Source organism: Amia ocellicauda, chromosome 15 (assembly GCF_036373705.1).
Source record: "Amia ocellicauda isolate fAmiCal2 chromosome 15, fAmiCal2.hap1, whole genome shotgun sequence".
In the NCBI taxonomy this organism is placed as follows: Eukaryota; Metazoa; Chordata; class Actinopteri; order Amiiformes; family Amiidae; genus Amia; species Amia ocellicauda.
In genome coordinates, this window is record NC_089864.1 from 10,571,714 (window position 1) to 10,712,007 (window position 140,294).

At 37.0% G+C, this 140,294-nt stretch overlaps 3 protein-coding genes across 9 annotated transcripts in view; 1 reads left to right on the forward strand and 2 right to left on the reverse strand.

Moving 5' to 3' along the window:
* LOC136771547 (PDZ domain-containing RING finger protein 4) overlaps window positions 1–22,154 on the forward strand; it is a 133,033-nt gene extending 110,879 nt beyond the window's left edge. Inside the window, exons 4-10 of the mRNA XM_066723919.1 lie at window positions 5,060–5,313; window positions 7,308–7,410; window positions 12,537–12,635; window positions 15,525–15,587; window positions 16,455–16,556; window positions 17,076–17,192; window positions 18,607–22,154. Coding sequence (XP_066580016.1) covers window positions 5,060–5,313; window positions 7,308–7,410; window positions 12,537–12,635; window positions 15,525–15,587; window positions 16,455–16,556; window positions 17,076–17,192; window positions 18,607–20,121 — 2,253 coding nt within the window. The 3' untranslated portion in view covers window positions 20,122–22,154. The remainder of the gene's footprint in view (window positions 1–5,059; window positions 5,314–7,307; window positions 7,411–12,536; window positions 12,636–15,524; window positions 15,588–16,454; window positions 16,557–17,075; window positions 17,193–18,606) is intronic.
* Window positions 22,155–55,310: 33,156 nt separating this feature from the next.
* On the reverse strand, window positions 55,311–119,899 carry gxylt1a (glucoside xylosyltransferase 1a). 6 transcript variants are annotated; one of them, XM_066723582.1, is made up of 10 exons: window positions 119,526–119,899; window positions 115,469–115,561; window positions 113,478–113,673; window positions 112,152–112,283; window positions 110,207–110,458; window positions 109,535–109,658; window positions 109,036–109,208; window positions 99,575–99,633; window positions 80,068–80,123; window positions 66,363–67,781 (listed from the first exon to the last, which is right to left on the reverse strand). In XM_066723582.1, exons 1-10 carry the CDS (start codon window positions 119,741–119,743, stop codon window positions 67,708–67,710), a joined length of 1,377 nt encoding a protein of 458 aa, XP_066579679.1. In that variant the 5' UTR covers window positions 119,744–119,899; the 3' UTR covers window positions 66,363–67,707. The 6 variants fall into 6 exon arrangements, with proteins under 6 accessions (XP_066579686.1, XP_066579679.1, XP_066579682.1 ...); XM_066723585.1 differs by lacking the exon at window positions 115,469–115,561 and having other exon boundaries at window positions 66,365–67,781; XM_066723584.1 differs by lacking the exon at window positions 80,068–80,123 and having other exon boundaries at window positions 66,365–67,781.
* A 3,219-nt stretch (window positions 119,900–123,118) lies between these two features.
* The window catches only part of yaf2 (YY1 associated factor 2), a 19,267-nt gene continuing 2,091 nt past the window's right edge, over window positions 123,119–140,294 (reverse strand). For both annotated transcript variants that reach the window (XM_066723866.1, XM_066723867.1), the window contains exons 3-4: window positions 124,772–124,909; window positions 123,119–124,381 (exon numbers count right to left, since the gene is read on the reverse strand). In XM_066723866.1, the coding sequence (XP_066579963.1) occupies window positions 124,144–124,381; window positions 124,772–124,909 (376 nt within the window). In that variant the 3' untranslated portion in view covers window positions 123,119–124,143. The remainder of the gene's footprint in view (window positions 124,382–124,771; window positions 124,910–140,294) is intronic.

Here is a 140,294-nt window from a genome sequence, read left to right on the forward strand (position 1 = left end):
CATGTATCTACAAAACACACCATGGTGTTGATAAAAAAGACTCAGCTTATCACTGCCCTTACATGTGCAGGACCTATTCCCAAAATATCAAATCTGACTTAATTGAAGAATGCTTTGATGTTTTCCTTCACATATGCAGAGTTATAAATCAATCAATTCAGGAATGGTAACACAATCAAATCAATTATTTCAGCTGAATATCAGAACAAGTAGCAAATGTGACGATTTCAGAACGCCCATCAAGAAAATGTTCTTAAAATGCCTTCAACCCAACATCATCTGGACAGGACAACACAACCCTCATGTCAAACTGTGCCCATCTGTGCTGCTACAGGATTTCATAGACCCTGAGTCTGGAACAGAATATCCATATTACCAGTTCAGATATCTCGGAGCAAAGTTTGTTTTCTAACTTGTATGATCCCGTACTCCCAGCAGATGCAATTAGTGGAGAAAGGCAGTTGTTAAACTTTTATGAAACATATTTGTGATTCCCAAGTTCCCAGTCCCAGAGGAAAGTATCGTTGATTAAATTCTGTCACCATTCATGAGATGATTTATGAACCAAGGTATGAGAATGAAAATATGAAAACAATCACAGTTGCTTTGTGATATTTTGGGAGTTCCTACAGTATCGGTATACAGTGCTACTGTAAGGAATTTGTTTGATATCCAAACCATTTTGGATTACATGTGTTTTGTAAACCTTTAACCTACATAGTCCTTGAAAGATATTCATGGCTTATCAGTAATCCTTGACAGTGTGCCTTTTTCTTTATCGGAAGCTGTCAGAGAAATCATTGTATCTGTTGTTTGAAGATTATAAAATATTGTAAGAATGTACAGCAACAACTTTGCCAATTACAACATCTCAAAGATTCAAGATCATGCACATTTTTCATTTAAATAAGTTAAATAAGTTATGCAAAGAGGAAAGCTCAACTTAATGTGGTACTAATTCAGACCCTTTCAAAGATTGGACACTAACTTACAAGACACTGAAAATGGAACAAAATATGTCCAATACTTTTTGTGCGCAGCAACATGCCAGTTTTCTTGTGTACAGTTTTAAAGGAAATGTATGCAGAGATACATGTGTTTGGCTTCGGCCTCTGCAGTATACAGTTCATCGCAAGTGTAATTTATTTTAGGAGTACTATTTTACAGAAGTATCTCAGAGATATGTATATGTTTTGATTTTATAATATTCATTTAACTCAAATGGTTTCAGACAGGATACAAGTTTCGCATTTACTTCCAGATGGTTTATGAACAGCAGACTGAGCTATCATGTATGTCATAAAACATTATGTAGTGAAGCACCCTTTTTGTGGGGGGGAAACAAAACTCAGAAATTGGACATTTTACTGTATTTGTATTCTGCTGTTCAATGTCCATGTGCAAGCACCAAATGAGCAACAGTGGAATCAATGTATTCCAAGTTCTAAAGAGTGATTCAAATGTTTGCGCTTTTCTACATAGAACAAACATGAATGGCAAGGAAATACTTTAAACTACATTAAAGAAATCATAATGTTCTTGGGGGTGGGGGGGTGTTATTTGTTTTTCAATATCATCTAGTTTGTCTTTGATCAGATGTTTTCTAAATATCTAGGTTAATTTTTCATCCATTAGCTGTGACTTAATTTCCCGTTTCAATTTACATCATGTTAATCAATATTTTATTTACTTTTAAGCAGATATTCCACTGAATTCAGTGTGCTGCTACAAAATAATTGTAGATGGAAATATGTGTACCCTTACATTATACACACATGAGTAAGATTGGATTAGGGAACTATTAAGGTGTGAATATTCATAAATGGATAATAATGCATAATTTCAACCATGGGTGCAACTTACACACGAGACTCCACTTTTTGCTAAATGCCTACATAAATAATTCCTGTCTGAAAACTTGAATAGCAAATTCATCATATCCCAGATAATGTGAAAGCCACTTTTCCTGTCAATGTAGGAGGCATATGTGATTCTCCAGCCAAGGCAGCTAAATAAATATAGTTTTGTCCGTTTTCTAAACAGGAAAAGGCAGATCATTTTTTCCCATATAGTCTATGTGCCTTTCCAAATGTATGTGTATTTATTTCTAACACAAACTTATTGGTCTTGTTCTGCCAACGTTAATCCACTGTGCGGCTTTATAGAAATGGTAGGGAGTAAACAGCCCTTGTTTAATTTGGTTGTTGCTGTGGACTGGGTCCAAGCAATATCCACAACTCTCTGTTTTTTGGACAGGCTCGTCTGTTCACATCTGGTGCACATTAGTCTGCAAATCAAATGGAGCAGTCATTTACCAGAAGCTGCATCAGGTACAGGGATGATAAAGCTTGCATATGAAATGCTATATGCTTTACTTAATATTCCAAAGTTGATTGTGGATTAATTAGTCCATCTGGTGCTCATTACATTGAAAAACCAACTCCTTTCCTTTTACTTAACACAGATTCTTTGATTCAATAATACACCGTATCAACAATAAGAAGCACGGTGCTGACACAGGTCAGATAGTACCACAGGGACTGGGGGAAATTTGATCATTTTTTTCCAGGACTGTCACAAGCTGTAGTCGGGCTCATTTATCTGTGAGATCTCCTTTGTCTTTAAACCCTCGGCTTTAGGATTTGGCTCAGCAGCCAAAAGATTGAAACAAGCTGAGACCAAAAGGCAATATGTGCTAATTAAACACAACAAGGTTTAGCATACAGTGTGTGTGTTTCAGTGTTCAGCATGTTCTAACTTTAAGCGAGGAAAATTGGGTGTTAGACTTTGTTTATTTCCATTTTTGTTCTAGCTTTCAGTAATAACACTAATGGGATGGCATTGCAGGGACAATAAGGGACTTCTCTCCCAGCTGTAGAATACTGCATGGTCTCAAAATAAGGTCAGCTAAAATAAAACGCATAAGCACTGCTTATCATACAACAATGAAATTATTATGTTTAGATTGAAAGAATACAAAAACACAATGGATGGAAACGAGATTATATAAGCTGTAGTAAAAGGTAAAAGTAAAATAAAATTCCAGACGATTCCCCATGTTTTTAGGATATTCTGCTGATGGAAAGCATGACTGCTTTGCCCAGAGATCCACGGGTGAATGTGATTCTGAATTAAATCACCTCATGATGACAGGGCAGCTGAGGTTAGTCAGCAAAATAACAATTGGATGTGAGATTTGTAGTTATGGTCAGCATAGAACATGGCCTTATGGTCCTTCATGGGAAAATAATGAATAAATAAATGCGGCACTAGACTCTACAGGAGTGGTTTTATGGCAGCTGAATTTTGTTATGGTTTAGTGTATCTGAACATGTTGCGTTTTATTTAATTCTGTGGTGATTATATTCATATGAAAGTCACTTTTTCTTAATGATGCTCTTTGTTAAAATTCAGTTGGTATTGGAAGAAATATATCTAGTCATTCTTAGTGTTTTCAAGTCTTAAAACAGATATCAATCAGTTGAAATCCTTATGAGGCAGACAGATTGTCAGAAGAATAAATGTGAATGGTATGATCAAAAGAAAGGAGAAATACTACATGTACACAAAACCAGTGTGAATTAAAGGTCATTCAATAATGGATAAGAATCTGCCAAATAACGTCACATATATGACAGAGATGGGCGTAGTGTGACTTATTCTGGTTGTTCATTGAGCACAGATTTTCATTGCAACTACTTTAAAGAAAATTTCACTTTGGCATGTACAACTGTAAAACAAAATAGATAATTGTTCAAGAAAAATTAATGAAAAGCAAATGAATAGAGCAGAATGTAATGATATCTCTCTGAAAGGCTTGTTGAGTACACAAGCCTTGCCCAACTTGGAAAAACATGTCAACATCCTGGTGAGGTGAAGTGTCTCTAATCAAGCTGCAATATATTCCCTTCCCACAATGTGACCCATGTTGACTAAAACCCACATTGTTGAGATCATTGTTTAATTGGAAACAGGTGTGTCCTGTCGCTGTGGAAGATGTCTGTGGATAACTGTAGGACATCTGTTGCGTGTCACAGTGCTTCACATGCGTCTTCAGGCTTGATGCATCACGGTTCACTTGAGACCAACTTTTCCATTTCAGTTGCTGTCTTTTACCCCGCCCCGTGGGATCTTCTAGAAGGGAGTCTCTTGATATTCAATGAATACAGGGCATTATAGTATGCATCAGATCATCAGTGCCTTTGTGAATTGGTTTGTTATTCCACACATGAATGTGAAGATGTGCAAAACCCCTCCCCGATCGCTGATAATACAGTGGATTTTTCCTATTTTCATATTTACTAGTATTTTTTCCACCACTAGGGTGACGTCCCATCTAAATTTGTGACCACCGATCAGTACAGTTCTTGTGCCCTGTTTTTGATGGATATTTGTTTACTTCCAACATGGCGGGGCACACAAATAAACACACTCTCACACACCGAGCAAGATTATAAATTGGTCTTTTCTAGGAAGGCAACTCAAAATTAATGACACTGACCAGAAATCCTGCGACCGCCATGCATCATGATGATTGGTGATACTTAAAATCCTTCATTTAACCATATCCAGAGATGATGGCTGTCCTTTGTTTTGGTATTATAGTACATTTGAGATGGTATCTCATTCTCATTTCCCCTTTTCTTTTCGTATAACAGGATTTAATGGAGCGTTGATTTCTTTATTTGCTTGGCGACAGTAGAAATTATTTCAGTTCCCATTTTGGAGCTGCTTTATGAGCTCTTTGTTCTGTAACTTTTAAGACACAATCTCTCAGCCTAAGTTGGGGTGGTCTTGTCATTTAGCTTTGTCCTTTTCATGAATATAAGCTAATGTATAGCATTGTTCATGATTTAAGCTGTCTGTTTAGCTACCATTGTTCTAAAATTGGTAGGCATTATATTAGACTGCAATAAACCTGTCAAATTAGGAAATACATGAAACCAAAATTAATTGAATTGTATTATTCAGAGACATATCAGAGTGACAGGACTTAGGCTGTGTTCATGTATTAATCTATTTATGTTTCTATTTGATAATGTATTTGTTTGTTTCGCAGGTCAACGGGAAGGATCTTTCTAAAGCAACACATGAGGAGGCAGTGGAAGCGTTTCGCAGCGCCAAGGAACCCATTGTAGTTCAAGTTTTAAGACGAACTCCTATCGCCAAGAATCATGGGAATTCTCAGGAAGTCCAGCTTGTGGATGTTTGCACACAGACGGACATTACTTTTGAACACATTATGGCTCTCTCCAAGTTAAGACCATCAACGCCACCCGTACCTGACATCTGTCCATTCTTGCTTTCTGACAGGTACAGAGTTTGTTTTAATTTCCAAATAATGTGTACGTCAGACAGTTGAATTACTGTTTAAGTGCAATACATTTTAATAGGAAAAAAGGGCGATTGTGTTGGGCGATTAGAAACAATATAATTGCCTGAGACTCAACAATCAGAGACGGTGTGCTGAGCCCCTCTGGACAAGATCAGGGTCACGGTGAAGAAGACTACAGTCAAGCTGGTGCCTTTTAGTTTTCCTTCTGAGGGAAAGTAATATATAAACATTAGCTGAATACAGGTCCCATTAAAAGGAAGCTTCCGAGTTAATGGAGACCATCAGAGTGAACGAGAGATCACGTTAATCATGAATGTTTCAACATCCATGGATGATTAAGTGAGCTTTAAATCCATTGGCCATCTCAGTCTTTAAATTGCTTTGTTATTACGGAAATGTGATGGAAGTTTAGAGAATTCTACATCTCTGACATACCCTGAAAATGGCTATAGTTTCCAGAGCTTGGTTTTAGACAGTTCAAGGCTAATTTATTATTGTTATTTTTAATACTTTGTCTGGTTTCAACAAGATGGTATTTCTTATCTTGTTGGCACTGTTGCCTGTGTCCACAGATCACACTTTTGATCCTCAAAAGGGGAAAGTGAGCTCTTTTGTTTGTATTTGCTAATTTCTAATAACTCCATAAAACTACCATTAGATCCTGAATGTAATAATTAAAGAGTGGCACATTAGTTTGGTTTAATGGAGACTTTACAAGGTGATTAAGGGAAAATGGGCTAATAAAAGCAGAGGCAACCAACCTCAGCATTTCTTTTCAACCGATTTATCACTGCTGTCTCCCTCCATAACCAACATGTCACATAAAATTCAAAGTTTAAAAAGGCTATTAAAACAGATTTTAGGGCAACAACTTGTGTTTTTGCTCATGTTTCTTTCTTTTTTTTATCATTGTTAGCAAACACAGTTAATTTTCTACCGTAGGCCCCAGGCAGCTACCATGAATACACAGTATCACATATTAAGGCACAGGTTTAACTGCAAGTACAGATCCAGCGTTTGTATGGACTGTGAAAGTAGATGTCATATTTTGGTGAAAAAGAAGATTTGGAAGTAAAGTCAATAAAATGTTATTCAGAGCTGTATTTGGCCACTAACACTGTCAGAGTCAGACAGAGATAAAGGTATCCCTCCAATTATATTTCCTAGAAAAAGATAGTCATCTAGACCAAAAACTGGATAGATCAAATCTCGTTTAAAAAAACTATGATGGTAAACCACTAAAGGTAGAACTAAAATTGTACCCAGTCAGTAGTTTCATAAAGCAGATGTTATGGTACTGCCTTTAAATGGATTTAAATTACCATGATTTTCTATGAATATAAATCAAATAAGTTAACCTTTTTTAAGGGGTTATCATGACTATTGAAGCATATGGTCCACATAATGCAGTATAATAAAATTTACAAATTGACTAGAATGTCTTGTACAGAAGAGTATATTGTGTTACCGCTTATATTAAACCATCCTATTAGGACAATTTATTTCACTCTATGCTTTGCTTTTTGGAGGGGAGGGGTTGTTTTTACATTTGATGATTTTAATGCTTTAATTGGAGTGAAGATATTATATTATTAATTAATTATCATCTTCACTCCAGCATGGGCTTGGAACACAACTGCACTCGGAGATCTGATGCAGAATTTGCAGGTGCTTTTGATGCTGCATGTTTGGGAATTCTCCCACTGTTTCGAAAAGTTCCAGCAGGGAAAGGATTAAACCAATTTGCTGTTTTCCTGCATGGTAATGTACAATGAATAATTGTAAAATATTTAATTAGAAGCAATGCTATCGGTTGGCATGTGATTATATGATGGCATGGCATCAGCACAGAGTACCCCTTGACAGGTTTCTCATTTCCCACTGTTTGTGGAGAATAAATACAAAAATATGACATCCTTATTTGAAAAGAGACTCATTTTTGGAAGGTGCTGTGTCTTCCCTCGCTCTATAGCTGCCACTCACTGCATCCAATGGAACACGAATATTATGAAGGAACTGAGTTTCTCTCCAGCCTGCCAGCTGACGCAGACAGGATGGATGAATTTGAGTATGAGGTAAGACTTTATTATGTTCCCTCTCCTCCTTATTAATAACTTTTGACATCCTTGTGTAAAACCCCATTATAGACCTTTACCAATCACAAGCACGGCCCAGTTATAATTGACTTTGCAGAGTATCCCCTAAGGGTGGTTATATGACAGATGAAAATTCAAAGGCAAGGCTTGACTTCCTTCCTTACAAAATTTCACATAGATTGGAACATGTATCCATTACCCGCTTAGCAATTTTTCTTGGTTGCTGAGATCAAGAGGAACTTTACTCTAAAGAAGGGGTTTGTGAAAAGCCTGACAATAACATAGTTTTGTTAACGCAATTTGAATACTGGAAGATTGACGTTGTCTTAGAAACCAAAACCAAAACATTTCCAAAATAACCTTGACGGTCTTTTGAAGGCTGCCTTTCCCTGCATCACTGGGAAGTTTGTCCACACAATGGAAAACACAGCGTTATTAAATATGCAAATATGGGGTCTCGGGTAGCTGAGTAACTTAGTAATGTGTAACAGAATAATACAAGTACAGAATATGGTAATTGGACATACTGTAGGAAAGGAAATAACAATGCAAATATCCAAAAGAAGTCTTCATACATAAGTACAGTCTAATAAAAAGGCAGTTGGCAATCGTTTTAAATAATCCAAACTTTACAAATGCAAATGTACTTGTCAGCTCCTGTTTCGCTCTTTTGAACGGGATTTCTCATATTTTCATCTCAGATGCGAATGGTAATTAGATTCTAATAGATAATTAAATGCCATTTTTGATGACTAGACTGTCGACAAAGAGTAAGCCATTACGCTCTTCAGTTTTAATGCGTTTTATTTCCAAGCCATTGAGGACGAGGCACACTGTGGATGATGTATTGTGATTATTAAGAGTTTCTCTTTGTTTCGGATTATTCAACAAGTAAATGTAGACAATATCAACTTTTACTTCTGGTGTGTATGATGTGGGTGTTGCGGTTGATCTCAGATCACTTTGTCCACCTTTAGAGCAGCCCTCCATTTTCCTCATTCACAGCCCGCCCCCTCTGTACCTCAAAGCAAATCTTCCATTTCCTTTACTTTGTATGTTTTTCCATTAGAAGTGCTGACCCTTATATCTGTTCATAAAAATGTATACACTAAAAAGTACGCTACCCTGCCTTACTGTTAACATATGGGGGTATTCAAAAACCATAAAGCAGCACATTCTGTCCAGTGAGCCATGTGTCGATGTCATTAGCAGCTCTAGCCCTGGCTGTGCCAAGTCACTAAATCTTGGCAAACAAACCCTGTGGAGTGCAGAATTACCCTTGACTTTCTCACAAGTGTGAAAACCAGCTGGGATTGATCTGCCTCTCTGCACCTGAGCGACCCCATGTGAGCCGCGTACCACAGGGCCAGGCCAACACCCCCCAGGTTCGGCTCTATCTCCTGAGCTTAGTGCTTACACAGCATCTGCTTAATAGGTTCAACTCACAGAGCATTGTGCTGCTTTTTATTATTGGACATACTTTTCTCGGCCTTGTGAGCGCTAAGGTATTACCAGAATACCAAAATGAACCAACACTTGTCACTGTATTTCACATCTCACCAAAAACACAAAAAATAAGCACCTTACACTGTATGTGATATTAGTACAGAGAGATCATTGTGTTTTCAAATCTTTTAAAGCAAAGAGGTTTATTCTGCAGAGATCCCCTTCCCTGTAGTGAACACTGTGTACTTTGTAACTGCTTTTAAAATCCTAATAATCAAAGGCACAATTATTATGACAGCATTGAGTGCACACGGGTGGTCGGCAGTAATCTGCTCTAATCACACAATCATAGTCATTAGTTTACTGTCAGCCATGATCCAATCACCCAAGGCGAGTGTCCTGCCTGAAATTAAGCTTAACTGGAAAATGAAATCCCCGGGTTAGTCTCGATTCAAAAGGGAATGAAACGTTTAGGTTTGGAAAAAGCTAGTTTGTTAAGTTCACAATGATTTCTGACCTCATGCGTGTTTCTCGTGGTCAGGAGGCTGGGTGGTCCGGTGTTTTAGTTAGTCGGCAGGGTTGAGATTTAAGCCCTGATGGTAAATATGTAAATTTGTTTTCTCTAAACAATCAGATGGAAACCAGTGAGAGGGAATATCAATTTTGAACGTTATTTTGATATTGGTGCATCCCCATTTTGTTTACCTCCTGGAACAACATGACAATGAATGATAAAATCACAATCCAGCTGGAGGAACAAAGCCTGTTCTCCGCATGTTTTTTAGATTCTTATTTGAGAAACGCGGCTCTTCCCATATTTTGTAGTCTATATACTAATCGCTACAATCTGTTGTGTTCATTAATTAATTCACCCACAGGTGTTATCTCCTTTGACTAGTAGCTATTAATTAAAGCGGAACTAGAGGGTTGTTCAGTTGTACAATAAGTTGATTTATTTCTGAGTGGAAATATTAGGAAGACGTCTTTATTTTTGCATGGAATGGCTATTATTTTTTAAGTTTGTTATTTTTTTCTTTGAAAACACCTGAATCACCTATTAAATATATAACCTAAACCCATCTTCTGTATGTTTTAGTCATATTATTAGTAATACCATAGCAATAGTAGTCTATAAAACAGAAAACTGAGATGCTGCAAACTTTTCTGGTCTGTACAGCTACATTTCCTGTATCTAAAATATTATCTTTGTTGTTGTTTCATTTAATCTTCCTTTGCAGAATAGTCTTAATAGGTATCAATTTAGTCGAGCCTAGAAGGCTTGCCGAAACTTCTGCCACACCTATGACCTATCATCACGCACACACATTGTACTGCGACCCACTGATTACTTTCCTCCAGGTCTCTGTGGCTCGACAGCTTCCACTGATTAGGTTTCCTGGGTGGAAAAGATGACCCGGCTGGTTGGAGAAACTGGAGGACAATTTCCTGTCTTATGTTATGGGATTTACTCTGCAGTTGATTCTACGCATTTAAAATTGGGGAGAAAGAAAATATTGCAGTGGCATAACGGCCATGGCATGAAGCAAAACATCCCCTGATCAAATGATATATTTTCATAGAAAAGAAATGTGGGTAGATACCAAAATAGATTGGTTTTGTTCTTCAATGTACATATATTTGTATTATAGGGTCGTAGAGGGCTAGGAGTTTCATTGTAAGGACTTGAACAGAAACGGTGCAGCTTAATAAGATAATGGATTTTATTTTATGAAAGAGGATGGATTCTGCCGTCCAGGTTGGATTTACACAGCGCTGTGTTAGTTTTTTAGATTTTTTATGATGTATTCATTTCACTGACTTGCATCCAGAAACACCTTTTTCATTAAAATTCACAAGAAACTGGAAAAACTGCCTTATGCAAATTAGATTGGTTTACTGTAAAATGCGATAAAAACAAGGTGTAACACTTTTTTGTTTTTTCCAACAACAATATTGTCATTATTAGTAGTAGTATTAATAATAATAATGTATTAGCGGTGTGTCACAAATGCTGACTAGAGAATGTTCAGTAATATGTCTTATAAGGGCCCAGGATTTATGTTATGGGGCATGTCAAGAAATGTAATAAGGAATCTGACAACTTTATTTCATTGCTACATTTATTTGAGGCATGCAATTAAACACAGAGGCCAGAGAATGTGGGATTTTTGATGGTTTGTCATATCATGATCGTAAGGTGGCCACCGAATGCAAGAGGCTAAAGACACTATTCCCCAGTCTTGGGGAAGGGACATCAGCTGTTTCATGTCTGCAGCTTTATTTGCTCATTTCAAAAATATGCTGCCATGCCAGGCACTTGTCACAACCAAATAACATGCTGACACATGTAATGAAATTCCCAATTTGAAAAACGATTTTAGCCCTTAACCCAAAGTACAATTTGTTGGCCCTTACAAAATCCCTTTTCTGGGTGTTAGTCTTAAAAACGGTTTGGTTTCATTTTTGTATCACATATAGTAGGGGTTGAACATGTTTAACAGTGCTGGATAAACTAAACAATCTTTGTCTCAAAAGCTCATTTGGGAGAAACTATCCTATTGGTTTAAAGCAATGTTGTTATGGTTTAGTTTGAGTGCACATTAAATTACTAATTGTGATGTATTATGGGAATTATAGTTTACTAAGCAAATACAAATACCACCAGGCAGTAGTAATGAAAATATATGCAGTGTGAAGTCAACCTGGTTTCTGTTTGATGTCAGTTGTGTGACTAAGAAAGTATTAGTTACATGCTGGGAAGAAGACAATTATGAGAAATGTGTTCGTGTGGGTCACACACACAACATGAATGAGGAATAACTACAGGAGGCACACCATGGAGGTTTATGATATTTAAACTAGAATTGAGTTAATCCATTAAAACTGGTACGATTAATTTTTAAAACAAATGTCATCTGTAATAATAATATCAAAAGGTTCATTTCAAATTGATGCATGGTTCAGCAAATCAAAACATTGGTTTATCTATTAAATTAGTTAGCAGCCATCTAACTGGAGTAGGAGTAGTAGTAGTACTAGTAGTATATTTACTATTTTCTAAATTAAGTAATGATGTGCCGAGCATACTGTTGAAATCACATTTTAATTATCACCAATATTTGCCAAATCTTTACTTGACTTCACTTATCAAGAGTTCCAAGCTTATGACAGCAAACAGTAAGCATTACTACTATTATGATAATTCAGTTATTCGGTTTTCAATGCTTACATTCTTCAAATTCAAATTTTTTTATATATTGTGGCAGGTTTCTAGAGCTATGGTTGGTAATTTAGTGGTATAAGAAAAGACTGAAAATCTTCCCTCTCAGAATTTCAACACATTGAATTCACCATAGGAATACATTCCACCAAGGGGCAAAATTATTAATACTAATATAGTGTAGAAACTTTTCTGATAAAGCATGGCAGAATACATTAGAAGAAATTACCATATGCAAGAGCTTGTTTAAAAATAAACATTAATATTCAAGAGCTACTACATACAGGCTCATTCTGGGGAGTGCCATCATGGGACCGGCAAAGTTTTTTTTCTAATTATAAAAGAAAGAAAATGAAATTATATGTTAATTGACTTAAAATGTGGACAGACAGTAGTAGTATTTAATTGACTTTATGGATTCACCTCTTACTGTTTGTAGGAGGTGGAGTTGTGTCGAAGAAACAGCCAGGAGAAGCTGGGCCTGACCCTCTGCTATCGGACAGATGATGAGGAGGACATTGGGATCTATGTCAGTGAGGTGAGAAATGTATTTTAATGGTATCGAGCACAGCTCCATCAAACTCGGTCACAAACAATGGCTTGGAGCCAGAGCTTGACAGTTCTAATTACCATTCTTAATTGAGCTCTCTGATTTCAGTTGTTATGCCAGGTTATTTCTATTCAAGCAAATGTTTTAATGTTTCAGCTATGAAAAAAACTGTGAGAGTGCCAGCACAAACAAACCAACAAAAAGGCCCTGAATAATTACAGAAAAATGAAAAATAGATGGCATGTTTCAGAGGTTTTAATAGTGCATGTGGTGCACTTCATCCATATCCAACATTTGTATTAAAAGCAATTTCTAGGGAAAATCCTGAATTATTGATTGCTGCTTTTAATTGGTTCTGTTTTCATTTAATAACATGGTAGCTTAAGAATTGTTTGAAATCTATATCAATGATACAACAGCTAGCTTTCGCACCATTTCCATTGAAGATATTGCATGTATTCATAACAAATATTAAATGTTAAAAAAGAACAATATGACACTGAAAGAGTTAAATTAATTCAATCTTACAAATTATTGAAAGCACTACTATCTAGGTTTTCATGTAGCTATGCAAATACTTTTTTTTTCCCAGAATGAACCATGCATGCACAGTAAGCCACGTTTTTAATATGATTTTTTCACCCTTTATTTTTTAATTGTAGTTTTTAATTAGCTCTCTGTGTCACTATTCTCGTCTCCCGTAGAGTGGAAAATGGCATTTTCACATTACTTTTCTACCACACTCCAAAGACAAGCAAAGTTATATCACTGCTTCTGTTTTCTAGTTTGGTGTGCAACAAATTTATAGAAAATATAGACTGTTGCAGCAGAAACCTACTGGCTTAAATGTTACTGTCAAATATCCCTCATCAGCTGCTACTATTATTGTTTTCGTTCATCTATTAGATTCGTTTTAAAACATTCCATCATAATTTAAATAATGATATATGATAATATATGATAATTATGGAACTAATAGAGCATAACATTTAGAATTACTGAAAACAAAATCCAAATGAAATTATTTTAAATATTTTAAATTCACAAATGGATAAGTTGAAATACAAACAAAATTCATTTTGACATTTATCTCCGTAACTTGGGTCAACAAGAAGGTCAGTGTTCATGCAGTAAGGTAAAAAACACTGTTCTCTGGCTTGATAAAGACATTTATTTAAGAGGCAGGAGTGAATAAATAAGAACAAAGGCTTCTCCAATTCCCACACATCTAGTTTGTATTTATATAAACATAAGTAAATTACTGGCAAAGCACACTACAGATAAAGCACACAAAAATGTGTTTACTGGTCTAAGTTGTAATTAGTTGGTCTCACATTATGACTTGGAAAAAAAACTGATTGCAAATTGGAACAATAAGACCGAACACCTCCAGAATAAGATGTCTCAAGAGCAGTTATCTAATGGGCCGTAACTCAGTTTATTAGTATTGTGGGTGTATTCCTTATAAGCACATGCTGGCTTTTCTCTTTCCCCTTTCCCTCAAAGTACTTTGAAATGTTTCCACTCTGGGTCATGTCATTTCAGGTGTTTTCTATTATGTTTATTTATTTTTCCATGGGTTCAATTGATTAATGAATACATAGGATGCTCAGAAATCTTCGCATCTTGTCACCCCACACACGGCAGCCATTGCAGTCTCTCATTAGCAACAAAAACTGCCTTCCTTAATTCCACTCATCGTGCTCATGGATTTGTTTGGAGTCAGGTTTATGTAGCTTTAACCCACGTTATTATATTGCTACTCTAGGCACAAAAGCCAACAGTGTAAGTTCAAGGTAAATGACAACTTGCTTTGGCATTTACTACGTAAGCCATAGAGAGAGATGTACATGACGAAGCCTGCTGCATTATTCCTGAGTGTCAGTTCTCTGAAGTGATCATTAGAAGAAGCAAATACCTAATTTGTTTGGCACTTTTAGGCTGAAATGCCAATAGTCTGCTATACACTCTACTTAACTATGGACATATTGGATAACCATTATTTAAATACATGTTTTATGGCCTGGAACATTAATAGAGTAGAATTGGCCTCAAGATCTTCCTGTCAACCTAGACATAATGTACATACATATACAACCCCCAATCTAAACATTTGGATAAGAGAAATGGAAGCATGTTAGGACTAGGGGATTTAAAGGTTATATTGCCCTAAAAAGAGTACATTGCTTCTACTTTAACAGCAAAACTTCATACCACATCTATTATTAGATTAGTACACTAAACTTAAGCGTAAGTGATGTATTTTTTTTTTTTAAAGAGAGGGAAATACAACTGCACAGAATATTAGTCCTGCATCAAACTTTACACTCTTAATCCTGTGGCAACACCAACGGCAGTCAATCACTTTTAATGAGAAGTAGTCTGGTGAGGGTCAACATTAAATGAAAAATTAGACACTTGGAAATGTTTAACTTGAAAAATTGAGGGTGATTTGACAGGGCAGAATGAATGGTTAAAGACAACAATCAAGTGCAAGGTGATAGATAGCAGTGCCCCTTTGCTCACCACGTCATTAGTCAAATCACAGCCCGAGACTCGGATAAAGCACGAGTCGTATCAGAAAATTGCATTCGTTAATTGTCACAAAACCAAGCTAGTTTAGAGATATCAGTGGCATAAATAGAAATCATGATTATTATTAGCTTGAATGTATGAATACTGTGTGTATACATTTCACTGCCATTTGTGATTTTGGTATTAATTCCTGTTTATTTTTTACTGAAATAACACTGCTTCAGTAACACAAAAGAAAATTGCTAGTGTAACTAGATGTTAATTTTTAAAGTACATACTGTTATTTTTTCTTTGTTGTTTATACTACATGGCCTGACACTGCCTGCCTTCTCTCTCATCCAGGTCGGTCCAAACACTATTGCTGCCAGAGACGGCCGTATCAGAGAAGGAGATCGAATTTTACAGGTACTTAGTGTTCCTCAAATTCCCAATGACATCTAGAATAATAGATCTGTTTACCTGGTGGAGACCATATGCTACCAAAAACACCTATTTGTATTTAATTTGACATAATTTAATAAAAATAATATATAACAGAACAAAAAACTCTGAGCTGCTTCAAGCCCCTATTCAACGAGTGTTTCCTCGTTGTGTTTTTTTTTTTTTTTTAATCATATTTTTGGTATCATGTCAAGTGCATCTCTCTCTTGGGCAGAAATAAATCTGTGCTAGCATTATTACCTGTAAGCAATTTTTTAAAGGCTGGAACTCCACAGCATAGATTACCCCAAATGACAATTTTCCACTCCGTTTGGACTATAAACCATACAACGAGCGCAAAGTGATTTAACGAAGGAGCAATCAGCGGTGCTCTGTAAGTACTGTTTGGTGAGAGATAATACTGGAGCTCTCTAATTGTCTCATGGCCAGCGTGCAGTTTGACTGATTTCAGCTGCACGGCTCCCAGTCCAGCTTGCACTGGCACTATTATCTCAGAGTGACAGTTCCATTACTCTGAACGGAAAAAGATGAACGCCACCTGTCAGCAGCTAGTTAATTGTGTTGCTAGATGTATGTTGCTAGGACGCAGGTTGGACATTTATGAACATAACCGCTTTCACTGATGTCCACCATCCCTCAACAATCAATGCAGCCCCTTACTGTAAGCACATAATTGAGTGAAGGCACTTACCTCCAAAGGGGCTGAATGAACACATTTGTGCGACTCCCATTGTCCGCGCGTTTACCGCAAATGAGCTGAAATTTGCCCTTTATTGTGTTTTTGTGTGTGCGGAAGAGGAAATTAATGCTCCCCTTTCATTTGCGTGCAAGATAAATGGCCGTGACGTGCAGAATCGCGAGGAGGCGGTGGCGTTGCTCTCGAGTGAAGACTGCAGAAATATCGTACTGCTGGTGGCCCGGCCTGAGATACAGGTGAGCATCTAGTATTTTTAGATCCTCTTCCCTATTGAATTCAATTAATTTATACATGAGAAAATCAAGCATCAACTTGTGATTAAAATAGCTGCTTACACTATAGCCTTTGTCATTATTAGCCACGGTTATACTCATGCTAAGTTAGAAACAATTCATAATTTGGATAAAGAAAAAAACGCATACCAGCTAGACAATATATATAAATTCCTGTCTTGACAACTTTCTGTGCTGCAAAAGCACTATAAACTCACAGAAATATGACACTTGTCTCCTGATAGTCACTCTGCGGAGACAATTCCTAAAAAACCTCGTACGTGCACACACATCCTGTGAAACATACTTAAAGACTGGCCTTGAATTCTGGTCCATTACTGCGGTTATATTCATGTACAGTATATAGTTTATGCCAGAATGAGTTTGTCTGATGGCTGTGATCTTGGGAAGGGTAGCACTAGTTCAAGGATAGTTGCATCGGCATTTGCTGAAACGAATGGCATCTTGTTCCTGTATTTGCAGCTGGATGAAGGATGGCTGGATGACGAGCATAATGAATTCTTGGAAGAGCTGAAGATGGAGATGTTGGAAGAGCAGCATAATGCAGTTATACAATACAAGACCAATGAAGTGGAGCAGGTGAGATGTGCTGGATAAATGACGTAAAATCCGCAATGTGAATTGTTTAACCTTTTCCCCGCCATTAAAATGCATTCCCATATCCTTCCTGTATATCAAGTGCGTATGAACTGTTCACCACTGTTTTTAGATGTAAATGTACCCAGAGTGTACTCCTTCTTCCAGTAGATTTGCTAGAGCCTAGTGTTGATTATTATTTCACTGGAGCTATAAACCAAGGAGCTTCAGAGGAACCCATCTATTGATCTTTCACACGGACACGTTCAATTTATCATTTAAGATATTGTCTCTTCTTCTTAGTCTGAGATAGTGATGTGTCATAAAAAGTGGAATACAGAGAATTAACGGAATTTCAATATCAATCACAAATATATAAAAATATATGTTTCTGCAAGAACTTAAAACATTTTAAAACTACATTCCAAAGCATTTCCACAGCACTTGTTGGATACACTCTTTACTTTTCATAAAAATGTGCGAGTTGCATTCATGTAATGTCTTTCCATTTATTTTAGCTAATATAACCTGATGTAATCTTGTGGTAATACCAATTTGGTATTTATGACTCAAGAATAGTATAATTCAGGTAAATTAGGACTGTTTTAATCAGTATATTCAGTGAAATACTTGAATTACAGTAAATAGGGAAATTGTACCGTGGAATAACTTTGCTCAGTTCATTCCTTTAGAAGAAAATGTAATTTGTGGAGTCCTTGAAAATCCTTTAGGAGTGTAATGCCTGTACAGATACAAATGTATGGGGATTAGAGTAATGAGCAATTTTAAATCCCAAACTTTGATAAGGGTAATTTATAAATCTGCATTTTGTGAAGGTATTAGCATGCTGCATGCCCCAGATTTTGAAGTTCAAACAAACACTGCAAAGCACTGAGAAAAACAAAAAGCTCACAATAAACGTTGGAACATTTTATTATGATTTTGTTTGGCACCCAAGTACCCCAACCTATAATTGAATGGTACTGTTTATATTTGAAAAGTATGAAAAGTATCAATACAGGACAAATGATTTGCATTCCATTGTTAATAAATATTTTACTTTACAAATACCAATGCCCGGGTGGCTTTTGTTCCTAACAAGCTCTCAATTACTTACTTAATCAAACCCTCAATCTAATTTGCTTCATTTTACTTTTTAAATTGTGTAGTAAGTTCCATCTACAGTTTCATACTAAACATGAAATCTACAACTGTTTAAAATAATTTAAGATCTCAGATTAGGGTAATTATTAGCTAAATTTGCACTAAAAGTGCACTACTAATAATTATTAAGTAATCAGCAGGGCGGGGGATTCCCAGGACCACGATTGAGGACCACTGTTGTAAAACATTACAGATACCAGGACAACTTTTGCAATGAAGTTTCCATTTCTGACGTCTCTGAATTTTTCCGTAGCCAAAAAAGACTGAAGAAGACGAAGGCACGACAGACACGGCCACCACCTCCTCTAACACCCAGGAGAAGGACAGCGGGATGGGCAGGACGGATGACAGTGTACGCCACGACGAGAGCTCGGAGCAGGAGAACCTGGCAGACATCCAGAAACAAGCCTCTCTCCAGGACCAGCGAGAGATCGGCCACACCCAGGACACGCTGGGCAGCAACGACATCCCGTGCGACGAGAGCCTCGTGTCGGGCGAGTATGTGGACTCGGACGGCACCGGGGCGCCGGAGGAGGACTGCGACCGGTTCCGGCAGCTGCTGGAGCTAAAGTGCAAGATCCGCAACAGCGGCGAGTACGACCTCTACTACAGCCGCAGCAGCACCATTGAGTGCAGCATGAAGGAGCAGGATGGGGTGCAGAGGGAGCTGCGGCTGCTCAACGAGGAGCTCAGGAACATTGAACTCGAGTGCCAGAACATCATGCAGGCCCACAAGCTTCAGAAAGCCCGCAATAAGTACTCCGAGGTGTGGTCGGTGAAAGACGAAGGCTTCCGCAGTTACAACATCAGCGTGGACACGCCGAGCGGCAAGCTGGCCGACATCAACGAGCACCCGGAGAAGTCAGACAAGGACAGCTCCAGCGCCTACAACACCGCGGAGAGCTGCCGCAGCACCCCCCTGGCCATGGACCGCTCTCCCGATCACTCTCTCCAACGCATGGTCAGCATCACCAACAAGAAGAACCTGAAGAGCAGCATCACAGCCAGCCAGGTGATCTCGAGCCACAGCAGCCAAGGAGCCATTGTGGACAGAGACAGGACGTGTGACCAGGACAGCCCCAGTGAGTCACAGGAGATCGTCCCCTCTGATCAACAGAGGCCCAGTGTTCAGCAGATTCCCTATCTGTCCCCGTACCACAGCTCCCAGTACAGACACACAAACATCCCAGCCCATGCCAGGCATTACCAGAGCTACATGCAGCTCATCCAGCAGAAGTCGGCCGTAGAGTACGCCCAGAGCCAGCTCAGCCTCGTCAGCGTCTGCAAGGACCTGCAGAAGTCGGTGGAGCCCAAAATGGAGTGGAAGGTGAAGATCCGCAGCGACGGGACCCGGTACATCACCAAGAGGCCGGTCCGAGACAAGATCCTGAAGGAGCGTGCCTTAAAGATCAAGGAGGAGCGCAGCGGCATGACCACGGACGACGACACCATGAGTGAGATGAAGATGGGCAAGTACTGGAGCAAGGAGGAGCGGAAGCAGCACCTTGTCAGGGCCAAGGAGCAGCGGCGACGCCGGGAGTTCATGATGCGCAGCCGACTCGAGTGCCTCAAGGAGAGCCCCCAGAGCGGCAGCGAGGGCAAGAAGGAGATCAACATCATCGAACTGAGCCACAAAAAGATGATGAAAAAGAGGAACAAGAAAATATTGGACAACTGGATGACGATCCAGGAACTCATGACGCACGGGGCCAAGTCTCCAGAGGGGACGAAAGTGGACAATGCCTTCTTGTCTGTCACTACTGTATAATAAGGACGCTACCTGATGCGGTAGATTTTAATTGCCTCGTTCAATGTGGCATTTTTATGAGAGAAGAAAGATAATATTTTTCACGGTTTATAACCTGAAGTCGTTTTGTACACAATTTTTTCAACTGGATTTCATTGCTATTTTTTAGTGCCCTTTTTCATTGCTTTATCTCCAGCTTCGTTTCTCTCTTTCTGTCATGTATAGTTTTATATGAAGTTACAGAATGATTTGTCGGTTATTTTTTTAAGTTTATCCTCCTCAATAAATCCACGGTAACTGTGTGCCAGCAGTTATGTCGAAACCAAGTTTATTTTGATATTTATATAACGTGCCATTATGCATTGGTCTCAGAGTTGTGTATGTAGGTGCCGTTCATTGCTGCTGGGACCGACCTGATGTACCGAGCTGAGCTGTGTTATTGTTCTCCTGTTAACATTGTGTCAGTCAGTGGGAAATTACACACTACATGAAATATAAAGATTACAGCCTTCCTTCTGAATTTAAATACTTCATACTTTTACCTCTAACCAATCTCACTTCCCAGCATGTTGCTCTTTCATTTTCTGAACACTATGCCCAACACTGCTGCCTGGAAAGAAGTGTTAGTTTATTCCTTATACTTCCTTGCATCCCAATCTGTAACTTATCATGCAGATGCACTGGATGCTAAGGAGCAAGGAAATGACCACATTACTAGGCATTCGCATAAATCAATATGAAAAGTGAATTTTAATTTAAAATCACAGTGGCAGCAATACATGGATCACAGGAGGTTATGACAGCAAGCAATGACTGTTGCATTTTAAAAAGGACTGCAGACCCTAAAGCTTTAACATCTGTGTGTATAAATAACTTGCCATTTTTCTGTACTGTATGTATTGTAACTGAATTATTTCCTTTCCATTTTGTAACGAGCCTTAAAGGGTTTTCTTTGTATGGTATGGTTTTGACTTTTGTTAATATAATGCCAAAACAATATATTGCATTATTGCCTGTATTTACAACTGGCAGTGGACATGATACTGGAAGTTATTACCTTTTTCTGCTAAAAGGAGGAGCAATTTCATACTCTTTTCATAAAAAAATGTTTTTTTCAGTAACGTATTGTAAATTAAAACTGTAAATTGAACCTGTATTCGTTCCCAGTGAAGTTTAGGTGGTCTTATTTCCAGTAATATGTAGTAGGCATATCTTGTAGTCAGATAAATATGTGGTAATTGTGACAATTTCAAAAAATAAATTATTGTTTATCTTCAAAGAAAACAGAACAGCCATTTCATAATTCTTCCACAGCCTCAGACAATCAGACTTGCACTCTACAGTATCCGAAAGACATCGGGATATCGGTCTAACTTTAAATAATGTAACCTTAATGAAAAATTAGTTTCCTATAGAGGATCAACCCTTTTGCCAAATCTTGGGTATCAATAAGAATGTACCATGAGATGAAAAGGCATCATTTTTATGTAGTTAAATTATTTTTTACATCAAATGCACATATGAAGTTATTGTTTGTAACAGAGATTGACGTATCTTTCCAGGGGACAGTAATTAATTGGGTTTTTGTTTTTATTTGTTTGTTTTCTGAAAAGGTAATTTGCAAACAACCTCTTTCCTAACATGTGTTTGAGGCCTACATATTTAAAGTGAACTGGCAAGCCACTCCATGGTTTAATTTACATCTCTGTAATTCTTAATGGTACATTTATCTGTTCTCTCCATTGCACATTAACTTCTTAAATGAGTCTTAATCATACATAAGCAGAAGGAGATTTCAATTAAAATTACCTTACACTCGAATGGCTTTAGTTCATTAAAACATATCTCCCACTAAATCATTTCAATGGACTCATCATCTTATGTGTGGAAGAAACTATTTAAATATTCCAATTTCCATATTTCTTTAGATACATGCACATTGAAATCTGAAATACAGATGAATTAGACCGTTGCACACCACAGTTCTGAGAATTCAATCATTCAGGTGTAGGTTTTTCAATTAATTGAAATAGCTCACATTAGAAAATAATATGGGGAAGGTTATAGTTTGATAATCTGTTTTTATTAATTAAACTAAATTGTAATCAAACTACACAAAGTTAGTGGTGTTTATTTGAGTTAGTTTTATTTTATTTTTAATTTGATCCATGCTCTTAGCTATACACTAGTCTTCTATATGTTGATGCTCTGTTACACAGATTTAGTTTCTAATGATGGAGGCCAAAATGTGGGAAAATTTATACTTTTGCAAGCATTCTCTCAAGTGTATAATTAGTGTTTGTACATGACCTATTATTTGCATCATGGTTACATACATCATGAGTCAGTACCAGTTCCAAAGTAAAGGTATTTTAAATCGTTGTTTTTTGTTTATCTATATATACAAACATTAAGATAGTCCTTAAGCAATTGACACAAATTTGAAAACAAAACAAAATCTATCCTGGCTCACAGATGCCTCTTGTTCAGTTGCAGAGTGTGAACAAAAATCGTTGTGGTTTTGGAAATCTATGCTAAGCTGAGAGCCTTGGTATTCAAAATAGTTCCCATCTTTCTGTAACACAGCTCTCATCAATTCAGTGTGATATAACTTTTGGAAACAATCCATGTCCCACACACCTAAAATACTTTCATCCTTTGCGTGTTAGAGCTCAGGCCGTGGGACGTGTGTGTCCAGGGATCGGGATTTGAAAGCCGCTGACAATCATGAAAGGGTAGCCGGGCTTGGGTGCTTACTGACACTTTTCTCCCATCCCCAACTACGCTCAGTCCACTACTCAGTTCCCCAAATAAAACCATACATAAGGCAGTCTCTTGATTGCGATTCATTATGGAAGGCTCGTAGTATCTACTCATGGTTGGTATCAAGTCCAGGTTGGATTGCTAGTCAGTTTCTCAGACAGAAGCGGGGTCAATATCCAGAAAGTCACTCTTTGGCCTCCGTATGCATCTCCTGTCCTTGAATACCCCCTGCGATGGGTCACAGTACAAAGATATCGCCTTCCTTCCATCTGTGCAAAATGATCTTCACAAGGCCTGTACGCATTCTGCTGACTCTTTCCTTCTCATTTGTTAATTCGTCTATACGGAGACCATTAAAATGCCAGCTAAATGCTATGGAGCTGTTTGGGTTTTCTTCAACTGGCGCGGTCTCGGCAGCCTTTGCACTAACTAATTAAGTGCGGCTTGCAGCTTGTGAAAGCCTCAATCAGGTATAATTAAAATGAAGCAGATGACAGCAGTGGCATTTGTCAGATTCATCCAGTGGTTCAAATACCAGTCCTGACAGAAATGTCAAACTGATAGCACACCCATCCTGCCTGTTCATGGGAGCCACGCAGGCAGAAGTTCCATTATACATGCCTGCTGATAACCTTTATGATTTCCCTCAATGGTAAAAACTACACATTCAATTTCATTATCCCGGAAAGGGGTTCAATTTATGGATGCTTGGGAGCCATGAACCTACCAAGGTATAATCTGCGTCTCGGAGTCTCTTCCTACTGCTTTCAGGCATTTTTCAATTAAATGGAGGGATAACAAAATCGTAATTGGTGGAGATGCTGTGGCTTAGAATAGTAGTCCTGGACGTTTATGATTGCTTTGATCCTTGATATGGCAACTTCAAATTTCACATAATCTCCCTTAATGCACGGTATTAAGAACTAGATTAGTTTTACGTATTAGTGGTTAAACTGGAGATGCTATTGAGAAAGTTGTATTAATTATATTGCCTTGGCTTATATGAAAAGCACTCAGTGGAAATGTACATACAAATGTAAATTTAAAAAAATAATATGAATCAGATGTTTGCTATAATATAAAATGTGTGATATGAAACCTATCATGCTATTTTTAGTTCTATTTAAGATTTCTGTCTATTGTTGACTGCTTCCCACATACGGTGCACATACAATAAACAAGCCACCCTGAAGAAAGGTGTCTGCAAAATGCCTGGTAATGCTACTTAGCTTAAGTGACAAGAAAATCATTGCACAGTCAGTTCAATAAATAAATATCCCTTCCCTTTTTAAAGAGGATAATTTCTATTGTTTTGTTTTTCATTAATAATATTGCCAATCATTTACACTTTTGTCAACTTCCATTAATTTTCTTCTGATTATATATGTATTATTTTGGGAAGGATTTCATGAAAATCACTCAGATTTTCCAATTAACCTCAGTTGCATGCAAAAGAGTCTGATTAAGCAAAACCTGTTAATATTTCATGCTAATTAAAGAAATAATTACACTTCATGTTTCATAAAACCACTGGACTTCCAATTTGCCTGTTCAAAGTGAACGAAAAAAAAAGAAGCTAATTTGCAATGTATTCTTGATTAGCATTTTAATTAGACAAAATTCTAAGTTTTTCTTCCAATGTTAAAGTTTTCTGCGCTCCCTATTTTTTACTTGAAGGGCATGAATTAATGCAAACACAAGGCATACAAATGTCAACATAGTTAACACAAGCAGATAGTGTAGTAAACTCACATATTGTGTGACTAATACAACGTGTTGCCAACAGTATAAAAGACTATCTAGAATAAAGAATAATTCAGACACAGTGTTTCTTTGTTTTGCTGAAAGATAAGTGTGACGCAACCCCACCCCTTGTCACAACACATGTATGTACATACAACAGTTCTTCACAGGTGTGTGTGTATGAACAAGAGATTATATAAAAAAATGAAGTATCGTTAAGTACAGTGTAAGTAAACTTAATTATACTATAACTTCACTTTAGGTATGCTAAATTATACAAGAAGTGTACTTCTATTTCATAAGGGTCAGTTTGTCGGTTATGCCAGTCCTAGGGACCACACTCTAATTGACTAAATCATCCACTTAGGAGGAGAAACATTCCTCAGTATCTCAAGTAGACATTTAGAAGATTTTACAACCCACTCCCAATTGACAGCGTTCCACTTGAAAAGATGTAATTAGTCGGGTATAGAATTCTCCAAAGCCACAATTGTACTTTTTAAAATGAATAAATACTTACCTACTATCAGGCTTTGATCGTGTTATTGTAATCTTACGAGCCAGACCTAAAGCAAACCTTCATAAGGCAGCAGAGCATCAAGCATCTGCTGTAGCTTTGCAGTGAGAATTGGTACAAGACAAACAACATATTTATGTGGGTTCACATCTTTCCAATATAATTTATTCATTTCCAAATTTCCCATGACAGATAATTACGAAATTAATGAGTGCAGTCTCACTTCATACTTGCTTGTTTATTCAGATGTTACATTCGTTTGGCATTTATAAATAGACTGTGATGGACAGTCTGGGTGGAAATCATGTCAGGAATGACGGTTTTATTCACAAAGTTCAGGGAAAATCTTTTTTGTAGTAAACATTTCCAACATCTTTATTTGGAGTGTATGAAAGAGTCAGATATACTTTAAAGATGATCCTACAGTAAATAATCTACTAACAAAGGCTGCTTAACATTCGATGCCCAATATACATTAAAATGTAATTAAAATAGCTGCATAAAGCCTGTAAAAAGATAAAGCCCTTTCCCAAATTACTCTGTATGAATGCCAATAAACAACTTTAGCTTTAAAAGAAAAACAAAAAGCTAAATTTGTTTAAATGATCTTTAGATTAAATACAGAATTATAAATGTCTATATGCTATAAAGGTGATATCTGGCTGCAATGCTAGCAGGTAATGCTAATTGATTCACTATTTAAGAGACTTTTATCAGCTTTATAAGACCATTTGTGTAAAATACACGTCCCCTGTTTTATATGAAAGAAAGTTTCAATCATACATAGATCACACACCAGGATTGTTCCCTCTTTAACATTAATTGATCAAAGATATCTTCCAGTTCAAGTGCTGTCTATCTGCACATAAAAGAGACTCTCAGCTCTGGGGTTGTTTGAAACCTGCTTAATACTAAACATGAAACATTCATAAAGATATGCACGTCTTGGAGAAAGAGAAAATGGACGTCTGTACGTTTTTCAATGCCCTAATCTTTCCTTAAAGATCTCACTTACTTGACCCAGTCGAGAAGACTTTAGCTCACTTTGTTGTTATTGGAATTGATTGGGAAAGCTGCCACCATTTCAAGTGCGTTGACATTCACCTACGCCCCTGGGAAGAGAGAGTACAAATCTTAACAAGGAACTCACTTCCCTTTCAAAAGCTCTCTTCTGCTGATTGATAAAGTGTTTTTGTACAGATGTGTCACAGAGGTGCCAGAGCACAGAGCTTGTTTACTTGTATTATTTTCGTTGGAATGCACTTATTGGTTGGTTAACCTTGTTTTTCTCTCCTTATTGTTTGATTGTTTAGATTTTTCACATATATTTCATTAATTGCACATGTTTTCTTTCTCTGAGCTCCTGAGAGAGAAAGAGGACAGCAGAGTGTGTGACCGGATCTGCTTTTGGTAACTGATTGCAAAGATGTATAGAGTAATGATGATATTATAATAAGTCAATATCTTACATATGATCAAATGCAGACCGTACTGGAGAATACTGCATCTTATTTTTAAATTATGTTACAGTCTTGATAATATTCTGCATTCATAACTTATGGTGGACTCCCTATTTAAGATAAAAGCATATATTTAGTAGAAGACCTACTTAACATTTAAAATTGCCATTTACATTTGAATATAGCATGATTATGATTACATAGTGAACTTACCCATTTTAATGGGCAACTTGAATATATGTGCAGCTCCAATGACATGTAGTGCTACTTTACCTAACAAAATGCAACATGGATGTTGAATACAAGACATTCTAATTGTAGTTAATTTCTTCTATTCAAAAAGTATAAAAACCTAACTGATAATAGTAATCATGTACTCCTCTATAATATATCTATATTTGTTAGCAAATGTAATTAGAAAAAAATAAATGCATGCAATGAAATAATTCAAAATTTTAATGAAAAATCAATTATCCCTCAGTTCTGATACTTTTGCATTTGCTTCCTGCTTGTAGAAATCATTTTGTATCTCATACATTTATCCTAACTATGATAAACAAATATTTAATGCCCCCCCTCCCCAAAGATAAATTCTTGTGTAATTTCTCACATACATTAATTTATAAATATGTAAATAAATTATCAAGCAATTCAGTCTGTAACCTGATTAATGTCACATGTTTTTGTAAGTTGGAAATTAATTGATAGAGCACCTTGCTTCTGTAGCAGGACAGAACAATATTGCTTTACCAATTATTTTTTTATTATAAATGATTTAGAAATGCAGTGATGTTTTTCTTGTTTGTTTTTTCTGGTTGTGTTGAGAGTTTTTTTTGTATCAGTCTGCAGGAAAACATGTAAAGTGATAATACCTTAATTGTTCTTTATTTTTAGATTAGTTTCATATGTCGGTTGACTAATTATTAATGAGAATTTATATATATATATATATATATATATATGTATGTATGTATGTATGTATGTATGTATGTATATATATATATATATATATATATATATATGTATAGTATAATGATGAAAACTCAAAAGGTGTTTTAACACCCTTCATCACAAATAAACATCATATAAATATTTACCAGAAAAAAGGAAACCTTCCGAAAATGAAGCGGCCAGTCTTTGATGTTTTGACGTTCTGCTTTCATAACACATTTCTTGAAGTTACATAAGCATCACATTTCTAAAATGATTTTTTACTCAATATTATTGAGTCAGATATTTGCTCTCGGTTTGTTAGACTCGCTCTATTTCTATCGTGGGAAGCTTTAATATTATATGGCTGGCAGCTGTCTCACTTCTGAGCAGCAAGACCAAACAAATGTACCTTTTGTAATTTAAATTATAGTCCAATATATATATATATATATATATATATATATATATATATATATATAGAGAGAGAGAGAGAGAGAGAATCTCTGCACCAGGGAACAAATCAATATTGCATTTTAACACTTAGACTTAATCAAGCATTTTACGTATTTATTTATCTATCGTTTGCATACATATATATTTTCTTAATTCCTCCGTGGCTTTATTGTGCAGGAATCGTCCGGTGAACGGTGAAGGTGGTGGGTCTTTGTAATCTGATCCAGTTTATCCTGTTAAAAGTTAATCAAATGTGTCATATTCCATTGTGTATCTTTTACAATGAAATTTCACACCAGTTTAGGATTTACATGGTGACAGGTAAAAACATGCACCATTATGTTAATGTAATGGTTTTCAGAAACACAATTATTTTTTCCATCTTTATCTGATTAATTATCATTTATCTAAATTAATTAAAACTATTAAAGTCATGGTGCGTCTTACTTCCAAACACTCCACTCCTAGTTCTGAATTATACTCATAATTGTACTTTACACAACTGCTGATGAAGAACAAAATTGATTTATGAAAGCCTTGAAGAGCAATTCTACTGGAAACAGAAGACATAAACCTGACATTTTTATGATCTTTTTCTGTTGTTGTTCTTCAAAGGGTTATGAGGATACTAAACATTGCCTAATATAATTAACAATAGTAGTGGCTATAATCGTTTAGTTGCAGCGTCAGCTTGGCGTTTTGTCTGTACTGCAGCTCATGGTTAACCACTTGATTGCTGCTAAGTATACCACGTGGCGGAACTCCTTAGCCACAGCATTTTTCTCCTCTGCCTTATTAGTAAATTAATTCATTTTAATGCCCCCGAGACTTTTATGTGACATGTGGAGTCTGTTTATTGTACAGCATGGTTTAGCTGGCTCTTGTGAGCTAATAGACCTATTCACTTAAAAAAACACTCAGTTCCCCAGTTCATATTCCGAGGGCCAGTCCAATTCATTCACTTGTCCTCACTGTGTGCATGAGAAATAAAACACGTATTTTAGGTTTACCAGAGAAAGGTGCTTAAAACTGTTATAAACAGCTGTAGGACTGCATAGTTTGGTCATCAACATTCCACAAAAGTAAAATGCAATCTTTAGTCAAATGCAATCCTTGATAATTTAATTGATTTCGGTCTAATTTTAGCAGTTAATGGTGCTTCAGTGATACACAGTGATCTCAATTCCCTGTTAAGCATGAGCAGAATTTCGTCTGTCAATTATTATCCACCCTTACAGAAAATCTGTAGCCAGTGAGAATTGTACTTATTAAAAATAATATTTGGTATTTGTGATTAAGAGCAATTATTGTATCGATATGACTAAATACAAAGATTTAGATTAGTTTGCACTTGAATACGATAAAGGTTGGAAAACAGGACAGTCTACATCCTATGACTGTAAGAGTATAAGGCAACACTGCACAATTAGCAGATAATGCAACAATTAATAATCAATAGTTACATAATCCATGACCTTTGGTACATATTATCAATGACTAAGACATGGATATTATTGTAAACAGCTTCAGTAGCCACCATTTGGTACCATAGATCCAAAGATATTTCATAGCTCAAAGACGTACCTGACCTACAGTACATTTTATGTTTGACACATATTCAGTTTTTGAGGTTAATGTCATACTTAAATATAAACTCATGCAAGTATGGTTTTTATTAGCTTCTCTTTGGGACCTTTTTAACATCATCATTCTACTTGGTACTAAAGTCTTATGAGCAAAACATTGCATTAATGAAGTTCCTTCCCGACAAGGGGCTTTACACCATGCTGACACCAGTGAAGTATTATCTCTGCTTTTGATTCAAACAGCAAGAAAGGAGCTCAACAAAGCACTCATGTGAAAAGCAAGGTTAATACTAAAAAATGCCCATACAGTGTAGCCTTATTAGTGACTTTGCTCATACAATGTCAGTTGTTTAATATCGCACCAAACTCAAATGCTTAACTGGCTCATTCCATAGTGACCTTGAGACTTTATGATGGTAATTCATTGCTAGGTGGTCTATCCTGGTTTAAGATTCATAGTCCCTGGATTTTACAGACCACTGCAGCCCATTTGAGATAACTGGTTGTGAATGGAAAGCTCTATTACAGCAAAGTGCTTACATTGCTTGCCCATAAAAATAATATTAGATATAATGTTTTTCTGATAGTTGCAGTGCAGGGCGGGCTTCATATGGACATGAGGTGACATACCAAAAGCTAATAAAAAACTATTTGAAACATTGTAAATTAGTAGAATCTATGTTTTAATGAGCAGTTTTATATCAAAACAAAACAATTAGCTGATCTGTCATTTCAGGATTGTTATATTGGTGATGTTAGTATGTTCTTGAGGACAAAAGTATTTAAAAAAGTAATAGAAATACGTATAAGTATAGTATGTATATCATGTATGAGTAGTAGAGAAAGATAAGAATAAAAAGGAAGTGAATTGTACATATGTAAGCATAATTACACTTTACAGATGAGTATCAACAGATGTAGTTACTGAGTACCACCTACTATGTAAATACATTGTAACTAGGGAGACTCATTTTAAAGTGTTACCGAAGAAAGGGAATAGACAAGTAAATTAATAAATCCATATCCATGACCCGATCTCCTTGTAAGTTATATTTTGCACAAAACACACACACAAAAACTGCATTTTTGACAAACTGAATGTTATCAACGGTGACTGTCAACTGTGTTATGAAAAACTGTGAGAAAAATAAAAAAAAATTACCATTCATACAATGCATGTGTGCTGTTAAAATATTCTGGGTGTCATGGCCGTATCGGTGTCATTTGTCCCATAACTGTGGTGACTGTAGTTTAAATAGTTCAACAGATGTATCACGGTGCATTACACAGTTCCAAACACCAGATATACAATTCAGATCCCTGTGCCACAAACCCAGGCCTGCTCATTCAAGTCTGACTCCACACGATTCACGTTGCAGGTTATTGCATTGAATTTCTGTATTAATCCACACTGCATGCTAAGTCAGTTCAAGGGTATTAAGGATTTGTATCCATTTGATTTTTGCTGTTGGGTGGGGGGGGGGGTTCATCCACACAGAATGGAAGTAACAACTTTCTCACGTCATCTCCTACATATTTGTATGCAAAATAAGTTACGCAGAGGAGACGTAGTTAATGTTCATCATCTGTCATTGTGCGGTTGTGCCGTTTCGTTGTTAGTTCAGGACTGAAGCGCATTTTCCATATGCTAATAAAGACTAAAAAACTTAAAGGGAATTAGCTTTCAGCCTCCTGTGCTTTTACCAGAGTTCTGCTCACAGAAGTCATATCAGATAGCTCCAGGATTTCTCTGACTCTCACTCTCACTTACTCGCTCTCTTCTGAAAGATGTAAGATGTTCCAGTCTGAGGTATCCTCTCAGACAGCATGTTCTTCAGCCATGTTCATTAATTGATTTCAGGACACGCTTTGTATTGACACGGCATACACGGTACTAGTCGGGTAGCTAAAAAAAGGAGAAGAGATGGAAAAACAATTTCTAGGGGAACTGGCACGATTCCTAAAATGGTTTCATACATCTTTACGTGTTGCTATAGTGTATAAGTAAGATGTATTGCATTTCCAGGTCGATTCTATCCTGTAAACAACTTTTAAAACATTTAAAACTTGAATTTAAAATGCTCTTTCTGGGTTCAGGGTTGCTTATATATTTGAGTATTATTCCTGCTTCAACATAATTGCTTTGTGTACAAATCTTTGACTTTATCATCATTCAGTGCCACTAATTTTCTTTATTAAAGTATTATGATAACACTAATCTAATAAAATTAGAACTGAACAGCTGACTGGCTGCCATTTAACAATCCTATATAGATACAGTGTGAGGCAGGGAGTCATCTGAGGCCTAGGTGCCATACATGAAATCAAACACAGCAAAAAATGCAATGTTTGGCTTAAACATTCAACATTCATTAAGATGAGATAATAAGATGCTAAATGGTTAATTTGCTTAGAAGCTTGGAAGTAGAGACAACAAAATCACCACAGAGTATTGAAATTATAATCTGCAAAAGTATTGAGTACCTGGGTCGGTCAACGTTTGAATTTTGTCTGGGTTCATATTTCAAAATCACAGCTAAAAAGTTATAAACGAAAACAAAACACCATCAATACAATCGAGCAGTCGTATGTTTATTACTTCACTGAAGAATTTCAAGTTGCATAACAGTAACAAATAATTGTGCTCTCATCCGGGATCGTTTGTACCATTGTGTTGTGTTTTACTTTTCAGAGATCATTGTTGAATCATTAGTTGAACAGATGAGCCTCGGTGAAGAGCAAAGGTTGTGATGTTGTATGTAAAATCATCCCTTTGGAAAATATACACCAGCTGTCCTGACTGGACACCAGCAGGGCAGTTTTTGCTGAATAACCGGAAAGAAGTAAGTCCAGGGGATTTGTGAAAATGACCCTTAACAAGGACACTTTCACTTGCCAGGTTTCTGCACACAGCAATGATGAGAGCCTGCTGTGCCAGGGGTCAAACGCTAAAGTTTTTCTGAGACTGGATTAAATAACCATTTGAAAACTACAAATAGGGATCAGGATATCAAATTAAGGAAACACGAAGATGTTGACGTTAAATCTTGAAATATGAATCTCAAAAGTCTTTTCAACACTTTCTATTAAAGTCTATCGATTTGCAGGAAACAAATTGATCCTGTTTTTTGGTGCACAAATCTGTGTTTATTCAAAGGCTATGTGTGAGGCAGCCAAATTAAAGAAGAAGATTACTGCAATGTTGTCACAAAAAAAACACCACGAGCATATCATATGCTTTTCATGAGATCATTCCAAATAATGCGTTCTCACACAAGGGAAATTCAGAATTTAATGAAAGTAAATCAAGAAACTTCTGGGCAAAGCCTTATTTTATACAATAAAATTATCAGATAAAGCCTCGTGCACAGTCCCATGTTTAATTAAATGTCAACTGAGTTAGATATTAAATTACCGAATATGGGTTTTATCCACAACTTATGGGTTCAACATAATCCCTCTGTGTTGCTTCTTAAGGATTGTTGCATCAAGACCCCATTTGGCCTTAGTGATATATGGTTGCTGAGCTTCTAAGACTTTTCCATACATTATAATTGAAGGATTGGTTTATTTGTTTTTATTTTAATTAATCTGTAACCATTAATCCAAGGCCAAGAGATTCTTAAAAAAAACCTTTGATTTTTAATTGTTATTCACAATGTATTATTTTGTTAGCAATTTACTTTAATACCAATATATAATTTGTGTTTATTTTAATATCACAACCACCATATTCTGCAAGCTGTCAGCAATTATAGAACAGTTATACTCGGTGCTTTTAAAGTAGGTATCTAAAATATTAATGTTTAGATTCTTCCCATTTATGTACTTATTTTACAGAACTGTGGTATTAAATTCAAGCATACTTCCAATAATTTGTGCATTCCATTGTTATTGACCACTTTTAAAAAGTTTGTCTGAAATGGGTTGTATTCCTTCGAGACTTCCTGCCACCATGAGCCAATAAAAATAAATGCAGGCAATATATCTTAAAACACTGTAATTACCTGTGGGTAATTAACAGTCATATCATAATGAAGATGCTTCTTGCATTGAAAAGTCAGCATTTACTGTTGGTATTTAAATAATTTATACTATATTTTCCAGCCACAGCAAAGGAAATGCATTCGTTATTTCTTCTTTGATTTATGTACTGCAGTTCTGAGTTTGACAGCTCCGTATTCTCTTGCTTTTTTGATAACTAGAAGAATAAATTACACATCATGAGAATAGTCCTCTAAGATAAAGAGAAACTCAGGAATTTAGCACATTTACAAGGGAAGCACGTTCGGTAATACAAAATGAATTGCAGCTGGAATGCAAAGTCATCGCTTGGTATCAATATTCAAAATTATTCTGGAGATGAAGTTGCAATGCTTGAAATAATGGATAATATAGTCTACTTGACTGATTCCCTTTCATGAGCCGCGAATAAGAATAAATTATAACTCCAAGGTTATGCTCAATGATTGCCATTCTCTCTTCAGGACAAGAGCAAAGTGGCACATGGGACTTTTAAGGCAACTATGGAGACTTCCTTATTAAAAACACTTTTCCACCATGAGAGTCACTTGAAAATGCAAAGTGGACAATAACATCAAGTGTGGATGCATGTTTAAGATTGTCAAATCTGAATATCAAACTTAATTCACTTGCTCTTGTACAGTTGGAATCCACAGGGGAATGACGGTCAAACAATGTCTGGCTGAAATACAAACCAAAAATAAAGAAGCTCAGTATCACAGTAAAAATAATAGCAAATTAGCAAAGCAAATAAGTAAATAAAATGTGTGCATTGGGTTTTCAATGTTAAAACGATAAGATTTTAAGAACAGGAAAGATTTACAAAAACTTTACAAAAATGAAATAATATCTCTAAAAAAGAAACTCGTAAGAGGTGTGACAGTAACATGACTAGTAATAACTGTTCTCTAACATCAGTGCTACACAATATCTCCTACAGATCAAATACAGATCCAAAAATACTTTTTAAAAGTTTAATGAAAGAGACCATAATGGATTATATAGAAATTCTGTACATTTGTTGTTATGTAGCTTAAATAATTAATTTATTCTGTATGTAGAACTACCATGTGAAAATGTGGTCTTCAAACTAGTGCAGTTGAAGTGGTGGCTCTTTCTTTTATCCAGGCAGTAATTAGCTGACCAAGCCCATAATGACTAATCTATACAGAGACAATTCCAGCTTCAAAATGAGCTAAGCTTTCAAGCTGTTTCAAAAGCTGTGCCTGAAGAGAGTACACTTAGTTATTCATTGCTTTCCAGATAAAGCATGTGGTATATTCAGCACAATGGATGATTCAAAGCATTGTAAAAGCGATGCATTCATTAAATATTGTCAGTTCAGTTCATTTTATACACAGGATTCATTTCATATAAACTGTTTTTATTATGTAAAAGGCTGCACATAATCTTTTATACCTGGTGTTGTCAGTTTGTTTATTAGCTCAGGTAAGTTCTTTTCATATGTAAAAAGACGACAATTCTTTAGGTTAGGAAATACATATAAGGAATTTATATTTGACCCAATTCCAAGGGATTCTAAATGTAATGTTAAAAAAAGAAAAAAAAAGTTTAATTCACTCTCCTCACTCCATATCTGTTTTTCAGACTCGATGCCTTTCGTCAAACAATTGATTGCGTCCACTGATACAAATCATATTGACTTATCTACATCACCAGTCTTATCGGGGGAGTGCACAGACAGATAAGCCTTCAGAAAATCTAACACATCGATGCTCCAGGTAATGTCATATAACAGGCCGGTGATAACATCAGGTGCACCTGAAAAGGAGTCTCCAAAGAAAATGCCCCCCTTTTCTTCTCTCAGTATGTGCTCTTCAGTATTCAAAGTAAACATGCCATGAACAGCCAGTCTTCAAGGGCAGCCAAATAGTTCACCACACTGAGGAAGCTGATAGTATACAATGGCCTAGGATAAAGTGCTAGACAAGTATTGTGCTGAAGAACATGGGATTTACTTTATAAACACAACTGGACCCCGACACTGTACTTAAATATTCCGCTGGGCAGGGGGGTAATTTAAATTAAGCAGCTTTAATCTATATATGCATCATTGCATCATTATACACAACCACAACAAATATTATTTTGGTAAATAAATAAGCAATGTAAACAGTAGTCCAGATTTATGTGACTCACTGGGTCATATTCCTTTCCATTGGGAAAATGATATTTAGAATATATTTGCATCGGCATTACTTGCATGTAGCATATTTATTATACACCCATCGACATGCAAGGGAATATTAAAATTCATCTTATGTTCCCCAAAGATATGCAACATGCAGTATTCAGAGCACAGTGCCCTACTTTGTTTTCATTCATTATTATATACGATTACAAGTGAGATATAGGCCATATTGAAACTAGATTCTCAGAATAGAGGAATAAAAAGGTGGCTTTTTAGAAGATGTGAAAATACATGATAAACACTGCTTTGCAACAATAGATGCACCATCAAGACAAAAACAACTTATTTTGTTGCTGCTGGCAAAGAAGATACATGTAAATTTGTTGCTGCTGCTAATTAACATAGCTAATTCACACTTGATGTAGTAAAGAGTGAGTAACAAAAATCCAAACTTGTTACATTGAAGCAGTGTCTATTAAAGAAGATTAAAGGCCAATGCTGCAGAATGTTGTCAACATGCGATTGACTGCTATTGGATCAGCAATATTACTACAGATTTTATTTTGTTTTATTTTATTTTATTCCAGAAATAGTCGCCAACACAAAATTGTTCAAGGATTCCGTGTATATTATTAAATTACACCATGACCAAAGCAATTCCTAGAGGTGCAAATATATCTATCCACTTAATGCAAAAAAGGAAACAAAATCATTATGTAACCATTTCCAAGCTTAACTATATAATCAAATGCAAAACTGACTTTAAATAAAATGTCTGTTAAAGTATCAGGCATTCATTTTTAAAACATGTGTGTATATATATATATATATATATACAGATTGCATTGTTTTTATCATTAAACAATCAAAAGATGTTAAAAGATTTGGCAATGGCTTTTTATTGTGTACAGCTTTAAAACTAGCGTTCAATTCAAAATTGATTAAAGCATTGACACATAGCAGTCATGAAAGAGGGATTTCACAAAGTTAGAGCTCTATCTTAAGGGTTTACTGTTCTCCTATAGTGTTTGTTTTTTCACTGCACAAAGGAATTGAAAGACAATATTATTTGATCATCTCTATCTTCGCTCAAGCAGATACTCTTGAGAATCTTTAAAGCATGACTTTTCAAAGTCTAAATTCTCAAATAAATAAATAAATACATACAACGGTTTTCAAATATTAGTTTTGGCAGTTCGGTTTGACATATGTTCTGCAGCACATGTATTGACCATCAGCATGCAAAACAGAATATCACTATCACTGCCAAAAACTAGAAATCCCCGATAAGACCCCACTAACCTCATATTCTGTCCTAATCCCGCATAAATTAAACGCCAGGGCTGCTGCCATATACTGCTGCTTTTATTACAGAAAGTTGATAACATCAGACCACATGTTTTAATAACGGCTGTAATGCTGTGCCAATCACTTTCTTCTTTGAAAAAACATTTTTTATATTGGATTTTTCTCCCATTAAAGTCAACGCATGCAAGACGGCATAAATATTATTTTCATATATTATATAAATACATACATACATACATACATAAACATACAGCTTTATTTATTTCCTGTTAGAACTTGAGAGGTGGTCTAATATAATGCTTCCATCACAGGTCAAGGCAGTTTTGCTGTATTAAGTAATTATTTAGACCTTTAGGCCTATTTAATTCTTACAACCGTGTAGCTTTCCATATTGTCAACTTTCGTCTGTGTTATGCCTGCTTCCTTCAGAGAAAACACTTGAATACATATTTTTTCAAGCTTAAAAAACCCTGTTAATGTTGCCTGATAAAAGGCAAACCGGAGGATCATCACCAGCTTTTTGACACGGATGGGTTTTGTTCGTCGTCCTTATTTCCTCGAGCAGCGTCCCATTATCTGCAAAACTGAGCGCACTGTTCTGAATATTGTTCCGTTGATCCTCTTCAACACTCTACACAAAAAGATTCTGAAGACATAAATTAGATTCTGTTCACAATGGAGCCGGGACAGCTTGCTTAATATATCATCTTTTAATAAGAAATCTGGGAAATCAGATAACCAGTCCTTCCAACCCCAGTGCATTAAAGCTGACAGAACAAAGATCTGAGGGAGACCTCATCATACATAGACAATATGCAGTATTAATTCAGAGTCCATTTCATTTCTTCACATTTAAATGGGAAATAGTTCTTGAGTGACAACTTCATTCAGTAAGTCACACACAACGTACAATTTTATGAAATTGTGTGGCTTACATATGAAGCTGTGGGGCTGCTTAACCGTGTTGCTGAGGCGCCATTGTGAAAGGTGGACAGCTCTCATTTATGATATCATTTAATAAGGAGCATTGAGCATAAATTATCTGTCGAAGCCCAGCAGACTGCTTATTGTGATTGCTTTTTATATCACCCTTATTATATTAGAGTTGGATCATTTAGTGTGGATAAAAGGCCTGTATTAATATTCTCAGGTATATACTTTATTTTATTTTTTTTCCAGGCGAGGGAACCTGTTCACAGTTCATTAACTCTGTAACGGCAGTCATGGCTGGATGACTCCTTCTTGAAAAGACGGAAAATGATTTTACAACATAAAGCACGAGCCAATATAATGTCAAAACAGGCATAAATATGGTATTACAATGCCAAAACTCATTTTACCTCTTAAAAGGTCACACAGTGGCCAAACACGGTCTATGTGCTCATGCAGAGTTTGTGTACCCTGTTGACACGGTAGAAAACATTAGAAAACACTGTCCAGACCTGTTAAACTATAACTGATAATGTTCACAATAAATACCACTGAGATTAAAGTTTTGCTAAAGTGATTTCCGTGTTTCCGAGGGAGACCACATTCTGAAATAAAACAGGACTCTTGAATGACCTAATTGTAATTTTTGATAACATGTATGATGCTACACTTCACGGGTTACTCCTTGGCCTTGTCAACGGGATCATTGATTTTCTCACCATGTTGTCACTCCTTACCCCCCCACAACACACACACACACACACACACACACACTAAGGATCTTTGATGGTCATTGATGCGCACTGCAGCAGTTGCGGTGTGGGTTATGTCAGGGAGCCAAGAAGGCAGGGCAGGCCGGAAGGACCCAGGCCCATGCACTGGAAAAGGCTAGGCAGCTCACCAAGGGGAACTAGATAATCTTCAATTTTTGGGAAAATACATGAACACTAACAAGACTATCAAACTAAATCACAAGCCACTATTTTCTCATGAGTGACACCACTGTGTTCTTTCTTATGCACGGCTGTGCCTGCGCTTTACAGGCTCCATCAAAAGAGCCGCTTCAATGAGACCAAAATCATCCATTTGGCACTGTACGTCACTATCGTATATATTCTTACCATTATTCATATTATCTCGCTAGCAGCCCAAGGCCGCTCGGCCTCTGCGCCATGGATAACCCCAGGCCGAACTCGAGCCACCCACTGTTCTATGGGGCGCTCCGTGCAGACTTCTTCCACACCCGCTGGTCTCCTGGCATCACAAGACCATCTGTAGTCAGAGGACTTGCACTCATCACAGAGACATAGACAGAGACAGAAATAGACACAGACACACACAATCTGCAATGACCATCTCATCATCCTAATTAGAAACCTGCACTGTAACCAAGAGGAGGTCATTTCAGCTGATGGGAACGGATCACATCTTTGTGGGGTTTGGATCAGTTTATTTTGGTCAAATACAGTGAAATACTCAACAAATGTCTGCCCATTCACTCAGAGATAGCATAGACAGGCATTTCATTGTAATGTTGTATACTATGTTTAGGATGTATATAATGGAAAGGGGGAAAACATTCAGACTCAAATCGTGTACAAGGATCTGTGCACAAATACATGTTTTAATAAATCTAAAGATAAAAGCAAAAGTGACTATGATTAACTTTAGTCTGGATCATCTACTCAGTATTACAATGACTTACAAAAAAATGTAATGACTACCTCCCAAAGCATACCTTTTCATGTACAGATTAGACTCCAGTCACTCCCTGTCCATGTTGATTTTCCCTGAATTAGATGGAATATTAACTTTCTGCATAATGTTATTTTGTATTTCTTTCTTTGATTAGTTACTTGATAAATGTTCTAGGTCTTTAACCAATTCTAGAAAACTAAGTTAAAGTATATGGCCATTTATATATATATATATATATATATATATATAAATTATTCTGGACACTTTCATATATTTTATCCTCCAAGGTTATCGGTACGAATTGTGTTAGTATATAATAAGAACCATAGAAGGAATGAAGGGGAAGAAAATAGCTCATTTGATCAAGTCTCCTACGTCTTTTGGAGAAAGCAAGACTATCTACTGATTCATACAAATAACCCAAAGTGTTCGAATCATTTTTTATCGTAGATTACTTTTCAGAAGTAAATGGCGCACCATAATCCGGGAGACATTTATTCCATCTAACCCTCATAAATGATCTGTTACTGGAATATTTTAAAGTGCAGGTTAAAAACTCATATTTGTGTTGTTCTGTTGTGTAGGGGTTTACAGTAATAAAAAGGGACACACCATTTTTCTTTATTTCTAACTACATTAACATTCATATCAGTCTTGTCTCTTGCCTGCTCTAGTGGGCAGTGAGGAGCAGATCTGGAGCTTCATCTATGCATTGACAGTGTGCTAAACTCCTGTTGGCTCCCAAAAGGGCCTGGGCATAATACCCCTGTAGACCTCGTTACACCTGAAATTAATAGGAAAGTTCCTTACAAACGTTTAGGCTGTTATGAAGAACCAAACTCTGTCAGTTGGCAATGGGAAACTGCTGCCCTCAATTAAATTGGAATCGAGTTGTATAGTCCTAATCACACTTTAATAATTATAATTCAGTCAGGACAACTCATGTGATAATGTGGCGTTTATTAGCAGTAACAAGCATTTACATTGGCATTGGTCTCACATTCAAGGGGTCCCTGCCCGCCACTACTTTTGGCAGCCCTTGCATGCTTGACCGACTTCAGCTTCTGGCAGGGGGCAGTGCAGTTGCCACTCCCCAAGAAGAGACAAATAGTTTTGTGACTACTTACATTTGATATGCATGTATGGATGTGTATGTCAAAGTATGAGAGATGATCCTGCCTCACTCAGAACAATGTGCCACCCAGGTATACGCAAGCCCCCGGGCCGGAAGAGTGCAACAATGCCAACTGTTAGGGTTGCCACCTTTGAGTAACCAAAAAAAGGAATGGGGGTGGAGACAGAGTCAAGCTAGGGGGGTCTGGGGGCATGGTCGCCCGTGAGAAAATGTTAGGAAGTAAATATTAAATATTAGGTCAAAAAGTGTTACAGTTGAACAGATGTCTTTTCTTTTTTGCCTTAGATTGTAATGTTTAATTAGTAAAAAAAAATCTTTATTCCTGCTCATTGTTGGGATACTTAGGGCTTAAATACTCAAATATTGATCAAATTCATTACAACTATTTTTTGGTGTAAAATGTCATATTTACACTGGATTCCAATATACATTTAATGTGTGCTTTGAGAGAAATACACATGTAAAACACATGTATGCATTATGTATTTCCTTGCCAGATGTGCACTTACAAATGCATGGAACACATGGAAATTGTATTATAATGTACACCACTAAAACATGCATGTTCTTTTACTGGAGAGCTGACAAACTTTGAAATATTATATTTCTGTTATACTTTGCCATATGTACCATGAAATCCATAAGATCATGCCCTTGAGGCAATTCACTCCTCCTGATTAGGGGGCGCTCGCATATGCGGTGATCTTTGTCTCTGGAGATGCACACGTCTTTGTCACATAGCCGCGGCTGCTCCAGCGCAGTTCCTCTTGGGAAGCTGCGCTGCTATGCAGAGTTTGTCGCCTGTGGCTGCATCGTCTGGTGACATCTGTTCCGGCTGCATTCATGTAGACGCTAAACTTGGACAGGTTCATCACAGAGTATGCAAAAAGTCTGTGTGGACTTAGGACATAGAGTAGAGAGCTAACCTTACTTGCTTGCAATTTAACGACTTACTCTCAGGAAAAGTTTACCAAGAAAAAATCGTTTCAATGTGGTTCCCAACTGTGTTGTTCTGCAGTAGTGTAGTGTAGTGTTCCGTATTGATTCAAAATGGAACACAACATTTTGCTCTTGATTATGGAACGATTCCATATTTTACGGAACGGGTGGCAACCCTAGCAACTGTTGACTCCGAGTGAGCGGTGGCCCAGAACGATCCCGGTCGGTTTCTAGAGCACGTTAGCCTCCCAAGTGGCCAGAGATGCAGGCGGGGCAGTAGGACATCCAACCGTCCAGTGTGGACTCCCATGACTCGCGTTTGAGGACCACGTTGTCCCCGCTGGTTCTAGAGCAGGACCACTACCAGCAACTCAAAGTGTGAGCACCAAAGTGAGGCCTGATTCGATCAGACCACCTAGACCTGACAGGGATTAACTACATGTGAAGGCTATTGCTCCTAAAGCCTACAAAATGCTAAAGTTTACATAATATGAAGGAGATGTGTGTTCACAAACTGCTTAAAGTGTACTAGGGGGAGCAAGGGGAAGGAATGCGTTAGCCAGCCAACTGCTATATGCAATACATAATAATACTATTATTGGTATTATTATTATTAAAGCCTGCAGGCACAGAGGAGAGAAAAAAAAAACATGGGAAAAATAAATCTCTGGGGGTCCCAGGACTGCAAATGCCCCCCCGCTCTGGGCACTAAATTAGATAATTGCAAGAACAATTTATGAAGTAAGTAAAGTTAATGGACAGAAGAGATCTGATTCCTGGATTTTGATGACATTGCTCCATATGCGGATTAAACTGCCGTTGTAGCAGCACCGGTTTGACATGGATACGCCGTGAAGTGGAGAAGTGAGAGATTAATCTCTGTAGAAGGTGAATGAAATGAGCAGGACCTGGACACAGACTGTGGAAACGCTGTCAGAAGTGGGGTTCACTTGGAGACATCCGTGGACAGATGTTGATGCATCGAGTCATGGAAGAGTTCGGACAAAAAGGTGCATTAGTGCAAGCAGAGGGTGCACAATAATCAGCCAAGCTTGTTTTAAATGCAAGATATACAGGTCAGAATACAGTCTTTGATCCATGATGACAAATCCACATTGTGATCATATTTCTTAGTGCAGGTGATTATATCGCTGCACCAGAGGAACCCATGAAGATGGCGGGCAGCTGCCATTCCAGTGGTTACAAAACAGAACAAGAAATTAAATCAGTGCGCAGCCCTCATCCAGTTCGAGAAGAGAGTGAGGGTTATATACAGTTTTTTCCAAAGTGAAACCGACGTGGGCAAACAGCAATCAGTTTCTCATAGTGTTCACAACCAGTTTCGTTTTTGGTTAAAATACTGTTGATGTAAATGCGTTTGTGGAGAATGATTCAGGATATTCGTAAAACAGGATTCCTCCAGACCAGAACAGCCAATCAAATGATGGCCTGATTAGGTTTAATTCCAGTCTCTTTTGTGGAAGGCATAACATGCATTAGACGGTAAATACCAAATTGAAAGCGACATTAAATTTGCCCAGATTTAAACACTGGTTCGCCGGGGCACTGGACTTTGAGAAGTACAAACAGACCGACATGACGTCCGAGCACAGTAAAAGTTAAACTAAACCAACTTAATTCCCTGAGGTGATCCATCTACGGGACCGAGTTGAGAGTATAGGAGACATTGGGGCAGAGAACGGCTCCGGAGTTAGAAGGTAGAAGGGGATTCCCCCAAAAAGACCGGTTGCGGCCACGGACGGGAAACAGAGCACCGGAAGTGATGATCGAACAGACGAGTAGTACATCAAGCAGGAGCACAGTGGATTCAAAAACACGACAGTGGACATGTTCCTACTCATTTTCTGAGGCAGCCAATAGGCTTTTGCTTTTCAATTAAGTTAGTTTCCTGCCTGAACCATCGCTTTGCTTAGTTTAATAATGGAATAATGGAATAAAATCAGATGGAAATAGTCACTTTCCTCTTTGTTAGTCCCACTTTTGTAAGGCAGGGGGTGACACTATTTCCCTCGAGTTGCAGCGGGGCAGATTTATGGCATTTGGAAAAGTTTGACAATTGTATTTGCAGAAGTAAGAAGAAAAGGGGCAACTAAGAAGCCTTATTTTCATTTGTGTTTGTGTTACAATGTTAGTTTTTACATTTAAACGATTTATTAATGTAAAATGTATAATTCAGAAAGTTTTAATTCCGAACAATATGTTTTGAAGATGTGGCACTTTTTGTGGTCAGGATGAAATAAATTGTTATATTAAAAACCAGGCTGCCAAGAGATTGAACCATTCATCTTAATTAATTCTGAAGACTTCTAATCTCAATTAATGTTTATATTATATTAAGACGTAATTTATATACTGACCACATTAATCTCAGTCAGGCTTGATGCTATTATTATTAGTTGTTAGCAAGAGCATTAGTATGTTAAAATCCAGACTATAACTGGTTTTCATCTACCAAGGTCCCTATTCATAGCATGGCAATATGCAGGCATTTCATACAGTATATTTATATGTGTGAAAAAATGTGTTTGTGATGGAAAATGGAAGCACCATCATACAGAGTTGTCCTGAGCCTGTTTAAATTGCTACTCTCAGCACCCCCAACTGCAGATGTTATTTTAGCTGTAGGAGGAAAATAATAAAAAACTATTTCTGTACAGTTACAGACCCCCCAAAAAAATCTTTACTTGCATAATTTCTCTTCTTCCCTCACAGCAGCTTTTAACTTTTTATAATAGGTGCATTGTCATGGGGATGTGTATGAACCCTGAAAGGCTCCTGGCAGTGAGTCCAAGGCTGTGTTCTGACCCAGCAGCTCCCTGCATACAATGGATGAACGATCGGCATGGGAGATAGGACGCACATCTGTGACTCACGCCTGCAGTGTGTAAACACATCACTCTTTTCAACAGTAAAAATAACAGAACAGGCTCCACAACTAGTGCACAATGACGCAAGGGGATCAGCTTTGTATACAGGCAGTGATTGTTATATTATAGAACAGTGTTTATTCCGGAACTACAAGGGCCAGTTCGGTGTTGTCCAATCAGGGGTGTGCATGCATCCAGTAGAGTGACAACTCGAGGCCAGCTTTATTATAGAAAACAGAGCTCATTTTCATACCAGAACATTTGTCTGGTCTCTTGTACACTGCAATTAAGACAGCCATGACAGCTGTATGTTACATTCGGGATTTGGGAACAGACTTGTACTGCTTTGCCAGGTTTGGGACAGACGTCTGCAGTGATGTTACCTCCAGCCTGGAAGATTGTGACTGAGAATCCGAACTATGACTTTGTGTATAAGAGGATCTGGTTTGACACCTTCATTATATTGTCTACTTTAATTGAAAAAAAAATGAGTTTGTTTTGCTGCAACCTAATGAATTTTATTTAGAATATGAGATTCGGAACTAATCATAAATCAAGTAGTGTGGCGTAGTTGTGTGAAGACTAGATTTAAATATATATACTCTGCTGTCCTGTTGACCTTCTGCTTTGAATAGATAGCCCTGAAATCTCTCTGGGTACCACAAAGTGTCGGGAGCATTTGCATGCAGGTCTGGGTGTAAGTATCAATGGCAGGGCACTCTAAACAGGTTACATTTCAAGCAGCTGTCACAAGAAATTACAAACGCTGCGGCTCACCATGTTAATACAGCCACTGTGCTGTTATGATATGATTCTTAAGTCTAACCTGCCACCCCCAAGGAAAGTGAAACAGCCACTTGGCAGAGACTACCTTTAGCCTTTGCAACGGGAGCTGGGAAGGTTTCAGTATATTAATACAATCACACAGATGAAAAGTGGCAGGTGATAAATGTGGGAGAAGCAGGTTTTCAGTTTTACTAAAATTCGTTTTGAGGTCTCTTTATAGGATTGTGTTCCGCTTTATGGGAGTGCATGAGATAGACTTGACTGACCGAAGAACTTCTGTTCCAGCTGAAGATGGAGAGATAGAGAAAGCACAGAGATGATGAATTCTGTCAATGCAATAAAGTCCATTTGTGAAAATATTGAAAAGGATATCAAGAAAGAATTGGCCGCTGTTTTCTTTTTGCATACATAATGAATCACTCCTGATTATGGATAATTGCACTTTATTCACTGTACATTCTTTGTAATGTAATATACACTCACCTAAAGGATTATTAGGAACACCATACTAATACTGTGTTTGACCCCCTTTCGCCTTCAGAACTGCCTTAATTCTACGTGGCATTGATTCAACAAGGTGCTGAAAGCATTCTTTAGAAATGTTGGCCCATATTGATAGGATAGCATCTTGCAGTTGATGGAGATTTGTGGGATGCACATCCAGGGCACGAAGCTCCCGTTCCACCACATCCCAAAGATGCTCTATTGGGTTGAGATCTGGTGACTGTGGGGGCCAGTTTAGTACAGTGAACTCATTGTCATGTTCAAGAAACCAATTTGAAATGATTCGACCTTTGTGACATGGTGCATTTTCCTGCTGGAAGTAGCCATCAGAGGATGGGTACATGGTGGTCATAAAGGGATGGACATGGTCAGAAACAATGCTCAGGTAGGCCGTGGCATTTAAACGATGCCCAATTGGCACTAAGGGGCCTAAAATGTGCCAAGAAAACATCCCCCACACCATTACACCACCACCACCAGCCTGCACAGTGGTAACAAGGCATGATGGATCCATGTTCTCATTCTGTTTACGCCAAATTCTCACTCTACCATCTGAATGTCTCAACAGAAATCGAGACTCATCAGACCAGGCAACATTTTTCCAGTCTTCAACTGTCCAAATTGTAGCCTCTTTTTCCTATTTGTAGTGGAGATGAGTGGTACCCGGTGGGGTCTTCTGCTGTTGTAGCCCATCCGCCTCAAGGTTGTACGTGTTGTGGCTTCACAAATGCTTTGCTGCATACCTCGGTTGTAACGAGTGGTTATTTCAGTCAAAGTTGCTCTTCTATCAGCTTGAATCAGTCGGCCCATTCTCCTCTGACCTCTAGCATCAACAAGGCATTTTCGCCCACAGGACTGCCGCATACTGGATGTTTTTCCCTTTTCACACCATTCTTTGTAAACCCTAGAAATGGTTGTGCGTGAAAATCCCAGTAACTGAGCAGATTGTGAAATACTCAGACCGGCCCGTCTGGCACCAACAACCATGCCACGCTCAAAATTGCTTAAATCACCTTTCTTTCCCATTCAGACATTCAGTTTGGAGTTCAGGAGATTGTCTTGACCAGGACCACACCCCTAAATGCATTGAAGCAACTGCCATGTGATTGGTTGGTTAGATAATTGCATTAATGAGAAATTGAACAGGTGTTCCTAATAATCCTTTAGGTGAGTGTATTATTGTTCATAGTTTCATTTTCTAATTATATTTTATTATTGTATTCAGTTGTACTATGGTATACCTGTATGTTTGTATGTGCCTGCCAAATTAATAAATAAATAATCATGTATGTATTTGCCATCACTTTACTATTGACAAGACATTTATTTCAATAACATCCAGTTATTTTGTTCTGCCATATCTGGAACTGGATGTGTAAATATTGAACACGTTTTTTTTTTTGGAATAATACAATACAATTTAACTTGTATTTTAAGTATCAGAAGAAATTAAAACTAATTTTCACATTCCAGTGAAAATAATTTTGTACTGTTCAAATTGAATGATATTAATCTATGACATAAAGCAGTCGGAATTGACATCCTTATAGTAAATGGCACACTTATATATTCATATGCATTCAATTTGAACTCAGCAGGAAATAATATGATTTTTCATGTATAAATTAACTGGAACAACTGACACTTACAATAAAGTGTTACCGATCAAAATGATCACTCAATGTGAGACACTCAGAACAACCTTGGTATAACTAGTTTAGTGAAAGAACACAAAATCCAAAGTGCTGTATCTTCCATTTTACTTCCCTATTGCTTTTGACCAATTTGATTTACGCACCAAGAAATCTTCCTGGGCCACCTGCTGACTGTATAATATACAGACGCATTGAAAACTTTCAGCTAGCAAGGTCCTCTAATACTAAGTGATGTTATGGTACTTTTCCAAGCAACAAATATTCACCAGAGTCATATTATTCCACCATTGCAAAGGTGACTTACACTGTCAAACCTATCTAAAATTAATAATAGTTACTATTAAGCGCACATATACACCCAAGTTATTGTATGGTCAAGAAAATTGTCCATCACATGCAACAGTGCTTTTAAGAGCAATGGGGGACAGTTGGATCAGGCCATTCAGCCATAGACCCTAATTATCTTTTCCTCTCTCTGTTTGTATTTTAAATTAGATATGCATTCAGTCTTTCAAATATAGCAGTTCCAACCATCACACTTCCAGCAACAAAAACTCTTGTATGCCATAAAAGAAAATATTTTGTGCCAGGTTTTCTGTGCAAGCAATACAATATTAATTTGCCAACAGTCTGTGCTTCTGCATTATTTGACATCTGCTTCCTTTCTTTTAATAATCCTCACATATTTTGACTTTTATTCGGGTGTCCCTTTAGAGGTGCCTGTAATCTCTTTAATTATTAATTTAGCTGAGTGAAAATGTCATGTCTGCAGTCTTTTCTGTAACCCACTTTAATTTATTTCTTGTTTACCACTCTTTCTCTTTCAGCTCCAGCAACCTACAGAATATTCCCTTATGATTTATCGTATCATCCTATTGTCATAGGTATTGAATTTGCATGCAGTTCTTGAGTTTTTCCCTGCCAGATGCAGTTTTCTTCATTTGTGTGATGGATCAAAACAGCCATTGTTCTCCTATATGTGACACTTTTGGTCAGGAGAATGAGGGAGTGAATGGCAGGCTAAAATCTTCTGATTTTACTATTATACATCTCCCTCTTTTGCTCTATCAGATATGTTGTCATAATACAAGCTACACTGGCCTCTTTAGTGAGGTTTCAAATAATTTTGGATTTGACCACCCATATTATGGTTGCACAGTTTTAAGAGGGATGTTTTCTGTACAGAGGAAATTAGTACCGAGTTTCCTAGAAGAATGACACCCCCACATGTTTGTAACACTCCTTCAATTACATGCTTGTAGTTTATGTCTTCACTGTTGACATCCTGACAAGTGTAACATTTGTAACACTCCCACTCTGAAGAATACATCACGATACCAGCCAGCATGCTGTGTATCTCGTATCCAGGATGTTGCAGGATGGAAGGCAAAAGCAAAACCATTTTATTTATTTATTTGTATTCTCCTTAAGTGATCAGGTGACACATAGTGGTGAATAACTCCACCGTCTATGAACTGTTGTGCAATGCTAGGAGGGGCACAAAATGGCTGCTCTGAAAGGCACTACATGTCTCAGAAGCCTTCAGGGGTGAACCTGACACACAGGACTTCCCTGATTGGCCGACTCCTGCATAAAGTAAGGAAGTCTTGTTTGTTTTGGGTTTCTTTGTTCTGCATCAACCCCTGCCTGTATATAATAAAGCATTGTATTTTATACCACATCCCTTCCTGTGGTCATCACCCCATGGTGTCACAGAAAGATAAATAGATCTTTACAACAGACATATGTACTTACACTGTGGTAGCAAACATGGGAATGTACCTGCCATCAAATTAATACATCTTTAAACTGCTGTTTGAATCTGTTACTGTCTGGATAAAGATGTCATGGAGTGTCCAACAAAGATCAAAAGACAGCCACTATTATATTATTTATGAATGTTGTTGAATGTTAACTTTTCCCTTTTTTTGCAGGAATGTTCTCAGCTGAGCTCCTCTTACAAGTGTAAAACTACTGGAATCATATCCTCTCTCACGGTCAGGTTAATTGATCTAGTGCTCAAAAGATGCCGTATCCAGAGGGGCTTAATAGAATAACCAGTGTAGTCTGGAGCTAATTTGCAAGCTACCTTAACAGGTATCCACAGTGCTGTGGTTTCAAGTATTAAATCTTCTTATTCCAATTGAAACAGTATAATTTAGAGATGTCTGTTTTTCCCTAAACCCACATTAAATAACCCCCCTAAGAAAACATGTTAATTACTCTGTAAAGGCAGGGATAGAAGATCTGTTGTTGTTTTTTCAAGTAATTATGTAAACATTTCCAGAGCTCTTGAGTAAACTTTTGTTATATAAATCTCAGGAGGAACACTGGAGGAAAACGTGGAAAAAAATGGAAAACACTTTCTCATGTGAACCTGTTAATTGGTTTCAGTGGATATATTGTGAGACTGAATTTGTGTGGGGGGGATGGGGGGGCAGGTGGGGATTAAATATCTAAATACACCATCATCGCATACACTTTATATTTAAAAATATAAAACAGATTAGTGGGTTCAGTATTGTCATAATATTGCAGCATGCACCACATTTGTACTCAATGTTCAGAGGAGAAATAGATCACTCATAATCTATTTCAATACACTATATCAGCTCCATTTCAGGAACATTAAACAATATATACCCCTTTTCAATGTGGAATGCTATCACAGAAGGGACAAAAATATGAAGTGAATAGTCTGGTAGGAATGTGATCTTGTCTATCACAATCAGTGCAACCTGATGAGTTAGAAACCTAACACCTAATATCTGAAAATAGGAAAGAAAGGAAAGAAAAAAATGTATCAACACCTGTGATGAAGTCTTGGTCACGACTAATGGTCTGTTGTTATGCTATCTTATGACTCCTATTCTCTCCCAATGTATCTGCATGCATTCCTCTTAATCTGCCTCTCGGGGTTTCTACTCAGACTCCCTACTGTTTTTCTAATGTTTAATTTAACTCCCTTATTTGTGATCCAACTAAGTTTCTGTGGAAGCAGCTGTGTGCGGTAATAGGGGGTTACATTTATTTTTGTAGCAAGGTTGTGTATAGAACACTGTGTTAGAGTCTGAAAAAGATATACGTTGCCTTAGCTAAAGCCAAAAGATGCCAGGAATCTAGAAAATTGGAGTCCTGTGTTTATTCTGCCTTAAAGAAGACTCTCACTGCTCTTCAAGATCATCACTTAGTCTCTGTCCTTCGCTTGTGCCAATCCCCTGATCAAACCAAACGCATTGGCTAGGAACTGGGAGATCCCTGGGTAAATGCTGGCAAATGAATGCAAGTTTTTGTTCATTCATTTATTCATTATTCCCTTTGTTGTTTCTTATTTTGTTTACTGTACATTCAAAACAGGCTTTCCATTCTTTCCGATTGAACTTTTGAAGACTTCATAAAGACATGACTTTCCTGATAGGGTTGCAACAAGGATGATTCTGGCTTTCAGTGGTTGTTTAATTTGCTTCTGTCTTGGTTATTTTTCTGTTTGGTTTGAGTATGTATGAATAATTAATTTGCAACTAAAAACAAACAATCTGAGGGATATAAACTGAATCTAGACCATCTGATCACCAGAAATCAGTCAGGACACACAGCGGTTTACAGTCAATTTGGATTTATAGTACAGCCAAGGGCATTGGTAAATACACTTTTATATTTTATTTTAAAACTTTGATCATTTTATCACTTTTTTAGTTACATGAGTGGCACTTCTCGGAATAAACGTTTCCTGCTGTCAAATTATTCATTGGCTGTTGATTTAGCTGAAACCACAATAAGTCACAAAAGTACAGGTGCAAGTGAATAGGCAAAGGGGAACATGGAGCAAATGACACAGGAAGTTCATATGCATTTCTGCTCCCCTTCTCTTTCTAAATGACTAAATTGCTTATATTCTCTGGCAGACTGGTTTCATGAAGGCACGTGAATTTAAAAAGAATATGCTGATTTACAGTTCAAGCATATTGCCTGACTGAAATGTGATTTACTTCTCTATAAAGCATAGTTTTATGGGAGTAACATTAGACTGAGGTTTCCTTTTCATCAAGATATTTCATAACCTGCTGTACAAATCAAGAAATAAATGTTGTTTTTCTCTCCAGATGGCCCATCCCTTAGAAATCCCACTGAAGTGATGAAAACGACATCCAAACGAAAACAAATGGCTGGGGCACTCATGCTGATTGATCTGCTTTTTCATCAATATCACCAACACGGCAGCCAAAACCTGATGGAATGCCTTCATTAGAGCGAGGGTACTCCACACCCATGGAAAGTCTCCTAATAAAACACATGAGAAATGTCAGAATAAATTAACTTCATTGTGCTGCGAGGGAGTTTGGAAATATTTTCATATCGTTATTAATGTCAGACCTTTTTATTTAACATTCCCCACATCAAAGAAAACAAGCAATACAACACACAGCACAATATTAAAGAATCTCTACCTGGGCTCCCGAGTGGCTCATTCAGGAGAAACCGCTTGGAGGTCAGGATCTGGTGTCACACTGCCTGGATGAAATCGGCCGTCTCACTGGCCAGGTCTCCCAGGGAGAGGGATTCTTGGTCAAGCATCATTGGGCTTGGGTGGGCTGAAGTCATCGCATTGGCATTTCAACATGCCCGTGATATTTAAACGATATTCTCATCTCCATTGACTTCATGGACTAAACCCGCCACCCTAAGTTTGCAGCCAATAGTTAACAGACATTAATCAGATATCAAAAGAGGTTTGGAAAGTTGGGCTGTTTAGTGTCTTGTAAGTCAATGGTAAGATCTCCAAGGCCAGGGTCCGGTTGCAACCAAACTATATTAGACTAGTCAAAATCATTAGATTACTCTAAATCATTAGACTAGTCTTATTTTGACAGCTAGTCTAATGCAAGTTTGTTAGTTGCATAAAAATGAACACTAAGACTTCTCAACCCTTAATTTAAGTTTCTTTCCATTGAAACTGAGACTGTGAGACTATGGGGAGACAGTCACTCATGCTGACACCGAGCCGCCAACTGGCTCCCGCCCACCAGCAATCCCCCAAAACATTGAGACTCCTCCACAAAGAAATATCCAGAAACCCAATAGGGCTAGTACTTGTTCTACCACATTTAGAATACTGTGTTCTGCTCTAACACAATAGTAGAAAATAAAAAAATGTCTTCTTCTGCCCTTGAAAGATTTCTAAGAAGAGTACTCCTAACTTACGAATAACTCCTAAACTTAATACACAGACAGGGTAAAACAACTCAAGTTCTTCAACCTGGAACAAAGGACAGCATGTGGATATCTCATTGAGTTATTCAAATCCATTACCTCAAATTGCTGAATCCCATACCAATAAATGTAATCTTCATTAGCAGTTCTGTTGGATGAAAATTGAGGTATTGATTAGTTTCTCAAATGATGTACCACAGATATACTAAGGATTAGCATTAAATCCTCTGAAAATCACAATATACTTAATAATCTTAATGTCAGCATTTACATTTGACCCTGTTGAATAATCTTCACAAGGTCAAAGAACAGGACAGAGGGAAGGGGGCTTTTTAAAACATATTTCCAGCAACAATAACATTTCAAATTCTATTATGAAATTAATACATACAAAAAAGACCAAACTAGAATGCTATAGTGCATCATTTTGAAAATATTAAAATAAATATGAATTTACTATAGTTAGCTGTGAAAGAACACACAAAAAAGGTAACAATACGCCCATGTGGAGCCGAGCAACAATTTCAAAGTTATTGGAAGCCCACTGAACTTACAAAGATGCATTTTAATATATCATAATTAAAACCCTGCTGTTCAGAGAGTTATCCATATTTAAAACAGTGTTGTTTTGATTTGTGTTTCCTTTTCCATGTCTTTTTATGGCCCACTGTTCCACTTCCTTGTAACATCAGGGTGTGACAGGCACTTTGGCTGTATTGATTATCAGGGTCATACAACTGGGTAACTATAACAGCATTTGCTGGGTAAAATTGATCTGACGCTGAATAGTAATACCATTTACCAAAATGTGAGTGCAGGTCAGTGAGGTGTTAATATTATTTGGGGTCAGAAGCTGTTTGACATGGCAATCTGTTACTTTGCCCTTCATGCCTAGGGCAATCATTAAACTTGCACTTTAATAAGGTCTAAGCTATTTAAGTGACATATAAAAGCAGGCTCATTCATTATTTTTACAATGCTATATACTTTACTTGTCTTAGACAGAAAAGTGCTGAAAGATTATAGAGTGATGATTATTTTATATGGCTAAAATGTGTGTTTTGTATTTATATGTGTATAAATAAATAAATATATATATAAAGCATCTAATAAATGCATATAAATACATTAATGAGAAAATATGCACACTGAATATGATTTTTCAAGTTTAGAAAATATATATATGAAAAGCTTAAGATAAATATAATAATAATTAGAATACAAGTTTTTATTCACATCATACCACACCAATGTTCAGATCTGATGCTTTCAGGCAATTCATTTATAGGGCAGAGTCATTAGAAATGTATGCAATAAACTGAAAAGCGTGGGCAATTGATGCCACACAATGGTAATATATATATTGGAAAATACAGTGTTTGAATTGGGACTTGATATTAGATATTTTAGTCTTTTTGGCTTGAGAATGCTACTGTTAATCCATGCTATGCCATCCATCAAGTTCCCTACAGAAGTTTATAATTAGCTAAGTGCTGCTAGGATTAGGTCTACTGAGGTGGTCTTAATGAAGCTCAACTTACCGTGCAGCAACAACTGCTGAAATTGTTATTTTGAATGTGTTCTGGTTGTTATAGAAGCTCTTCTGTGTGCATTTCAGGTTCACATTGGGAGGACAAAAACATGTTAATGGTTATGGGGGGACACTTCTTTGAGGACACATCTATATTGTCTAAATGGCTCAGCGGTCAAAGCTGGATTGCAAACACAAGTCAGGTTAGACAGCTATTGCCTCTACTAAACATTCAGGGTAAATGCACACCAGCAGTATGTTGGCACCGAAAGTAAAGCTAATGTCACGTAAAATGTAATCTACTGAAAATAGTGAGCATGAGGGAAATTCTATTCTGTGTTTGGGTCTGTTGGGTTCCTTTGTTCGAATTGAGGGATGGAGGGATTCCAAAGTATACAGGGATAATTCCGCCAAACAACCTGGTGCCCTCTGTCAACGAGCTCGGGCTTGGTGGCAAGTGAATTTTCCCGCAGGAGAATGATCCGAAGCACAACTTCCTCATCTCTGAAAAATACATATCAAATTAGAAATATTATATATACAAACATATCATTATTTTAAATGTATTTCCATATATACTGTGGCACTGTGGGGGGGATGTCCACAGTGCTGGGCTCGATTAATAAGCAGGCTCACAGAACTAAAAAGAAAACCAAAGCCCAAACAAAGGTCTAGCTCTTAGCTGAGCCTACCTTCCTTCTTTAGTTCCCTTTCAAAACACCAAAACACAAACTAGCAAAGACACACCTGTCCAAATCACAAAAACACATCAGTTCAAAAGCAGAAACTTAATTACCAGTTGTTTTCTTCTATGTTTTAATATTTCTATTACACGCTTTCACTCCTGTTCATATGAAGAAATCAGTCCATTGAAATACATTCAGTTTTGAGGGAGCGTGTGATTGGGCTGCTGACAGCAGGAATGTCCACCAGAGCTGCAGTCGGGTACAGACCCAGGTGAGGACGACGAGCAGCAGAGGAGCTTCCCTGAGATGCTTTCTGACAGTTTGTGCAGAAATTGTTTGGTTCTGCAAACCCATGGCTTCATCAGCTGTCTGGTTGGCTGGTCTCAGGTGAAGAAGCTGGATGTGGTGGTTCACGTAGTCTGCAGTTGTGAGGCCAGTTGGACGTTCTGTCAAATTCTCTAAAACGACATTGGTAGATAAATTAACATTAAATTCTCTGGCAACAGCTCTGGTGGGCATTCCTGCCGTTAGCATGGCAATCGCACACTCCCTCAAAACTGGAGACATCTGTGGCATTGTGCTGTGTGACGAAACTGCACATTTTAGAGAGGTCTTTATTGTCCCCAGCACAATGTGCACCTGTGTGATGATCATGCTGTTTAATCAACTTCTCGATATGGCAAACCTGTCAGGTGGATGGATTATTTTTGAAAAGGAGAAATGCTCACTAACAGGGATGTAAAAATTTGGTGTACAACATTTTTGAGATATAAGCTTGTTGTGTGTATGGACCATTTCTGGGATCTTTCCTTTCAGCTCTTGATACATGGGACCAACACTTTACATGTTGCGTTTATACTTTGGTACAGTATACAATTCCAATAAAACTTCCTCCAAAAACTTCTTAATGTGATAAAATACATTTAGGCAGATAAATATTATATTTCTATGTCTAACAGACAACAAAAAACATGAGAAACAAATATATATAATGATTTTCATCAATTTTACCGTAATATAGTCCCTAGGTTATCCTAGCTTGTACACTGGGAGGGGAGGGTTAGAATTTTTCTCATGTTTTGTGATTCTTAGGTTACTAATCATGGGATAAACCCTTCTGTGTGCCAATTAATCATTGTGAATTACTTGCCAACCACACCATTAAACAGATAGCACTTTGCTAAATCCTGCTAATATGTACTGAGGCAGAGCCATGGGAATATTTGGGTTTTCATTACTGAGAGTTTGCCAACATTATTTCTCACACAAGCTTCTACCTTCCCTGATGTGGTTTTGTGAGAAGGGGAAAAAAAAGGTAGTGTATTACTATTAATCTGAGCAGCTTCTATCACCTAGGAACCTCAGAGAAAACATAAAGATTGCATCCATGGTGCAATGTAAACACGTAATCTAAATGCAAATAGATAAATTATACTTCAACCTCATCTTATCACTGTCCTTGGGGGCTATGAATTTTGCATATTAAGGTGCATGTTATTAGACAATTGGAACAGGATAATGATGAACCATGATCAAATATTTTCAATTGTGTTACAAGTATATAGATATGGCTTGCTCTGTAGCTGCACTATACAAGCTTTCAGGCTGTTGTACTGATTATATATATATATATAGGCCAAGATCCACAACATTTTCATATTTGTAAAAAAAAATGCTAATTCGTGTTCATATAAACAAGAGTCTTCCAAAATATTAAAGACAATTTTAGTATTCGCTGTCTGCTATGATCGTTTTTTAATATGACAGAAAAACAGAGAATCAGTCAGTACGATATTTGAACCATATTTATTTAAAGAAATGTGAACTAGGAGTACTAAAAAAACAAGAATGTGAGTTTCGATACCATCTACCAGTAATCCTGTGAAAGGGCACATATAAAATTCACGTACTATTGGAGAGAATACTGTCATTCCCGTAGAAAAACAATTATACAGTATGTATGTAGCTGTGTAAGGTAAGCAATACAAGTCTTTCCATTACAGGTCTTTCCATTACAATTAATGCTGTTTATACTTGTGCATTTATATGTAATGCCTGTGCTATTTCATGATTTTCCCTTGGGTCCAAACATCTAAGAAATGATTCAACCTTTCATCCTCACTATACAAGTCATCTATGGATTGGATCTTTCTGCTCGCTGGTAGTTAACCTTGTGCTGTGTCACTTGTGATGTGGATATTTCAGCTGCTTTTTGACCCGTCCTCTGCCTTTTAATGGATTGGGCTGCTGTTAAAATCTCAAACGTAGGCTCTGAATTTCCATTTTATAAAAATAAATAAATAATAATAAATAATAAATTAGCAGATTGTGATATTATGTTAATCACATGAAGCTCTACAAGATTCCAGTATGGCAGCATGACTTGTTTTAGTGTAATCCTATTGGAATATTTAATTTTGCTTCCAGAAAAGGCACCATAAGTTATAATGAAGGATTTGCAAGACAGTACTTGAGGTGGGAATTGTATTGCTATTTTAAAGCTTCTACAGTCATCAATATCTTGCCTGGTAATGTTCGTTAAGACCAGTTAATGGAAGGACACCATATTTGTGCAGAACAATCTGGAAAAACAATACCCCCTGTCATTTAGTATAGGTAATAGCCTTCTTGGAACATGTTTTTTTTAATTCTCTGTTACAAGATACCTAAATTATGTTTTAATGATCCACTGTACGTTTGAAGGCACTCTGCCAGCTTTTTAATATTTCTCAGAAAACAACTCAACGAGGTTTTCATTTATTTCTAAAGAACAGAAGAGGGGCATAATGGCTTGGAAAGCATATTCATATTTCATATCCCCATGGGAATGTGGCACAAAGTACGTGGGTTAGCATTAATGGGAGTATGTTAATTAGGGTTGTACAAATGGCCTGAAGTCGCACTGCTGCAGACTTCCAATTTTCTTCATCAGTTACACAACTTAAAGAGGTAGGGAAATTCAGCTGTATTTCCCTGTGATTTAATTTACTTGTTGCATTGTGTAGAACCTATTCTTGTTTCTGCTTAGTATATCGGCCATACTAATTTATTATTGGATTATTAAAGAGGGCTTATACAGATAGGGAAAGACATGTATCAGAGGTGCACCAACTTAAGTGTATATAATAAATCTCCAGTGGACGTCAAGTTTGTGTGCTACTAATTTACTTCCCCTGTCAATTTCCTCCTAATTAGCTGTGTCCTTAGATAAGCAACTGATTCTGGGAATACTCTGAATCGAAAGCAGCAGCAACAACTGAGAGTTGATTACTGTGTGCAAAATGGAAAACGGAGCATTTCAAAATATCAATAATGTGTAAATGCAGCTGATGAAAAAAAATAAGATCCTCAAAGTTGACGACTACGGAATGAGTAATGACAGTGTGTCACCCACTAGAAATATAATATTTTCCTAAGTCAAAACATGAAACACGTTTGACTGACACCTTACAAATGAGTAACACAGGATATAATATTGATAAGAGAGCTCTAGACTGACAGGTGTCTTAATGATATTTAAGATACAAAGTTTTCTATCTATTATAATAATGCATTGCATGATAGCGAGATCCTTGCATACACTATGAAGTAATAGATGGCAGATAACATATCATGTCAGACTACACTGAATCCCTTTAGCCTGAAACACAGACGGCTTTGAAAAGACTTGATTTAGGTATTCGAAACATCCCTTAAAATTGACAATGGAAACCTAAGCTCCAAGCAGACACCAAAGATTCAAATGTAAATCAACTAGAAGGAGATCAATGACCATGGGAAGGAGAGTTATGGGTAAATTGGACAAACCAAGAAGAAAGTATGTGGAATGTGGATAGGACTTTCATTGGATCCCTCAAGAAATGGCTTATTGAGATTCTTGGACCAGTAACTTCATCTGGAAAACTAAAAAATCATTAGTAGAAAAATGTTCTCAAAGTTGATGCTGTCCCTGTTTCAGTAACATAATACATCTATTAAGATGGGATGAGAGAGTGAAAAAATAATGGGAAGTTTCAATTCTGTATAAAAAATTGCATTTAAGATGCTCATTCTCTTGTGTAGTGAAATATGACATTTTGATCAGCATTCCTTTATGAAAGCAATCAATAAATAACTGCTGGTACAACAGATAGCAATTCTTAAAGTTTTAATCATGTCATAGATTTTTCCAAAGCTGAAAGATTTTGCCATCTATATAATATTTTCAAGGGAGCAATTTCAACCCAGTGAAAAGGACATACACAGCTATAAATACAGTTAAGAATGCATATTCAAACAAAGTTGATCTAAATTATTAATAGATATATTGAATAGTTAACAGTAAAGCAACAGCAGGATCACAAACATTTTGCAAGACAGACTTTATAGCAACATTTGCATACCCTTAGAGAGAATAAAAACACAAGAAATGCAGTTAATCTCGAAGGAACTCTTTTAAATGGTGCCAAACATAAAATAATAACAACGATATGCACCTGATATCTTTGAAATCTTTGCTTTTTGAACTTCAGTACAATTTGCACTGATTTGTTGCCCAGGGTAGACATAACTTTTGACTTATTGAAGTATCCGTTGATCTATTCAAATTTTCTTAGATTGAACAAAGCTGTAAAACTCCTTTTGCTTCCCAGTCTTGGAGTCTTGGTGGAGTCGGATTGCATTTTTAATGACACAAAGAAGCATGGAAAGATTGACAAGAAAAGACAAAAAGAGAAAATAATGGATCCCAGAGCAAAAACTGAAATATTGTGACCTCATTGAAAGAGGCAAGGGGCATCGATTATTTTGTGATTGCCTTCCCATCCTTTTCAGCACCTTTACTGGGACAGCACATTCTGCTTAAAAGATCATTCAACTACAGCTGCAGTTTCACAAGGTTTTGGAATTTAAGTTGGCTGCGGTTAATCGCAACAATTATCTTATTAATCAATTAGTAATTAAGTACTATTGTTAAATTGTTAAAAGTGCACTTTCATGGGCATGACAGGAACAATTTACTTTTAGTAAGTTTGATAGGATCTCCACTTTCAAAACCGCATATTACATACATGTAGATTTAAATGTATACATATGAATATACATCAATGTTTTCACTATATGGAAGTGTAAGGAAACAAATGATCCATAATAGTAATTTTGACAAAGTAGAAATTACATGCTTTACATTCCTATATCTTTATTTTGCAGAGTGCAGACATACATTCTGTAATTAAGCTAAGATTTGAGGCAAACTGTTTTTAAATGGCTTTACAACCTGCGTAGATGTAAATCAATGCAGTTAAAAAATCAATGAAGAAGGGTTTCTGATAAACAGCCCCAATGCGTAATGCTGTAAACCATAATCAATACAAGCTGCAACAGATTTTATCAAAATCACCAAATTAAGAAGCTGAAGCATGTTATGTGTAAAGTCGGGTAGAATTAGTGGAGATGCTGTCATTATAAATATCATTTGTTATCCTCAGATCACATATGCATTCAAACCCTTGCCACCTTTTAACATCCACATTCTAGAAGTGAGTTTTTCTTTAGAAACAACAATACAAAAGGCAAGATCCCCACTATTGTGGGTCCAAATCCCATACATTTAAACTCAAAATGATGACTACAAAGGAAAATGAGATCATATATGAAGTGATGATAGCTGGACCTGTTCTGAGCACTCTTCCCTAAAGACCAGGAAATCACCAGCACCCCACCATGGGGGTACTGTGCTGTAGGAAATCTAATCTTGCAGATGAAATGTACAGCTGAGGTGCTCTCTATTCCATGGACATCAAAGATCCCAAACAGCAGGGAGACCAAATCCAAGAACTGTGAAAAAACATGGCCTGTCTCCATTTCCCCCTGTGCCAGTTCAGTCTTGGATAAGGTCTGTTTTCCTTCCCATTGTTCTGAAGGCTTGTTTCCTTGGTTCCATTCTAGAAGTGACAGTATATTAGTGCTGTTCATTGGGAAGGAGAAGTTATGTGAAGCAATTTGAATGAAACGTCACTGTAATTTCCCTTTCTTATGAATGTACAATTGAAATTGAATGTGCTGTCATGTAAAAATATGCCCAAGTATGAAGTTATACACAATGTGGACTCTAACCAATGTCACAAATAATGTTTCCAAAAGTACAAGACAAAACCAATGTTTTAACAAGTGGCAACACAATAAGCATTTTGAAAAGCAACAATTGTATGCAAAACCAAGCTAGATTGCACATTATACTCAAATAGTTTACTCCCATTTACACATCCATTTAATTTCTGATTAGTAGCTAATTATTGGGTGCTGGTTGATCTTATATCCCTCATTAATTAAAGACTAATATAGGTATTGTCTTTGAAAATGTTGAACAACGAAAGCACTAATTGGCCAAATGGCATAAAGAATTAGGTTAATTAAAGTAATAAGAAAACCCTTACTGTAACTAAAGAATATTGTTATTTTATGTGTATGTTTTACACAATATTGGGATGACTAAGACAACACATTTCTAATAACGTATATAGATTAAATCTGGATTGCATTCTAAAACTTGTGGTTCTCCAGTCTGCATTTAATACTCTCTGTTAAAATGAAGGAAAGAGCAATCTTAGAGCTTTATTGCACATTTAGGATTTTCAGGGGAATTATAAAATAGGATTTCAGAGGCATATCTGCTGAGGGAGGTAGACTGGGGATAAGAATTGAGTCTATAAACAGGACTCATCTGTTGAAAGATATGTGAATATACACTGGAGTATTTTGGGGTATCAACATGGCTTACAGTAAATGCTCTCTGAATTAAATTTAAAGATGACATGGGTAAATGTCAGCTATTTTCCCGCTATAGCATTCTCTAATATTTTGGCTTATTTTTTTAATGCATCCTGCAGCTCAATATGAGACCGATCTCCCTTTCTCTGGTCTGTGGGGAATCCTGGTTCATATACGTTTTCTGGCAGATTCCTCTGAGAAAGGAAACCTCTGTTGTTCAGAATACATTCATTTAATCTTACTATCTGTGTCTGAACTGTAATTTTGATCCAAAGCATAAAATGTTGAAAACTGGGCTGAGGAAGGCTGTCTAATGATCTGTTTTTTTTGGTATCTTGGGCTCATTATGGCCTTCATTACAAATGGGGAATTAGGAAGAGTGTAATTACTTTTCACATCAATATGAGAGTTTAACCTTCTGTGACCCATTACATTTGGTGTTATAGTACTTATACAAGAAATATATCCCCCCCTAGATGTAGCCATGTATTGCTGATGACAAGTTCCAAGAGCGTTTTATAACCACCACTAAGGCTATTTGTTTCCTTGTTGTGAGAAAATCATTTATGATGAGCTTGTATTCTCGGTGGGACAATACCACAATAATAAGGATGCAAAGGTAAATCCTTCTATAAAATTATGCTGTTGCGTGATGAGGTTTTGTATACAGCATTCATCTGGTCTTAAAAGAGTCTATATATATATATATATATATATATATATATATATATATCTGTACACTGGGATTTAAAAGGTATAATACATTAAATAAAATGAATGTTGTTTTCTTTGTATATCATTGTTAAATCTTTCTTTACAGCTGCATTCAGATTATCCATTATTAACAACCCCTTGAGTACGCATACGCTGGGATGCCTTTGCTTATGTAGAAAGCGGTTATTAATATTTTAAGTTAATATGGAAAGGAAAAAAGCTATTTTTTCTCTTGAGAACTCCAAGCTGATATCCAGTAGTTCAGACAACCCCCTATAGAAGGAAGTAGAAAGTAGAAGCAGTGATTGAAGTAATGGAGTGTGGGCCAAGGAGCTGTTGCAAAGCCAGAGCCTGCCTAGGTGGAGGGATGCTGTTTCTGAGTTTAAGCAAGAAGAGGCGTGGTGGCAGCACGATGGAAGTGAGCTACTGATGCTGGGGAAGGAACTTGTTGTGTGGTATTTATAATACAATGCTTGGAGCTGAGTAAAGCATGATTGGGAGTTGTCCTCCTGGAGCCAGAGGTAGGGGGAGCGGGGGAATCTATCAAATAGCGCACCTCTAACTGTGTACAGTACTAATGCAATTAGTAAAATCAGTCACACTACGATATGCTACCAAATAAACCACAATTCATTCATAATACTGTGAATATATAGTTTCACAGACATGTTGTTGCATTGACATGTTGGTTTGTGCAAAATTGTTAAGAATAATATCAAACCAGTCCACACACCACCAAGGTGAATTGGAATTGGCTGAAGGCGGGGTTCGCCCAGGGAGCCATACAAGCTAGAACCGCCACTGTTCCTGCTGATATAAATGAAAAAATGTGTATAGGGCACATCTAACTGCATTGACCAGATGATAATTTTCTCTCACTAAAAGGAATGTGCTCTGAATATATGAGAGGAAAAGTAGTACTGATTGCAGTGTCTATATTAATAGTCTTTAAACTGTACTGTATATTCTTCTTTTGTTGTTAGAATTATTCTCAAAGCCAAGTACAACAAACATGTTTTTTTATGTACTATTAGATTAAACACAAGCGGTACTTGATTCCAGTGAATTATGAATACATTTCAAGGCACTAGACTTCATAGGTGGATCATTATCCAATTAGGGAACACATGGAAGAATTGGGAATTATGCCATTAGTCCAATTACTGCAAGGACCGACTTCAGTGCGGAGGAATTTGTGATACATGCTTGCTTCATACATCCATTGATCTACTCATCATATGTTTAGGTTCAGGAGCTACACTAGCGTTCAAAAGTTTGGGGTCACTTGTGTCCTTGTTTTCCATGAAAACATACATGAAATGAGTTTGAATAGGAAATATAGCAAAATGAATATAGTCATTGACAAGGTTAGAAATAATGATTTTGAATTAAAATAATAATTGTGTCCTTCAAACTTTGCTTTCATCAAAGAATCCTCCATTTGCAGCAATTACTGCCTTGCAGAGCTTTGGCATTCTAGGTGTCAATTTGTTGAGGTAATCTGAAGAGATTTCACCTCCCACAAGTTGGATTGGCTTGATCGGCACTTCTTACATACCATACGGTCAAGCTGCTCCCACAACAGCTCAATAGGGTTGAGATCCGGTGACTCTGCTGGGCACTCCATTATAGACAGAAAACCAGCTGACTGCCTCTTCCCTAAGTAGTTCTTGCATAGTTTGGAGCTGTGCTTTGGGTCATTGTCCTGTTGTAGGAGGAAATTGGCTCCAATCAAGTGCTGTCGACAGGGTATGGCATGGCATTGCAAAATGGAGTGATAGCCTTCCTTCTTCAAGATCCCTTTTACCCTGTACAAATCTCCCACTTTACCACCACCAAGCACCCCCAGACTATCACATTGCCTCCACCATGCTTGACAGATGGCGTCAGGCACTCCTCTAGCATCTTTTCATTTGGTCTGCGTCTCACGAATGTTCTACTTTGTGATCCGAACACCTCAAACTTAGATTCGTCTGTCCATAACACTATTTTCCAGTCTTCCTCTGTCTAGTGTCTGTGATCTTTTGCCCATCTTAATCTTTCCTTTTTCTTGGTCAGTCTGAGATGTGTCTTTTTCTTTGCATCTCTGCCTAGAAGGCCAGCATCCCGGAGTCGCCTCTTCACTGTTGATGTTGAGACTGGTGTTTTGCGGGTACTATTTAATGAAGCTGCCAGTTGAGGACCTGTGAGGTGTCTGTTTCTCAAACTAGACACTCTAATGTATTTGTCCTCTTGCTCAGTTGTGCACCGGGGCCTCCCACTCCTCTTTCTATTCTGGTTAGAGCCAGTTTGCACTGTTCTGTGAAGGGAGTAGTACACAGCGTTGTACGACATCTTCAGTTTCTTGGCAATTTCTCGCATGGAATAGCCTTAATTTCTCAGAACAAGAATAGACTGATGAGTTTCAGAAAAAAGTTATTTGTTTCTGGCCATTTTGAGCCTTTGATCGAACCCACAATTGCTGATGCTCCAGATACTCAACTAGTCTATAGAAGGCCAGTTTTATTGCTTCTTTAATCAGCACAACAGTTTTCAGCTGTGCTAACATAATTGCAAAAGGGTTTTCTAATGATCTTTTGCCTTTTAAAATGATAAACTTGGATTAGCAAACACAACGTGCCATTGGAACACAGGACTGATGGTTGCTGATAATGGGCCTCTATATGCCTATGTAGATATTCCATTACAAATCAGCCGTTTCCAGCTACAATAGTAATTTACAACATTAACAATGTCTACACTGTATCCATCCATCCATCCATTTTCTATACCGCTTGTCCTGGTGAGGGTTGCGGTGGCAGCATATTAAGCAAGGCAGACCAGACCTCCCTTTCCCCAGCAACAGATTCTAGCTCCTCCTGGGGGATTCCCTGGCGTTCCCAGGCCAGCCGGCAGATATAATCCCTCCAACTACTGTACACTACACTGTATTTCTGATTAATTTGATGTTATTTTAATGGACCAAATTATTTGCTTTTCTTTCGAAAACAAGGACATTTCTAAGTGACCCCAAACTTTTGAACGATAGTGTACATTCCAAGTTTGAACAAATGACTAAACACTTTTTGTCTCCTAATGTGATAATGAGGATTTTTACTTAATCAAGGCAATTTAAAACATCAAAATTCATAAAAGTGAAGGCAAGAGATCACAGAGAAATCGCCCAAGATAGAAAGTGATACTTTTAAAGAACGCTCTGATCCCCAAGAATAATATATTCAGCACTAAAAATTATAAAAGTTTATAAAACACCAAATTATTTTCATCCCAAGCTAGAAATTATGCTAAATGTTCACAAAAAATATAGTTATTCATCATGGAACAAAGATTAAAAGAAGGTAGCATAATAAATTATTCTGATTGTTTTATGTTGAAGCAAGTTAAAATAAATTATCAACTCTTTGTGGTAAAAACCTTGAGGGCCAATTATCAGTGATTCTAATTAATCTGAAGCAGTTGAATTCATTAATGCAGCTTCTAGTGAGACACAGGCATCAAAACATTTGGTCAGCATGACCTACATTGCTTTACAGAACTCAAGAATTTCTGAACGTATTTCTCCCACAATCTCCCATTAGGAATAATTACATTACAAACAGCAAATTTTCCACACAAGCCAAAACCTTTGTTAGAAAAACAGTGTTTCTGTTAGAAAAGTGATTTTATAATTAACTGTACTTGTTAGTGGGCTTTTCCAAAGCATGCTGATCATCTGCCTGATGGGAGACACGGCAGTTTGTTAGATTTACATGATCAAATAATGAGATGCAGCTTTTAAAAATTACAATTAATCATTTATAGTTTTTTGATCACTTTTAACTGTCTCAGTAAGGACCTGATGGTTCCTGGAACTGGATATTGACACCGTATCAGGGATATGACAAGATTGCACCTTTTTTATTTAATAGTTTTAATTATTCCAAAATTAAAAACGCAAACCTATGGCATGCATCATTGTTCTAACCTTACTAGGTGTTAACTGTCATCTTACCAATTCAATACAACATTGAACAGACAATGCTTAAAATAAGATTGCAAGAGCAAATCAGAATGAAGAAAACATACAAAGAGGCTTTTTATTCAATACAAGAAATAAATAGAGCAGGGAATGGATTATGGAGCCCACACACTGACCAGGAAATCATTGGCTGGATGATGCTCTCCTATTCCCTGGCACAGTTCTGCAACAGGGGGCTTAGTGTGTAACTTTCTGTGGAGATCTGCCATAGTGTGAGCTACAAAATTGCCCTAGGGTTGCTGTGTTTTTGTATGTCAGTGAGAGTTTTATTGCACGGCTTGATTGTCTCAATAAAGCCCCTTTCTGAAGTCAGTCCAAGATCCACAGCTTTTTCTGGGATGGGCATCTCAGTCTGTCACTGAATATGTGCCTCGTACTGAGTCAGTGAAGAATTAAGCCCCATTCACACAGAAACGTTTGCAGCCTTTTTTGTGGCATTTTGTTGACAGAAAGGTTGGGGTGAAACAGTCGAAGGTGATATTTCAACACCAGGAACTTTCCACCAGCAGCAACGGGTCTGTGTGAATGGAGCAGGATAGGAATGACAGCATAAGACTCATCACGTCCTTGCATTCTTATAACTGGCATAACCAATCAGAATAGGGGTGAGTTTTTCTTATTTATTTTAGTTGATTTCACTTTGCTGCAGTATATGTCAAGACCCCACACAATGCCTCTTGTTACGCTACCATGAAGCGAGAGCTGAGTTGAACTGGGTTCACTGATTCAAATGACCTGAGATTGCTGGGTCCAGTGACCACACTGTAAAAACACACAACCATACAACCTGATGACCTGGTCATAGCGCAAAAATTCACCTAGATTGACGTATCCTGACAATTTGTTCTTCATTCTATTTGTTCCGAACTGAACCGGCACTCTGGTTAGGACCAATAGCACAGTAACCACAGTGGAAGGAAACTGGCAAAATGTGGAAATTATCAAACTATTACAAACACATCCAGAATATCAGTCCATGTCTACTCTCCCGAATCCACATGCTTCTATTGCATGTCGTTCCTAAGGCTACAATGCTCTTTTCGGCATTCTCTTGAATGGGTACCTCCCAACATTTTGCCAGCATTCAAAGTCAGTGTGAATGGGGGTGCAATAGGAAAAAAACTGGAAAATGCTGCCTGCTTTTTGCTTGAATTTGAGTGTGAAAGGGACTTCTGATACTAGATGGTGCAAAGTATTCCAGGACAGTGTGAATCCACGTCTCAGAGGTTAATAAGAAGTGGTCCAGGTTAGATCAAACAGGACTGAGTAGACTTGTGCTGTCTGAGTACCTTCCCCCGACCCTGGAAAAAAAAAGAGAAAAGTAAAAGAATTTAAAACATAATCTGAAAGCCAATTATAAAATCATACCAGTCTGCCAGTGCTGATACCGAACACTGTCAGGAAGAATAGAGAAGCCTCTATTGTTTCTATTCAAAGCAGTCTATAGTAAGAGGAACATTGTGCCTGCTCTCTTTCATTCGCCTGTTTTGTAACAGAAACATCACAATGTATTTCTTGAATCTCAGCAGGACTTACATTAAATCAGCATTCACTAGTCATGGAAATAAGTTTCAAATGCCATACGTTTTCTTTTAAAACCTCTTTGGAGAGAAAATGAACTGAGTTGCTGCATAAAATCTCGATAAAGGAACTATGATAACAAAGATGAAATCACATCGGCCTCTCTGGTGACTGAATAATGTTTTGAACGTAATGCACATGTCTCTGGATTTCTCTTGGTAACTTGCTTATAGAATATACTTTCTGGCCACAATGCCTTACATTGTATCCACTCTGAGCTCTTTAAAAATACTACAGTAATATTTGTATCCGTAAATGGTCTGTGTTTTTTATTCCACTGTGAAAATACAGTCCCCTTAAGGGCTTAGAGATGTTCAGCAGTCACCAAACACTTCATCCTCGGGGCTCTTTTAGCACAACTGTCTCTTCCTCTTTGCTCTCCTAATGATTGTATCATTGTTCCATTCAAAAGCAAGCCACGGACACATCTGAGCAGAATGCCAAAGGTCTATTGCATGTGAAGCTTCAAGGCAAACTATTTTTGAATCAGGCATCAACTATGGTGGAATCTACTGATCTAAGCAAGGACTAACAAGGATCTCCAACTATCTTAAGACAGGCAGCTAGGATATATGTTTAAATAACTACTGAATGCAGGTGAGCAATAGACCACTGTAGCTTTAAGAGTGAAGAAACAGCATTGTTGTGCCAAAAGACATTCATTATGCACCGTGTCTCATTTGCATGGATAGGTAATGAGCTGCTAAGTCTTAACCCACTTACTTACAGTTTCCTCTGTCACCAACCAATAGAAAAATGCTCACCTCCATTGACTTCAGGAGGACATTTTATTTTCATTGCAATATCCCCTGTGACATGTCTGTACAGCTGTGGCCCTTGCTTTTCCAGTTACCTACCAGCTATAAGCTGGTGAAGTGAAGCTCCTTTAATCACCTAAGGTACAAATTGCGGTATATTCCTCAGAGTGTTTATTGTAATGTGACTATATATATATATAAAAGTAACTAGTAGTACTGATACTGGAGGCTTTGTAGAAACTGTATGGACAGAAATACAGATAACTTTCCACACTAAGATAGTCTTATCTTTTATGTGCACTCTACATTTTAAGTACAGTTGGTGTTTTTGCTTCTCATCTCACTGGAAATGATTTGTTGAGAAAGAGAATGCATGCCTTTGGGATTATTATTGTACAGATGGGTGTTTTGAAGTGTATAATATAGTTTTAAATCCTTCATATTTCAGGAGAGAAAGTGTTGTAAAACCCAAGATTTCCCCACAGATCTTCCTCATAGGCGCTTGGAAAAAAAACAATCCATTCTGGATGCGAAATGAAATCATGTTAAAAAACATAAAATGCTCCAGAGGTTTCTGTTCTGTTCTCACATACTTTTTAAATCAGTGTGCGAACTTGTGCCTGTGTTTTACTATTAGTGGGTCTTAGCCTTCTTTCATTGAGAAAACTTCAAATCAGTATCTAAATCAGGAACAGTTTTGGAATTTGTGAATGTCTGACATCATCTCAGTGAGAGCTGAGCTCATGTCGCTTGCATTCATGTTTGTATTATACTGACAATATAAATTGTTGTGTACATTGATTTAATACAACGACAATTAAAAACCCAACACACTATTGAGTAAGGACACAGGAAAAAGTATCCTGTGGCAGATTCTTCTGCTAAAAACAAAAGTGTGATCCCAGTAATACCTAATTTGGAATATATGTTTTTGTTAATTGTTAATGATCTGTAGCGGTGGTTGTACTTCTCATTTTGTTATAATATAGCACATTTCTGAAAGCAAGGGCTATCAATTTTAACTACTCTAACATTGTACTCTGCAGAGTTGGATAATGCCTTTGAGCAAACTGGCAAGGCATGAATTGAAATTGCAAATGAGAACGTCTGTAGAGTTGCTGAGGTTGTACAGCTGTAAAGTAAACTACCTCACCTTAAGGGCTTGGAGCAAAACTGAAGCTTGGAACTGGGTCAGTAATACAGAAAGGAAGAAATAAAAGCACAGGCGTCTCCCAAGTTCTGGATAGATCAGTCTCTAGCAATGCTGCATTATCAAAACTATCAAAATAATAATATAGTCCATTCAAATGATTTTAAGGAAGCAAAGACTGATTGCTACCACTGCTAAACACAACTATATTTGTAACCAAAATATAAATATCTGCAAGAAAAGCTGTATCTCCTTGATTTATGCCATTTCCAAAACTCAAGGACAAATGAATTAGCCAGCGAATGGGAAACAGATGGTTTTGAAGGACAGTCTTTCTGCCTCAGGTGAGAGGGACCATATTGGACAAACAGTAACTGTCAAGAGGAATGATCAATTTCAGAAAATCAGTCTTGTCAGTTTTGTCATCTGAAGATGAATTTAACTGTCATTACATAATTTTAAGTGACACGTTTTCAATTACTTGAAGGGGTTTGAGTTGAATGCCCTTTTTTTATGATGTTATATATCACCCAACAATAGCAGCTCACAATACATTTCCTTTGAACTTTATATTTAAATGACATATAATATAAAGGAAGTATTATAGTAGAAAATACATTTGTGACTATCTGAGCCATTAGTGGGGAGCAAATATAACATGCATTTGATCCACCATATCAATAAAACTCTTACTTTACCAAATGTTCATATATGCATACCTTGTAAATTAGAAGTGTTGTGGAAAGTAGTAGATGTTGTGTCAGCTATAGTTTATTGTTATCTCTGAGTGAAACATTAGTATTTTGGATTTTGGATGGTGTTTTCCATTTACAACATTACCCATAAACCTAGTGCTCCATAAATCTACAGTATTGTACAACAACACTGTTATTACATGAATGGCAGGCTCAATAAACTCTGGGATTCTCTACCTCCAAGGTCTGGTATCAACATACAGATACAACAGTGTCAAACCAGACAGCTTGAAACTACTATGTCATTAATCATGGCGTTGGCTAATTAGTCAATTAGACATTTCAACAGAGTATGATTAGCTAATGAAATGGGCTGCTAAATGGAAGTAATCATTTCCTTTTTGAATAACAATGAATATATATAAAAAATTGAACAATTACTATGATCACATCTCCCTTTGACACAATCAATTTTACTTTGCAATGACAGATCTGCATTTTATTTTAGGGCTATTGTAGAAAACCTTCCTTCTTCCCATCCTGTAGGTGATCATTTCAAGCAGGGTGAGAAAATGGAAATAAATAAAAATAAAAATGAATAAATACAATAAAAACAATAGATGTTGTATTCTCTTCATAGATCCAGAGATGTATATAACACTATGTCAGTCTGTACTTGAATATTTTGCACATGGCCTGCTGGAGAATAAATAGGATTTGGTAACACTTTACAATATTTAGTCTCTCTAGTTACAGTGTATTTACATAGTAGGTACTCACTAACTACATTTGTAGTTACTCATAAGATCAGTGTAAATATGCATTATTACAACATACTTAATGTGTAAAAATGATTAATGGTGTATATATAAGTACACAATTGTAACTGCATTTGTAACTATGTTTGTAACTAAGCTTTCTCTTAAATGCACATGTGATTACATATAAAATGTACAAATACAGGTACAGATGGAGTTTCTGAGTACCTACTATGTAAATACACTGTAACTAGTGAGACTGGTTGTAAAGTGTTACCATATTTCAATATATATCTTATACACTCACCTAAAGGATTATTAGGAACACCATACTAATACTGTGTTTGACCCCCTTTCGCCTTCAGAACTGCCTTAATTCTACGTGGCATTGATTCAACAAGGTGCTGAACGCATTCTTTAGAAATGTTGGCCAATATTGATAGGAAAGCATCTTGCAGTTGATGGAGATTTGTGGGATGCACATCCAGGGCACGAAGCTCCCGTTCCACCACATCCCAAAGATGCTCTATTGGGTTGAGATCTGGTGACTGTGGGGGCCAGTTTAGTACAGTGAACTCATTGTCATGTTCAAGAAACCAATTTGAAATGATTCAACCTTTGTGACATGGTGCATTATCCTGCTGGAAGTAGCCATCAGAGGATGGGCACATGGTGGTCATAAAGTGATGGACATGGTCAGAAACAATGCTCAGGTAGGCCGTGGCATTTAAACGATGCCCAATTGGCACTAAGGGGCCTAAAGTGTGCCAAGAAAACATCCCCCACACCATTACACCACCACCACCAGCCTGCACAGTGGTAACAAGGCATGATGGATCCATGTTCTCATTCTGTTTACACCAAATTCTGACTCTACCATCTGAATGTCTCAACAGAAATCGAGACTCATCAGACCAGGCAACATTTTTCCAGTCTTCAACTGTCCAATTTTGGTGAGCTTGTGCAAATTGTAGCCTCTTTTTCCTATTTGTAGTGGAGATGAGTGGTACCCGGTGGGGTCTTCTGCTGTTGTAGCCCATCCGCCTCAAGGTTGTACGTGTTGTGGCTTCACAAATGCTTTGCTGCATACCTCGGTTGTAACGAGTGGTTATTTCAGTCAAAGTTGCTCTTCTATCAGCTTGAATCAGTCGGCCCATTCTCCTCTGACCTCTAGCATCAACAAGGCATTTTCGCCCACAGGACTGCCGCATACTGCATGTTTTTCCCTTTTCACACCATTCTTTGTAAACCCTAGAAATGGTTGTGTGTGAAAATCCCAGTAACTGAGCAGATTGTGAAATACTCAGACCGGCCCGTCTGGCACCAACAACCATGCCATGCTCAAAATTGCTTAAATCACCTTTCTTTCCCATTCAGACATTCAGTTTGGAGTTCAGGAGATTGTCTTGACCAGGACCACACCCCTAAATGCATTGAAGCAACTGCCATGTGATTGGTTGATTAGATAATTGCATTAATGAGAAATTGAACAGGTGTTCCTAATAATCCTTTAGGTGAGTGTATATTACACAGATTTAGCATACCTCAATAATTGTTTCAGTGAATCTTACAAGAGGGTTTTCAGTTTTCCTTGCAAACAATATGACAATTGTTCTAATTAATTATTTGCATTCAAATACTTCAGACTTTTTTTACAGAGTAAAGCAACAGCCATTGCCTCCCCCAGCACCCACACACTCACACACACCAGCACCAACACTATTTCTGGAAGCCACTGTTACAAGAGACTCACACATTTGGATCTTTCACCAGCCAATAAGCCAGCAGGTACGGATTCAAGTTATTCACACAGTTTTTGTTACATGGGCATCACAACAACACAGTTGATTCCTTTCTCCATTGTAGTATCTTCCCTACATTTGTATTAATCTTCCTTATGTATAGTGATTATTTTGATTTTGAAAGTGTCAAATGTATGTGATTAAGTCATAATGTTCTCATCATCTCAAAAAATGTATTTGCAGGCAACGTTGTCTTGCTTAATTTTGTGATTAGCTGAATGGAAGCCTTAGACTGGAAACTATGCTGGGTTTTGTTTCCAAGGTAACACTTTTTGGACCCCCCCCCCAACACACACACACACACACACTTTGTGCTTGGACTGTGGACAACTCTAAAACATAGTTTACAGATCACTGCTGCACACATGAGGAAAAACACACTATTTGTGAGACAGGGAGCTCAGGAAACACCACCAGCGCGTATATATATTGCAATAGCAGTAGGGAAGTGCACTTGAGGTCCTCAGTGGAAAACAAAGAGCAATATTAACTTGCTTAGTTTCTAATGTAATCATTAACACTGCACCATAAATAAAGAATAACTGTCTTTCTGTCTCTCATATGATGTCTGCATAAAAACATAAAAATGATTTAAAAAAACAATGCTTGCCATATCAGCACTTAACTACGAATATTTTAGCCCCAGACTAACATTAATATGCATGTTCTGAAGCATTGTTTTAAGAATTTGTTGACATCTGTCTTCTACAGTGCAAGCATGTTACTTAGGCTATATTCACTGGAGCCATTTTCATTTCTGCTTCAGTGGTATGCATGCCAATAACCTAAACTGATCCCCTAGAGAACATGCAATAATACACCGAAACACACCCATAAGACTTTGTTGTCTACCCTCATTTATTACAGGGTGGCAACACCACAATAAAAGCAATTGCTGTCTTTTTATAGCTGACGAGGTGACAATGGGCTGTGGATGTTCCCTATCAAATGTATCTCCTTTTTTCAGCTGCAATTACAAATTATCACGGCCACCCCCACCCATGCCTGCAGGGATAATAAATCAACGTCACTAATTTGGGGACTCCCAGTTATTTTACTGATTTGATAAAACACATTAATAGAATTAGCTGCTTATCTGTCTCAACAGGAGAATCTTCCCCAAAAAAACAAAGAAAAAAAAAACAACAGGGAAAGAAAGCTTACAAGTACAATTGTACTTATTTGATGTGCCAGTAAAGCCAGTATTGTGATTCCTGTTGCCTTTACTGTGAAGCTGATAATGTGTGAGTGTGAAAACAATGTGGAGAAGCGCTATCAATTATGGCCTCATTGTTTGAGTTTCATGCATAATTAAAGCTGGACAAAGAAGACAGCGCGCTGTAACAAGGAGAGAAACAAAGGATTCAGCATCCAGGCCCACTGAAGAGAATCATGAATATTAAACAAACAGCAAATAAAAGCCCTGTAATTACAGTGTTTTTTATTAGGTTCAAAAGCCAATAGTGTCTGGGAAGGGATCTTGAAAGGCATGTTTACAAAAGGTCAGAGGGAACGGCGACTGTTGGATGAGCGCCGCAGTTAGGAGTGATTAATGTATTTCCCTTGAATATTCAAACAGACTGGTGAAATAGAGAATTTGAACAATATTATAGTGAAGTTTTGCGCTCGTGTAGAGAGGCCCGGGCTTGAATGGTTCTCATGTGGCCAATATATAGTGTGGTACACATACTATAGTAAACACTGCAGGAGGTGTAATTGAAATTGATGTCTTTGGACTATCTATTGACACGAGCCAGTATTTACATGTGTGCTCTGTGCATGTACAGGCCGTATATGAAGAGAGCCAAATCCCTGCGGAGAGATGTATCTCGATACCTTCGCTTGAAAGGAAGTAACTACATAAAACAGGCTGTTTGAAAATCAGATCATTAGAAAAGAGTGCAAAGAGAAACATAGAGATACAGACTTAATGGAGATGGAAAGAGTAGAGAGGAATTATATACATTACTTACAAATGTGTTAGGTCAGCTGAAATTAGACAATACAACAAACAGGGTAAGTGATATGTAAATAAATTAAATCACACAAAAGACAGATGTATTTCAGTATATAGTAATTCGCACAAAGTGAAGATGCATTAGACAAATACATGTAATTTAAAACAATATAGTTGCAATTCCATCAAAGACTGTCTTCCTTAATGCATTTTGCTTCATTGTTACATACACCCAAGTGCTAAATTCCAGCTTTATTACCAGAGAAAATTATAAACAACAAAGAACAGGAACAGATGCTGTTATCCACTGGCCCACACATTCAGCCTTGAGGCAGCTCAAAAGTGGCCTTTATTTAGCACTGGGGTGCCCAGGCATAAACCCATAGGAAAAGCCATTCAGAGCATACAATTGCAAAGCCACCACTCACAACATAGCTGCAATTCAATATATATTTTTCAATATATGTTTCTTATATGTTGTGACACCGTGTGGGGTTGGACACGGCAGCTGGGGCTATAAAGGCAGGGTTTGGGGAACACTAGGCAGGGACATGGTGAATTAAGTGCGTATTTATTATTTATTATTTATAGCACTAGAGTTAATAATAAAAAAAGGGAACAAACAGAAAGATAAAACCCTAAACAGACGCAGAAAATCTGAACTCATTATTGACACTGAAACAGGTCCCTAACTACACAAATACATAATTACATAAAACACTACAAACAGCAACGTTTTCTTGCTTTAAAACCTGCAGTCATAACACTTTGAAGTAGGAATTAATATGTTTTATATAAACAAACTACTCCACACATTCAACGCAAAAACAAGGGGCAAAGAAGTAAATAGATGAATATGATATGAAAAAAAAAACGTGATTGCATAAGTATTCAAACCCTTTGGTGTGGCAAACATAATAAGAAGGTATAAAAACCACAATAAGCCACACAATGAGTTGAATGGCAATAATAATAGTCCTCGTGGTTTCAGAATATAAACAACTGTCTCTGTGAGGTTCCTTGGTCAGGTAGTGAATTTTAAGCAAAAGCAAAAGCAAAGCAAGTCAGGGATAAAATAATTGAAAGGCACAAGTCAGGAGAAGGGTAAAAACATATCTAAGTCTGTGAGTGTCCCTGTGAGCACAGTGTACTCTATCATCAAGAAATGGAAGTGTGCATTGTAGCACCCAGACACTGGCTAGATCAGACTTTCCCTCCAAACTGAGCAGCTGGGCAAGCAGGAAACTGGTGAAGGATGTCACTGTGAGGCCAATGGCAACTTTGAAAGACCTACAGAGTTCAATGGCTGAGATGGGAGAAAATGTGCATCAGTCAACAATATCCAGAACACTTTATTATAGTAGCCTGTATGGCAGCGTGGGCAGAAATCCTAATAATAAAATCTTTCAAAGCACCTGAGTGATCCTGCAAAAATGACCAAATTGGAACTTTCTACATTCAATAAAAAGCCACTGTTTTGACTATCCTCAGCAACAAATGCATTGAGACAATACACAGCTTTCAGATACATTGTACTTTAAGCTATGTTGTATATTTAGGCTACCCTGTTATTGTATGAAATTGCTTAGAATGAAATGCTTTTCTTTATGAAATATAAAATTAGTGCTCAAAATAATTAGACATCCATATTTCTACCGTGGGTTGATTATGTTGACAGTTTATGGCTGTGCTTTGCCATTCATCCAGATTTCACCTTGTTCTCTATGGGTTGGTTTCACAGAGCACGATTAGCACTAGTATAAGTACATTACTCAGAATATGGCACTCACCATTGTTTGTTATACAACATTATTTAGCCTGAAGAACTATAAAGCATTGGTATATAGTAGTATACTAGGCTATCATAAGTAATTTACCCATGTACATAAACAATTTACAGTCTGAATTAAACCTAGGCTGGGATTAAATCAAAACTTTGACCTACCTGCTAGTGCTAATAGAAAGCTACAGAACTGTACTCAGTTGCAACTTCATTTTTAGTAAAATGCCACTTTCTTCTAATCATAAATGTAACCGCTATGATGTACAGGTTTGCAGTTTTCTATTAGCGGGTGGGTCAAAGTTTTGTTTTAATCCGGCCCCTTGTCACAATGACATGTAGCTGAATTCAAGAGCCAGTGACATGCTTTTTTAGTTTAGTTTTAAATAGTTTTCTAGTCTTTCATGTGTTTTTTTTTCTTGTCAGTCTGTGTGTGTGTGTGTTCAGCTCTTGTGTTTTATATCATACATAAAGAGTATGGAACAAACTCCCCCACCATGTTGTTAAAACGGACTCCTTGTTTAACTTTTTGGCTGTGTCTCACATGTACCAGCTTTATAAAATCTCAATTTGACTGAGGGGAATTTAATCAAAGATGAAGAACTATTTTTTTAATTAAACCTTCATCATTTTTGCCATTATCAATAAATTGAATACCTAAACTGAACACATTGCCACCACTTGGTTTTATTTAAAGTGAGTTTTGTCTTTACAGAAAACTAAGTTGAATACCTAAAATGTCCACATAACATAAATATTTACACAGAAATGTGTTTCCATATGAGACTGGTGAAGTAAAAGCTTAAAAGTGATAATAAAAAGAAAGAAATGTGTCGATATTGGGCTCTTAAAGGGAACTGTATAGAAACAACTCATTTGTGCTATTAAAATAAGTAAACTGAATACAAAGACTGTGCGGTAATAATCACTGCTCTGTAGTAAAAAGTCATGAAACCTGTCTCATTATATATTCCTTCTTTTATTGTTCCTCTTAATTTTCTCTCTGGATTAGTGTCCTGGAAAAGGACAGCACATACTTATCAGAATGGGTGTGAAACGGCAGAGCCCTGAACATGGCTATCGGTAGCAAGCAATGGCTACATCCTAGATAAGGCCTTGCAACCAGGGATGGCCATATCTACCCCACGACAGAACCAGAGAGCTCGAGTTTATGTAGCAGTCCTACAAACCCAGTACCCAGTGTCAGTTTGTTTTTTACTAAAAAAATTGTTTTATTTAAAACAGCCTTTACTTTATCACTCTATATTGATACATGTACATTAAGTAAAAAAATAAACTTACTTTGATGTTGTGGTATTGCATGATCATTTCTCCTCTTTCCTATGTGTTATATCTGCTTAGAAATGTTCAGTCCTGATCATTTATACAATCTCATTCTTAAACATTACCTATTTATCTAAATTATGTATATACAGTGCATCCAGAAAGTATTCACAGTTCTTCACTTTTTCCACATTTTGTTATGTTACAGCCTTATTCCAAAATTGATTAAATTCATTATTTTCCTCAAAATTCTACAAACAATACCCCATAATGACAACGTGAAAGAAGTTTGTTTGAAATCTTTCCAAATCTATTAAAAATAAAAAACAAAAAAAGCACATGTACATAAGTATTCACAGCCTTTGCTCAATACTTTGTTGAAGCACCTTTGGCACCAATTACAGCCTCAAGTCTTTTTGAGTATGATGCTACAAGCTTGGCACACCTATTTTTGGGCAGTTTCTCCCATTCTTCTTTGTAGGACCTCTCAAGTTCCATCAGGTTGGATGGGGAGCATCGGTGCACAGCCATTTTCTCCAGAGATCTCTCCAGAGATGTTCAATCGGGTTCAAGTCTATGCTCCGGCTGGGCCACTCAAGGACATTCACAGAGTTGTCCTGTAGCCACTCCTTTGTTATCTTAGCTGTGTGCTTAGGGTCGTTGTCCTGTTGGAAGATTAGCCTTTGCCCCAGTCTGAGGTGCAGAGTGCTCTGGAGCAGGTTTTCATCAAGGATGTCTCTGTACATTGCTGCATTCATCTTTCCCTAGATCCTGACTAGTCTCCCAGTTCCTGCTGCTGAAAAACATCCCCACAGCATGATGCTGCCACCACCATGCTTCACTGTAGGGATGGTATTGGCCAGGTGATGAGCAGTCCCTGGTTTCCTCAAGACATGAGTTCAATTTTTGTTTCTCATGGTCTGAGAGTCCTTCAGGTGCCTTTTGGCAAACTCCAGGTGGGCTGTCATGTGCCTTTTACTGAGGAGTGGCTTCCGTCTGGCCGCTCTACCATACAGGCCTGATTGGTGGAGTGCTGCAGAGATGGTTGTTCTTCTGGAGGGTTCTCCTCTCCCCACAGAGACACGCTGGAGCTCTGTCAGAGTGACCATTGGGTTCATGGTCACCTCCCTGACTAAGGCTCTTTTCCCCCAAATCGCTCAGTTTGGCCGGGAGGCCAGCTCTAGGAAGAGTCCTGGTGTTAGGGATGATGGAGGCCACTGTGCTCATTGGGACCTTCAATGATGCAGACATTTTTCTGTACCCTTCCCCAGATCTGTGCCTCGATACAATCCTGTCTCAAAGATCTACAGACAATTCCTTGGACTTCATGGCTTGGTTTGTCCTCTGACATGCACTGTTAACTGTGGGACCGTATATAGACCGGTGTTTGCCTTTCCAAATCATGTCCAATCAACTGATTTTACCACAGGTGGACTCCAATCAAGTTGTATAAACATCTCATGGATGATCAGTGGAAAAGGGATGCACCTGAGCTCAATTTTGAGTGTCATGGCAAAGGCTGTGAATACTTATGTACATGTGCTTTTTTAGTTTTTTTATTCTAAATAAATTTGCAAAGATTTCAAACAAATTTCTTTCATGTTGTCATTATGGGGTATTGTTTGTAGAATTTTGAGGAAAATAATGAATTTAATCAATTTTGGAATAAGGCTGTAACATAAAGTGTGGAAAAAGTGAAGCGCTGTGAATACTTTCCAGATGCACTGTATGGATTACTTTTATATATATATATATCTTACTGTCTGTCTGTCTAAATGGAATGAGTGTTTTGTACTTTATTATTTTACTATGTTACACTTACCATGCTCTCTTGTAAGCTTGGTCTGTATTGCAGTTTGGGGTGTACAGTATTTCACCCTATTGAAACAAAACATTTATTCAGTTATGAAATCTTCAGATTACCATTTTGTGTTTTGAAACAATGTAAACAAGTTGAAATCTTGAAGTCAAGGTAAACATGTTTATACTGGTTTACCCACAGAGAGATATGTGTTTGGCACAGGTATTCTTCTAGCATATGTAAACCTAACAAAGAAACATAAAATGACATGATGTTAAAACATGATGTCCATAGAATGTTAAGTGATATAACATCATGGTTTTGTGTAAAAACAATTAATGGTCATGTTAGCACCGAAGGGTTTTGAAGTAGGAGGGGAGGCCTTTGTGTGATAATTGTAGTAAAGAAACTGAAACTTTGAAGGCAAATATTTCTGTCTCTGTGAAGAGTAATATTTCAGGGCTAGCCTTGTCCTCCTGTATGTATGGCTCCTGTAGGAGATTTCAGACCAAAGCTGCCACACTGTCCTCTCACTCTTCAGGTGGAAACGCTCGGGCTGCTTCTCAATGCTTTTCCAAATGCAGTAAATCATTGTTGGTCTAAACTTCATTGGGTGTCTACAGGCTAGAGATGTACTTGATTCCATCATGTGAATGAAACATATTCACTTTATTATAGAGCAAATAAGATATCAAAGGTAATATTTTAACCCTTTAACCATTTGGTCATAAAGTCATGGCCTTACTAGGTAAACCATGAAATATTGTACTAAGGTAAAAAAAGGCAGTATTGTGGGTTTGAGTATTGAGGGGTCTGAATACTTTTGCAAGGCTCTGTATATAGTGTCAGGTCAGGTATTGAGGACAAGACACCACCATCTTATTCACCATCACAATCATAGCCTCACTCTATTACAATCAATAAACATATCAATAAGACCATTTGATGTAATGTCTGGACAAAAATAACAAATATTAAGTGCTGCATTCATTGCTTTATTATGAAGATGGATAGTGACTGTAGCACAATTAAAAATAGGTGCATAGTAGGTTTATTTTTCTTCAATTTCCCACTCAATACTCATCCGGTCATTTACTCTTGTAAATGAAAAGCCATTCATGTTGTATTAGGATGTATTTGACAGATTAAAATGACAATAGCTGCATTAACCCTTAAGAACACAGTGTGACATATATGTAACAACCCTTTAACAGGCATGACTAAAATCTATTATCTCAATTTACCAAGGCTCTGTATGAGACATATATGTCACGCTGAGTTCCCAAGGGTTAAGGGAGAGTTTTCTCCTTGCAATCCCTACCATTGGTCTACAGTATAATTGATATCAAGGTAGTGGGAGATGCATGCACTCTGACAATGTGTGTGAACCTGGGAAGCATTGGCAGCATTGAGTGCAAGAAACCCTTGAACAAAAGGGGAAACCGACTCCTGGCAATGTCTGAATTAGCTTGCCGTTCCATGTGATAAGGGATTTAATTTTTAAGGCTTTACGAGACTTTAAAATAACCTACTTCATTTAATCCCTAGTTGAATATAATTAAGAGTATGAAATCGGCCTCGTGATTTAAAAAACTGCCACAGACATGTTTAGTTTACACATTGCAGTGCATTGCCTCATTGTCGGTGGAAATCAAGTCTATTGAAACATAACAATAAAGACATAAGAGGCATTATGGTGCAGATTCAAATGGCATTGTTTAATCCTGAAAAAACACATGCGTTCAGACTCAAAACACTGTACTACAACATGCATTATTAAATTGGGTAACAGGTTGTGTAACAGCCTCACTATGTAGTCAAATGAAAACACAACACTTGTACTCCAATCAAAGGCAAAGACAAAAAGCTAATAATGGTAATATGAAAACCTAACCTGTATTCCAGCAAATCCAAAGAGAAAAGAAGACTTTAATCAAAGGTAAAACATTTCAGTCAACACCATAAAAACTCAACCCCACATTATTATCAACTCAAGCAAGTGAACTTGGATAGTAAAAATGAGACCCTGACCCTTTCCCTACTATAAACAGTGTCATCAATAATTATATGCCTTTAATTTTATTAGGATTTTCTTTATGAAGGATTAGGAATTTGATTATGACCAGTTATATATCCTCTAACAAGATGTTATGAAAGCTATGAGGTAGTGTCCAGTGAAGCATGACAATAAATGTAATTATAAAAATCTGGAAACAATGAAACAGTAATTGTAGGTAGCAAACATGAATAATTAGTCTGCATATGAGAACATGCAGAGTTGTGTGCTCTTGCAAGATGTTTATTATACACAACCTCCTTGTCCTAGTATTGGATCTTTAAACTTCACATTTCTGACAAATCTTTAAACTGCTTTAAATTGTATCCTTTTTCTGCCACTCTTAGACTGTTTCCATTCATTTAGTGTTTGATCATGTACATGCAACTGAATAATACCTAAACATGGTATTGTATTTGCTTAATGAGTTAATCAAACAATGGATGCCTAATTATCCTAACATTACTCATTCCGTAATGGTTAACATAATTCCCATTTTATATTAATTATTTTAACCTTTGCCTTTTCATTTAGACTTTTCAATACTGCAGCCCCCGAAAGACCTAACATGTGTGTCTATCTACAGTCAATACACAGACCTGTTCACACTATTTTGAAGATTAATATTTTTCCCAGTCTAATTTTATAACTAAATCTGATATGTGCTTCCATGTTAATTTCTTTTAATATTTTATAACAGTGGAATTGCTCAAGATACTAAAAATGCCTTTTCTCTTAAATGGTAATTAAATTACAGATTAAATTGATGGGACCCCTGAAAAGCAGTGGCAATTTCTGAGACAGCTTCTATTAAATGTATTGATATCACAAGGAGAATTTAATTAAACCTAATCTTAAAAGGCATTAGGTAAATAGCTGTTCCGTATTATTTTACTCCTTCTCTCATCTGTACAATATCCCTCTTCCTCCAGACATCAAATTAACTAAATGAGCACTAATTCTGAGACAGCGTTCTTAAACTTGACCGGACCATAAAGTCCTAAATGATCTCTCGCTTTTTTATTACTACATTCTGCTTCTCTGCTGGAAATTTCTCAAAAATACACAAGGGTGGTAAATAGCTGCGGGGAAGATGATTTTCAGTCGAATGAAAGCTGTGGAAGGAGAGCCATAATACAGTTGTAGAGCAATTTTGGCTGGTGGATCTTCTATTTCTACTTGACTGCCACTGCAACAGGCGAACGACAAGCTCGAGACCAGAGATGCAGATCATTTCAGACGCACAGAGCTGTTTGTGTTCACTATTGACGAAAAGGGAAATATCTATTCACATGTGGCAGACCTCATAACAATATATTTTGTTTTCAATTAGATGGAAATTAGTGGAAAAGTTCCTCAAGGTACCTAAACTGAGCCAATTTGTAATGTTTACACATTATCAATAGACAGAAATGGGATGAGCAGAAGCCATCAAAATACATTACACACAGTAATAAAACCATGCATTACGTGCCAAAGAATACTGAAGAAAACATGATTGTTTTGTGCAAGATGCCGCATAGATGTCAGAGTATTTAGTTGTACAAAATACACTGGAGTTTAATGCTATGTGTATTTTTAAAAATGACAGTAGAATAAAGTTCCAATAAATTAATCTCAATTGAAACAGATCAAAGTCTGTCTGTAGCGGAGGCTCAGAATCCTAGATCATGGCGAAACTGTAACTAAGCAACTAGAATGCAAAAATTCAGCGAAGGCAGAGTTGCACACTGGAGAGCTGTTTACACAGTCTGCAGGTGAAGCAATAGAGTTGCAATAGAGTTACACAAGGCAGCAGCAAGTTAGGATGGGCATCTACTGAAGCTAACTATACTGCACCAAGTAGAGTTAGTGCTACAGCCCTAACAGAACATGGCAATGGGTACATATAGAAAAGAAAGGGGTGATATTCAATTGTAGTGTTATGAAATCAGGAGACATCACATGTTCATTGACCTTATTCAATTTTGTTCTGGTCAATTGCAAGATTTAGGGCCGGATTAAATCAAAACTTTGACCCACCCGCTAATAGAAAACTACAGAATTGTACTCAGTTGCGGCTTCATTTTTAGTAAGATGACACTTTCTTCTAATCAGAAATGTAACCACTACGATGAACAGGTTTGTAGTTTTCTATTAGCGGGTGGGTCAATGTTTAGATTTAATCTGGCCCTTAACTTTTATTATGCATTTCCTCTTAATATGTTTAATTAATTAGCTAGTTGCAATAACATAAATCAACAGCAGATCGGAAAGCACATTTGTTTCTAATGGTGGTCTTCCATAGGGATTTTTTTTATAACAAGCACTGGCAAAGCTAGACTTCATCTCTATCAGCATTATAGCTTAATTTAAAACCCATAAATATCATACAAAAATAGATATTATAAGGAAAGAGTCATGCGGCATAATTTACCATTACTTGTGGAACTGGAAGCATTCTTCTGATCATTTGAAGACCATTATGTCTTGTATCCAAAATACCATTTTGAAAGAATGTAGTTATTATTTATTCATTTGGCAGACAGCTTTACCAGGGCTGAATCACACATTCAGTGTGATTCTCGTATGATTGCTTGTTTATGGTTAAAGCAGATGCCAAATGAAGAAAATCGATCCAAGAGTGGATTTAATCCTTAACTCGTTAACTGCCTACTATTGAAGCAGACCTGAGAGACAGAAAAAGTACATGATGCAGCAGGCGACACCTAAAAATACCTAAAAATGTTTCAACAAAAAACCTTATTTCCACAGGAATAATGATGCCCTGTGGAAGACGTGGCTTCATCACCAGAAGACAGAGGCAGAAGACAACAGGTTAAATACATTCACTTTTATGCCTTTAAATGCAAAACCAAGTCTCTATTATAACCTGTCTGGTAGTTCAGTGAATAGGGAGCCGAGGATCATTTGTTCTAGGCTCTGTCTATCCTCATTCTGAATGCAGGAAATGTCTGGTGACTGCTGGTATATTGACAGGAAGCCAGGCAGTGTGCAAATATGCTCCCAATTATTGTTTCACACAGCTTACTTTCATAATGATTGCTCACATAATCTGTGTAGCCCTACGTTATTACCATTACAATAACACAACTTCTCCTTTTCATGTGTGAGGTCTTCAGTGAATTGTTGCCTCCCATGTGCCACCCCTACCGCTGTCATTGAAGGTCTTGTGTGGTTTGCTCCCATGTTTAAAGGCACAGAAATTGAATTCTGAATTTTTGAAAATGAAGAAAAACATCAGGAGCCATCTCCAGCTATAGCAAACACCTTCTCTTTAATAATACATTAATTATGTCACCTGCTATGAACATATTGCAGCTAAGATATTTCAAGGGATGCAGCTAGCTATGGGAGCTTTGATTTGACTTTAATTTTGATACAGGAGTCTGTAAATTAGAGAGAGGTTTGTTAAATGTTTACCCGTGAAACACATACTGAAGTAAATATAGGCAGTTATTCCGCTCACTAAAGTGTTAAAGTGTCACTAAATGTTTTCTTACTATTATTAAGCTTACCATTAAGCAGATGAAACACTTCCAGTAAGTACTTTTTACTTCAGTTGTGTGCTGTAAATTACTGCCTGGAAAAAATAGCAAAACCCAGGCTGGATATTATGAATGTGCCCCTTGGACACTACTATACTGGCCCAAAAACATATTCAAGGAAGATTAAAGAGAATGATTTCTGCACCCCATACAATGATTACCCTATGATGATTTGTGTTTTTGTGTATTAGACACTTCAAAGCTTCTGACCGAACATGTTTTCCTGAGAGGCTTATGACTAGGCATTATTATTTCAGAAGGAAGCTTGGGGACAGTGCTGACATGGAGATTGAAACTATTATTAAAGGTAAGCCTTTTGGGAAATTCATGAGAGCTTGTATTATTTGAAGAAGCAGAGATGAATGTATTTGTTTGTGTAATAAATAACCAATAACAAAGTAATAGCATGTATTTACTACTGCACTTTTGAATTGCTTAAATTGAATTTTATATTGGGTTGTATTACTGCACTTTCGTAATACTTGTGAATCAGAGAAACAGTGAACAAACAAAGCTATGTGACATCACTGAAATAGTTTAGATGTTAAAATGGTAATGGGCCAGAATAACAGATCAGAGATGGGCTGAAGAAGCTATAGGATGGATCAACAAGATTAAAAACAACCAAGAAGAAGACCTAACTCATCTTCTTTAACATGGCATATCCTGAAAAGGAGACACTGTATAACAAAACAAGGGCAAACATCTTGGGAAGGCCATCATATATATGAATATATAACTTTAATATACTATACATACAGAAAATGCGCATTTAAAAGCAATATTTTAAAGTTTAAAGTCACCTGCTTGAAAAATGTCATAGATTATATATTATTCCTCTAGCAGAACCAGCAAACAATGAGGTGTCATCAACTACTATGTTAAACAAGAGTTTATATTCTGCCATAGAACTGTTAGGGTACAAATGTGTTGCTGATGTTTAAAACACGATGTCCAGCAGAGACAGGAGACCAGCCCAAATTTCAAGGAAATATACTTCTCACATTGGTTCAGAAACTGGGAAAAAGGCAAAATGGAGAATTAATGACAGTTGAAAAAACAAAGGGACAACACACTGTTCCGCCTAGAAAGATGTCCTGACTAGATCACACCAGGGTATGAAGGCTCCCACACAGTCCTATTCTGTATTCTGTACTATAAATGTTGTCCACGTTGAATACATACGGTGGCTAGGGAAAAAAACCCAGATCGTTTTCTGCTCTTTACTTCAGAAGTCTGATTTTATTTTATTTTTCCTTTTCAAAGGTGTGTATTAAAGAACACTGTATATCCTACCTACAAAGCCTGCCAAGACTAGGGATTTGGTGTCATCAAAGATCAAAGTTCAGCTTGTCTGAAGAAGTAGCTTAAAAGTGAAGCCCTGTCCTTAATCAATTCACTCACATCATTCCCTCTGCATGCTGGGTTATTACTACTGCATTTGAAAAATATAGACTTAGATTTGTTGAGAATGTCTCCTCACAAGAGAAAACTTTCATCTTTTTTTCGCTCAACAGCTGAAGTCTAAGAGTAGTCTAAGGGACTCTTCACAAACCAGTAATGCGTTCATACATGTTGAATGGATTATATCGGTTCAGTAGATCAATTGTGTTTTTTAATAATTAATGTTTAAATATAAAAAATAATTGTACCAATTTGAAATCTTTCAATTAGGTCACCTTTCTATTTCTAGTACAAAGTCTTTAACAATGAATATAATAGATGTTGGATTTAGAAATGAGGTCCTTGCCCCAAACAAGACATTACTTCTGCATGGTGCTGACTGTTCTTCTAAAGATGCTCCTGTCCAATACAATTAAATATCCAGCTTGAACCCCATCCTGATCATTTCAGAAACATTTACTTAACCCTCCAGCTAATAACATAAGTATTGTATTTGAAATTATCCATAAACCTTTCACATGGGAGAAACAATTCTTCCAGTGCACTCGCAGAATGGTATTGTGATGTATGTTAAACTAATGATGACATTTTTCTTCACCTGAACAGAAATACTATAGAGAATAATCAAATAGAAAAATAGGAATGACAAAATGAAGTATCCCAGTTTAGGTGGTGTTTGTACCAGTCAAGGTCCGATGAATTTTAATTAAAAAAGTATTTGTGTAGAGAGAAAATCATTAACACACACAAAAACAACAACATCAAACTTCTTGACACCTTGGGGCTACAAAGATTTTACATTAAAGGATGTATTTCCAAATAGTTTCCTTTACAAGGGTTTGTGATGCATGGATTGGGCTCTATCTGTCCCTTAAAGCAATTTACATTGGATTCTATACCCTTACAAATGGGTTAGAGAGAATTCCAGAAAAATCGATACTACACAGTAAAGTGGATCCAGACATATATTGACACACCAGGGAGTGAATTGTTTGCACTTACTGCTATAAGTTCTTTAAATGGATTGCTTCCTTGAGGCTAATACAAGTTCAATTACTTAATCCTGTGAGCCCACAATGTTTTAGCTGGTAGAGGCGTTCAGAATTTGAATACTTGAAAATGAGAATAGAAAAATCACGAAGCCAGGCCTGCACAAAGACCATATCTATGTTTGTAGGTTTAACTCACGTTGTTGTGAGATTTACATATTTTTATTAGCCACTTATAAGTTTATAGCAAGTATTGATTTATCCCTTTTTTATAATGGACACAAAAAATTGTACTTTCTGAAAAACACAACAACAAAGAAGTGATTTTGGTTTGGATATTACAAATTAGAACAATCCAACAGAGACAGAAAGAATCTCTTGGAAAGGTATTTCAGAGAACACCCCACAAATCAAGAGGTGAATGGAGCTTGGAGATGGAGGAATTCTTCAAATGAATAACAATTGATCAAAAATCAACACAAAAATGGGAGCAGACTCAGTGACCGTCTACTTCAGATAAGTCTTTGAGATTTCAAAACCAATGACTGTTGTGGAGTTATAGATTTCTATAATTGTTTGCTCCTCCTCAAGCCAAGCCTTTGTGAAACAGGACACAAAGGACACTTAAACGCTCTCCCCCTTGACTACAGGTAATTATGAGCTGCAGGGGACAGGTGCTGCTGATAATTACTTAATTCAATAGCTCACAGGGGATGCTGCTCATGCCAGTTTGCCCAAGGCCCCATCTATACTGAACAAAAACAGGATTTGATCATATTGGAGGTAAACACTGTTAAAGGGAGACTCGATGAAAATGCATGGTGGGAAGCCGGGGCTGAATGAAAGAAGCTTTCTGGTTGAACATCACTATCGAATGTTTAGAAAATGGAGCACAAACGGCCATAACAATCGTCTGACCTCAATGTCTCTGAATGTAATGCTTCCTAGTGGAGCTTTTCTGAGGTGTTTTACTGACAAAACATCAGATTTTTGCCTCTTGGTCTATTTTCAGATATTACTATGCATCCCTAGGCTGTGTTTGTAGACATTTACATGTATTGTTCCTAATGTATGAGGTTGTTTCATACAGTATGTGCACGTATAGGTATTTTAAATCATTAAGCTGAAGTAAAAATACCCAGGTGCAATATTCCAACCACTTGCTTGTGTATAATTAGAAATCCTTCTTTGGGTTCTACCTGCTTCTGCTTAATATTTAAAATACAAGCCATTTCAGTAGCACTTTATGTATCTGTTATAAACAATCTATTAACATGCTATTAATTATGTTATTTATTGTAAAATGCTATGATTAGAAATTATAAGCATATTATTTTTGCTATAATATGTACTATGTAATATAACATGATAGTTACATGCTGACATCAATCTATTATCATAATCTGCCATACCATTTATTCGCTGCTCTAAAACATCTTATAATGCTATTTAATTACATATACTATAAGAATAATACTTTATATAGCTCTACCTATAAGGTGAGTACCATTTATACATTCATATAACTGATGGAGAGGACTCCAGTGATCCCCATTTTGCCGCCTTGTGGTCCCAATGGCTGTGGAGAAAACACCTGCACTAAGATATTATGCCGAAGGGGGATTGTAAAGCCTTTTAACAGGGGACCTCCACCTGTGTTTTTTGGAAAGATTTGAAATATTATAGTACTTGATCTTTTGAATTACTTTTGAATGTCCCTTCATCTAACACACAAAATGAATTCAGGTTCCTCTTAACTTAGCACTTATGTATTCTCCTCCTACTTGCTTGAAGGATCCTGGGATTCCCAGCCCCTGTCAGGCTGTTGCCCAGTGGTGCTCTTTAATATGAATGTGGAATTGGAATAGTAAGTACTTCCATTTCTGCTACAGCTATAAATTGAATATCTGCAAGGGACATTCTCCACTTGTGTCTAGAAGCTCCTTGTATAGCAATGCTGAAGACAAGTACAAATGCACGTTCACTAACAGTATCCCTTGTGCTTATTCATGGATAAATGCATTAAATCACCCGTGAAAACCTGCCAATTTGCTCATATTTCCCACATTTAAATTCTTTAGTGTTCTGCTCATTTCAGTGTTTTTCAAATATAATTTTCTCCATTCTGACACAGGGCTTGCTAAATATGTTGTATTGCTAATTAAGAATGGGAAACTTCTCTCACTTTAATGTTAACTTTGTGTAATGTTTATTGTTTTATAGCCCCTATAATGTACATAGTGTACTTTATATCCTGCATGACTTAGTGTATCAAATTTGGTTAATTAAACCCTGTTATTGTGTTCATTACACAGGATAATGATATAATGACAAAAAAATAATAATAGCTTTTCATAATGCATTAACCATTCATTTTCCTTAATCACTTTTTAAAGCATATGGACTGTTCACTATACATCAGCTAAGCAATGGCCAGAATAAATTACTATTCATGACTTAATTAATATATATTAAAGACTGAAATAATTAGACAGTATTTGCCAAACTGGTAATTGGTAAATGTTAAACTGGTAACCATTTCCTGTAATATTCAGCCATTAGAGCAGTATGTGAGATTTTACCTATTACCTAAAATCACACACTTTCACACAATTGTCCGATTGCCATATGTTTTCATTCCCCCTTTCCAACCTCAACTAATCCCCCTATGCTATGCTGCAGGTTAAATTGTAAATACTATTTTTTTCCTTTCAGATTTTTCATTAAAATGCAGTGTTTAGAAGTTTGCTGATATTCATGAAAATGTAAAGGATAGTTCCTTAGGCTTGCATGGGTAATATTATCAGCAAGCAGGTTTGTATTTAGTAAAAGAAGTGAAATGAGAATGTTATATGCATTTTATCACACAGAATGTACCTAGAGGGCTCCAATACATATGTATCCACGAACATAAGTCATGATCCTTAAAAGTTAAGGTAAGTTAAAACAAATACCATATTTTTAAGTTGGTGTGGGTTTTCTTTTTAAAATATGGAAGGTATTCAAACTGCCATACAAAAGAAATTCAACAATTAGACATGAGTCAAAATTATTTATTGTATTTTTTAACCACAATACAATGTGATGTGATTCTTTGGTGCAGTGCAAATATTTCTATTCAGCTGAACAAAATACTAGATGCCTTTAAAATATTTTATAAAGGGAAATCAGATTTCTTTCAGATGCATTTCTAAATCAGGCCTGTACAATCCGTTAATGGAAAATTGTTTTCTAAAATCTTATTTTTCTTTTGCACATAGAATCCTACAAAATAATGTTGGTCAGTCACTCTAAGGTGGTGCCTTCTGGGTCTGTTTACTTGTTTTTGTATTTTTTGTCATTAGAAAGAGTAAGACTCCAGCTGGGATTGTCTAGTCTTTTGTGTGGGCCTCCAATCTGGAAAGCATTGGATCTAAGCCTGTTACACTTGCCACCTGTATTTAGGAGTCCCCAGTCAAGATGCCAAATTGGCCAAGAGCTGTCCTGATTGGCTGTGGTAAAGGGAAACGGGGCCTCTGCAAAGCTGGGTGGTATTCCCCAGGCGGTGCATTTGCCCTCTGACTCACACCATACTTGAGTCTATTATGGTTAGAAGTGCAAAAGATGTGATTTCCCTGGGTTAGTTAAAGAGTTACAGCAGTGATACCAAACTGAAATAAAACATTTCAATGAAGGAAAAATTGTATGCAAGCCAATTTGGACTTTAAAAATAAAATAGCCACAGCACGTGACTTAACTGTAAATATGAATTATATCACAGGATACATGTATATATTCTTCTGGACGAACACATGACTTAGAAAAGAAAATAATGAAACCTCCTAAAAATCCACACTTTCACCAAAATAAATGCTGCATTAACCCCCACATTTCAGTTGGTATTAATAAACGACTGTAATGATATAAAAGGGATGAAGACAAGATCTCAGAAAGCCTCCAGCTCACGGGGAGTTATAATGAAACAGGCTCCTGTTATGGGAGAGAACATCTGAAACATAAAGCTCATGCAGAAATTTCCATAAAATCCAGTGCATTCAAGGGATCGCTGTGATGATTGGAGTTCATAAATATATGATTATTTTTATTCAGTGTGGGTTGCTGAATTAGAAAGTGCACAGCTGGATATAGCCTGTGTCAATGGGAATCCTAACTGCTTTACAATGCTAAATTGCTGTGGATACTTATTTAAGAAAACTATATGCCGTCTGGCCTTCATAAAATACTTTCCTAACCAGCAAGGTATGGCATGTCCAAACCAGCAACCCTTCAGGTCAGGGGTGGCAAATTACATGTGTAAACGCTTTATAAGTTGGGACACATTAATAAAGTATTAATAGAGTGTTATTAATCAGGTACTAAGTGATATCTGCTAATTATTTACTGCATGTTAATAACAAATTCCACATTAATGTTTAATTCTGTGCTAAAAGATGCATTTATAAATCATTTATAAAGTGATATTAACCTCATAAACTAAAGTGTTAGTACACATCTGAAATCTAATTTGGGTTTAAGATAGACTGGGGACCAAACTGTGCAGTCCCTTGAACAATCTTACTAAAGGAAATAAGAACTGAAGAAACTTGTTCTATATGAAAACTTATCCATACGAACAATGATTAACCTTCTCAAGAGATCATGCAAAAGATGACATTTTTTTGCCGTCATTCTATCGTGACAGTTGACATTTCATTTTTTGTTGTCATTTAGTGTGCAAACCTTTGTCACTATAGGCTCCCCCCGCTGTTAGGTATGTGCACCTACTCTGGGTGTCCTGTCACCCATCATATCTAATCATCTATCTTAGCAAATATATGCAGCTTGCACCGTCACATTCTTCTTGTTCCAGAACATTTCAACTGAGTGAGGTTTTGTGTCAATTTAAATAAGACCAAAATAAAAACAGCAATTTGTTTTCCTGAGGGTATTATACACTGTTAATGAGTAGTTCGATATCTTACCTTTATAAACATACCTTGTGTTTATAATATGACTCAGATTCGTGCACTAAACAAGAGCATAAGCTTATTGAGTTACCATGGTTACAAAGCATGAGTAAAAATATGATCGTCGGAAACCAGGGCATTCTGGGAGGGAAACTGCAAGAAATCCCAGTGTTTCGCACCATGCAATGCAGTAGATATACAAACAAAAGGCGGCGACCAATCTAATATAATGTCTAAAATAGGAGACTATTGATTATTTGAAAGTCTAGTTCTTCCTTAAACATTATTTTGTTGACTATAAATGCACATCAAATATCTCCACATTTGAAATAATGTCTGTTTGTTAGCCCCAAAAGGACACAATATCTGAGAAGAAAAATACTCCACTGGTGTTTACATTACAATATGTGTACAGATAAAGGTTTAAGGATCTTTTGCTGGTGCATAGAAAATCACAAGATCATTCCATGCAACATCAGGCAATACCCTCAGGGCAACAACCTGGGCTGAGATGTTTATTTTTCTAAATTAAAATTACCCCACACATCCTGCCAGAATGAACCTAATTAATCAAACCAGGAAGATAAGCTTGACAAGAGTAAGACTGAGTCACAAATATATTTTTGAGCTACTACTTTTGTATAACTCAAACATATTCTGATGCTTAATTTCATTGTGGTATTTCTATGAGAGTGTACATCGTTTTCTGTATATACCCTACAGGTTAACAGTTTGGAAGCAACTAATGATGTACTGAGGGACTGGAGATAAGGATGATATTACTCATTCTATTTCACTCTAATTCCTGGCTTAGATCGGCATCCCTACGTAGTCATTGCATCGCTGTTCAAAAATGGATTATCTCTGACTCAATAGAGAGGAGGATGCCTGCTTTGAAAACAGAGTTGGACCCTTATATTGACGACAGAACTGTGACCAACCCCTCCCATACATCTCCATCACAACCACTTCTTAATTTGATAGTACATATTCTGGAAGGTATTATTCAATGACCCCTGAAAAGGTTTGCTTATTAGTATTCTTCATTAGCCTTTCACATTGTTCATCATTCAGAAGCCTCTGTCAAACATAGAAATCCTCAGTTAGGAAAAAATGAAACTCTTTCAGAGCAAGTACAGCCACATGCAATCATTCCCTATAAATATTCAGAACAACGGGCACACACACACTTATTCAAAGTGTATAAATAGAATACATATAAATGGAAGAGATAAATGGTCCAAATTTTGAGGATGTGGATGTTTAAAATCAAGGAATATTTTCAATTGAAATTGAAAACAAGCTTTAAAATGTGTCATATTTACAATCCTGTTATGTAAAGCTTTGTTGATAGTTACGTTTTGCAAAATACTTACGTTTTCTAACACTTACATTGTATATGGCCCATGGATATTTAAATGAATTTAATTCAGTAGAAGAGTCAATCTGAGAAGTGTGTATTAGTTGTCTAGCACAAAGAACTGTTGTTTGAATAAATTAGGTGTGTAATTAGGGAAAATCTATTAGTGGGTGGCTTCAAAATTATTTGCCAACATGTTTGTCAGCCCTTGTCAATGACATATATCCTGAGGCCAATACTGGTCTCCTTATAGACAACCCTGGGAGTCCTTAAAGCCTTAAAGCAATTGTGAAGCGAATCATGGAGTGCATGAAATGGACACATCATTATTCAGGCTTATCTTCAGACTGTGCTTATTAACCTACAACTGATTGTTACTTTTGATGAACCTTAGAAACTCTTCACACGCAAGTTTCATGCTTTTCTCCTTGTTAACCCCCCACCGGGGCCGGTCTCCTGAAAAACAAGTCTATTTTATTGCTTTACACTGTTTAAAACCACCTTCGTTTAGCATGATTCGAACTGTTTAATTATTTAAGGCGGTTCTAGTTTATTCCTGGAGTTCACTAGAGAGCACTGAACATTTTTATGCCATCTCTTATTGAGGTGCATACTTCCACAAATATTAGTTAGCCTTTTCCAAGCATTTCTCTTGTATGAGCTTTGGTGTTTGTAGAAATCAGAAGGATACTTGTAGATGGTTTGCTACTATATCCTGGGTAAGTCCTTGGGCCAAGAAATGCATAACATAATTGAGATACATAATTATTTACTATTTTGCAAAAGACAAGATATGAAAATACAGTTATTCATACCATAACTCATGGATACAATTTAGGCCCAGCAGGGCTTAGATTTGGCAGCAATTATAGGAGAAAAATTCACATAAAATACACAATTTTGTTTTTATTTGTAATTAAAACATACTTAATAATATTTCTATTGATTTCTATCCAAATTCATACCCAGCATATTTATGATGTCTGGCAGAATGTTGCCTATAGCAAGCTTATATCACTTAATGGTAGCATGAATTAATTCCACAATCTAAGTGGGAGAATTTAATGAACAGAAAGCAGATGCACAACAGCAGTCTCTCTTTTTGCCTTCAATTAGTTAAGATAATGAATCATTTTCACAGAAAATATGACTGAAAAACACTTTGCCTATGAACAACCTCTCATTCACGTTCTGCAAGTAAATAAGACAAATATGTTTCAGATAAGAAGTGGTTTAGAGGGCTGACTGGGATTGGTTTGTTGCAGATTTGTAGCAGCATTTTAAAGTTGTCATTATGATTATATACATCAGTATCCAGCTTGTGATTAGAAGACTGAAATACATTTTTTGCATTGGAGCCTGATTTTTTGTTTGTTTGCTTGTTTGTTTTTGTCATGTTAATTAATTAATTTTGTCATGTTGGTCAACTGAATTGATTTTACAGTCAATCTAGCTTACATGCAGAACAAGCAAAGCTCATTTAGTTTCCCTTAATTTTTAAAATATAAATGTGCAGTTGTTGCTGCATTTCAGGATGCTTTACTGATATTTTATAGAAAGCTCTAGCAGCTTAAGATCGCACATGCAAAACAGGTGTACAGTGATGGCGCAGAATGGGCCGTTTCTTCCTGGGAATACACATTTGTCCACGTAATGTTTACGATGTTAAAACCCTGGCCTCTTTTAAGACATTCAAGTTTCCAATATACAAAGTTTTGTAAGATACTACAAGGCATTTATCCATGCTGTGGCATTGCATTATATCAAAAGGAAACAATGGCACCATCTAGTGAGTTTAATTAATCTCTCAAGGGAACAATCAGGGCAGGTTTTGTATAAATACGTGCTTATCATTTGCAGTGAGTGAGTGTAATTTGGTCAGGATGTACAGGAACTGTCTTTTATCAGCTTATGATTATTGATTTCGCTCCAGCTTGTGCAATCATGTGGAATATATGGGTGATAATTGGAGTGTATTTTACATGGTGAACGATATTTGCGTTTCCAGTGTTTTCCCCCGGCCGAAACAAGCTCTGTGCACGACCACCTGAGTGATGAGTTTTTAACAAATGAGTTTTCAAAGCAAGTGGAGGAGGAGGAGAAGGAGGAGGAGAAAGAGAGAGACACTGTGGCTCACTTGGTATTTTATGGATCCCATTTCTGGATAGGATAGATTAACTGATTGCTCTCTATATACTGAATAAATTAAAATGGATGATTTAACTTCTCTGTTAAAGGAAGAACATTTTAAAATAAGTCATACATTCATATCTTTAAAGAAATACAGACCACCGCATATAAAAAAATATACATATATACAATGTCTGAGTAATTTAAAATGTCTCCAATCCTAAAGAAACAACCAGAATTTACAAAACGTTATGGATTCTTCATCAATATATGAAACATTCACTGGAGAATTAGGATGAAGGTGTGTGTCCAAATTGAATTTCAGAGCACTGTGTTCTAATGCAATTTGAACAAGCCATTGATTCAGACCAATACTCCTCAGCCCTTGGGTGTTAGGAAGATGCTTTTTAATAAGTCAAAAAAGGTCAATTTAAATGATTTATACCATACTTAACGTGCATTAATAGGCCGTGCTTTACTTGTGAGGTGTGTATGATGAATCAGGCTGACATTTTGTACAACTGAGCAATAAAATGCCATGGAAAACGTGTCTGAATAATACGGCCCTTCCTCCAGATCCATCACAATTTTGGTTTCATATATTATTAAGACGTAAAATATCTGCCATGCACATTGTGAAGTGACTGCTAATGCTGAGGACCGGTATGCCAATGTTAGTGTTAGTGTTAGTGAGTTAGTGTTCTGGCACTTACAACCAAGTTGTGTAAGCTGCATTAGACAGTGAAAATATTGTATCAAACAAACAAGGATGTATAAGCCTTCAAAACATGGTTGTAAGAGAAAAGGAGGATCAAAACCCAGTAGACTTTGTGAGCACACAAGCACAAGAGCCTGGCTTCTTTGGTATGGATGTCAATTAGACAAATAACAAAAGGGAAAAAAATGAACTCTGAATAAGGGTCATCTACAATACTGAATTATTATTGATTCTCCTCAAATCGGTCTGAGGCCGTAAGTGAAATTAGTATTGTTGTGTTTACCTAGGCCTCAATGAACAACATTCAACACTAAAAAAGGGCGTGACTTTAAAATGACCTGTGTTGTCGCATTCTGGACCTCTTTTGTATGAGTGAAGACTCATAGTAGGGCACATTCATTCTCAAAAGGAATGGAGAATTAGATTTCTAAAGAATTACCCATCAGCCCCTTTGGCACTTCATTTACTTTGGTATGAGTCTAAACCTTGTGCATACTGTATATCTACACAGTTGTACTGATACTAATATTAGTGTGTGCCATCTTCTGAAAAGAACATTTCTGATTGATTTGTTTTCCAAAACAAGTTTAACAAGAATATCACTTTAGAAAATGATGTATTTCTGGTTTCATTTACTGTGCCTTTGTACAAGGGTGCATCTTTAAAAGCAATTCTCGATTTCCCATAGCAGTGTCAGCCCTTGGTATTCTTCTTCCGCAAACACTCCGACGGCAAGCACATTTGAAACACACTAATAAATTATATTAATTGTATCGTCTAGACATATCAGCACAATTATACCTGTCTCAGCAGTAAAAGTAAATGTATTATTGATCAAAATGGCCTTGCTTCAAACAAAATTCTCCTTTGCCTGCAGCAAGATGAAGGAAAAAAATTGGCTGCCGAGAAAACAAATCCATCCACCCACGTGTCAAGATTATTTTCTCCTTTGGTTTGTCATTTATTTCTGTTAACTTCAGTAAAATGGGAAAAAAAATCACAAAATAAAACACAGATGTACTTTATAGCTCTTCAAAACCAGGCAGTGATCGCCTTTTCTATGTGAACAGGTGGCTTTTCCCCCTCAAGTTATAGTAACCTTCAGCTCCGGAAAGGAGTGAGCAACAGAATTATGTAAAATATATTTATTCCAGCACAGCCTGTGCTTGAAGAAACCAAGTACAACAAACCAATAAAACCTCATTACCTGCCAAGAGAAGTTCTGCACAATATGTCCTACAGATAGAGGGAGAGATAGAAAGAGAGGTCCTTCGAGATATTAAAAAAACACATCGGAAGTTTGTGACTCAACAGCTTTCAATTTGGAAATTCAGGTTTATCGCTGTGGAAAAGAAATCTCCACTCCATGCTGGAGCAGTCCAGCGAATAAGGAAAAAGTCATTTAAAAAGGAATGGAAAACTGTGTATCTGTGTCTGATAACACTTTTCTGGACAAGGTTTAAATTTATTTTGCAAATTATTAATTCAAGAATCAACACACCTTTCCTACGAATGCTTCAATTGGCATCTATGCTTCTTTTTAACACCATCACACTTAAGCAGGACATATAGCGGAAGAAAAATGTGCCAAGTGAAATGTGAAGTATGCATTCGGAAGACAGGGATGGGATTCAGAGGCACAATTAGGTGTGCCATTTTAGGGACTGTCAACCATGTGACCTGTGTCTGACACCGAGCCCAGCACGGCATAAACACAATAGGCAATGGAGCGACCACAATGAACAGACTTTGACCCTTGATAATTTCTTCTTCATTCTTCAGAGCCAAATGAAACGAACCTTTTGTGTTTCTGATTTTGTTTATTTGATCTCTCGGTATCTCATTATGTCGCCATGACTACCGCAGTGGGCCCAGAGCTCTGAAGCCGCCTGAAATTCAGAAGTTCAGCTCCTTGTCTGTGCTCTGACATGCTTATCTCTCATGGCCCACAGCTGTGCAACTGCCCTATACTGACACCTTTCTGTGCAACATCAACTCTTGTGCAGAAAACGTCTGCCCGTGGCCACAGCGCCTCTTCAACAACACACCCCTCATCCCCCGGTTGTACAAACCAGGCGAGAAACTCCAACCTAAAGGCAAATCTTTCCTCAGATATCCCAAATCCATTACTCCATCAGCACTGTAGCATCGTGCTGCACCATTTACCTGCAGGAGGCTTTAATTTGGCTTATCTTTTAAATGCTATTGATTAGCAGCAAAGAAATTGGAAATAACATTAACAACCCGCAGGCACTTTAATCTAGTATAGTGTCCACGAAAGACATCTTGCACGGGGACGGTGAAAACGGTCTTCTGAACATAAACATTTTCCTCATCGGTTAAATAACTGCTACGAGTATGGAAGGATCAATCTTACCCGTTATGATTTGCATGGAGCTTCAGTGATCCCATTAACTCTTCTTCACATATAGGCACCTAAAAAGAAACACAAATGAAACTGTGGCACATGATGTGGTGTTTGTGTGCCGTACTGCTGTGTGTATTATGTATCCAGGTTTGCCCTTTAGGTTAGTAGTGTGTAGTAACGGGGATTGTCTTAGCTCAGAATGCAATTATACTCCAAATAAACCCAGGGCAGTATATCAAACTTGTGAGCCCGTTCTTTTTTTTTTTTAAACATCCGCTAGTGTAAAATGTAGGAGTGCCTCTTTTAACTTCTCCTAGCACTGTAGGCTTAAACTTACTTACAGTACATTGTAAAACCTAACACCTCACTTAACATACATACACCGAGTGTACAAAACCTTAATAACATGCGTTCTATCCACGAAATAGACTGGCGAGGTGAGTCCAGGTGAAAGCCATGATCCCTTATTGATGTAACCTGTTAAACCCACTTCAATCAGTGTAGATGGAGGAGACAGGTTCAAGAAAGACCAGTTCCTGCTATTCATCTGCTAATGGATGTTTTCAGTAGGATGATGCCCGATGCCACAAGGGTAGGATTGTCCAGGAGTGGGTGCATGAACATGACAATTAATTAATCTTACTGCAGCGGCCTGCCCAGTCTCCAGCTCTCAATCCAACTGAACATCTGTGGGATGAGATGGGACGAGCTATTCGAAGTAGAGATCCACTGCCAGACAACTTGACACAACCGGGGGAAGCACTGGAGTCAACATGTGCCAGCATCCCTGTGGAATGCTTCGACACCACGGAGAGTCCTAATGTTTTGTAAACAATATTGTATATAGGGCCTGAAGCAATCCTGGTGATCAGTGGTCGAAGACATCAGAAGCACACAGACAGCTTTCAGATCTCAGCATCCCAGTTTGCTTTTAATACACCAAATTGTCTCACTCTCTCTCATCACCACACAATGGTAAAACCAGCAATACAAGACAAATAAATCGGTAACACTTTATTTTAAGTGTCCATTATACACAATCTATTAACACGTTATTAATTATGTTATTAATTGTTATATGATTATTACAAATTATAAATACACTCACCTAAAGGATTATTAGGAACACCTGTTCAATTTCTCATTAATGCAATTATCTAACCAACCAATCACATGGCAGTTGCTTCAATGCATTTAGGGGTGTGGTCCTGGTCAACACAATCTCCTGAACTCCAAACTGAATGTCTGAATGGGAAAGAAAGGTGATTTAAGCAATTTTGAGCGTGGCATGGTTGTTGGTGCCAGACGGGCCGGTCTGAGTATTTCACAATCTGCTCAGTTACTGGGATTTTCACGCACAACCATGTCTAGGGTTTACAAAGAATGGTGTGAAAAGGGAAAAACATCCAGTATGCGGCAGTCCTGTGGGCGAAAATGCCTTGTTGATGCTAGAGGTCAGAGGAGAATGGGCCGACTGATTCAAGCTGATAGAAGAGCAACTTTGACTGAAATAACCACTCGTTACAACCGAGGTATGCAGCAAAGCATTTGTGAAGCCACAACACGTACAACCTTGAGGCGGATGGGCTACAACAGCAGAAGACCCCACCGGGTACCACTCATCTCCACTACAAATAGGAAAAAGAGGCTACAATTTGCACAAGCTCACCAAAATTGCACAGTTGAAGACTGGAAAAATGTTGCCTGGTCTGATGAGTCTCGATTTCTGTTGAGACATTCAGATGGTAGAGTCAGAATTTGGCGTAAACAGAATGAGAACATGGATCCATCATGCCTTGTTACCACTGTGCAGGCTGGTGGTGGTGGTGTAATGGTGTGGGGGATGTTTTCTTGGCACACTTTAGGCCCCTTAGTGCCAATTGGGCATCGTTTAAATGCCACGGCCTACCTGAGCATTGTTTCTGACCATGTCCATCCCTTTATGACCACCATGTACCCATCCTCTGATGGCTACTTCCAGCAGGATAATGCACCATGTCACAAAGGTCGAATCATTTCAAATTGGTTTCTTGAACATGACAATGAGTTCACTGTACTAAACTGGCCCCCACAGTCACCAGATCTCAACCCAATAGAGCATCTTTGGGATGTGGTGGAACGGGAGCTTCGTGCCCTGGATGTGCATCCCACAAATCTCCATCAACTGCAAGATGCTATCCTATCAATATGGGCCAACATTTCTAAAGAATGCTTTCAGCACCTTGTTGAATCAATGCCACGTAGAATTAAGGCAGTTCTGAAGGCGAAAGGGGGTCAAACACAGTATTAGTATGGTGTTCCTAATAATCCTTTAGGTGAGTGTATATTAAGACATTTGTATTTCAACTTTTTTTGCTATAATACATTATAATATAATTAATAACATACTTAATAAAAGGTATTATAACATCTTCAAGGCAACATCAATCTATTATGACTGCTATTTAATATTCCCCTCATTGATTTGCTTCTTGTGTTTTTTTGTTAGCATAGATTAAAATGATGGATTGTGTACATCTTGCTATTCATTTTGATAGTTTGTAATTAATAGTTAAAATAAATTGTGCAGAGGAAAGTGATTTTGTTATGAGTTCCCAGAATAAGCAAAAATACATACACATTGTATATATTTAACTTTAAACACATTAGATGTTTGCGTAATTTCTATAGAGATGCACTTCTATGTACATATGTGTGCTGGCGCTATCGCTTTAAGAGTTCAGGGGAATTTCCGTTGCGTTTCACTGGAAACTTAGGAAAAACTGTTCACACTGAGCCTTGTCTTTATTTAGTTTCTCATGTTAAATATTGCTAATTCCTTTAAGTAATGATTAACATTGTATATATATATATATATATATATATATATATATATACACACACATGTAGATCATCATATTTGATGGATATTTCCAGATATTTCTTTTTTAAGCTTTCTTTGTAAAATAGTGGGAAGGCTCAGGCCCTGGTTGTTTTACGCCAAACATCGTTTATAATTTAATATATAACATTGATATTGCTTAAACTAAGATCTATTTATGTTTTGTTTAATATGATGAGTTATATCATTTACTTCTAATTTTGTGGTGTTTTGAAAATAAGTTTGTTTTTTCTCTTCTTTCTATGGCTGTGAGTGATGAGTGTGTCTGAGCAGGACTATTGAAAATGAAGTAAAGACTCAATACGAGTGGAATATGCAAACAACTAAACGAGTGATGGACTTGAATTATGCATAAAATAAGGTTTAGCTGTGCACTGAATCCACCACACCCTCTATAGTAAAAAGATGCAGGATGTGATAAAGATCCGACAATGTAAAACATATCTTGATGACTACGAGCAAGCAATAGCAGTTGTAATAAATGTCTTTTGTTAAATAATGAGGATGGTGAATTACCTGGATTATGCGTTACCTCTCGAATTTAATTCACATGGTTATCAAGTATCCACAGGTCTGGATGGAAGGAATAGACATCATCTGTTCACTGGGATATGTAATGTTTTTATCCCAGTTGCTTGTTTTGCAGGATATAAAAAGTGAAGACAAAAGTTGCTGACCGTATTAATTTTCTTTGTAATGTGTCAGAATACCTGGCAATGTAATGAGAAACATACAAATAGAACACAATGATATACTACATCATAGAATAGACTTAGAGCAAAACAAATCACAATTCAGAGATGCATCAGTAAAATGGATTTATAAATGGTATTTATAAGCTTACCTTATAGGTAGAGCTATAAAATATAATGCAGTCTTCTTATAGTATAAGATGTTTAATAGCAGCAAAAGAATGGCATGGCAGATTATCATAATAGATTGATGTCAGTGTGAAAATGTCATGTTATAGTAACTTTTATTAAGTATTAAATATAACATTATAGCAAAAAAGTTTAAATAAGTCTAATATTTATAATTTGTAATCATAACACTTAATAACATAACGTGTTAATAGATTGTTTTATTGACTGATAACACTTTGTGTCCATTATAATCAATTTAAATAATCATATTCGCTACAATTCTAGAACCAGATGCTGGCACTGACTGAGTGTGTACCTTCCACAGCAAGGCAGAAAGACCCTGCTTCTCGGGGGTGGGCGCTCATTAATCTTTGTTCCGCGTTAGGCACATTATGGTCAGACTTTCAGAAATTCAACAGGATCAAGCATTCCTTCTTGTTTCTTGGGGAAAGAAATGCCTGTTTTTTAACAGCTGCAAGAAAATAAAATACATGTGTTTTTTTAACTATTGACAAGTGACCGGTCACATATCTCCTATGCTGGTTCTTCAGTGCTGGAGTAAGCCAAAGGTCTGTTGCTTATCGGTCCCTCTTCAACACCCTGAAAATCATGTGATCAGTCCCTGGTCGTCTAAGGTCTGTATGGTAGATGGCTTTGAATATCAAACTGAAAGATACAACATTTTAAATTCAAAATGGTTTCAATATTTATTGTAGCCATCATAGCAGTTTTTGGTTTTGTTGGCTTAACTATAATTTGAAATAAACAAGTGACTGGTGTTATTTATTTGACAAGGATTAGCCAACTACACCCTCTTAGTATCTGTGGTGTCGTAGGTCCCCAGCCACCTCAGCCTAGATGCACCATTTGGAACAAGAATTACATTAAAACGTGATTTCACAGAATGTATTTCATTGTACACCAGTGGCAAGGTGCTGTATCTGGGACCACCATTTTTTTTTATTTTTTTTAAACCACAAGAAATTCAAGTTAACAATCAACCTTGACTCCACATTTCTGAAAGTTTATTATAAAAATAATATTGCAGTTTCCATATGTAAAGTATTGTCACTTTTACAAGTATAAAATTAAATGTGTACATTGAGGTAAAAGGTCATATCAAAACCTAAACCATTTGCTTATGATTTTACATCCATATTCCAGTTTATTACGCAGTTAGATTTAAAATAAGTGATTTATGATCCTCAAGCACATTCTAAATCACTGACAAACATTCTGGTCCGATCAAACAACCAACATGTTTTCCGTTTTGGCATTAGCAATTAATGAAACAAAATCAGAAACTGTACTATCCAAGAAACAAGAAGCAAGAAAACAATCCATATAACCAATATATATTCCCCTTTCCCCAAATGTCCAGATTTATTGTACAGATACACAAACATCCCAGCTCTTTAAATCAAGTATTCACCTTCTCAGTCTGCCACTACACTTAAATTGTGTTGCATTGCAATGACTTAAGTGGTGTTTTATTAATTCCAGAGCAATCTAGCACCCTCTAATGAACAATTCATCATTGAGAACGGATCTCAAAATAATTATTTAAATAATCTCTTTAATATACATGCATTAAGACGGTTTCTTTGACTTGTATTTAGTGCAAATTGAATAAGTTTGTACTGCATTCAGAACACCATAAGAGACTTGGACCCTTTTAAACATACTTTGTAAAGTAATAAAGACAATAACAATAAAGAAAACGGGTTAAATATTAAGACTCCTGTGACAGGCATAAATTACACCACGTTCTTGGTAACTGTTACATTCTGAAAGATGCTGTATATTAGCTCACAGCATGGGGAGCACAGGTTACAGTGTGAGATGAAGAAAATTACATACTGAGCTTCACTACTGCTCCAAAACCTGGACCTCTGGTCTCTCTACTTGCATACAGATCAATCCATAGAAGGTTTCTGCAAATGTTAAGGCAGTTTGTTTAAAAAAATAATTGGGGTATTTATTTATTTTTATTTTTTTGGTTTTTAAAATGTCATCCTTTGAAATGGATGAGACAGGCTCATGAAACCAGTTTAGTCTCTTAAAATCAATACTTAATGCCTTGCTAAATGGGAATCATTGCGTTTTATGTCTGTAGCATTAATAACCTCATATTTTTGGTGCATCCTTAATAGTTTTTACTATTTTTACTATTTAAATAATTGAATGGGTTTAGTACAAGGACTATGAATATACACATTTGTTTTTAAACTACGTGACAAGATCGAGTATTGGAACTTTTATTCCAATAACTTAATTCTAACTTTGTTCTACAGGAAGGGCAGGGAGTTGCTTAAGGCTAGTTTACACACTAGCTGTTATAGCTGACAAAGACATGAATGTCCATAATGGACCAGAACTCTTCAAAAGAACAGAGTGATTATCTGAAGTGATTATTCAATAACACACCTACAATTGCATTTAGCCATTATTCATTTCATACTGAACAAATTCTGACAATACTCTCATAAATTTAGTCTGCTCTCTCTTATTTTAAACCAGTTGGTTTGGTTCCCATGGTAGCTCACAAGGCCTGCTCTTGGCCAGCACTTAAATTATAAAAAGAGACATTCATTATAATACCTCAAAGCAAAGGAAGATGCAGTTCTATTGTAGTGTAACAGAAGGCTTCGTTTGCCACAATGAGCAAAACATTGCATCTCTCGATGTCTTATGTAATCTTTTCCAAATTACCTAAAGTTAAATGATTGTCAAAACATTTCAGTCACATTTAAAAGCATGAAACAGCCAACGTCAAATGTTTCAATCTGACATTCCTTGCCGTCACAACACGAGACCTCATTCATGTAAACAAAAGGGTTTCTGTACAGCAAAGTGAGATTAGTGCTTCTATCAAAATCTGACATTCGGTTAAAGAACTTCTCGGCTTTTCAAGTAAAACACAGCAGGTTTTTCTTCCACTTCCGAGTCTTCATAGCCACTCTTCTCCGCAAAGTCTGACACGTCACTTAAGACTGTTGACCTGTCGTGGGCACAAACTTCAGGAATTCTGCCCTACACTTAACGGGAAAATTCCACGTAGGAAGTACCTGGAAAATAAACCTAAAAGATCACCTTCCCCTCGGGAACGTGTTTTGAAAAGTCCTCACAGTGTGCTGTAGCTTCTTTGTGAATAAGTGTTGCACTCGTCCACAGTACGTGTGTGTTGTCCTTAGTAATCGTTCTTCAAGCAGGTTCAGTATGGAGTTTACTGGGTCCTCTTCAAATGCATACTGAGGATAAACACAGAAATGCAAGGTGAGTAACAAAGGACAAATTATTGAATTTACTTTAAATGGGCTCTGTAGATTGCTCCTACATTTAATCTGAATTAAATATTTAAGAAATTGTATTAATCTTAAACTCATGACATTGAAGATGTCATATTATACTGAATATACTACTAAAGATAGTGTTGTAGGAATTACTATAAATTTGGTTACTATGCTCAGAGGACTTATGGAGATAGTGAATAAGTTCAACTTGTTGAATCCACAGTGTAAATCACCTTGCAAGTTTAAGATTTTAAATGCAGTGGGAAAATTAGATGCTATTGTAAAGAATTGTACAATCCACTCTTGGTCACACAATGGTAGTGATCCATTCCCAAGAGAAAAATATTTGTCCAGCAAAACTGAAATGCCGCAGATCTACTGTAAATCAATCATTTTGTATACGCAACTACTGGGAACATTCACTTAGTCATTTTGACTATAACAAATAAAAATGAATAAGCGACAACCATATTTCTGAAAGTATAACTAAAAAACTATTCTTTAAAATAATGTCAGCCAATTTCACTGTAAACAACCGTATGGATGAGAATAATGTTAACCACCGTTTTTTATATAAATCAACTACATTTTTGAAGGAAGCTCTCTGTTCACCCCACCACTAAGCAAAAACCGAGGCGGCCCAGCAAATACAGGCTCTCAACTACAGCAGTCAACATCATTAAATCAAAGTGTCACGGATGGGCCCTTTCCAGTCATATTCATGAATAAAGCATCAAAGTAATTTTTCTTTCCAATAATGAAACTACTTTTACAATGCTCATAGGAAATAAAGAGAAATTACATTTTTATGGGAGCTCATTTACCTTCAGTTTGGTCTAGCATTAGGTCACTAAAAGTACATTCGTTTATTACGGTATGCACGCATCAACCAGCAGTAAAGTACCATTTACTGTCTCCTATTGATTTTATGTGGATAATAGTGCATTGTCCACATCACATCCTGCAGTCTGAAAGTACCATCAGCACTAAATTTTTACAACTCCACAGCAAGCATAGTGATATAATGCGAGAGTACTTTATTGCCAACGAAACTGCAGCCTCAGAGGTTGTCTCTCGGGATGGAGTGAAAAAGCCACCGCAGATTTTTCGGTTGTGCAAATGAGGAGTTCCCAACAACAGTCCCAAGTCAACTGCACACCTTGCTTCACCACAGCATTCAACAATGAGGACATCAGTCAACCCCCACAGTCTGTTCGACAATAAGGGACAGAACCAAGCATGGCAAAACAGATGCATTACTTCGAAGAGCAAAGTCAAGAGCGGTGACCTGCCTACACTGAAGAGCAGGCGTTAAAGATATTTAATCCATGGTCAGGTGAAGCAACACATCCCACAAGAAAATGTGTAAATGCTTTGAATTGAAAATAGATACTTAAAATGTAAGAATATTTTATTCCAAATCTCTAACATTGTCTACTCCATTCATAGGCAACTAACAGGTTTTTAGTCCTCAGTCAGGTGCTGTAAATGATTGTCCTATGGGAGCTCCAGTCGAAATACCTTTCCAAATAGAAGTCTTGCAGACGTTGCCGTTAAGTTTTCCCTGCTGCCGAAGTGGTGTCAAGTGTCTGTAGGTGTGCCTTACCGTATGGAAGATGGATGGCAATCCAGTGGGAATGTAGACAATGAAGCTGGGTAATTTAGCTAATGGCAAACAACATTGCCATGTTGATACTAATTGCTTTGGAATAGCCTTAATGGATGAAAAGCTGCTAATGAAATCTCTAACCTGATGAAATCTACAGAAAGGAGAGGATTCTTGGCAGAAGCGAAGGGGAGACACGGCTCCCTGGATACACTACCACTAGGATACCCATCGGCTGATCAATGGGAGATGGGTTGCAAAGCTGAAAGATTAAAGCATCAGTGGGTGGGAGGTGGGATTAGCATTTTCTCTATAAATGGATGGTGCCCCGACAGCGAAGTTAAAAGTACTATTGATGTAGTATTTTCTGCTAGTTGGTCAAAAGTTTTATTTATTTATTTTTTAATAGCAAAGCAACGACCCTCAGCACACTGATAATGTTACTTATATAACCATGTTAATTAAAACAGCGACTTGAAAGGAAAGCATGTGTGGAAGAAGCACTTGTAGAATTGAACGTTTCTTTGAGAAACACATCTGAAACCCCGAGAGGGATTTCTGATCCATTAAAAAAAAAAAAAAACAGGCTACCGAGTTAATCGAAAGAAAGGCAATCCACAAGATCATTTAAATAATATTTCCATCATTCTTTCCACAGAAACTAGGATCAGAAGCTCGGATAAACCCTTCGACTGCTCCCCTCAACACATCCCATCTCTCATAAAAAGACACGAAAGTAGTACAAAGTAAAAATCAACCCCAGATGCTGATTAAAATTTAGTCAAAGGTCGTGTATGTTTGGGTGCGTAAATAAATACCAGTCTTACTTTTCGAATGACTTCATATACGGCTCTGAAGGCGGGCTGCTTCTCATCGTGATAAACACCGCGGTTCCCATGAAGGATGAAGATGCCCTCCTCTTCAGCTGGGATACAGTTGCTGCCGTAAATGCAGTGATCGGGGCGGTAGTTCCATTGGCAGGGAAACACAAAGAGACTCTCTGGGAACAAGAAATAACTTGTGAGTATCATTGCGTTTCAGAAGCCAACACAAAACTATCAAGTCCTTTACTAGGTTGTAGGTGCCATGTTCTTTGAATCAGTCAGCATTGCCAAGAAAATACATTTCCAAACAGCTGAGCTTTGTGCCGGTGCCCTGAAGCTGTGTGTCACACAGAGATGTTAGCAACGTACATAATCCATGCAAGTCCTCTACTATAAGAAAGTGTGAATCCAAACACAGACATCAAATGTGTTTGTGAAACTAAATGTGGTCCAGTCAAACCGGCCCCGTCAGTCCACTGTACTTGGACTGTATAACGTTTACCTGGATTGTGGTGGAAAATTATATTTAATAGATCCTGATCCCCCCAGGTGATGTTGAGTTTGTATTTCCGAAGCAAAGGCATCAGCAGCTCCTCCCACTGAAGGAGGACGGTCGTCATATCATTCTGTGAAACAGCCGCAAGTTGTACTGTTAGAAACCAATTAGCAAAACCAATACCTCTCTATAAAAGCTACTATGCAACAAATCGCAAAATACTTTAAAATTACAAACTTGAAATAATGGAGACTTTACATTTGACCTTTAACCTGTGCTTTTTTTTTTTTTTTACCTGGTGCCTCTAAAGGTGAACATCTTTAATTTATTTTCAAACACCGAATTTAGTATTAGGACAATTTAAACTGGGCTGGCGTTAAAACTTGTACAACCAACACACATCCGATTGGCTGGTAGTCAGTTACAGTTTCCAACATTGACAACTAATTGGAAAACTATGCTGGAGACTGTAACTGACTACCAGCCTACCAGATGTGTGTTTGTATTATGAATTTCACCGCAAGCCTAGTTCAAACACTTTGCCAACCAGTGGAATGACAACTGTGACACCTTCTGTTCACTAGTGGTATTACAACCACCATTTCATTGCTTAAGAAATGTTGCAATGTCTGACTACCGCACTAGACTAAAAGAGCAGTCTTCATACAAAATACATACCTTAAAATGTTTCTCTCGAATCCTGGTCATATTCATCAGCATGACACCCGAGTTCACTCCGGTCCTGCCGTAAAAAGGATGCCTGGCAAAGCGGTTATACCAGCCGATGCGAGGCTCCTCGTGCTCTGCGGCCATGGCAGCCATCTGAGTGGCGTTGAACTCGGACAGGAAGGACCAGATCTCATCCATCGGCTGCAGGAACAAAATATCGGTGTCGACGTACAGCAGGGAGTCCACTTCCTTCAGGATAATCTACATTTGCACACAAGAAAGATAAATCAAAGGTTTCATCAAGAAAGGATAGATCACTGATGAAAATTGTGACATGTCACTGTCAGTAGGAGACATTTCCATCATTGATTGCAGGTGATTCAGTCAAAACATAACATTTTCACAATCAAACGCTGCATATCATCAAATTATTGGGTTTGGTGGACAAATATTGAAGGTTTAATCAGCAATCAATGCCTTGTCTTTAAGAGAACAGGGTAAAGGCTAAAAACTTGATTTCCCCCCCCATTTATTGTGTGTGTGTATGTGGTCTCCGGGGTGATTTCTTGTTTATTAATATCAATCGCTTATGAGACACCAGCCAATCAAGACAGCAGCACTTCCAAAAATTCCTATACTGATCATCTTGTGTATTAATGCCATCCCATTCATTACAAATCAGGTACCAGTGATGTTTCAGTTTTTAGCCCAAGAGAATGGGAGTTAATCATTTAATTAAAAATAAATGTTTTTTTCCCCACTGTAAAGATATCTCTACGTCTAATCCTGACATGTGTGACTTGTAATAAGGTCATGTGAAGGGTGTCACTTATCGTACAAGATGTCAGTTTGCGCGGTTTGTGCAATTAGAATTACTCAGCTCTGTGGCCCTTTTGCCCAAACTGCACAAGATAACGTCTCTTATACATATTACGACATTAATTTATATTATTTGCTATTCCAAGAACTTTTGTGTAGTCAGGGTCAGTCATAATTGTGTGATGAAGTGAGGTGAGGCTTCAGAGCTCTGCGTTTGACACAAACAGGCGTATCTATCACACTTCTCACAAACCAGCATTGGGAAGGCATTTCAAAAGCATTTTGAAATCAGAAAACTGAAAACCCCACCAAAGACATAGCAGGATAAACATGAAATAACTTGGCTCATCAGGCAAAAGCCTCCACACACTAGAAAATGGAAATGGCAAATTCTAATCCAAAATATAGCCCGATGTGCTATGAACAAGATGGGGGGCCCTAATGGTGGTGTAAAATTGGCCAAAAGCTTGCAAGCATGGAACGGGAGAGGTGGATTTGGCTGGGAAATAAACAAGACATCTGCAGGCCTGGACATCACTGATAGCAACCCGCCAACACGTTCCCCTTCCCATCCCGAGGCTTCTGGTTTGGAATCCATGTGCATGTGATCCGAGAATGTATGTTTGTGGCGTTTGATTTTTCTAGGTTTGCATATTTCGGACCGAGAAGCTGGAGCCATAGAGTAGTGCTAGAAGCTACTGCATTTCAAAGAGAGACCCCTCCGAGCCCTATACGAATTCCATAAAATGTTCATACATTTCAAAGTGGCAGTGGTTGTGAAATGCTGTTAATTCACAAAGTCCTCTTCTTTTTCTTTTTTTTTTTAAATTTAAACTGGAACAGACTGTCTTCTCTGCCCAGTGGGTAATAGAAAAGCATAATTAAGTTCAGTAAATCGCAGTACACAGACATTCAATCCCTACATTCCAGCGCTAAAGGGGAGTTTAATAGACCCAGAAGCATGTTGCAAATGAACCTCTGGATGCCTAGCAGTTTAGCTGACTTACAGATTCTGTGAATTCCCCGGGCAGCCAGGTGGCACCATGGAGGGGCAGTGGGGAGTGTCGGGCATGCGAGTGAACGTGTGTAGAGTGGGTGAGTGTGATACAGAGGGAGCAGGAAGATATGAACTTACAGGCAGGAAGAGTCTCTGGGAGGCGCAGGGCTTGAACAGCTTCTTCCACTCGGCGGCGTTCTCGCTGGGGAAGGCGATGGAGTAGATCGTGTAGTTAAACTTCAAGCGGAACTGCCGGGGCCAGGATTCCAGCTATATTAGAACAGTGGAATTAGAATTAAACTGCATTAATTAGGGAATGCCAATTAACGATGCGTGCTGAGGTGAGGAATGTACATGTTTACTTCTACTTCTTGTATAGGATTGTCTCTTGCATGTATTATAGAAAGGGAACCAATTTATAGATTTTTTTCCATCACTAAAAATACTAATTCCGTCCACTGGAAGAGGGGTTTTATGATGGAAGTCGAGAGCACTCCTGGGAGCTATTAAAATCTAGTTTTAGTGAAGAAAAATGCTAAAATAATTGTAATCTATATTTATTAGCCACTCAATAAGTGTTCAGATAGTGGCCCAAGACCTACAAATTCAGAGGCTTTTGCTTGCGTCAGATTTTCTTTTTTTGGTACAGATCTAAAAAACAGATCTCACTAAGAGGTCAAAGAGGTCACTGCAAAATCCTGGTGGGAGCTGGTTAATTACTATATACAAATACACAGAGAGGAGCTAACTGGCAATATGAAGTTGGCAATTTCATATTTGTGAATGAAAAAGAAATACGATGTGGTAAAGAGACGTAGCATAATTAATATGGTAATTCAACTAAGTTATCAAGACAGAAACGTAGACTCTGGATTAGTGGTGCCCAAACACGGTTCTGGAGAGCTAATTGACAGATTAGGACCACTTGGAAGTTACTGATCAATTAAGCAATTAACTTAAATCAAGGGAACTCTGGTCACTGAGGGATGAAATGGCTATTTCAAATGTCTTTATACCAAATCGATTAATTGATCATACTGAAATGATTCCAGGTGTTAAAAAATTTATAATTAAATGTTACCTATAAATCCTGTTGGATAGGGGCCCTCAAGGATTGGGTTTGGGCAGTTCTGCTCTAGAAAATCAAACAGGGCTATACTGAAAATTAAAAGTAATAAGTGGTCCAATCATTTATATTATTTAGAATGTAATGCTGAGGAAGAAAGAAAACTCTCTCCTCGTAGGGGACACCAGACGACATTTCTTAGAAAAAATAAACATTTGGAATTACAGCATTTCAACTGGTAACCTTTTGTAAAATCAACTCAGAAGCAGAATCCTCAGGTCACATGACAACAGATTAATCGTAAGTGTGATGTAGCACAGAAGCTTATTGAACCAATATGAGCAATCATTCCTCCCAGCTTGCTAGTGGAAACGTTCACTGAAATTGCTCCCACTTACGATTTCTTTAAAACTGCCATGTAGCTGGTCCTCTGCGAAAATGTGGAACTGGACGGGCTTGATGCTGAAGATGACAGCAGACTTCAGCATGGTCACCGTCTCCTCCAGCCTCTGGCCACACGCCACCACAGCGAGGTGCATCAGCTCGGTGGGACCCTTTGAAGCGCCCGCAGAGCCCGGCTCTCGCACAGCGTATCTGTGTAGCAACAAGAACAAGTCAGGTAAATGCAACAAACAATATACCCAACAGATATTATTCATTCTTTGCCACATATTCTGATATTTAACCATGAATCATATCCACTGGGGAGCTTCCCATTCCTCACATCAGACAAAGAGAGAAAATAAGATGAAGGGTGACACTTTAGGACCTTTGGGGAACTCTTGGCAAGTGTCTGTCAGCCCTGTAATATAAAGAATCTCCATGCTCACAGCACTGGTGGAAACATGGCAGCAACGGCTCTCCCCATAGACTACAGTGCACGGCATTTAATTAAGATCAATTCCGAGATAAAGAGATCCAGAGAACTCTGACTGAGAGCTTGTCTTCGTTAATGTAGGGACTTTATGAGCTGCAGACGTAACAGAAAATATCCACCATGTTTAGCATCTGAAAACTGTATTTTAAGCACATTCCTGACTACCTGTGATACTGGTAGTCTTATTATTGTGGTTTACTGGTTGGTTTGAAGAAATGATTGAGGATGGACTATGTGCTAATTTGTGGTGATCAGGATAAGGAAGAGTCAAACAGTCGAAAGGCGAGGTTTTGTCTGGGACACCGATAGGTTACCGCAGGGTGTCAGTCACAGCTCAATCCTGATAGGTAGTTTCATTAGGCGTCTTCTGCTTGTTAACAACCACAGTCACCATTCCAAGCACTAAGCCATTAGCAGGGATTCATTAAAGTGGCCACATCATCTAACATACGTGAACCATATTAAAAAGTATCGTACATATGTTGGGAAAAGACAAAAACAGTCTATACATTCCATATATTTTCTGACTGATGTTTAAGGCTTCATCTGAATTCGTATTTTGAATAAACAACCTCTACTATGCTTAATAGCTGTAAACATGTCTGTTATTTACATTATCCTCTGCACCAATCCACACATGAACAACAGGTGTCCACATGTCCATCTTTATGGTACACAGAATACAGGTTAAATCAGACTATACTGTAACATTTTAATCCATCTATTTATTCTATCTGAGTTTCCAATAAACCCATTTACTCAAGTTGTAAGTATTTAAAAGCTCAGTTCCCTCAAGACTTCAAGCTGGAGAAAAGAAAGATTTGTGACCACTTCATTACGGATGGCATGGACAAGCCCTCATGAATTTAAAATAGTTTTAAAAGAAGTTAAAGGACATAAAAAGAAACCACAGCCACTTTATGAGCAGTTGGCTGTAGGCCTGGTTGAAAAACTAGTTCATTTCAGTTAAAGAAACCACACACCCCCAGAGACAAAGGGCTTGCGTGTCACAGAAACAAGAAAAATAATACATTAGGTCTCTAATTACAATGCATACCACTGCAGATAAGGCTGCCCTCCTTTTCAGCAATGACAGATTAAATGCTTTAGGAAGATAAATTAATGCCTTGAGAATAACCAGGAGGCAATGCTGAAGTTCTTAGAAGCATTTATACTAAAATTCAAATGTATTATCATACTTTTAAACTTAAACCGATATTTTCATACTGTATCGTGCAATACCCTGGCTTTCAGTCAGTAAAATCACCTAATTTTAATTAAATCATGAAAACCCCAAAAAAATTGAAATTATACATTTCATAGTAATTGTAATTGAGTTTCCATAGATAACCATAGGCAAAATATATTACTGTAATTGCATTAATGTGCGATGTGTTACATTATTTGCAATAAAGTCTAGTTAAATAACCTAATTCAATTACATTTAATTCTAGGTCTACAGCTACAGCTCTAGTATTTCCTACAAATGCTGTGTATGACAGCCAGGCCTACCTAAAAGCTGATTCCATAAAGCAGTTCATCCCACACACACCAGGGGGCAGTCTCCAATAGGGATTCCAGTAAGACACTGACAAACTCTTACACCTGACAGGACAAGACAAAAACACCTCTGCATAAAACAGCACTCCCACATATTACCTCCTTACCTGAGGAGTCAATCTTAGGGCAAAACAATTCTTCCAACACTGAGAATTTTTTTTTTTTCACTGAAAAAATGTGACAAGGATGTTAATAAAATCGTGTGAAAACAAAAAAGCAAAGTCAATTTAAGACCTGTCCGTTTTCAGGAAGGGTCAAAGTTCCTACAGAAAACACTCGTTTCCAATTTGGCTAGCAAAAAACATTAAATACAGACTTCTAATAGATACCACATATAACTAGAATTATTTTTGTTTTACTACAATCAAAGCACACACTTTAAATAAGACCCACTGAAGAACCTATAGGTTTTACTGCCATGGATGTAAAAATACTATATCAGGGGATACGTTTATTAGCACGGGTCCAATTAATGTATAAATAGGGGCAACAAAGTTGGCTTAGTGAGTCTCAACTACATAAGGGATATCATTGACAATAACATAAAATTGATTTAAAACCATGGCTGAAAACTGCAGTGAGTGACCATTAAATTTAGTAAAAGAAACCTGTACCTATAACAAACTTTTCTTCAAATTAGTTGGGCAGGAAAATAAAACCGTAAGAGGTATATTTTTATTTATTTCCTTTTACTTTGCTGTATGTTTGTAGTAGCATGCTTACCACTATATAAAGTGCTCTGGCTACCCAGAGAAGGGCGCTATACAAACACAAATGTATTGATTGATTTCAAAATAATTACCATTCATTCATTATGTTGTTTCATATATTTAAGGTTAATCATTTTCCATTTAGAAAACCAGCTTAGAAAAAATCCTCGTTTTTGGATTGACTGTACAAGTGCATTTTACTTTCTACACAGATATTAAATAAGTTGATATTGAATTCATTACTATACTGCAGATTTCTATTAAAAAACATTCAGTAAAAAACAGTTCTTTGCCACATTCTGTAGACTACACTGCAGTCACAAGTGCTTTGACTGCATTACTTTATTTCTGAATATAGTCTTGTTGCCTTTTGTTTCATATTACAATCCCTGGAGTGTCTGGTGGAAGTGTCAGTATGTGGTAACAGCATACTTCAGACATACAACTTTCTAGTACATAGCATTAAAAAGCATTTTCACATCGCATTTTCCCCTGTGGTTTTGAAACTCTTAGATTGTTTTAGTATCACGATTTCTGTAGTTCCAGTGGAGTTTGCTGTACAGTACTAGAGTATTCATATCCTTCATAAATACCTCCATTTACAATAAAATACTTCTTAGCACTTTTCATTTTTTATATTTTAAGTCTGAAAGCAAACTAAAAGGTGTGTGATTTACAATTGTAACAAAGTGGTGAAAACAGGTGACCGCTGGAAGTTTCTATGAGATCCAGAAGCTTCACACACTTGACTTCCACACAAACTTCATGCAGGATTTTACTTTGAGATACTTATAGGCACAAATAAATGTGATAATTGTGTAGTTTTTAAAACATGCTATTTGAAAAATAAAATTAAAAAAACATGGTTGCTTTGTGGAGTTTTAGTAGAATAAAACATTGAAATTGTAGCGTACTACTGCACTTTTGCAGGCTTATGGTATTTAGTATGGATTATACTTCTGCACTTTTATAAAGCTTACAATTATGTATTACTGCACTTTTGTAATCATTGTGTAAAGTCGCACAGGATAAGGGCATAAAACATTTATTTGAGGAAAATTACATTATTGCGTGACTTCTGTTAAATCATCTTTTGTTAATAGCAGCATTAGATATTTTCTTAAGTCTAATATTTAATATGTGTTTAGAAAATTGCATTAACACTCAGAGGATGTGGGTCTATGAAGTCTTACAGGATTTCTGAGACTTATTAAGTAAGATCTATGATACAATCTGAACTGAAGCTATACCATATGTCCGATGTTACAAAAAGGCTGTGCCAGAGAAGGAATGCAGAACATTTCAGACTGTAAGAATTGAAAACGGTAGGTATATTTCTAAACACACAATTAGCTTCAAGAAGGTAACTTATCAGTGAAATATTTGTTTTCAAATGGTGCAGATGTTAAACAGATTTGACCTAAATTCCTTGGGAAGTAAAATACAGCACATTGGTATTTTTCATATATTTAACCAGTACTGTAACCAATATGTTCATATTCAATTCACAGATAAATTGCAAAATGGGTGCATTGTCTGCTGCACCTGGAAACCTGGTTGTGCTTGAAAAACTGGAATTACAAACATTTTGATGGCTTGGTGACAGATTCTGTATATGTGCACCATATGACTTCAGGAAGGGGTGGGAACAATTCAGTCCTTTATCACAATAACCTCAGCGAAACATTTGCATTCTGCATTTTCAAATGGAAATCAGCTTCTCCTCTTAAACTTCCTAGAAATGGGCATAAACATCATTGAGACTATTTTATTGGAACCCTGAAATTGCCTGCAAGACTAGTCTCATGCAAATATTTAAAACATCCTTTAACACGATCAAAAGAAATACTAAATATCACACACACATTACACAAACAAAATGTGTTTAATAGGATTTAAACGGGTAATATTTAGCCACCCATGGGTAAATTGATCAGTTAACTTATACAATAAGTGTGTTAACTTGAGCATAGTTTAATTCCAACTACAAATAGTTCAGTTACAGACCTGTAAGTGTTTTAATAAACTAAATGGGGTTTCTTCCATAAAGTTTCTCTTGAACTCAGAAGGAAGGCAACGAACAGACACGGGCAGCACTATCATCATTACTAACGACCCCTCAGTTGAGCTGATCTAATACACAGTGAAGTCGCCCGCACACATTGCTAAAGTAACAGGATTACAGTAGGTTACACAGCAATCAACAGAAGGCAAGAGAACTGAAATGCCCTGCCGGAGGTCAAACCAGGAGCTATTTTAAGCACCTAAACTAAAGGATTTCCTGTCTTGTGCCTTTTTACCAGTCTGTTAAAATCACACTGCTTTTGGTTTTAAATATAAGGGACCGCAGAGTGACATGAAAGACCAGTACTTCATCTGATGTGGTCAGAGAAAGCATTTAAGATTTGCATCGCAAAAGACATTAAATCAAATGCTGCGTTCAATTAAATCTAATCATTGCACACTTAAAAAAAAAAAAATGAAATCAATTGTTGAAATCACAGTATGTAAAGCATAACCAAGAAATAGAGTTGAACACTAGGTGACGTGCAAAGACCTTGATATCTGAAGGTGGTGGATTTTTTACACATGACTTTAATTTCTTTGACACCATAAAGAGATTATGCTAAAGCGCCTGCACCAGATGGCGGAGACTGATAGGCCAGTAAGGGAAACAGACACATTCCCATATGCTGGCCAGTCAATAAGTGCAGTCCCCCGGGCAGGCACAGCAAACGGTCCAGGGCTCATTACACTGGGAAGCAAAAGTGTTTACAGGATGTGTGAAGGATTTGCACTCCTGACAGATTTATTAGATTACTGTAAGGCAAAAGAAAAGGGATCATTACCAATTAACTTGTGAAAAGAGAGAAAAGCAACAAAACGTGTATAAATATTACATCTGCTCCCACTGGTGATTGCTTTACTTTATGCATACTGGTATTCAAATATAACTGGACTAAAATATGCAATCACTATTTGGATGCATCAGACATGATTAGCAGACACTGACGTTAAAGATGACTCCTCCTGTCACTGTGCCTAAAGTTTAAATGGGGTTCAAAGGGCAAAGTTCAAGAGCAATATGAGATTATATGGTACAAAATGTGCTCCGGAACAGAGCAGAAACACACGCACGTATCAGACATTTAATCTCAAAGATGTTGTAGGTTTGCAGCATTAGTTAGAAATATATATTTTGATAGCCGTCCATCGTCTTGAACTTCAGAATAGCGGTTTAGTTTGGTTTATTTGAAACAAATACAACTTTAACCCTTGCATGTTCAAACCCCCCTCACCTGTCGCCCCACCGAGGGTCCTCCGGGCCTGCGCTTCCCGCCCCTTTCCTGACGCGCTGCCCGCCGCGCCCCTGCAGCAGAGCGGCTCCGTGCGGCGCCTTCCTCCCCTGTCCCCCGGCCCGGGCTTCCAGAGAGGAGGCGAGCTGGCTGAACACGTACAGCACGGAGCAGAAAACAAGCACCGTGCCGACGAGCAGCACACGCAGGTACCGCCGCATCTCGTCTCGGCAAGAAAAGACACCTAAACGGGATTATTTCACCATGAGCAGCCCGACGTAAGCGCTCACGACGCCGAGCGGAGGTGTTGCAACACCGGGGAACCGACACCTCCTCCGCCTCCACTGCTGTCAAGCAAATAAGCCACAGCAGAGACTTCTGGGAGGAAGAAGCCGGAGCAGACATTCAGTCACAGCAGAGCTGGCTTCAGGTCACGGTGTTATGTAAAGCTATTTCTGAACAGTGGTTTGTGTGTTTCTTACTCCTACAGTTATGTTGGGGACGTGTACATATTAAAAAATAATCTGTGCAGAAATGTGTTCGTTGATGGTATTTGTATTATTATTCATGCATGCATATTGCATCTTCCTACTTGTTAAAAGTTACACAAATTGATTTCCTGACCTTAACCTGTATGACAAACAAATCATTACACTGTAATGTATACACTATAGCATTAATACCAGTGTAATTAATTCACTACAAATTACACTTGGATTAAACATACATTCTATCAGGGGGGAAGGTTGATGCGCTCTAATTGGTTAATATAATAGGTGATGACTATTCTTCAATTAAGAAATAAAGTACAAACGCTTGATATATTAATTACGCCTCGTTTATCTGCACTTCTCGTCTGCTTTGGATCAATTTGAATATGTGCTGTGTACACCAAGAGCAAACCATTAAAAAATGTTATTTTTAGATTCCATAATGGTTGACCAGTGATAATTGAGAGGAAAGTGTTGGAGTCACTATCAATCTACATGGCTGTGTTCAGCAATTAGATGGGGGTTAAAAACAATAAATCAAGCCATGTATCATTATTAATTCTTATAATATTGTACTTGCAAAAGAACACAACAATGTAAAACTAGATTAAACTAGAATAAAGTGAAATCAGCATATATTTAGTAGCTGTTAACAAACCAGTATTTCCTGTCACAGTAAGCACAACCACACAAATATACTATGTTCGATGGCAATGAAGTGTGAAACACAATTCACTTAATCATGAAACTATTGGAGCATTGCAAAAACGTTGAGTCCCCAAAATTCAGTACAACTAAATACATATTTTTCCACAGACACACAAAAATAACATTAGTCCTCTATAATTTTTTTAAATGCAATGCTTTCACATAATGAATTCAGTGTGTGATGCAAATAATTAGCAGAATATCTTGTTTTTAATACAGCTTTTATTACATCCTCACTGGTGCCAGTGCCATTTTAACTGACCCTTTATGTCATTCTTCTTATCTTAGTATAGTTGATAGATAAAAACCTACCTTGCACGTAGTTATTTTGTCACTTCAAATTGATAAAATAGTGATATAATAGCCACCTCATTATTCACTCATCTCACATGCTGAGAATCCTATATCGTACTATTTCCCAGGTATGATATTTTGAGGTAACAACACAGACCTGCCATGGCGTTCCAACAGATGTCCCCAAAGATGTTATACCAAGAAAAAAACACTAACCATATTGATATTAGCCATAGAATTATAGTCACATTAATCTGGTCATAGGAGGAAGTTGGTGGTGTCCCATTGATGCCATACTCAGCCAATGGGGCACTCTCTTTGATAGTGCAATGTGTGATGTACAATTGAAGTCAACAGCATGTTAAAAAAACCTTCAGAAGGCAGTCTTGTGCATTCAAATAATCATTCTTCCATTTGTTGTTTGTTCCATGCGTTCTAAGCGGATAAGAGGTCTGCACTTTTAATACTCCTTCTGATTCAAGGGTCACTTTTGGATGAAGGGATTGCTTTTCAACTTGATAATGACCCTAAACACAAAACCAGACTGATACAATGGCCTCCCTAGTGTCATGACTTTAACACCATTGAAATGTTACAAGTTGATCACATCTGGAGTGTGAAAAAAAGAATGCAAACACCATAAATTTGATCTTGAAGACAAATAAGAAAAAAAAATGGCAGAAACAGTGGTCAGGAAACTACTGAGGTTGTTGAGTGGATACCCAAAATGCATAAAGCCATTACTGCAAAAAAATGCACCAAGTCACAATACTGGTTATGGGGAATAAAATTAAAAAAAGCCATTTTACAGATGCATTTGTGAAGGTGGAACTGCAATTTGGAGTGTGTCAGTCCACCGCTGCAGTTAATGATATGGCTAGAAAATATATACATATACACTCAAATATTAGTTTTATGATCCTAAGACCATGTAACTCTTAACCACGAAAGCAACCAGCTAAGCCAGGAAAATTTATAAACCATCAAACCGCTTAACTATGCAATGGAAATAATAGACGGTAAAAACCTCTATGGGGAAAAAGTACATTTTATTTTGAGTTTCCTCTGAAATCCTTGAGGTCTTGTAACCTGAGAAACAAAGTGAAAAAGACAAGTTAAAATGTGCATTCCACAATTGTGCCCTTTAATTCTTACTGTTAGTTTAAAAATAAGAGATTTGTTATTTGCTGGGTGCATGCATGCCTCCAATTCAAATACTTCAAAGTCTTATTTTTAAGGGTTTGTTTACCATTACAGCATCTTTTAAATAAATAATGCAATGTAAAAAGTGAGTGTACTTACCTGTGAAAGAAGTGAGTTCTGACTGCTGATACAAGCAGGGTGGAGCAACGGAGTCTCTAACGTGAAAGGGATTGTGTGCATTAGGACAGTGTTAATTGTGGTATTGACTGGAGAGCACTTTCACATATGCTCCAAGTATACAAGATACTTACATGCAGGAAAGTCATGTGTAAGTGTAAAAGCTTCCCCCCCCCCCCCCCAACACTAAAACTTAACGGATAATTTAGTAAAATGCATATCCATAGGTTTGTCTTTTTTATTATTTTTTAATCACATTCCATTATCATTTATTTTATTCCTCATTTAAATAGATACTTATGAAATAAGTTTTTTATTTTTTATTTTATTCTTTTAGGTTTGCAATAGTAATGTCTGAGCACTATTTATTTCACTCCACCTCTGCTGACCACTACTTGTTAATTTAAGTCATGTTACTTGAAAATAATATACAGGTTAATGATACCTTAAAGTTTTCTTCAGCTTTGAGAAAAATAAATCTTCCATTTCATCATTGCCCTCAATAACAGTCACTTAAATTGCAATATACCTAAATATCCAAATGAATCATTATTAAACTGAAACTAGAATATAAATCATTAGTTTCTATTCAGTACTCACAAGTCTTTTTAAATTGTTTCACAAAAGTAACATGACAGCATTTAATACATTCCTATCAATGCAGCAACTTGCTTTGCTTTGTAAACACACTGAATAATGAAGACCTTGACCACCCTCCCAAATCTGTTAGTGCTTCACTCCCAATTTTAACCAACCATGGAAAAAATAAAGTAGACACCGTAATAACTCCATATTTAGGATGCATTTTACTAAGGAGTCTATAATTTTAATTTTATTTTGTGATCATGTCTATAATATAAACCACTGTAAATAATGACAAGCTAGCATCTATAATATAAAATGAATGAGAAGCAGATCAAGATAGATCAATCTCTAAACAATTAATTCATCATTTCATTCTTTTACTTATAAATTTTTGTTCTGACAGTAAAACAATGTAATTAACTGAGATGTTCATATACATATAACAGCACAGTTTGGTAAAACCAGCAACATAACAGTGATATGATCTATTAGAATAACATGTGCTGTAAAACGTTGGCAAAACTGTATACAAATGTGTTTTAAAGTTTTTTTTTTTTTTTTTCTCTTTTCTGTTTTTAAAGAACAATTTCCCATTATACCACACCAAGTACCAGCAGGTGCATTAAGCCACTGAGAAAAAAAAGCTCTTGCTATTACAGTTAATTTGATTGATCAATGTCACTGTACACTTACAGATAGCTGCTTCACATTTTCTCCTGTAATGCATATTCGGCAAATCTGAAATACTTCCTTAAAACTTTTACCCAATTCATGCCACAATATAGAGTCCACGGTGGAAAGGGAAAGAAATGAATGAAATTAAGTGTATATTGACAATGTAACACTGATTCGATGTAAAATACTACCACATTTACATGGACCTGGAAAAGTCTGTACGTTTTGGGAACATGGGACAGATTTTCATTTTTCACTGAATAAGCAGCAAGGGTGAAGTAACATTACAGTATTTACTTTAAAAGTGCACTCAATGTTCCACATCTCTTTGAGGACAATCTACCGATCAGTGCCGAGAACATTCTGGAAGGCTTCCACAATGTAAACCACCATGTCTGTATGCCATGAAAATGTGGTGTATCCTGGCTGAAATCTGGACTTGTATATCTTGGTGTAGGTTTTACAACATTTGCATGTTCAAAACAGACTAAATAAATCTCAGGGACGGGGAAGCAGGGGGCTGGGGGCAGGGACCGGGGCGCGAGGTTTTAGTGGGATTCTCCATTCACTGACGATCCTTCTCCCCGCGGCGAGGACGACCGGGAGATCCCTCTTTCAGTGTTGTCGGAACTAGAGCCGCTTTGACTGTGCTGGTCGGCAGATGTAGCGCTGGAAGTTGGTGTTGACTTTGCTTTCTCCTTAAAGTCTGTGATAATAACAGTCAGGTCTCCTACTGTGACTTCCAAGTGTTGGGCGCTGCTCCTGTCCACGTTTTTTAATCTTGGCCTGCAATGGGAAAACAGAAAACGCAATTAGAAATCCTCTTGGAAAAACGATGAACCGACAACCACACGTGCATTACGTCATGTTTATTCATCACATTGGGTGTTCCTCAATAGCTAACAAGACATCGGGTTCCCATTAAAACAGAGCATTAGTCCTACCAATTCATGGTCACTAGATCTGAAAGCAATGTAGCTAATAGTTGTGGCAAATTGTTATATATTTTTGAATTCACCTTTGAATGTACACCTGCAAAAAGAGCTTAATGTATTACAGTTCTCTATTGGTAACACATGCTTATGAAGAAACAAGCGTTATAGATGGTTAGATTAAGGGGAAAAAAAATATATATATATATTTAGCTGCACTACATGTACCATAATGCCAATTTACCTCATTTTCTTGTGACTGTTCTTTTTGAGTGTGGTTTCCTTTTCTGTTTTATCTTTTTTCTCTTTCTTTGGTTGTGTTGGGGAAGCAAACTGCTGGGTTACTTGCTGTGCAACCAACTGGGAAACTGGACGAGGTTTCCTGTAATACAAAACATACAACTTTGATTATGAAAATTATCCAGACAAACATGCATTACAGCAACACTGAACAGTATGTCACACACATACAGACACTTAAATAAATCCTAAACCCTTTTCATCCACATTTAAATTCATAAATGAATTTACAAAGATGCGTCTTTAATATAGTTGTAATTATATACTTCCTGAAGTTCACGCAACTTAAAAGATCAGTTTTCTACCATATCATCCATATCACATCTAGCATCTTAATGCAGTTATGGACATGCCATGGGATAGAAACATCCATTATACAGAATTCCTAATCAGTGATTGTTTGAAGAATACTTGACTTGTATAACAAGGAACAGGTAGATGCTCTGGGAAAAAGCGATGTCGAGGCTTGCTTATAAAGTGGAATAAACAAAATGATTAATTTTAAGTGTTAACTGGTGCCAGTGAAACAACATGAAGCACAGAGCTGATGCCATCTCTGAAGATGGATACAGCCTGGATTACACGTAACTACCCACAAAGTAAGCAAGGGACACTAAAATTCACACAAAGCAATGGAACTGCAGTAAAAACGGCATCATAGCGGCAGTAATTTCCGTTCCAAATTAAGAAAACAATTGTAAATAAAGTGCTTAAAGGATTGTCATGACAACAGAAAAGCATTTATATTTATTTCAAATAATATATTTTCAAATCCAAAAAGAATACAAAATATTTGCCACATTATAGAAGCCCAGGTAACGTTGAGAGACAGCAGATGCATTACACATTCAAACCACTTAGGAGTACCATATTGCACAGAACACAGTCAACCCCATTAGGATGTCTTTAATTCAGATATCTGTGTGCCACCCATCACTGATATATCTGGGTAATCCTTGTGTTCAAACTCATGCTGGTGAGAAATCACAGATGTGTTCAATAAAAGCACAGAACTGTCCCCTAAAAGCTAATGCATGTAAAGCTCATACCAAACCAAGGATCCCAGAGGTGTACTTTATATTATCAGAGAATTTCCCAAGTTACACCACAAATCACAAAAAGAGAAACTGGTGAACTTTGATTACACTGAAATAAACATCTACTGTGGAGATCTTATCACAGTTGTAAGTGTTCCCCTGCAGCTGAACCGTTTCTCAACATTGCCCTGGTGAAGGGATTAAAAAGTACAGTAGGATAACCTAATCACCACATATACTGCTCTTTGTTGTACAATTAAGAATGCGAGTATTAAAAAGGTATCCATATCCTTATACTATTTTTTAGCAAGAGAAAAAAATACTAATGCGGTTTATTCTGTTGGCAAAACCAGCAAGCTTAAAAGTGGGTCACTTGTTATCCCTTTGGATATGTGAAGGCGCTGCGGCGGCATTTAATGATGCGATTTCTTGCTTTGAGAACTGGTTACAGAACGAATGGGTGACATTTGTAACATGGCTCAGTATTAACATCTCTGCGTGAAGCACACAATGCCCTGCTTCTCCCTCACTCGAGCTGTGCATCTATTACAGGTGGACAAGATGGTAATCGTGAGAGATCCCTAATCAGATTAAGTTCGTCAGCTGTGCTACATTATAACTGTCACTGATATTCATAACCCCTCAGCCAGAATTTATTTCACATCCGTGTACAAGACACACACACACAAAAAGCAGCCGTGGTGTACTACATCAAGGGCTAGACTGCAGCTCTCTCACACACATACATGCCATCGAATGTGTGTGTGTGTAACGCCACTACCAGATAAATTATTTGTATTTCTAATACATAAATGTAGGCCATCTGCTGTGAAAGAGGAGTGTAAACTGCTGTTACTTGGGAAGTAAATGCTAAAGCTTGAATAGGTTATATTCTTAAATGTTGAGGGGGTAAAATATATATTAAAGAAAAAAAAAGAAAACTGAACCTTGTCATAAGAAATTCAGATTTGCTAAATATCATGAACAGCCCAGTCTGAAAAGACCATTTAAGCTGCCTTGGCTAAAGCATATTCTCAATGACAATATAAGATTAATAATTTACATTTACTGAAGAACTCATAAATAAACAAGGCATTGGACACCTGTTCCATCGGATACACTAAACTTGAAGGATCTTACTATAGCTCACTCACTGCCAAAATACAACTGCTGTTCAAAAATGGCACTCGTTTGGATTATACAGACTAAGATATCTATATATTTTTTAATCAGAATTACCACAATAATACTATAAACATCAAATGGAATGGAAGCTTTTAAGATCCATCATCTAATATAAACCCATAAAAGGCAGGTAACCATGCACAGGATTTATCTTTTTCATCACAGAAGATGTTCTTTTGCCCTGGACTCATAAAGAAGTCTGAGAAACAATGCGTCTCGATCTTGTGTCTGATTATATGCTTGGAGTGCACCCAGTGCATGTCTGGCAAAAAAATGTAACTTTATAAAAATTCATTAGTGTAAACGGCTCTACTAAAAGACCCATCTGCTCTCCTGCCACGGTATGAGCATGCGGTAGAGATCGCCCCTGGAAGTGATCTTTCAATTCAATCACACCCTTATTGCACACTGCCCTCTTTCCAGCTGACATTAAACAGATGAGCCCTACAGGCCTCCAACAGAAACAGCCCCCCAAAACTCACTGCATTGTAACTACTGCAGGGGGAAAAAAAAAGAAGGAAAAAAATGTTAGAAACTATAACCCACAGAAAGAACAAGCAGACATGCCCAGAAATTAGGTTTAACTGTTGGTCATCAGCCAGATAGAAGGATTTATTTCTCAGGTACAGGAATAAGCTTTACAAGGATTGATGCATGTTTATTTTTATATTTGTATTAATATTGTGTTCCTATATATAACAAAGCATACAACCTGGAATTTGAATGTTGTTTTAAAGCCAGTAAAACCACTTAGTGTGCTTTTAAATAAACAATGTTGATGGATTTGAACGCTGAAGAAATTCTCAGGAATTTTGCCTCCTTACTCCCAATCAAGCCACAGTACTTTCTTTGAACCAACTTATTTTAATTATTTTTTTATACTTATAATTATTAAAGGCATCAAGTAATGCTCAGTATTGGACCATGAGAGTATTTTTCAATATTTTTAAATTTTCCTATATTCAACTGGGAAGTCAGCCCAACTCACTACAGCTTTCACAACTCTGTTTCATACTTTTTACAATCTTTTATTTGTTTTTAATGTCGAGTTCCTCTAAATGAAGGATTAAATGGTAGAAATCAGGGTCATCCTTTTATACATTATTGAAGTGTTTGCTTACAGGGCTCACTGGCATTTAATCTTCCCGTGATCACACAGCTATTTATAAAAAAGTAATTAGAAATGCTGTGCTGGGAAAGAAGAAAAAAAACTTTCCTCAAAACGGTTCACAGGAAGGGTTCATGAAAGTGTTCAAAAACCTTTAATTATATGATAGGTAATTTTAAAACGCAGCATTTGTTTCATTCTTGACACATATAAACCTTATGATAAGGTTGCAAAATTGTATCAGATGTCCTGTAAGAGAGCGGAGTGTGTGTATTGATTCAGATGAACATTTTGGAGAACTGAGTTAAAGGGAAGTACACAAAACAAGTGGGCTAATGGAACAAAATGTTAAAACAAAATGTGACAATACCACTACATTTGCGAGTATAAGATTTTATAACATATGATCAATTTAACCCCCCATAAAACATTAGGCCTACCTAACAAACACATACTTTTCTAAAGATTACATGTGCTGGTTATTTTCCTTTCCTACACTAAATACGGTCCAGGTACGATAAGTTTCAGATTAAACATTTTCTCAGATGCATCCTTTTCACCTTGATTCAAAAAGATTTGTAATCTTTCTGAATACAAAATGTGCATCTTAAACAAAAACAGATTTACAACAGTTGTAACTATTATTGCATTCCTAATAATGATTCATGTATGAACATTTCTGCTGACATCACACAAGACAGTTTTGTTATTATACAGACAACCTTTGCTTTTATTTTTACACTTAACAAATCCTGACATCACAGGTTCCTAATGAATCATGTTGAAAACTTGAGACTGCAATTTAGTAAGTGTTGCATGCAAAAGAGTGTGCCATGCAAGAGCACAGGTCCTCACTCTGGCACTCCCTATTGCTGTAACACTAATGAAATCAAGATGGCCATATCTGAAAGAAACATACAGTCAGTACGATATTAGCTTTAACTACAAAACAGATCACTGATCTAATAATATACAGCAGTAAGTTCAGTTACTAATCAGAGCTGTTTCCAACACAGGCCAGACTGCACATCCAATCAAACTGTTAAAATCAATGCGCCTCTTTCATTAAACATTCAAATGACCCAAAAATACAACTTTACAGCTGAAGTACTTATAAGCATCTAAAATGCTGTTTCAGGGAAGTTGCCTCGTCCAATTTTCATATTATTCCAATTAAAAATGACTTTCTTCAAAACCGTTATTAAAACACAGATTTTCAGATCAGTAAAGGAAAAGTACGGAAGCTTATTAGCGCCACAGAGAAAAAAAACGCAATCTCATATTAATGCAATAGACCTATGTTTCTTTCTCTCTCTCTCTCTCTCTCTCTCTGTGTAGCACTAATAACCTTCTGTAGAAAAGCTCATTATAATTTACATAAAATGTATGTTCCTGAATAGGTCCTTTATCAAACCACCACAAATCAGCTTACTGACAGGAATAACTTTGTGCAAACAACCTTAAAATTAAAGTGTGAATTTGTCTCTTAAAATTAAATAAAGTGAAATACTTAAATGTACTGGAATGCATACCACTAACTATGCAGAATATTAAAAACAAAACTGCTTTTTAATTGACACTACAGAAAAATGGAAAAAGAAAAAAGGGAACACTGAAATGGGAAGGCTGCCATAGCACCCTAACCTGACCCAGTTTCTGACAGGCTTTTCCAGAACATAAAGTGCTAGGTGGGCTCAGATAACAGTGGCAATGGAGTGAATGCTTGACAGGTCATCCATTTAAGAGTAGATTTCAAATCATGCCTGGTGCCTCTTCAAACAGCACTACACACCTATAACAACACATAGAATAACAGATATATCGGAGGTATTTAGCCTGGAAGAAAAATATAAACTCCCTGTAAAATACAGCAGTCCCACATGATGATACATGATAGGCATGCTGAAAGCCAGCCGGATTTTCCTCCCTATTACTCTGTACTTACAACAGCCACCTCACTTTTAAAGCACTTTTTTTCCCCTCTCTTTGAGATCTGTGAAATGTGTTAATCCTTAAAACTATTAAAATTTTTTTAAAAAAAAAGTGTTTTGTGCTTGCCGAGTGCGATGGTGCTTTCGTGCTATGGGGATTAATGTGTGTGGGGGAGGCTGTTAGTCATTTCTGAAATCCCGGTCCACCGAGGAATCAAAATATATTCATGCCACACTACTGCTTTAGTTAGTTTTTTTCTTTTTTCTGAGAAGATATGACTCTATAGAAGGGGAAGTTTGATCTGAAGGAAAGTTACTTCTCAGCCTGTCCTTCCCAGCTCATTTACAGATTCCACCACACACCATACATCACCAATGGTCACACAAAGACAGACAGTCCAAACACACGGGATTAGTTTGCATCACTCGCATGCATCATTTGCTGGCTAATGCAATAGCATAGTGGGGGGGGGGGGGGAGGAGAGACAGTAATTCTGTGGAAAAATGGTTAAATGAACACACAATAAGCATTTTAACAGCTTCTCACACACAAGTATCATCAAGTTAAAACAAAGAGGCTGAATATCAACATCTTTAATGAAAAGGGGATTGCCTTCCATTAACTTTTATGTTTAATTTATTTATTGTTTTAAACACTCACAACCCATTCCTAAAAGGATTCTCACAAAGGATTTCCATACCCTGTTCTGCTGGGATGCACAGTCTCGCCAAAATCAGTAAGAATATCACAGGAGCACTCAAATAGTATAAAGTCATAATCATCTCTCGGATACTACATCAGATTAGTCTTCATTTGAACTGTCGGCAAATCAGCTCAAATGACCTTATACAATTATTAATTGAAATGAGAATGATCCCAAATTGAATATAATTGCTTTGACATTAATACAGTGTGCACACTGTGCATGCCGATACATACTTTATTTATTCAATGCATTCAATAGAAGCAGAAAAAATGGCTAATGGAGTCTCACAGAATGAAATTTAGAGTTGTGAAGTGCTTGGAGATAATGCACAAAACATAGATCATACTTTGAAAGGAAGCAAAACTGCCCTGACATTCAACTCCCTGCATTTCTGTTGCTTCTAATGTAAGCTGTAGTTAAATTCCACATTTTGTAAGTCCAACACAAAATATATTGGTCCTCGATCAAGAACAAACTCCCAAATGGTCAGGGGTGTCTAATTTAGACAAAACAAAATGAGATATTACTTTCAATTAAGCAGATTAAAATTTAAAACAAATAATTAGTGATGTTCCAGAGTCTGAATATCCATTACATTTGGCTTCTCCTAAAGTGCAAAATATGCATTAGACCTAATGAATAGGGCTTCATGTTTTCTCAATCTGTCAAGAACAAAATAAGATAAAAATGCACATCACTGAAGTTTTGGCAAGATGAAATCACTCATCTACTAGTATTTCTATTGTCATGTCAAGGTCAGGCAAATTAAAATGTTTGCAGTGTGTGCAAAAGACAATGCTGTTCTTTATTCCCAGTCAGGAAATGTGGATAAAATTCATTACTGCCACCACAATGGCTCCCTCTTTTGAAAATGCAAGATGAACAGATTATATAACAAAATACTGCTTTATATTTGATCATCTTTAAAACATGTTCAGAAGCCAGTCTAGACAGCAGCAGCGGCCACTCAAGTTATTTACAGATCTTGTTCATCTTCTGGTTCACGTTCTTCATGTCCCACAGAGAAAGTCATGACACGGGACAATCGTTAAGATGTAATTTTACGATTTTGTAATTCACATTTGCGGTTGCTAATATTTATGTAACGTCTTGAATTTCGAAATTCTTCATTGGATATTTATTACATGCTGTGTTCTGCATTCATAATACGGCACTGGAATGCCCCCCAAGTCATTTTAAGGTAAGGTTTACTGCTTTTATTCTTAATAATGTTACACAAAATCAAACCATTAACATTTTGATTTACAAATTAACTTTAATGAAATTCACCTCAAAATATGATGTTCCTCAGAATATTGGTCTGAAAATTATGATGGATCCCATAATTTGAAAGCACTAAAATACCCCACTGGCGAAAGCAATTAGGCATTTTGTTATTTTAGCATGGATTCAACCTTTTCATAGACTCACCTATGAGATTTATTTCTGTATGAAAAGTAAAAAAATAAAAATAAGATTAAACAATTACAAAATAAGGTTAGTACATCCACCACAGTGCTAAAAAAGACATTCAAATTGATCAGAACATTTAACAATAAAATACAAGTGATATTTAAGTGTCCTTTTTTGTTTTCCAATCATTTGCCGCGATTCTTTTAACCTTCAGTCTTTTAATGATGTGGCAAAGCTCCCATTTTAGTATCTTTATTCTGCTGTCTGTTCTTGTAAGATGTCTGACCCATTTTCACTTACCAGTTCTTCTTTCATCCATTTCAGTGATTTCACTCCAAATATATTCTGTGGTTTCCTTCTTGTTGTGCCCAGCATGCTTGCTAAGCACTTTATGGAGCCTGTTCAATCCCCCCGGCTAATGTTTGGATCAGAAACACAGGTCAATACTATGAGGACACCGTAGTAGATTGTTTGTTTATATCATCGGTATTCAAGGGCCACATAGACAGTTTAACTGGAAGGAAGGTTCAGGACATACTAGCGATTCAAATAAAAATAAAACCTCTTGCCATCCCTGTACAGCAAATGTTTTCATCAAAATAATCCACCTAGTAGGTCTATCAAATGGTAAATGGTAATTTTGTCTTAGAAATGTATAGCTTGACAGCCCATCAGTCCTAATCACCTCCTAGATATTTTTTTTTTTATTCTTGACTTCTGCATTCCAGCTCCTTCCATAACATTTCGATGGGGCTAAGGTCATGCCACTAAAGAGAAAAGCTCATCAAATTATAACCTGTAATTTTTCATTTAACATATGATGGTTTTGTGATTGGGGTCACTATCATTGACCAAGACTTTCAAACTGAAGACATCTTTCTGGAAGTAATACTCAGCATATTATTAGCTCTTTGGTTCCAGGACTTTTCTTTATGAAGGGCTGCTGCAGCTTTACATTTTAAGACAGAACCTCTCGATTCAAGATTTCCTCTAATGCACTGCTTCCCATTTGTTACAATGAACAAATAGAGAAAACAGACTTCCAGTGAAATTGCAAAGAAGTACTGTAAAGGTGCTTAAGCATAATAGTCTGGGGCAGTCCCAGAAGGCCACAGTTTTCCGTTCCAATGGTCAAAATGCTGTCCACTGCAACCGATGAACTTGAAATCACAACCACACAATCTCTGGAGCCCTCTTTAGAGTATGTTTACTTGCCCTCCCCATTTATGCATCTTGAGATTATAAACACATCAGTCCACTCAGCTAAGCTTTACTAACAGGGCTCTACTGGCAATAGGGGTCACAATGGGCCTATTTTAACTCTGAACAACTGAAAGGGAAATTTTTCCCTGGGTATTGCTTCCTTTATTATGTCTAAATCACCCTCTAAAAACAAAGAGATGCAAACTGTACACCATATTTAGTTTCCATAGAACATTTTATTTTTATTGCAGCAAGCTGAAGAACAGCCATTGCCAGTTTCGTATACTTTAGAATTACTTTAAAACAAATGTAACATATTAAACCAAAGGTCAACCTTGAGTAAGAAAAAATACCCAAGCAATTTTTGTGTGGGAGGGAGGGGGAGAGAAATCAGATTTTGGTGGATCCAGTGTTCCTCACATCTAACAAAATATAATAAACGGAAAGACGACTACTCAGTTACTAAGCATTTCTCTCCACTGTAATAATCTTCTTCAAACAGTACCTATCCATTTGCTCAAAAGGATTTTTAATTATACGTTGCTTAGGCTATATCTCTGTGCCAGTCTAGTAAAGCTCCCACACCAACAAAACATGTTATTGCCACGCTGATCTCACACTATCCTCTTGCTGCATCTCCCATTTTTAACAGATGGCTCAGTGCCTCCCATGGTTTGTTGCAGCTCAGCAGATTTCAATCTTCTTCCCCCCCAAAATGGCCTGTACTTACATCATACGTCATTAAGAAGGAAAAAAAAAACACAATCAGAATTTTCCGGTATCTGCAAATGGAATTCAGATGCAAAAGGGTCTCTAAAAATGTCAAGTTAAATTCCCACTTGAATATAGGTCATCATTTATATGATTTGGAAGAATAAGTAATAGGCCTAATATAATTTATAAAGCAGACCACATGAAAAGTGGAAAAGAGTATCAAAAGGGACTCAGAAACTTGCAACTGTAAATTTCTCTCAGGGCCACGTTGTATCTTTCTTCACAAAATAATCTCATGTGCAGTAAGTGTTGGTAAGTGCTAACAGAAGAATGGGAGGATCTGCATCACATCCTGTTCAATTACCAGTCTTTTACTGTTATTGTTACATACAAAAAGGACAGCTACTGAAAAACTGGTTGACAATACCAAAGGAGATGTTTATATAACACCTATTGCTATTTAGGTTACAAGTGAATAAGAGAATAGTAAAAACCTACAGAGAAGTAATGAAAGGTTCACACCTAGTAATCCTGGATGACAAAAGATGTCCATTTTCTTTTGTCCTGTAATACTACAACAAAAAACCCTTACACTACATTAAGCTGTCAGCATTCTACAATTAGGCTAGGTCCAATCTGACAATTCCCAGATTCGCCATTGGCAGCCCATAGATCTAGATGTTTACTGATACATATAATATCCCATTTTCAAATGACCTTTAAAGAGGTTAAAAGAAATACCACAGTTAGCAATGTCAGACTTCCTATTTTATAGCAACGACCTAAAAACTGTCTGTTACCTCATTTGTTTGGATATCATATTTGGCCTTAAAAACACTCAAATCACAAACCCCTTTCACTGTAAAGCTGTAGAGAGAGGAGAGATAATCCACACACTTTACTTCACAAGATGTTACAAAGAACTTGCTACACTGACACTCTCACCCATTCAACATCACATTCCTTCAAAATCTCTCTCAGTTCTATTACTTCCGAATTTCTCCTTTTTGGAGTAAAACGGGTATCAATTCAGACAGACATAACTTGAGACAATGCGTTAATTACAAGACTAGATTTCAGTAACAGATGTACCCTTGAGCAAGGTACTTTACCTAGATTGCGCCAGTAAATGCCCAGCTGTATAAATGGGTAACGTTTAAAAAAAGAATGTGATATATTGTAACAATTGTAAGTCACCCTGGATAAGGGTGTCTGCTAAGGAATTGAGAAATTGATCAATTAGGTACAGACAAAATGTTATAATAAGATATAATTTAATGGATATTATATAGGATATAATACATAACTAATTCTGGGGTTGTTAAATGAAACAAGTACAAATCTTATTTATTATAAATACATATTATACATGTGGTAAATATGCATTGTGTTACTAAACAGGTCAGGTTGTGCTGTTCTTTAACCATGTAAATATTTAGGCTATAAAATAATAAATCGTGAATCAAAAACAAAGTGTATTTTTAAAAATATGTTTCCAAATGGCTGAACAATTTAAGAAGACCCCCCACCACCTTTCAGCCAAAGGCATATTGACTGAGATGGATGAACCTGGATGATATGCAAGTGCTAAACACTTAAGATTTCCTTGCACATTAAAATAAAGCTTAAATGTGTCTACTTCATTAATACTGGGATCCATTTAACCGGAAACTTTGGGGATATTGGGTTTTCAAGGTTAGACTCTAAAAACTAAGATTGTCAAGGTCTACACAAGCATTTTATGCACTGTGTATGCATGTATACAAATGGCATGCCTAACAGGTAGAATTGCATCAGAGTATGGGTATTCTGTGCTGAGTTAGTTCGGTACAACTTTGAGGGGCTGACATTTTCATGATTGTTCAGATACAGGTTAGCAGAAGAGGAGTGGATTTAGATCCAGAAACACCAGAAGAAATCTTAGGTTGTAAATGTTGGAATTTAGAGAAAGACATCTCTACTATGTACAAACATGGCTTCAAAATCAGGAAAAGTAATGTATAATACATTTGCATCCCTGAGAGGAAGTCAAAGCTAAAATAGAAAAGCACTGTGAAGTAGTTCTACATATCAACACTGGTCATTTATAATGTAGAACACCTACTGCTATCAAGATAGTTACAACGTCAACTAAGAAAAAATGTGAATGCCATTTAATAACTCCATTCATAAGTCTGCAAAAGACTGAAATGATTAAGGAAATAAATCTGCTGCAAATGGTAAAAACAATCTTCATATTCTCATAAAGCTACCATGAAAATGTGTTGGGGGGGCGGATAGAAGTATATGGACTTCCTCATGTTTGATGAGCTAAGCAATAATGTTTTTCCTACACATTCTGCCAACATATACATATTGCTTAACCCCACGTTTAAAATAATGTTTCTTGATCTCTGTCCTGTTCACAAGTCAATGGATGATCTACAATGAAAAAATATTAATTAATAAATACGATGGTTGAGCAATATGTGCTAGATTTCAAGCGTCAGACGAGAAAACGTAAAAATAATGACTTTTGTACAGAGCTACTTGTATGTTATGAGCAATCAAGCATTAAGCTACCTTGAGCTATAAACCTTCACAGTATAAAAGTAAATGCACACTAAAATCACATACTGATGTCTTCTACAACCAAAATATACAAGGCTGTATTAAACTAAAAGCTTTCTGGGGCCTTTGGTAAAAATAGCATCACACTTGTCTATATTGACACACAATTATTACGAACTGAACACTGGAGCAGTGACACAGTTAATAGGAGTTATAGTAAAAGGCACACTGCAACATGTAGGAAGGGATTGGCCCAAAAGAAAAATCTAAATCCAGAAATGCTGATAAAGCACCAAAAAATGCACTCTTTGACACTAGCTTACATGTTATCATCTGCAGTTTAATGGTTGTCAGTCATTTAATAAAGTTGCTCATACTGAGCCAGCAGGCTTGTCTGACACTTGGAAGCACATTTTAGTTCACTCCAATTCAGACTTGGTGCTTTATAACGTCTTTACAAATAATATAATGTCTAAGGCTGGCATTTCTGCTGTGTTGTTTTTATTCAATCATTCAATATTTACTTTACTGCAGTATCTCAATCACATTGTCTTTTAGAGATCATATTCAAATTGCATGTGAAAAACTAGGCCGACTGAGGAAATCGAGCATTATAATGCTTTATTTTTATATTTATTCTTCATTTAATTTAATAAATAAAACCTAGAGATAAATTCACAAGGATTAGATTTCCGAAAACCTTATAGTGATCCTAACTGGGTACTTGATATTTCAAATATATTTCAGCCTTACTTCAAATGATCACTAGAAGCATTGTGAAAGCTTTCCAAAACCATCCTCATCAATGTGCTTTCAATTACAGTAAGCTTTTTCACCTTTCTCTCAAAGCACATGGAGCTCTGTTAAACCTGTACTTTATAAAACATTCATCTCCCCCTTAGCGATCGCACGGAACCTGCTCCAAATGTACAACTTGTCAGCATTCATTACAGAGTCTGTCTTCAAAGGTCTGATAAGGATCTGTTGAATGCAGCAAATTCTAATTCTATAGATGAAAAAGAAACATGTCACAATGATAAATGAATAAAAGACAGTCTAATCATGGCTGAGCTAATAAGCTAACCTATGAAAATGAACAAATACATCCTGCACATGCACAGTTCTACTCTGTGTAAACAGCTTCTTAGCTATTAGTAAATGTATATTGATTAATTATGGAAAAAATATGAATTTTAATACATTCATAGATTGTATCTCCAAAGACACCGAGTGATGATGTCACCTTCATAAACTTCCAGCTGCCCACAGTTGAAACAGGATTCCTGCTGGAAACAAGATATTGCCTCTCATCTGGGCTATGCTAACCTCCTGGTGACACAATTTCTAAATGAAATCAGAAAGCCTCTGATTTCACACTGATTAAGCCGTTGCATACTAATGAACCAGGACCATGTTGAGCTCGACAGCTGCTGCGGTCTCATCTCCTCTGGCGGCTGCAACACCTCGAGGAGGCTAACCCATTTGCAGCATGGCTCACGAGAGACAATTAAGAAAACATAACCAAGAAGACCTGAAGATACTGGGGGAAATGGCCACGTGTCAAGAAGGATTATATTAAAAAAATAAAAAATAAAAAAACACCAATCTCTACATTTTTAAACCCACATTAATCCGATCTGGCATTATTCCGTGATCTTTTGCTACAATCTATATTTTCAGTTTAAAAACCGCAAGGAAGTAAAGGTTTCTTTTCGGCTACGTTTACTTCTAAACTAACGTTCTGGAACTCATACGCCGTCTCTGGCTGAGAATCACAAGCGTCAATGTCAGGACAAATATAACTACAGAATAGTGTTTGTCAGCTGGCTTTGCCAAAGCCTCTCCCATGACCACAAAAACACTTGCATGACTGATGGCGAGGGAGCTGCAGTAATTTAATGTCTTTCCCCACTCCCCTGAGGTCATCCTCTCATCCAGGCTGTGGAAGAAGCTTGTCACAGCTGTAAGACAAATGCTCATTCTATCTAGTCTAGTTAGATTATGACTTGGGACTTTCAGAAGCAGGTCAGCAAAACAAAGAGAGGATTCTCCCCGATTCTACTAAAAGCAAAATATTCTTATATTGCTTCTCTCTCAGACATATTTTATAACGTTTGGTCTTGACTCTTGACAGTAAAAAACAAACACACATGGCAGAAAGCTGGGGATACAAAGAACTGCATTGTAGCAAATGCATCTGTATTTATATCATATATTGACGTCATTCATTTTCTTCCATTCCTATCGAATTTCATTAATGTGAAGTGCCTGGACCACAAAGATTAGTAAAGATGGCCTATACGAAGTAATCTGACCTGTGATATGTGTAGTAATACATTTAAAATAAAAGGAAGACACTTAGGCTCTTTTTGTGCAGGACTAATTTTGTTAACCGCTTTAGTTTTAGTTTTTGTTAATACATTAAAATAATCTATTAACCAGGTATGTATGGTATGACTACTAAAACTGCAGCACATCAGGTCAATAGCAACAAATAAAAAACAAAGAATCAGGAATCATAACAACAGTAACTATATACAAACATTCCTAATATCCAGTTAAGAAATATTAAAGAATATCCAGTTTAAGCTAAATAAACATAATTGCCAAAGACGTGAATTAATCACAAACATAATCCGAAACATTCTTGGTGTTATTCATGGATTATTCAATTTAGATTTGGACCACAACTGAAACAGAAATGTCACTACCGATTCAAACCTATTACTTCCTAAGCCGTTGTTGCTGTGGAGACTTGACTGTGGTGATCGGTGATTATCTAAACCCTTTGCTTGTTCCGAGTGATAGGATGTGCAATCTAAATGTTTAAACACTCTCTGCTACTATGGTTACACGCTAGCAACCTAAAACTGACAACCAGGATGGTTTTACGAAATATTTTCATGTCCACATAACTGATACAGTAGTATCACATTCCCCATTTCTCTCCCTTAACTTACAACTCACTGCACCAATCTTAAAAGATACCAGAACCTTAATCAAATATTAATGCATTTACCATCTTTAATTACCTTTCTATTTGGTTTAAACAATATATAAACCTGTATTAGGTACAGGATTTAATTTTAGTCATATAACCAGGCTGTTATTGACAACGGTGTTTGATTAGGCCTATGCATTGCTGGGGTCAATTAAAAATAAGACTGTATTGTGGGCTGATGAGCAGAAATACAAATACAGGTCATATATTCAAAAACTCAAAATACTAACACACAGTTTTCACTGCATTACTAAAAATATAGATTCATCAGACTAATTTTGTGTATCGAGGCCACATCTAATGAGCAAACAGGCAGCTTCAAATAGCAACTTTAAAAGAAACCACAACAACTGCTAAAGCCGTGTTGATCACTGACAACCAAAACAGCCCTGGTGTTACTACAGTCACACTAAAAATGTTTTTGAAAGGTTTGTTTTGTGTTAAATAAAGCCCAAGTGTCCTGTAAAAGGCACAGTAATATCCCATTTGCAGTTTTTCTTTTTTTTTTAAGTTTAATTTCACACCTAAATCATTAATAACATATAGCATATGGTTTGAGGAAACATGGACCCTTTTATATTTCAGTTATTGTTATGGTTTGCAGGTATTACATTTGCA

Bases quoted from the DNA above. Each gene is read 5' to 3' on its own strand.
- gxylt1a (XM_066723582.1), bottom strand. From the start codon at position 119,743: ATGCGGCGGTACCTGCGTGTGCTGCTCGTCGGCACGGTGCTTGTTTTC. The intron at 109,659-110,206 runs GTATGTATTTTG...GCTGTTTCACAG, and splicing joins TTCGAGAGAAACATTTTAAG to AATGATATGACGACCGTCCT. The intron at 67,782-80,067 runs GTAAGTGTAACA...TTTTTTTTCCAG, and splicing joins CAAGCTTACAAGAGAGCATG to GGTCGGGGGAAGGTACTCAG.